Genomic DNA, 144,179 nt, shown 5'->3' on the forward strand with positions numbered 1-144,179 from the left:
GGGATCGAATCCTTATCATACCACATACAAGGCAAATGCCCTCCTTGCAGTACTATCTCTCTGGCCCTTGATTTGACATTTGTATATGGTGCAATAATGGAGCCTGAGTTATTTTTCCCAAAACCAGTTGCCAGAGGCTTTCCTTGCTCCACTTCATAATTTTGGCTCATTTGTTGAAGGCAACAAATGGAGCTATTACTGGTGCCCTCTCGAGCAAACAGATGAGCAACAGGATGATAGGTGATAGGTGATTGTTGAAGGCAATACACTCTTTTATTTTGGGGAGGTATGGGTCATACCCGGCGATGCATAGGGGTTACTCCTGGCTCATCCACTCAGGAATTACTCCTGGTGGTGCTGAAGGACCATATGGGATTCTGGGAATAGAACTCAGGTCGGCCAAGTGCAAGACAAATGCCTTACCTGCTGTGCTATTACTCCAGCCCCAGCAACACACTCTTAACACACAAGGAAATTTCAAACTTCAGTGTTAATTTTGATTGCTAACACACAAAAATATATTTCAAAATTTGTGGGATGAAACGAAAGCATTGATAGAAAATTTAAGATCTTAAATATCTAGCTATATTTAAAAGGAAAAACAATTGTAATAAAAATGACTGTATAACAATTATTTAAATTTTTAAAAATAATCTTTCCAGCTAGAGAAAGGAAAGTTATACTGATAAACAAACCAATATAGCAAAATACCTGGTTATAAAATCAACACACAGAAATGTGTCCTATATACAAATGGTAAACTAGAAGAGAAAGTAATCACAATCTACTCCATTCAAAATACTGTTCAAAAGCATCATGTATCTAGAAATCAACTTAATAAATTATGTGAATATCTATACCATGAAAAATACAAAATACCTAATAGAGACATAAGAGAAGACTATAGTTGTTGAAAAATATCCTGTTTTTTTTTAGATTGGAAGAATCAGTGTCATCAAAATGACCATCCTACCTAAATTACTATCTAAATTCAATGCAATCCCGTTCCAAATCCTAAAGACATGCTTCAATGTCCTTGAGGCATCAATAATAAAATTTGGATAGAACTATGAAACTCAATGAATATCCAAAGCTATATTGAGAAATAAGAATTTCAAAGATATCTCATTACTTACCTTAAAACTATACTATAAATTCAGCAGTGAAGAATCCTTGCTGGTGGGCACTACACACCAGAGAATGATCCAGTATGTGGGGACCAGGGCTATTTCTCCAAACCGCATGGAGGCACTGGAACTGGGAAGCTCCAGCTTCCAGCCCGCCCCTGACTCCGGAAGGCATGCCCTCAACCTGCCCCTGGTGCCATCTTGTCACACTCAGCAGTGAAGAATCCTGGCTGGCAGGCACCACAAACCCGAGAATGCTCCAGACCCCAGACTGAGACCATAACACCAGGGCTCAATACACTGCCCCAGATGGAGAAGGGGCAGTCTCCCCACCTCCTCCAGATGGAATCCGATGACAATGAGCTTCTAGTAACATGACTCCGGTATGTGGGGACCACGACTATTTCTCCAAACCTTTCCTGATATACAAAAAAAACCCATTCAGGGACCCTCTCGCCTAAAGACTTTAATTCCAAAGATGTAACACATTCGGGCATCCAGTGCAACATCCGATAGCGATGCACTGGGACACCAAACTGGGCTACAACTCTGTGCTGCCGGGGGTGGATTTTTTTTCCTCCCCACCCTGTCTTCCTGCACGGAAAGCGGCGGGCTGGCGGCACCCATGTGGCAGGCGCCATCTTCTGTGACTCCAAACCCACAGGTATTCGGATTTTACTTTGGGGGCTCCCAGGAACTCATGGGAAGGGGGCGTAACCGGCACGCCCTCGGCCCAGATAAATCCGGAGCCGCTGAGCGCGAATCGGACCCTCTCGCCTAAAGACTTTGAATTCAGAGACTTCTTACAGCAATGCACTGGGACTGTGAGCTGGGCTATGTAATTTCTGGCAGAATTTTCCCTGGACTTTATACAGAAATCCAAAACCGCGCGGACTTAACATTTATAACTGTCAGCAATGTGAAACGGTTCCATTTGAACAGGTCTGACTTGGGGGGGAAACTCCAAATAATAACAGTAAGTTTTTGTTGAAAATATTGAAGGTTTTTAATGTAGCAGCCACCTCTGGACTGTGAACTAAGCAAAAGCCCCACACTGGCCGACGCGGCGTGGCATACACCATACTATGAGGCGCAGGAAGGGGGATGAGGGGGAAAAAGGAAAAAAAAAAAAGGGAAAAGGAAAAAGAAAAAAAAAAGAGAGAGAGAGAGAGAGAGTTATGTCAACTATAGTGAGTTTTGTGTTGAATTATGGAATGTAATCAAGGTAAAGAAAAAATGAGGTGAAATTCATTAGTTATACAGTAGGGGGTAGGGGGTGGAGGTGGGGGGTATACTGGGGTTTCTGGTGGTGGAATATGGGCACTGGTGAAGGGATGGGTGTTTGAATATTGTACAACTGACATATAAACCTGAGAACTTTGTAACTTTCCACATGGTGATTTAATAAAAATTAAAAAAAAAAAACCATTCAGCAACGGCTCCTTTGCCCCTGAACAGCCAGAGGCACACAAACTAATCTCAGAACACAGCGCTACTGGCAGAAATGCTCCTGGTCTGTGAACTAAGCTATGGCCCCTTGCAGCCCCAGGTGGGGAAGGGTTTTTGTTCCTCAGCCTTTTCCCCTTTGTGGCAGCATTGTGACCACCACCTTCCAGAGCCAATTGGACAGACAGGTAGGAGCTTGCAGTGATGTGGTACATGGGAATTCTCATGATGGGGGGTGGTGCGGAACCAGCCCTGCTTCCCACCCAAACAGTACCCCAAGCTGCCGCCCACGAACAGCTCCTCTGCTCCTGAGCAGCCATGATCCCAGAGGCACACAAATCAATCTCGGAACACAGCGGCTGCTGGCAGAAATACCTCTGGACTTAATTACTAAAATATCAGAATTCCAAAACTGTGTGGCCGCTATTGCGGCTGTGCAACATCATATGCTCTTTATTATCAGTAGTAGAAAACAAATAATCTAATGATGCCTTTTTGGCAGGTCTGATTGTTGGGGGAAAATTCCAAATAATAATAGTGGGTTTACTTTCAAAAATTGAATGTAATCAAAGTAAAGAAAGAGTAAAGTGAAAACCATCTGCCACAAAAACAGGGTGGGGGGGTGGGATGGGGGGTATACTGGGGTTCTTGGTGGTGGAACATGTGCACTGGTGAAGGGATGGTGTTTGATCATTGTATGACTGAGACTTAAACCTGAAAGCTTTGTAACTGTTCTCACGGTGATTCAATTATAAAAAGAAACTATACTATAAAGCTATAGTAATCAAAATAGCATGGTATTGGAATAAAGAAAAATTCTCAGATCAATAAGTTAGAAACAAATATTCAAAGACAAATTCCCTTATCTATGCTCAATTAATTTTTGACAAAGGTGCTAGGGATATGATAGCCTAAGTTCACGAGTAACGATAGCCTCTTCAACAAATGGCAATGGGAAAACTGGATAGCCACATGTTAAAAAAATGAAACTGGATTCATTTCTCACTTCCTACAAAAAGTTCAATTCAATGTGGAACAAAAACTTCAGACCAGAGTGTATAAAATTCATTGAGGAAAGTATAGACAGAATGCTCCAAGACTTGGACCTTTTTAATGATATGGCCCCTTAGGCAAAGGCAACAGAAACAAAAATAACAAATAGGACTCCACGAACTAGGTAGATTCCGCATGGCTAAAGAAACATGGGTTAAAACTAAAAGACTCCTGACTGAATAGGAAAATGTCTGCACTCAACACATGATAATAAAGGATTAATATTCAAGATACATAAAGTATTCACAAAGATCAACAAAAAGATATGGAATCAAATTAGGTGCCCAACAACAGATGAATGGATAATGAAAGTATTGTATATATACACAATGGAACACTGTGCAGCTGCAAGGAAGGATGAAATCATACATTTCACTATGGAGTTGAAGGGTATCATGATAAGTAAAATAAGTCAGGAAAAGGACAAATACCTGATTATCTTACTTACCTTGGGAAATATAGAATAATGGGAGGAGGGAATAAGGGGATGCCCATATTACCCTTGACCCTGGATTATAGCAATAACAAGGACAGAAAGGGAGAGAAATCAAGGGGAGGGGGAGTAAGAAGAGATGGTCAAGAGATAACAGGTGTAGGGGACAGAGGCTTCTATCACAATGTACTGTAGAGGTGAGGTATATCTAAATGAGAGAGCCAATAATCCTGTAAGCATTAATCCAACCTACAACCAAACTTAAAAATGTGCCCGTCAAGGACCAGAGTAACAGTACACCTGTTCGAATACTTCCCCTGCACATGGCAGATCCAGGTTTAATACCTTTATCCCATATGGTCCCCTGAGCCCCACCAGGAGTGATCCCTGGGCACAGAGCCTGAAGTAAGCCATGGAGACAGTTGGGGTGCCCCCAAAACAACAACAACAAGAAATAAAATATACCTGTCAAAGAGGCAGTCTGGGGTGGGAGAGAACCTGAGGACACTAGTGGAAGGAAACAGGCACTGGTAGATGGGTTAGTATTGGAATGCTATGAATAACTGCAAATCACGGTGCCTCAATATGTAATAAAATACATTTTTTAAAAAACGTAAAAAAGTAAAATGGCTATATAATATTCATAATATTATATATAATATATTAGAAAGACAAAACTATGAAGACAGTAAAATGCTAAGGGGTGGGGGGAATAGGGAGGGATGAATAGAGGAGCACAGGAATCTTACTAAAATGCTACTATAATGATGGATATAATATCTGAGTCAAAGTCCATCACCAAGAGTGAATCTGGATTTGACCCTTAGACTTTAGCTGTTACATTATCAATGTAAGTTTAATTTTTGAGGGGTGGGGCATAAGTGTTTGAGTCACACCTGGCAGTGCTCAGGGAATACTCCTGACTCAGGGCACTCATAACGGTGCTTAGGAAACCATATGCAATGCTGGGAGTAGAACCAGTGCCAGACACATACGAAGCAAGTGTCTTACCACATGTTCTATCTCTGCAGGGCTTAATAATTGGAACAAGCATACTGAGGGATACAGATTGTATAGCACTCTAAAGTATTTAGAAGTGGAATAGGGGAAGTTACTGTAATTTTCACTCAAAATTACTGTGAATCTAAAATTTCTCTAAAAAATAAAATTTATTAATTATAGAAAGAAAAAGTTCTGGATATAATTCAGATTATTCAACACAGAATAATTTAGAAAGATCCATTCAGGAAAGAAAATGGGAAAAAAATGAAAAAAAATCCCACAAAAACCAATCCTGATTTGAGCCAAAAATTATTATATTACTTTATTTATAAAATAACCGAGAGAAAACCTATTATACCTAGATTTAATGATGAAATATAAATCTGTCACTGTCACTGTCATCCCGTTGCTCATCGATTTGCTTGAGCGGGCACCAGTAATGTCTCTCATTGTAAGACTTATTGTTACTGTTTTGGGCATATTGATTACATCATGGGTAGCTTGCCAGGCTCTGCTGTGTGGCGAGATACTCTTGGTAGCTTTCCAGGCTCTCTGAGAGGGGTGGAGGAATAGAACACGGGTTGGCCTCCTGCAAAACAAACGCCCTACTGCTGTGCTACAGCTCCAGCTCCAATCATATCTCTATCAACTGTAAATATTTTTTTCTATCATTGATTCATTTTGAAACTCCAATTTGTATTTTTTGTCTAGAATATAATCTAGTATTTTTTACTTTTTTTCCTTTTACTCGGTGATGTTTTCCAGACATAGAAAACAGATGTAAAGGCAAGCTACTGAGAGTATCTCACCCGCATAGCAGAGCCTGGCTAGCTACCCGTGACGTATTTGATGTGCCAAAAACAGTAACAAGTCTCACAATGCAGACGGTACTGGTGCCCGCTTGAGCAAATCGATGAGCAACGGGGTGACAGTGATACAGTGATGTTCTTATGTAATTGAGTTACTTTTGTAAAGTTGTTTTTTTATTAGTTTTACTTTTGTAAAGTTGCTCTTTCTGCTTTACTTTTGTAAAGTTTTTCTTTGTATAATACAGTCTCCCTTAGCTAGCCAATGGACACTTCTATAGTCTAGATACAATCTGAATGACTATGCACATTTATCTTGAAATTTGAATTAGAATTCCGAAATGCTGAATTAATTAACATCGCATTTAAAGGTTCCTCTTTGCCGCAATTACAAAATGTAAACAAAGGACCTTACGATTAAGGGGTTAAATTATCCACACTGCATTTCTCTTCTTATTATTTTTACTCTATTTTATTATATGTTATTATAATTATGTGCCACAAAATTATAGCAAAAAGGAATTGTAAGCAAAAAAGGAAATATGAGACAAGCATAAATTCAAATCAGTCTAATTTTGGCATTTGTGGGTAGGCAGATGTGGTAGCCAGAAGGAAAGGCAATTCATGAAATGATTCTGAGAATGACAGGTATAATCCTAATGGCAAGGCAGAAAGAAACTATTTTCAGGAACAGTTCAAATTAATGATGTACATTTATGGGAAACTATTCAAGCCAGATGAACTTATTTTCTTTCTTTTGTATAAGTATAAAATTATAAACTTAGAGAAGGGGGGAAATATCACGATCACGATATCCCGTTAATCACCGATTTCTCAGGCAGGCTCAGTAACATCTCATTTCGTCCTTTCCCTGAGATCTTAGAAGTCTATCTCTACTCAGCCCTCCAAACGATGTTGGACTGGGGGCACTTCAGGGTCAGGGGAATGAGATCCAGCTTGTGACTGGATTTTGCATATGAATACACCATGGGAAGCTTGCAAGTCTGTCCCATGTGGGCAGGAAACTCTCAGAGGATTGCCAGTTTCTCCCAGAGGGAGAAGTAGGCTAAAGATGTCGCATGGCCGCTTTACGGCCGCGCTTCTGAGAGCTTGCTTTTAAGTCTCTCTGGATGTTGGCCGTTGATGGGATTATACACACCTGGGTTCCTCTGCCAGTACCTTCATGCATAAGACCTGTCCGAACGTGTGGAGAGGGGCCTCCAGCATGGCTGCAGCTGGGATCCGGTGGTCTTCAGCGGTCTTCGGGGGAAATATAGTAGATATCAATTCTGATTATAGTAAATCACTTAACACAGTGTTTGAGGAAATCTTAATTAAAATTTACCTCAAATTAGATTCTATATTAATATTCTTCCTGGGACTTAAATTAGTTAAAGGAATTTAATGATAAATGGCAATGCATCAAGTTAAGAAGTACTGAAGACTGTGCTTCAGGGATATAGGTATTATGACTGCTCTTATTTGACATTTTTATAAGTAATATTAAAGGAAGAATACCTGGGTGACAATTAAATTGAAGAGGGCACCCATCTGAGAGGTGGTTTAAATACCAAATAATACTGCAAAGCACAAGAGAATAGAAACACCCCCCAAAAAATAGCAAAACTATTCAAATACAGATAAACTAATATTTTCAGGGAACAAAAGCAGTACCACAGAAAGCATTAGCAAAAAGGATATTTCACAAATAAACCCAAAGTGAATTCCATACTTAGGTGACTTAAGTATATTTATACAATTTTCCATGGGCTTTGTACCAAGTAATAAAATATTGAGTGAAAAATACCATAATTAAGTCCATAAACAAAGACAAATACTTTGTCTACAAAGTATCAATCCTTATTGATGTTTCAAACCCCCAAAATAAAATTTAAAACCCCAACACTGAATATTCAGAAAATGATTATAAGGGTTATCTGTTCAACAAAAGATGCAGAATGTCAATCTGGGGAGGAGTAATTAAATAAGGAAAAAGTTATTAGTAGTCAATGTACAAACAAAAAACGAAACACATTTCTAATTTACAGGAAGAAATTCTGGATCCTAAATAGAAAGAAGGCAGTATCGAGAGATTGACACATGTGGAGAAATCTAAAAGTTGCTTACCTTATTTTACCTATTCAGGTGGAAATAAAATAAAAATTATGGTTTTCAAGTTTTACTTATAGGTTCTGATATCTAAATAGTAAAAATTAAGTAATTTTTTCCATACTGAATGACACTTCTTTTTAGAAATTTTAATCTTATCTCCCACAATTCTTTCCTCTCAATATTCCAATGAAGTACAGATCCCTTATATCCTCAGCCACTAATTAGTCACACAGAAATAAAATGAATAAATATACCATTTTGATTTGTCTCTGCTATTCCCTTTCTACCTTTACATCTGAAATACAAAACACGATAATAAATCAATATACATGAAATTCTAACAAAAACAAAGTTATTTTTTATGTCACTACCTTCTTTTTTAAAAAAATTATTTATTTTTAATTAGTGAATCACCGTGAGGGTACAGTTACAGATTTATACATTTTTGTGCTCATGTTTCCCCCATACAAAGTTTGAGAACCCATCCCTTCACCAGTGCCCATTCTTCACCACCGGTACACCCAACATCCCTCCTACCCTCCCCAATCCCATCTCCCCCCACCCCACCCTGCCACTGTGGAAGGGTATTTCCTTTTGTTCTCTCTCTCTCTCTCTCTCTCTCTCTCTCTCTCTCTCTCTCTCTCTCTCTCTCTCTCTCTCTCTCTAGTTAGGTGTTGTGGTTCGCAGTAGAGGTGTTGAGTGGCCACTGTGTTAAGTCACTAGACCACATTCAGCGCGCATCACCCTTCCCCCGCATGGCCTCCGACCGCATTATACTTGGTGATCCCTTCTCTGAGTTGCCCTCTCCCCAGAATGTGAGGCCAGCTTCCAACCCATAGAGTCAACCTCCTGGTACTTATTTCTACTATTCTTCTATTCTTGGGTGTTAGTCTTCTACTCTGTTATTCTATATTCCACAGATGAGTGCAATCTTTCTATGTCTGTCTTTCTCTTTCTGACTCATTTCACTTAGCATGATACTTTCCATGCCGATCCACTTATACGCAAATTTCATGACCTCCTTTTTTCTTTTTTGTTTTTTTTTTAATTTTTTTTAATTGAATCACCAAGTGGAGGGTTACATAGTTCTCAGGATTATGTCAGTTATACAATACTCAAACACCCTTCCCTTCACCAGTGCCCATCTTCCATCACCAACCCCCCCAGTATATCTGCCGCCCCCTCCCACCTCCCTAGTCCCCACCCTTGTACGTGATAAGTTTCACTTCATTTACGCTTTATCTCAATTACATTCCATGTTTCAACACACAACTCACTACCGTTGCTGGGGTTTCCCCCAAAAAAGAAAAAGACAGTCCTATTGCCAAGGAAGCATTTGATAGTTCTCCATTGCTAAGAATATAGAGATATTAAGTCCCGCTGTTTGTTACATAACTTTTCTTTTTCCCCCTTGCCCCACGCCACCAAGTTCACGCCTGTTTAGTAATCGCCACACTGTCTGACAAAGGGAAAAAAACCGAAGAGGATGGTTATTTCCCGTCATCAGCCGGCGTGGGGCTCTGGCTTAGTTGATAGTCTAGTAGAGTGTCTGCAAGCAGTTTCTGGAACCAAAGGTCTTGCGCTGGTATCGGCTCCGTCTCGAGATTCCACCAGCGTCCCGCTGTTCCATGTACATAATTTTTCCCCTTATATCCCATTCCCATGCCACCAGGTCTGTTTGCTTAATGGACATCACATTATGTTTGACACCGCGTTTCTTCCCGAGAAAGAAGGATATTTCTTCTCAGCCGGCTTGGGGATATAGCTTAGTTCAGTCTAGAGAGATGGCTACCACTTTGATTGCCTTCAATATTTCAGCAAAAGACTTACTATTCTTGTTAGGATCTCCCACAAAAGTCCGACCCATTAAGAAGGAACCATTACATATTGCTGATACTAAGATGACATTAGGTGGCGCGGCCACGGCAGCGGCCGCGCGGTTTTGGGTTTCTGTATTAAGTCCAGGGAAAATTCCACCTGAAATTCTATCACTACAATCTTTTACCCTTTTATGGTGCTCATAAGATGGGAAAACCTAGAGAAATACCGGGCCCCCGCACGGGCGGAAGTGGGAAAGCTCCCTTGTCCTCCTCAGTCATACTGGGGCTGCAGGCGCAGCGAAGTGGGGAAGCCCACGTGGCTGCACTCTCTTTAAGTGTCGAAGTGGGTGGAGACTGGTACTTCCCCGCCCTCGATCTCCCGCCAGCCGCGCCGCGCATTTGGGTGTATCTCTCCATTTTGTGCTCAGAGAAGTGGGGTGGAGGCTGTGCTGTGCCCAGGAGAGGTTGAGGGAGAGAGAGAGAGATTAAAAAAAAAAAGAGAGAGAGAAACGCCGGGCCCCCGCACGGGGGGGGCCTGGCGGAAATGCTCAAATCACATACTGCAGGTTGCTGGCGGGCCGCTGATGTCCAAAGCAGCTCCCTTGTCCTCCTCAGTCATACTGGGGCTGCGGGCGCGGCGAAGTGGGAAAGCCCAAGTGGCTGCACTCTCTTTAAGTATGACCTCCTTTTTTCTAACAGCTGCATAGTATTCCATTCTATAGATGTACCAAAGTTTCTTCAATCAGTCATCTGTTCTAGGGCATTCGGGTTTTTTCCAGATTCTGGCTATTGTAAACAGTATGTTACTACCTTCTAACTTACTGAGTTTCTGTGGAAGAGATTTGCCTATAGTATTACATGGGTTTTCTTGAACATGAATCCTTTTGTCTTGCGTGCAGCTGACCTTGGTTCGATTTCTCTGTCCCTCTTGGAGAGCCCAGCAAGCTACCAAGAGTATCCCACCCACACAGCAGAGCCTGGCAAGCTACCTGTGGTATATTCGATGTGCAAAAAACAGTAACAATGGAGATGTTATTGGTGACCGCTCGAGGAAATCAATGAACAACAGGACGACAGTGCTACTTTTAGGATACTCTTTCATTTTTTTGCCAGTTTGATTAAAATGTGTCTTAAAACACAACGACTTGTACTTTTTTTTTTGCTTTTTCGGTCACACCCACAGATGTTCAGGGGTTACTCCTGGATCTGCACTCAGGAATTATTCCTGGCAGAGCTTGGGACACTATATGGGATGCTAGGGATTGAACCCAGGTTTGACGAGTGCAAGGCAAACACCCGACCTGCTGTACTATTGCTCTGGCTCCTTGTACTTATTTTGTTTGGAACTCTTTAAACTTTCTGGATCTTCTTTCTCAAATTAGAGAAGCTCTTAGCATTTACTTCTTCAGTCCACAATTCTAGTTTCTCTATTCTTTCTCTGGAATATGATGTAAATATTGTTCCTTTTGATATTGTACCACAAATCTCTTATGTTATCTTCATTTTTCCTTTTCCGGGTCTTTTTAAGTGGTTCCCACTATCTTATCTTTGAGCTCACTGATTCAGTTTTGGGCTTCTTCCATTCTGTTTTCCAGTATCTGTATTTAACTTTGAATTAAAGTCTTGCATTATTTAGTTCTATTTTTTTCTTTTCTCTCTCTCTCTTGTTTTTGAAAGTTTTTATTTGGTTTGGGAGAACACACACAGCTGTGCTTAGGGTTTATTCTTGGTTCTATGCTCAGGGATCACTCCTGGTAGTGCCCAGAAACTATATGGGGTGCCTAAGAATCCAACTCAGATTGACTGAGTGCAAGGCAAACACCTTACCTGAAGTACTATCTCTCCAGACCTCGTTTTGTTTTTTGTTTGTTTGAGGGTACACAATTTGGTACTCGTAGGCCATTCGAAGGTTGGCATTTGACTATTGTTCCTGGCACTGCTTGGAAGACCATGTAGTGCAGGGATTGAACTTGAACCTCCAGTATGAATAGTCACACTTTGGTATATTTTCCTGTCCTGCTACAGATCCTTTTTTTGAGGATCTTTTGAAGTGGTACTCAGAGGGCCTAGGGCTTCTTGGACACCGAGCTAGATGGTTAAATGCTCAAACTTGAGAACATGGTTTTGCTCAGATCCTGCTGTATAAAAATACCCAAAAAGTGTCTTCAGGTCTCCAGGGTTATGTCTGGTGATGCACAGAGGGTTAGTTGGGGTCAGGGATTTTAAGTGTCTGGTGCAAACAAGCCATGCATTTTTTTTTTGTTCATTTTGGGTGTCTTTTCTGGGGGTGTGGGTTGCTCACACCTAGCGATGCTAGGGGGTAACTCCTGTCTCTGCCTCAGGAATCACTCCTGGCAGTGCTCTGGGGAGCATATGTGGTGTCAGGGAACAAACCAGGGTTGGTCGAGTGCAACGCTTGCACTCTATCCTCTGTACAAACTCTCCATCCCTGCATCTTAACCGCTATACTATTTCCCCAAACCCTGTTTATTTTTAAAAGCTGTTTCTGTTACTTTCAATTAATCCTATTTCAAATACTGGATTCTGTAAGATTATAGTAGCAATGCTTTGATGTTGGACATAAATTTTTACATATGTATATTTTTTATTGAAACACCATGTGGAAAATTACAAAGCTTTCAGGCTTAAGTCTCAGTTTTACAATGCTTAAACAACCATCTTTTCACCAGTGCACATATTCCACCACCACCAAAAAAAAAAAATAAATAAAACCGTATACCTCCCACTCCCCCCACCCCAGCCTGTTTAACTGATAAATTTCACTTTAATTTCTCTTTACTTTGGTTACATTCAGTATTTAAGCAAAAAACTCACTATTATTGTTTGGAGTTCCCCCCCCAGAATCAGACCTGCTGAAAAGGAAGCATTTGATAATTTGTTTTCCATTGCTGAGAATGAAGAGATATAAGGTCGCGCGGCTGCAATAGTGGCAGTACAGTTTGGATTTCTGTATTTTAGCAACTAAGTCCAGGGAATTTTCTGGCAGAAATTGGATCATTGCAAGCTTGTACCTCTCATTAGTGGTCCTCATAAGATGGAGGATGCCACGCCCTGGCAAGGAAAATGAGAGAGAGAAAAACCTTTCCCCTTTCCCCTGCTGGGCAGGCATGGGGCCGAGGCTTAGTTCACAGTCTAGAGACATTTCTGCAAGAAGCTGCTGGTACCAAAAGTAGTTTAGCTGGCCTCTGGAATCATGCTTGTGCAGCTGCGGAGAGGCCATACACGTGCGGCCACTGGGGTCACATCTCAGCGGAGAGCCATCAATTTTACAAATGAGCTTTAAATAAAAAAATTACATCTTTGATTAAAATTTGTATGCATTTATAGTGTGAAGAGGGGCCTTGAGCATGGCTCTCGCTGGATTCTGGAGATCTTTGGCTGCTAGGGCTCTGTTCGGGGTGGGAAGGGAAACTCAACCCACTCCACTCTGCGGGGCCCCAGTGAAGACAGCCAGATGTGGGGGAAAGAGACTCTGTGCTCTCTTCTGGGAGCGTTGTTCGGACAAACCTCACACATGAAGGAACCGGCAGAAGAACCCAGGTGTGTGGGATCCCAGGCTGGGATCTCCAAGCCTGCTCGGGTCGGCACTGGGCCTCCTCCACCCAGATGCCCCATTTTCCAGTAGTTTGGCAGCCACACCCACAAACTTCCCCTGGCGCCCATATAATCCCATCAACTGCCAACATCCAGAGACTATAAAACAACACTCCCAGAAAAGAGTGACGCAGAGTCTCTTTCCCCCATGCCTGGCTGTCTTCACAGGGCCCATCAGAGCAAGGCAGGTTGAGTTTCCCTCCCCGCCCTGAGCAGAGCCCCTGCAGCCAAAGACCTCCGGAACCCAGCCACAGCCATGCTCAAGTCCCCTCTCCACAAGTTCAGACGAGCCTCACACATGAAGGAACCAGCAGAGGAACTCAGGTATGCAGGATCCGGGCTGAGATCTATAAGCCTGCTCGGATCAGGACTGGGCCTCATCCACCCAGACCCCTCATTTTCTAGTAGCTTGGCATCCACACCCACAAACTGCCCCTGGCACATGTAATCGCATCAATGGCCAAGATCCAGAGACTAAAACAATACTCCAGGAAGTGCACAGCCACATTCATGGCTGCGCGACCTCTTATAGCCTAGTTCTCCCTCTCAGAGAACCTGGCAAGGTACTGAGAGCATCCTGTCCACCCAGCAGAGCCTGGCAAGCTCTCTGTGACATATTTTTGATATACTAAATAAAGTAACAATGATGGGTCTCATTCCCCTTACCCTGAAAGAGCCTCCAATGTGGCACTGCTGGGAAGAATGAGTAAAGAGAGGCTGCAAAAATCTCATGGCTAGGACAAATGGAGACATTACTGGCATCCGCTCGAGAAAACCAATGATCAACGGGATTACAGTGATAGAGTGATACAGTGATGCATTTATAGCATCTGTATCAATATTAAAATGACTAAAATTTTATTTTAGTCACCATGATTTGCAATTTTACAATGCCATCAGTGGTAGTGTTTCATGTGTATAATATTCTAATTACCACACCCACCACGAGTGCCTATTTCCCTCAACATTTGTCCCAGGGCCCACTTCTTCCCTCTCCCCACATCAAAATTCCCTACCCACATTCACTGCCCTGGTTAAGCACTGTTATGTAGACTAGTTCTTAGATTCTGTAGCTTTTGGCCATTTGTCATTGCCTTGCTGTGGGCATTTATAGCCCACATATGAGAAATATTCTTTTTCTATCTCTCTCCTTCTGGCTCAGTATGATATCCTCCAGCTCTATCCATGTGTGACAAATGGCCTGATCTTATAGCTGACCAGTATTCCAATGTATATACATGTATTGTCACTGTCACTGTCACTCTGTTGCTCATAGATTTGCTCGAGTGGGCACCAGTAATATCTCCATTGTGAGATTTATTGTTACTGTTTTTGCATATCGAATATGACATGAATAGCTATCCAGGCTCTGCTTTGAGGGCAAGATACTCTCAGTAGCTTGCCGGGCTCTCTGAGAGGGGTGGAGGAATAGAACCCGGGTCAGCCAAGTGCAAAGCAAATGCCCTACCCACTGCGCTATCGCTCCAGCCCATGTATATACATATCAGAGCTTATCTAGTCTTCTGTTCTTATTCAGTTGGGTTGTTCCTAGATTTTGGCTATTATGAATAGTGGTACAATGAACATAGAGGCACGTGTTTTTTCTGAGTAGAGTTTTTTAATTTGGGGGTAGATGATCAGAAGTATGATTACTGGTGACATGAAAGCTCAGTTCTCAGTATATTGTGAACTGTCCAAATTGTTCTCCAAAAAGAATTGAATTCAAATGGCCAAAAAGCACATAAAAAATGCTCTACATTGTTAATCATCAGGGAAATGCAAATCAAAACAACAATGAGATATCATCTTATACCACAGAAACTGGTACACATCAAAAAGAACAAGAACAACCAGTGCTAGTATGTTTATGGGGAGAAAAGGGACAGTCATTCATTGTTGGTGGAAATGCTGACTGGTCCAGCCTTTTGGGAAAACAATGTGGACATTCCTTCAGAAATTAGAAAACTAAAAATTGAGCTCCCATCTATATATATATATATATATATATATATGCAATATATACATACCATTTGCATACCATGCATACCATACCAAATGCAATACAATTTCTGGGAATATACCCCGGAGGTGCAAAAAAACACAGAAGAGATGACATCTGCACTTGTCTATTGCAGCACTATTCACAATAACCAGGATCTGGAAAAAACCCGAGTGCCCAAGAACAGATGACTGATTAAAGAAACTTTGGTACAAGGGAATACTATGCAGCTGTTAGAAAAGATGGAGTCATGAAATTTGCAAATAAGTGGATAGACATGGAGAGTATTATGCTAAGTGAATTTAGTCAGAAAGAGAGGACACAGAATGGCTGCATTCATTTGTGGAATATAAAGTAACATAATATGAGACTAACACCTAAGAACAGTATAGATAAGGGCCAGGAGGATTGCTCCATAGTTTGGATGCCAGCTCACATGCTGGGGCAAAAGGCAATTGGGATGGAGAAGGGACCACTAAGCAAATGATGGTTGGAGGGCTTGCTCAGGATGGAAGATGACTGCTGAAAGTAGACTAAGGACCAAACAAGATGGCGTTAGTCTCTATTGCAAACCGTGATGCCCCAAAGTAGACATAGAGTAAGAAGGAAGGTACCTGCCACAGAGGCAGAAGGTAGGATGGGGTGGGGGTGGCAATAGGGATGCTGGGAACATTGGTGGTGGAAAATGCACACTGGTGGAGGAATGGGTGCTCGATCATTTTATGAAACTTAATCATGAAAGTTTACAACTATATCTCATGGTGATTTAATTTAAAAAGTTAATTAATTAAAAAATCCAAAAAACTAAAACAAAACAATCAAAAAAAATTTAATTAGACAACATTCCCACCTGCAGTGGATGAGAGTTCCTTTTTCTCTACGTCCATATTGACACTGGTTGTTTTCACTCTTTGTGAAATGCGTCAATGGTGTGAGGTGATATATCATTGTGGTTTTGATTTGAAATTTTCTGATCAGTACTGCAAAGAATATTTTTCATATACCTCTTAGTCATCTGTACCTCTCCATTGATCTTCATCAATTCTTAGTCTCTATTCATCTCTTCTTCTAATTTTTTTTCTGGGCTGGAGCGATAGCACAGTGGTAGGGCGTTTGCCTTGTGCACGGCCAACCCAGATTCGATCTTCCACCCCTCTTGAAGAGCCCGGCAAGCTACTGAGAGTATCTCACCCTCACGGCAGAGCCTGACAAGCTACCTGTGGCGTATTCGATATGCCAAAAACAGTAACAAGTCTCACAATGGAGATGTTACTGCTGCCTGCTCGAGCAAATCGATGAGCAATGGGGTGACAGTGACAGTGACAGAAGTTTTATATATGCCGACCTGGGTACGATTCCTCCGTCCCTTTCAGAGAGCCCAGCAGCTACCGAGAATATCCCACCTACATGACAGAGCCTGGCAAGCTACCCATGACTTATTCGATATGCCAAAAATAGTAACAAACAAGTCTCACAATGAAGACGTTACTGGTGTCCGCTGAGCAAATCGATGAGCAATGGGACACAGTACAGTACAGACAGTACTAAGTTTTATATATATTTGCATATCTTAGAAACTAACCTCTGTCAGGTGGGTGGTAAGCATGATCCAGAGACTATAAAACAAAGTTCCTGGAACTGGCCAATTGCCCTTTTCCTTGAAGTTTACCACATGCTTGCTAACATCCCTAATTTGGTTAAAGTCTATCTTCAACCTTTCCTTTGTGTTGGATATTAACCCTAAGTGCTTTAGGCTTCATAAGTGAATTGCCCCCTTTCTTCCTCCTAGAGAAGCTTACCATGCCCTTGCTAACATCCCTAATTCAGTTAAAGTTTATCTTTAACTTTTCTTTTGTATTTAACCTCTTATTGTCACAGTTCCCCAATTCAGTCAAGTCAGTCTTGATTACTTATAAGCTAAAACTTTCTGGTAATTCTGGACTTTGTATTTTACTACTTTGTATTTGAAGTGCTGTATATTTGTACCTGCCTTTCTATTTCCCCTCTAGTCTTTTACATTTTACTATAGAGCAATGTTCTTTGGTTAAACACAGAAAGACCATTAATGCTATGCTCCTGATATTTGTGAGTTAATTGACTCTGAAATGTATCTACTCTTGGGATAATTACTTTGTCATAATTACTTCACTCAGGCTTCAGTTGCTATAGTTCCTACCACCCCGAAAGGGAGGTCCCACCTTAGGACTGGGATGGACCCGGGGCGAGTGGTAAAGCATTGAAATGGAATATTCTAGAAAGCATAAACGCATGGTCTTAATGCAAGCTGTTACAACTTAAGAGACAGGACTCCCATGGGGAAGGACAAGCTGAACTGGCTTAAGGACTTAGTCTGGGATTTACAATAAAAGCCTTGCTTAATCTCAGCCCAAAGAACTGAGTGTTGGGATCTTTGTCTCTTACTGTGTTTATCCAAACAACTGCAAGTATTAACAACTTATGCAACTAGAGGGAATGATAAAAGCAATGTAGATGTCCCTGGGAGACAGAGTGTCTTTTTGAGTTGTTCTCCTCAAGAGAATTTCCTCTGCCAAATGTTTATCTATGTAAATGATCAATCACACCTATGCTCTCACCTCAACCCCCCATTCAGATGTTCTTTTTTTTTTAATAATTTTATTTTATTGAATCACCATGTGGAAAATTACAATGCTTTCAGGCTTAAGTCTCAGTTATACAATGCTGAAACGACCATCCCTTCACCAGCGCCCATATCCCACCACCAAAAAAAAAAAAAGTACACCTCCTATCCCACCTCCACGTACCCCCCTCCCCGCCTTGTAACTTGATGAATTTCACTTTACTTTTACTTTCTATTTACTTTGGTTACATTCAATATTTCAACACAAACCTCACTATTATTGTTAGGAGTACCCCACTAGAGTCAGACCTGTTGTGAAGAGATATGAGGTCGCGAGGCTGTGCGGTTTTGGAGTTCTGTACTTTAGCAACTAAGTCCAGGGAGATTTCTTCCAGATATTGGATCATTGCAAGCTTGTAAACCCCATCTGTGGTCGTCATAATATGGCGGTCACCACGCCCTTCACCCCCGGCAAGGAAGAGGCAAGAGAGAGAAATACCTTTCCCTTCCTGGGCGGGCATGGGGCCACAGCTTAGTTCTCAGTCTGGAGACATTCTGCAAGGAGCTGCCCATGCCGAAAAATTTAGCTGGCGTCTGGAGTCATGCTCGTGCAGCTGCGGAGCTTTCAGATGTTCTATAAGTATGCTAGCACTCTGCATTAATTGGGCCATTTCACCATCAGGGTGTGATCACCTCCCCAGCTCATCTCTCAGCCTAGTCTCTCTGTCTCTCTGCTGGGGAGCCCTGGGGAGGTGGCGGGGAGGTGGGGAAGAGGTAGGGAGGCAGCTCTGGGTCATAGAACACACACGCACATTGCAGCAGCAGCCCATCGATTTACTTTGTGAACTCAGTTAACTCTTATAGTCTTTACTACTTAGTTTCAGCAGAAAAAGATCTCTCAAGTCAGCCTGGTCAAAAATTCTGGGGGAATTGCTGATGTTCATGAATGGGTCTATTGATGAGGTCTGTGGCAGGCCTGTTGCAGGTTTCCACAGACACATGAACTGTTGTCACTGTAACAATTTTTTGTGTTAATTTTGTTACCTGTAACTTAATTTGTTTTTGTTTGTTGTGGAATCCTCAGGCCTTTATAAGTATAACATTTTGTCACTGACAAAGATAATTTTACTTCTTTCCCAATTTGGATGCATTACTTATTTTTTCTTACCTAATTGTTCTAGCTGGTATTTCTAGTACTTTGTTGAATAAAAGTGGCAAAAATCACCATTTTTTTCTTGTTTTTAGCTTTAGAAAATAATTTTCAGTATTTCATATTGAGAAGATTGTAGAAGGGAGCCAACTCCCTACATGCCACGGTCGGCAACTACACCACCTCTGCTTCACTGATGACATCGTTCTAGTAACACCAAACATTAGCCAAGCGGCACAAATGCTGGCTCACTTCGACCGTGAGTGTGGAAAGGTTGGACTGCAGCAGAATTTCATGAAGACAATGTTCATGAGAAACAAACTAGTTCCTGACATTCCATTTGCTCTCAATGGAACAAACATCTCTGGATGCAGCAGTTATGTGTACCTAGGTCGAGAACTCAACATGACAAATGACCTGGCACCTAAGCTGCGCAGGAGGAAGAGAGCAGCATGGAATGCCTTCAAGAGCGTCAAAGAAGCTGTTAAGAGGATGAAGAACCTCTGGCTCCAGGCACATCTTTTCGACTCCACCATTCTTCCTGCACAAACATACGCTTCAGAGACCTGGACCCTACGAAAACAGGATAAGAATGCTATTCAGTTCTCCCAAAGAGGAATCAAAAGAGCTATATTTGGAATATCATGTTTCATTCTAGTGAGAGAAGGAATCCGGAGTTCCGACCCCCATCTATGATCGAGAATTATATACGCTGTCTCATTCGCCAAGGCATCAAAAATCAGATGGGCCTGACATGTAATGCGATTTGGAGACGACCACTGGACTAGAGCTGTTACTGACTGGATTCCACGGGACGTCAAAAAACCACTTATGAGATGGTCAGACTTCTTCATCAAGACTGTGAACATGGTTTGAGGCTCTTCGTGTTCCTGGAGTGGGCAGACGCTATTGGGATACACTAGCATGCGACAGGGATGAATGGAGATGTTATTGGTGCCTGCTTGAGCAAATCAATGAGCAACGGACATGTGATACAAGTGACACGTATGTATTGAGAAGTTAGCTTTATCAGTGGCAGTTCCTTCTTTGTTGAAGTTTCTTTTTATTTCTGGTTTGAGTATTTAAGTCATTAAAGGTGGTCGAGCTTAGCCAAAGACTTTCTATGTTCTAATTAAGATGGCCATGTAGATTTTTGTTTAGGGGAGGTGTGAGGGCACACACCTAGTAGTGTTTGGGGGCTGTGCCTACCACAGTGTTGGGGTAGCTCTTACTTGTGCTCAGGGGAACCAAGACAGTATTAAAACTTGAACCTAAGACTTCTATATACAAACCATGCACTTCAGCCCTTTGAGCTTTCTCCCTGGGCCTATGCTAATAGATTTAATTCTTTTTTTTTGGGGGGGGGTGGTGGTGATGGTGGAGGACCAGATGGTGCTCAGGTCAGGGCTTAATCTTGGCTCTACACTCAGGAATCTTTCCTGGCAGGGTTTGGGGCACCATATGGGGTGCCGGGGATCAAACACTAGTCAGCTACATGCAAGGCAAGGGCCCTATCTGCTGTTCGTTCATCTCTCCAGTCCATACATTGGTATATTTAAATAAGTTGAATCATTCTAAATTACAACAAATGTACTGTTTTGAGCCATGGTGTGAAGTCCTTTTTCTGGGTTTCTGGATTCTATTTCTCAGTATTTTCTTCTTTGATGATTTTTGTATTAGTACTCAGTAGGAATATCAATCAATAGTTTTCAAGTGATCTCTTTGGTACCGGGGCACACCTAGTAGTTGACCTTATGAAATGAGTTAGGGAGTTCTTTTTCATTTTCGTTAGAGTTCAAGAATAATTTGTATTAATTATTCTTTAAATGTTTGGTTGAATTCATTAGTTATCGATTCTTTGTTGGAAAGTTCTATTATTATAAATTTAATCTTAGAAAAGATTAAACTAGAAAGTTATGCTCAGATTTTGTTTTTTCATTATTCAGTCATAATTAATTATACATTTCCAGGACATTTAAAAAATTAGCTTATCAAATGTGTGTACAATTGCTGTTTGTACTGTAATCACTGTTACTGTTTTAACACATATTCCCATATGATCTAAAGTGTTTTAGTTAGAAAGTTACATAGCCAAATGCTCATCAGCAAATTTTGCACTTTAACAAAATATACTTTCTTATGGCTAATAGGTGGACATCACAAAAATTATGTTGAGTGAAAGAAAAGACACAAAAAGAAATACTCATTATAGACCGGCAAGACAAATCCACAATGTTGTCAACATAATCATTATCCTTGAGGGTGGGAGTTTAGTAGAAAGGAGCACTGGGAAGATTCGGAGGGATTTGGTTCTGAGTATTAGTTATATGCATATGTTTGATTTATGAAAATTGATCAAGCTGTACACTTATGAGTTGTATACTTTTTTATGTATGCATGTTATTCAAAGTGTTTCCCCAAAAGTTACCTAGGTAATAAGGTTCTCTAGTAGTAGTAACATCTATCCACTTATGCTATGAAAAAAAAATCTCAAAGTAGTTTTCTTTATATTTTAAATGTTTTCATTATCCCATTTTGATTCAGGGTACATTTTGATTCCACATTTATGAATATATATACTTTAACCAAGAGTGGAGTGATAACACAAGAGCGATAGCGATAGCGATAGCGGGTAGGGCATTTGCCTTGCACGTGGCTGACCAGGGTTCCATTCCTCCATCCCTCTTGGAGAGCCTGCATGGCAGAGACTGCCAAGCTACCCGTGGCATATTTGATATGCCAAAAACAGTAACAACAAGTCTCACAATGGAGACATTACTGGTGCCCGTTTGAGCAAATCGATGAACAACAGAACAGTGCTACTGTAATCACATTTGATTCCCTTCCACATATACTTTACCGTATATTGTTTTCTTTTTAGTTACCACTGGAGACTGCAGATAACATTCTAAAGGTACTACAATCAAACATGAATGATTCCAATTTAGCTGCTTCCCCTTGTATCTCAAATTGTACTTTTAACAATTGTTTGTTCAATAACCAATTGGTCATTTATGATTATTTTTGTCTTTAAAGTTCTATTGAAAATTAAAATAGTTACTGCCAACCAAACACAAAAATGAGGGGCAAAAGAGATAAAACAGGAGTTAAGGCACATTCTTATATCTAGTGGATTTTAGTTCAACCTCCAATATAACATGGTTTCCCAGACATCACCAGGTACCACCCTGGGAGCCTGGGTAAACCCCAGCACCACAAGCCCCAGGCAGCACTACATCCTCAGACCTCAGGATTGAACTGCTGGCCCAATTGCCCAGGAACCACTGGAGTGCACCCTAGGATACCCTGAGCACCACTTGGGAGCCCCCTCTAAAAGTTTTTACTGCCAAAATAAAAAACAGGAGACACAGAGATAGTACAGCAGGTACTGTGTTTGCCTTGCATATGGCTGACATGGGTTTGATCCCCTGCATCTATATGGTTCCCCAAGCTCACCAGGAGTGATCCTGAGCACAGAGCCAGGAATAAGTCCTAAGCACCACCAGGTGTGACACCCCTAACCTCTCCCCAAAATATTACTGGTTTTAATAATTTTTAAGTTCTTATAACTTATAAATAAAAATATACATACTTTATTGAGAATATATCTCTCCTTACTGGAGAATATATATATTCATTCTTTATTAGAATAAAGTTTATATCTATATTTCCAACAGAAGAAGTCTTTTATCTTTTCTAATTGGTCTGCTGTCCTTCAGTACAGGTGATGGGCAAGGGAACTGAGAAAGAGAGAGAATAAGAGAGAGAGAGTGAGTGAGAGAGAGAGAGAGAAAGAGAGAGAGAGAGATGTTATCTGCTTAAGAGCACAACCTCTGACACACTGAAGGAAAGGAGCAATGTCAAAAGTGCCACAAATCGGTGATTCAATTAAAAAAAAGTTTTAAAAAAAAGTACCACAAAGCCTGTTTCATTTTTTAGTGTTGTGGGGGCTCACTCCCAATTCTGTGCTCCAGGGCAGCATAGTGCTGGGTGAACCATGCAGTGCTAAGACCAAATCCAGGCCTACAGCTTGCTCAGCATATGCTCAGTCTGTTGAGCTGTCTCTCCAACCCTTTTGCTGCTGTCTTACAGACTACTCTTTCTTGAGTGTTTGCTTTCCTTAAACCTTTGAATCTTTTTCAGAGCCTTGTCCAAATCTGTTATCTGTTTCTTCATACTTCTGAGGAGAAATAAGAGCTTGAAACTTCCTAGTACTCCATTTTGTTAAAATACTGGTTTTTTGACTTGTGAAATTAGCAATGACAAAATAATTTTTGCTATTGCATCTGTGAGACCCTTGGAGTAATCCCAGTCATTACCAAATACAAAAAAGGGAAAGTATTTTGGGAAACTAGTCCTGGTAGTATTGGTGACTGGACTTGTGTAGAACAATCTGTCTGCATTGTATATAAGTGTATGCATATGTATTGATATGTAGGTGCATGTTTATTATATTTTCATATGTACATTCATACAGAAAATATATGCATGATAAAATATTTAAATAATGACCTCCTTTGATATAGAAATTTAAGTGATAAAAGTAGCTTAATAAAGGGACATGAAAAAAGCAATCCCGTTCACAATTGTGCCCCAGAAAATCAAATACCTTGGAATCAGCTTAACTAAAGAAGTAAAGGACCTCTACAAAGAAAAATACAAAACGCTACTCCATGAAATAAAAGAGGACATGAGGAAATGAAAACATATCCCCTGCTCATGGATAGGGAGAATAAACATTGTCAAAATGGCAATACTCCCCAAAGCATTATACAAATTTAACACGATCCCTATAAGGTTACCCACGGCATTCTTCAAAGAAACGGATCAAGCAATCCTGAAGTTTATATGGAACAATAAACGCCCACGGATAGATATTGTTTTAGAACAATTCTTGGGAAAAAGATGATGGAAGGCATCACCCTCCCCAACCTTAAACTCTACTACAAAGCGGTAACAATTAAAACAGCATGGTACTGGAACAAAGGCAGAGCTGAAGACCAATGGAACAGGGTGGAATATCCCTACACACAACCCCAAATGTATGATCATCTAATCTTTGATAAGGGAGCAAGAGATGTAAAGCGGAGCAAGGAAAGCCTCTTTAACAAATGGTGCTGGCACAACTGGACAACCACATGTAAAAGAATGGGCTTAGACCTTTACCTGACACCATGCACAAAAGTCAGATCAAAATGGATTAAAGACCTCAACATCAGACCACAAACCATAAGTTACATTGAAGACAAGGTCGGCAAAACCCTCCACGATATTGAAGATAAAGGTATCTTCAAAGATGACATGCAACTGGCCAACCAAGTGAAAACAGAGATCAACAAATGGGACTACATTAAACTAAAAAGCTTCTGCACCACAAAAGATACAGTGACCAAAATACAAAGACTATCTACAGAATGGGAAAGGATATTTACACAATACCCATCAGATAAGGGGTTGATATCAATGGTATATAAAGCACTGATTGAACTCTACAAGAAGAAAACATCCAACCCCATCAGAAAATGGGGCAAAGAAATGAACAGAAACTTTACCAAGGAAGAGATACGAATGGCCAAAAGGCACATGAAAAAGTGCTCTACATCACTAATCATCAGAGAGACGCAGATCAAAACAACCATGAGATACCACCTCACACCACAGAGACTAGCACACATCCAAAAGAACAAAAGCAACCACTGTTGGAGAGGATGTGGGGAGAAAGGGACCCTTCTACACTGCTGGTGGGAATGCCGACTAGTTCAGCCCTTTTGGAAAACAATATGGACGATTCTCAAAAAACTAGAGGTTGAGCTCCCATTTGACCCAGCAATACCACTGCTGGGAATATATCCCAGAGGAGCAAAAAAGTATAGTAGAAATGACATCTGCACTTATATGTTCATCGCAGCACTGTTTACAATAGCCAAAATCTGGAAAAAATCCGAGTGCCCTAGAACAGATGACTGGTTGAAGAAACTTTGGTACATCTATAGAATGGAATACTATGCAGCTCTTAGAAAAAATGAGGTCATGAAGTTTGCATATAAGTGGATCAACATGGAAAGTATCATGCTAAGTGAAACGAGTCAGAAAGAGAGAGACAGATATAGAAAGATTGCACTCATCCGTGGAATATAAAATAACGTAGTGGGAGTCTAACACCCAAGAATAGTAGAAATTAGTACCAGGAGGTTGACTCCATGGTTTGGAGGCTGGTTTCTCATTCTGGGCAACTCAGAGAAGGGAACACCAAGTAAAATGTGGTTGGAGGTCATGTGGGGGAAGGGTGATGAGTGCTGAATGTAGACTAGAGACTGAACACAATGGCCGCTCAACACCTTTATTGCAAACCACAACACCTAATCAGAGAGAGAGAACGAAAGGGAATACCCTGCCATAGTGGCAATTTGGGGTGGGGGGAGATGGGACTGGGGAGGGTGGGAGGGATGCTGGGTTTACTGGTAGTGGAGAATGGGCACTGGTGAAGGGAGGGGTTCTCGAACTTTGTATGAGGGAAACATGAGCACAAAAATGTATAAATCTATAACTGTACTCTCATGGTCATTCACTAATTAAAAATAATAAATAAATAAATAAATAAAGTAGTTTAATAATAATGTGTACGGGGATTTTTATTGTGAGTACGGGACATTTATTATCTGTATTTCATATAATAATGGCACGTTGGCAGCCATACCTGTGTCTAATAATAAAAGATGGTTAAAACATTCATCGTATAGTATAGTGCCACAACCACACTGAGGCTCATGTTTAGAAAGATAATTTCAGTGAACTCCTCGTATTTAATAATATTCATTTTTATAAAATGTATCAAGGGAAGATAGTACAGCATCAAGGGCACATATCTAGCATGCACCAACTAGGGTTTAATCCCAAGCACCACATGGTTCCTTGATCACTGCTCGATGAAGCTTTGGAGAGCCCCAAGCAGCACCCAGAGCTGGTAATTCTTGGTGTGACAGAACCTGAGCAACCACATCCTCAGTTCTCTGCACTGAACTGCCCATTGATTGGCCGAGAAGTGCAGGGGGTGCCGCAGTCCTGAATATTGGGGCCTTCCCTCCCTCTCCAGTATAGATATATTTATAAACCACCAAAGTTTCTTTAGAACTTTAGCTGGTGGGACCAGAGCAAAAGTACAGTGGGCAAGTTGCTAGTCTTGCTTGAAGTAGACCCAGGTTCAATCCCCAGGCACCATATATGATCCTTGAGGCTGCAGAAGTTATCCCCGAGCACAGAGCCAGGAGTAAGTCCTGAGCACCGCCAGTATGGCCTCAAATTAGAATAAAATTAAAATGAAACATTAGCTGATCACTCTCATTTTGGTGAATCACTATTATAACGAATCAGGCCACTTAGCAGTCTCCAAAGTCTTCCTAACCTTTATACCCACTTTGAGTCTGATAGACTAATGTGGTTTATAAGTCGCTCACACTTAGGCATAATTATCTGTTGAACTTATTTCAGGAGATTCAGAATACTGGTAGACTTCTCAAAAAAGGGGCAGAGGCTCTGTACCAGGTCATGCATTGATCACTTTACAGACGTGTCTTACGGAGCCCAGAGAGGAAGGGATCCCCATTTTAACGGAGGAAACCGTGAAGGTTCTTGGTGGCGCTCTCAGATTCCACTGAGGAACTGTGGCTGCGGGCCAAGGTTTCATCACCACCTCGCTGAATCTTGGTCGCTAAGTGAAAACAAGATCCCCTGTAATATTTACGCAGACATTTTTGTTAGACGTTCTCAAAACAGTTGATTTGTTTTGGTGAAGAGGTGCAAGGAGGGCCAGGAGGCCGCAGGGCGTAGCCCGGGCGAGGTGGGCTCCCCGCGACAGGGCGGCCTTCCCGGCCAGCCGGGCCGCCCCTCGGCCGCTCCCCGGCTCGCGCCGAGGCCTCCCGCGGGCCTGGCCGGTCCCGGCGCGGCTGCCCGCGGCCCGAGGGCCTCTCCTCTGCCCGGAGCAGGTCCCGGCGGCCGGCTGGCCCGCACCCAGTCCTCGGGCAGAGTCCGGCCCCGCGCCCGCGCCCTGGCCTCACCGGCGCCCGGCGCGCCCGTCCCGGCCTCGCCCGCGCCGCGCGCCGCCCGCCCCGGCCTCGCCCGCGCCCCGCGCCCGCCTGTCGGGGCGGCCGGGGCAGCGCGGCGCGGCGAGGCCCCTCCCCGGCGCGGGGCGCGGGGCGCGGAGGAAGCGGAGGCGGCGGCCGCGCCGAGACTGCGCCGCGCTCATGGCGTCGCCCGGGTGAGTGCCGCGCTCGGGCCGAGCGGGGTCGGGGGCCCGGCCTCGGCCGCCCTCTCGGGACCAGGGGCGCCAGGCGGAAGACGAAGCGGGCAGGGTGGGCGGCCGGGGGTGGTGCCCGGGGCGCCGGCGCGGGCGGGCCCGCTACGGGCCGGCGCCGGGGACGCGGAGTCCGCACGGACCCTCGCCCCGCGCGGCCCGCGGCCTCAAGGTCACTCGCGGCCGGCTCCTTCCGCCGGGCGGCCCCGGCGCCGCGAGGCTCGGGGGGCCGACGAGCCCGGCGCCGCCTCACCGCCGCCGGGCGCTCCCGGGCCTAGCTCAAGGCCGCGGGGACCGGCCCGGGGCTGGGGCTCGGCTGGCGAGCCGACTGCGCAGCCACACGGCCGCCCGCGGGCCTGGGCGTGGGGAGCAGCTGAGTAGGCGAACAAACAACGGCCTGGAGGGTGGATCCGCGGCGCGGGTCAAGGTCCCACTGCTGACAGCCGCTTGTCGGGAAAGGGCAGGGCGAGGTCGGCGCCCCCAGGAAGCCCAGGCCCAAGTCCATGCGGGGCTGGCCTGTGGCCTCTTCAGAAGCGACGTGCTTCGGTGGCCCCGGCGCTGTGCTTGACAGACGCGGGTGGGAGACGCACTCCGCCAGGCTGCATGCTCGTCTGTGAGTTGCTACACTGCTCATAAACCGGTTCCTGGTAGTAGGTGGTATTCGTAGAGGGTTGATATGTTCAGTTTCAGGTTTTTGGGACTGATTCCATGGGTCTGCAGTTGATAACTGACTTGTTTTCTGAAGAGTAGCCCAAGCAAATTTGCTATCACAAAACTTGTAGCAGTTTTCTATCTCTAGCAAGAACTGTGTTCATATTATGGCATGGACAACTGTGGGACTGTCCACACTTCTGGGTTTCAGCCCCTCGAGTATTCACTCTGACAGGATGTCAGTAGATCGGAGTCTGTGGTGTCAGGGAGACCTGGCTTCTTGAAGCCCTTTGGTCCGTTTCAGTCAGCTGGTCCAGCGCACAGTTAATTTATAAGATCAGGCACTGTGGGAGCAAGTCCAGAAATTCAGAGTAGTGGTTGGAGAGGGAGCATTTTGAGAAGCCTTAGAAATCTGTGTACTTACCTAAGTGCCAGTCTCCATGAGACAGTTGAGAAGGAGGAAGGAAATCCTCACAAATTTGGAGGACCATTCCAATGTGGTAGACTGCGAAAGGAAGAATAAAGACACTGAAGAAAAGGTACATACCATTTGCAGCGACTCAGGGCACTGTGTTCAGAAGTTAGGCAAAACTGGAGGAGACCGGGGCCAGTCAGTAGAAGCTGACCTCGTCTGTGACTCACTGCCCCCCTTCTCACTACTCACTGAAGGATGTTTTTTCAATGAAGTTGGAGCAAGGACTCAGAGAACCTGTGGACAGCAGTGTGGAGGAGGTGGAGTGGGGCAGGATTAGTGGAGCGCATCTTTCTACCATCTGTCCTCCTGCCCTGTTCAGCCTGTTCGTTGTTGGGTTTTCTTGGGCTCTATGGTCCATTGCTGCTAATCCTAGCACATATTCTTTGGATGATTACATCTGTTTCTATGGCTTTAAATATTGTTTTAATTAGGTGTTCATAACACAGAGTGCAGAATTAATAGGTAAGCTTTTAGGTACTTGCATTACCTGAAATTATATGCAGTGTTGGTGTGTACTATCTTGGGATTACTGTCTGTAGCCTTCATCTTCTGTAGCCCATCTTAAAGGATCAGCATTGTTTGAACCACCCCATCTACATTCACCTAGATGGGTAACATACCTGACTTTCCTGCCCATAATGTGGTCTTGCCTAGAGTGTTGGTATATAATTTGAAATACTAGAAAAATACAAAACAGTAAAAATTAAAATTTTAATAGGTTCTTTTCTTTAGGTCGTCATTCTTATAAAAAGGGTAATCTTATGGATGTCACAAAATCAGCACTCACTAATTAACATTAATTAATCTAAGTCTATTAATTAGACAAGTGACCCTCAGACACTTTTCTTTTTCTTTTGTATTTACACATTATATTTGTTCTTTACTCTGTTCTCTCCCCAGTTTACATCTTAGCCATATATTTGTTATGTTTTTTACATAAATGTTCTCATACCGTTCTGTAGTTTGCTTTATTCACCCAACAGTATGCTCCAAGACACTGGTGAAGGGACGAATGTTAGAACATGTTATGACTGAAACCCAATTATGAACAACATTGTAACTGTTTATCTTATGGTGATTCAATTAAAAAACAAATTCTTTACAGTGTCAGATAATCAGATCAAGGAACTCATCTACCTGGTTTTTGTTGTTGTTGTTGTTGTTTTTCATCCTGGGGTGGGGCCAGATCCTTTTGTGCTCAGGGCCGATACTCCTGGCCCAATGCTTAGTGATAACTTCTGAGGGGACTCAGGGGACTATAATGTGGTACTTCGGATTGAACCTAGGTTGGCTGTATGCAAGGCAAGGTTCTCTTTACATAAATAATGTCAGACTTTGATAGGAAATTATTAAGTTATGAAATAGGAAGCTAATGACGTTTTCATTCACCCAGTCTTAAGACAGAAACTTCTGTGCTTTCACCTTCTGTTATCTCATAAAGAGTCTGGATTTAATCACTACCTTTTTATAACTAAACTGATAGGTTTTTCGTTTCAGAAGATGTGGTTGTTGTAGCACTTAGGTAGTTTTTGCCCAAGACCAGAAGGAGTATGGTGATGAAGATTATTGTTGATGAAGATTCAAGGGACCTAAGGTCTCAGTCACCTTCCTGACCACTCTTCTTATTTGGCAGATGAAAACAGTCCCAGTAATATCCTGTGGATATTTAATAGTTCCTAAGACGTTTTAAATGTTTGTCTTACTTTTTTTTCTTTTTTTGGGTCACACCTGGCAATGCACAGGGGTTACTCCTGGCTCTGCACTCAGGAATCACCCGTGGCAGTGCTCAGAGGACGATATGGGATGCTGGGAATCGAACTCAGGTTGACCACGTGCAAGGCAAACGCCCTACCCGCTGTACTGTTGCTCCAGCCCCAAATATTTGTCCTACTACCTGTCCAAGATGAATTTTTACTGACATCTTCATTTTGTTTAGGAGGGAATCAGGTCCCCACCTCTTAAGAAGGGCTTAACTTCCCAATTAGGTCAGAAAATCTGTGTTCTTTTCACTAACTGGGGGACATAGCCTCTTGCCAGACCTGATGAGAAGAGTAAAGGACCCACAAATATTTTTTGTGGTTTTGAAGCCATTCCTAGTTATGCTTAGGGCTTACACCTAGCTCAGGAATCACTCCTGGCTCTGTGCTCAGGAGACCATATATGGTGTCAGGGATTTGAACTTGGTCTGACCATGTTTGAGGAAAGTACTACCTTACTTTACTGTCTCTCCCATCCAGTATCGTGTACATTTTGTTCTTTGTCGCTGTACATTTTCAGAATCTTTTCTGGTGGTTATTATGGAAAGAAATGTGTTTTTCATAGAATCTGTTTTTGAACCTAGATTCACTAGTAGAAATTTTGTTCAGATTTTTGTTGTAACTATTTTGCATTGTTTACTCTTAATTTTTTTCATGTTCTTGATTCTCTATATGAGGGTTTTCTTTCTACATTTCTGATTTCTTTCTTTCCACATTTCTTTCCACATTACTATTTGCTTATGGAAGGCTGTTTAGGTACTTAAATTTTTGTATGTCCCCAGTGTAGAAATTTTCTTTTCTTTCTGGTTTCCCATTTCTATTTGCACCATAATTTGTTTCTGTTATCATGGATAAATAATAAATTGATGCTGTCTTTTTTGTGGAGAGACTTAGTAAAGGAGCCAGTAGTGTTCTTTGTGGTATGTAGTGCTTTCACTGGCTGCTGTACGCCTTTCAGGAACTCTTCCATCACACCTTCTTACGCAAAATCTTCATGGATGTCTGCCAGATGTCTGGGACCAGCATGTCAGAATCAACTTACTTATGATCCCCTCATTCTGCTCTATCAACAACCTGACCATCTGAGGCAATTCTAGCGACTCAGTGGAGCCTGAAAGCTTGGCATTACCCTGGACTCTGTTTTCTCTGTTGAAATCTCATGCTGCCCTCTGGTTAACCCTTTGTAGTCATCTCTGTTTTCAGCGCAGGGCATGATGACATGAAACTGAGTCTTCCCTGAACATTCTCATAATAAAAGCTAAAATCTTGTCTCTTGCCTTGAAAGCTCAGTCTTATGTCTCCTGGCCTACTGCCTTCCTCCATTTCACTTTACACAAGCCACACCAACCTCCCACTGATTTTTTTTTAGTAGATTTAGGCCTTTTCTCCCGCTGAGCATGTGACTTGGTATGTACTGCTCTTTCCCCAGAGAGCTGATTGCTTATGCTTTCACCTCCTGCTAGAATTTCACCCTGCATTGGGGCCCTGTGACCACGAGCAGTGTGCTCCTATTCACAGCCTTCTCGGGAACTTGTTCTGACTTTGCACCTCTTTTCTTTCACAGCTTTTACTGTCTTTCAGTTTATCCTGTATTTGAAGCCTTAAACAATGTTTGTTGTCTCTATTTTCTTATAGAATGCAAGCTAAAATCAGGGATATTTGTGTCCATCATGGATTTATCTCAAACTCCTAGAAAAATTCCTACCAGTAAGTAAATATGTAGGTAAACCAAGAGAACATTGCCTGTATAAACATCCTTTATATATGTCATTTTCTTCAGATTTTTACAGCACGCTGATGAGGTGTGCAGGACATGGGTGGTCACCTTTGTTTCATAGTTTTGCATGTGTATATTTTGTGTGTTTTATAATTGGTGTAGAACTCTTCAACCTAGCTCTGGTGTGAATTCCTGAAGGATTGAGGTTTACTTTTAAAATCCTGTGCTCTTGTATGTTGAATTGATGCAGCATGAACGTGGGACAAAGATTAGTTGCTCATTAAGACTGTTTCTCTCCTCACTCTTAGTTCCTTATTTCAGTGATGTTGCCCTGGATCTGCTGAAGGGGCTCTGCCATAAACTAGGGCATTATTGCCTGGCATTGGAGGGGTGCAGCCTTTCTCAGTGTGCTACCTCTCCTGCTCTTGAGGAATTCTAGGTGCAGAAAGAGAAGAGGACAACAGTGGGTCTTCTTTCATGCTCAGCATATATGCTGACAAGTCTCAGAGACTAAATGCCAGGCTGCACAGGCTGCTATAAACTGTATTACAGTGTTTGACATCTATTTATTCCCTTATGTGCTGCTTCGTGGAACACAAACTTTTTCTGTATGTTTTCTTGGCGTGGCTCTACTGCTATGTGATGAGTTTCAAACATGTCAGCATGAGTGGATACCTTATGTGTGAAATACCCCTAGATTTAACTTGAATGTTATGGGTTGAATTGTGTCCATTCCTCATCTGCCAAAACCTATTTTAATGTTCTAATCTCTAGAGTCTTTGAGTGTTACCATTTTTGGAATCTCATTTTTACAGATAGATTAGTTGAGGTCGTACTGGTTTAGGGTGACTGCTGGTCTAAAGATCTGTGTTTTTATAAAAAGCACAAGAGACATGGGCACATCAGGGGAAATCCATGTGTATACAGCAGAAACTTGGACAGCTGTCAAGAGCCTCATAAACACTGTGTCTGCCTGTTAGGGATGCTTTAATAAAGTACCACAGACTAATTGCTTAACAAAAACTGTATTTTTTTTTTCTTTTTGGGTCACAACTGGTGATGCACAGGAGTCACTCCTGACTCTGTACTCAGGGGACCATATGGGATGCTGGGAATTGAACCCAGGTTGGCTGCATGCAAGGCAAATGCCCTACCTGCTATGCTATCGCTCCATTTCCCAAAACTGTATTTTCTGGTCTGAAGGCCAGATACCTGAAACTAAGGTGTCTGTGAACTGTTTCCTTCTGGAAAAAAGGTGAGAGACCATCTGTCTCCTGTCTTTCTCCTAGTTTCTAGTATCTGCGAGCAGTTCTCAGCATTCTTAGTGTGGTAGCTCTGTAACTACAATCTCTCTCTCTCTCTCTCTCTCTCTCTCTCTCTCTCTCTCTCTCTCTCTCTCTCTCTTTTTTTGCTTTTTGGGGCACACCTATTGATGCACAGGGGTTATACCTGGCTCTGCACTCAGGAATCACTCCCAGCGGTGCTCCTGGGACCCTGTGGGATGCTGGGAGTCAAACCAGGGTCAGCCGTGTGCAAGGCAAATGCCCTACTCACTCTGCTATGCTCCAGCCCCTATAACTACAATCGCTACCTTCATTATCACATAGTTTTCCTCTTGTGTATACACCTTTCCATCTTAAGGAACACCAACATTCCTACACCTGTACAATCTTAATTTAACCAATTACATCTGCAAAGACTTTATTTCTAACTAAGATCACATTCATAGTATCTGTACCAGTGACATATTGATAATACCAATAACCATCTCTTTTTGGGAACACATTTTATTTTATTTTATTTATTTTTTTTTATTAGTGAACCACCGCGAGGTGCAGTTACAGGCTTACAAACTTTCGTGTTTGCATTTCAGTCATACAACGATCGAGTACCCATCCCTTCACCAGTGTGCAATTTCCACTACCAATGGTCCTAGCATCCCTTCCACCACCCCCACCCTGTCCCCCCACCCCGCCCTGCTTCTGTGGTAGGGCATTCCCTTTTGTTCCCTCTCTCCTTTTGGGTGTTGTGGTTTGTAGTAGAGGAATTGAGTGGCCATCATATTCAGTATATGGTCTACTTTTGGCATGAATCTTTTTTTTTATTCTTAGTCTTTTTTTTTTTTTTTTGAATCACCATGAGAACAGTTACAAAAGCTTTCAGGTTTAAGTCTCAGTCATACAATGATGAAACACCCATCTCTTCACCAGTGCACATGTTCCACCACCAAGAACTCCAGTATATCCCGCATCCCACCCCACACTCTGCCTGTGTGGCAGATGATTTTCACTTTACTCTCTCTTTACTTTGATTACTTTCACTTTTTGACAGAAAACCCACTATTATTATTTGGAATTTCCCCCCAACAACCAGACCTGCCGAAAAGGCATCATTAGATCATTTGTTTTCTATTGCTGGTAATAATGAGCATATGATGTCGCATGGCAGCAACAGTGGCTGTGCAGTTTTGGAATTCTGGTATTTTAGTAATTAAGTCCAGAGGTAGTTCTGCTAGCAGTCACTGCATTCCAAGATTGGTTTGTGTGCCTCTGGGATCATGGCCGTTCAGGGTCGGAGGAGCCATTCCTGAGCGTTATTTTGCATATCATGAAAGGTTTGGAGAAATAGTCGTGGTCCCCACATACCGGAGCCATGTTTGTGGTCTCATTTGGGTGGGGAGCAGGGCCAGTTCTGCCCCCCTCTGCATCGCGAGATTTCCTGTGTGCCCCATCACTGCAAGCCCCTACCTCTTTGTCCCATTGGCTCTGAAAGGTGGCGGTCACCATACTGCTGCAAAGAGGAAAAGGCCAAGAGACAAAAACCCTTCACCTCCAGGGGCAGCACGGGGCATAGCTTACTTAGTTCACAGTCCAGGAGCATTTCTACCATGAGCTGCTGCATTCCGAGACTGGTTTGTGTGCCTCTGGGATCATGGCCATTCAGGAGCAGAGGAGCCATTTGTGGGCGCCTGCTCAGGGTCTCATCAGGGCGGGGAGCCGGGCTGGTTCCGTCCCCCCATCGTGAGATTTCCCATGCACCCCATCACTGCAAGGTCCTGCCTCTGTCCTATTGGCTCTGAAAGGTGGTGGTCACCATGCTGTCGCAAAGGGGAAAGGCTGAGGGACAAAAACCCTTCCTTTCCTGGGGCAGCATGGGGCCATAGCTTAGTTCACAGTCCAGGAGCATTTCTGCCAGCAGCCGCAGCATTGTGAGATTAGTTTGTATGCCTCTGGGATCACGGCTGTTCAGGGTCGGAGGAGCCATTCCTGAGCGTTTTTTGTTTTTTGTTTTTTTGTATATCAGGAAAGGTTTGAAGAAATAGTTGTGGTCCCCACATACCGGAGCTATGTTTGTGGAAGCTCATGGTCGCCAGGATTCCATCTGGAGAAGACAGGGAGACTGCACCTGTTCCATCTGGGGCACCTCAGTGTTATCGGCTGGGTTTTGGGTCCAGAGCATTCTCCAGTGTTGTAGTGCCCACCGGACAGGATTCTTCACTCTTGGCACTCATCTTTCAGCCCGGATGGGTCCTCCCAACATCCTTTACTTGGTGGGGAACACATTTTAATCCTTATCACACACCTGGAATACCTACGAAGTTCTACTACTAATTTAGTGAGCCTTTTTTTCACTAACCAGTGTATCTAGTTAAGTTTTATGGTTTGTTTCTGGGGTTTTTGTAAGGTGAGGTTCCAAACTGGGCACCCCTAGACTTTCTTGTCAAAAATATCAAGGAATTAGAAGGAAAACATTTCTCAGCTACATCATGGTAAGCAGGTGCATCTGCATTTATCTAATATTCTCTGTTTGGAATGGTTTTCTGTGTCATCTTCTTTGTTGGCCCTATGCATTGAAGGAACTGGGTTTGTTGTTGAGAATTAGCACTGCTAATGAGTTTGGACACTTTATTCTAGGCCTCGAGGTATGCTGTGTGGTAATTACCTGATTCTGATGTCTTAGTAGGCATCTCTGTTTTTCAGAGATATGTTGCATTGATCACCTTCTCTCCTGAATGAGTATCTGTAGGTGTAAGTAGAGAAACACTCCTGAGGTAATTCTCTTGGACAACAGGAGGAAGAAAAGAGAAAGGAGAAAGGTTTTCCTTGCAGAGAAATATAAGGGGTGGCCCATCATAAACCTTCCACAAGTGAAACAGGACCAGCCTTGTGCCATTTAGTATGGTGATACCACACAGACGAAGCCCCTGACTATGGTGACTGGCAGGTTCTCCAGTGGATTTTCTCTTGTACTAGAGTTCTGATGGTCTTGATTCTATTAACTAGACAGAGTGAAGAGAGCCATATGTCTGAACCTGTCGTGATACCTAGAGAGAAGGAATTGTAAGCACTCTGGGGCCTCGTGGTGGCAGCAGATTACCCATGGTCCTGGAGAGAAGGGCCAGTCTACTTAGAGGAGTGCAGGTAATTGTGGTGCCATGACACCAAGGCCATACCTGGGAAGCATAATAGGAAGCTCATAACTATGCCAAGGCTTATGTTTTGGTAGCTCCCAAGTAGTGCCTGAGGTAGGACATAAAAGGACCAGTGTAGGCTCCACAAAAGACTAGAATCTGAATAACCCCTAGGAAGGGAATAAAAGGACACATAGACATAGTACTCTACCAGTTAATGGAATGAACTGATTCATAGAGGGAGGATATAGTGAGTCATTTTATTAAAGATATTTTCTTGTTACTTACATGTATATTTGTCTTATTTTGGGAACCAGAAAAATAGGTAAAAGATATTAGCAGTTTTTAAAAACAGACCTGTAGAACACTCCCCTTTCCTCCCTCCCCTGTTCACCTGTCTGTAGCTGTTGGAAGTGCTGTTCTTGACCTGATTTAAAGTATGGATGCAAGACTTGTGTTCAGAAAATGGCTACTTTTGGGGAGCTGCAGGTGGGTGATTTATGATTTTTCATAATTACTACCTGTAATTATAACTTGCCCCAAACTTATTTGAGCCTTAAAAATAATAAGCTGGAAGGGAACCATGTTTTAGTTTTTGCTTTGTTCTTGCTAGCTTAATGATTCTGGGCAAACCCCTAGACTTGACCTTTTTTTTCCTTTTATGGAAGCCACACCCATTGGTACTCAGCGGTTACTCCTGGCTCTGCAGTCCAGAATCACTCCTGGCAGTGCTCGAGGACTATATGGTATGCCAGGGATTGAACCCAGGTTGGTTGTGTACAAGGCGAGTGACTTACCCACTGTACTATTGCTCTAGCCCCTGACTTGACCTCTTTAAACCTTGTTTTCCATCTTGCAGGATGGTTTTAGGTACCATATTTGTTGGATCAGGCTGCAAGTATCACACTGGGTGACTTAAATTAGAGTTTCTCAATATGGGTCCACTGGCCTGGAGTTTTATAATGGATATATAGGTGAAAATCACATAAATGGAGACCTTGGCAAGAGATTAGGGGTCAATCATTAGGATCAGAGGGCCCACAGGAAGGAAACCAAGTCAAAAGGAGGCCAAGGATCAGAACAAGATTGGAAACACTCATTTATTTATTTTTTTTAATGATAGCACAGCGGGTAGGGTGTTTGCCTTGCACGAGGGCAACCTGGGTTTGATTCCTCTGCCCCTCTCGGAGAGCCCGGAAAGCTACCGAGAGTATCTCACCTGCACTGCAGAGCCTATTCAATATGCCAAAAACAGTAACAACAAGTCTCACAATAGAGACGTTATTGGTGCACGCTCGAGCAAATCAATGAGCAACAGGATGGCAGTGACAGTGACAGCAGTACTGCTATTTGTTCAGCTGTTGATTAAGCTGATTGAACTGGACATGAACTCCACATTACTTTTTAAAATTCAGAATGTTAATTGTATTATTATTATTATTTTAATCACTGTGAGATTCAGTTACAAAACTTTCCTGTTTGAGTTTCAGTCATACAATGATCGATCACCCAACCCTCCACCAGTACACATCTTCCACCACCAAGAACCCAATTATCCTCCCCCCATCCCACCTTTCTCCCTCCCTCTATGGCAGACAGTCTCCCCCATACTCTCTTTTATATTGCTTGTTATGAATAGCATAAGATGTTGTGCTGCTGCAAGAGTGGCTGTGTGCTCCTGGAACTCCAAAATTCCAGATAATTAGGGTCTGGAGAATCTCTGCACAAGCTGCTCAGTTTGGAAATTCCTTTGTGTGTCTCTGGATCATGGCCACCAAGGAGCTTGAGTAGCAGCTGGAGGCAGTTTGTGGGCATGATCTCCAGGGTCCCATGGGGATGGGGATGGGGAGGGATAAGAAGAACTGGCTGATCCCCTCTCCCTTGAGGCCTGGAGTTTGCCATCACTGAACTCATGTACCTGCACTTCTCGTTGGGTTCTGGAAGTTGGTGGGCGTGGAGGTTTTTAGGGGACAGGTGGAGGAACCATGCTTGTCCCCGTCTCAGGCACCCTGGTGAAGTTGACCTGGCTTAAAGTCCGGAGCATCTCTGCAGCAAGCTGCTTGGTTCAGAGATTCTTTAGCGTGTCTCTGGATCGTGGCTGCCAAGGAGCTTAAGCAGCTGCTGGAGGCAGTTTGTGGGCGTGACCTCCAGGGTCCTATGGAGATGAGGGATGAGAGCAACCACCTTATCCCCTATCTTCTGAGGCCTGAAGTTTGCGGTCACTGAACCCGCATACCTGCATTTCTCATTGGGTTCTGGAAGTTGGTGGCCATCAGGACTTTTAGGGAGGTGGAGGAACCATGCTTGTCCCCATCTGAGGTACCCCAGTGAAGTCAGCCTGGCTTAAAGTCTGGAGACATCTCTGCAGTGAGCTGCTTGGTTCGGAGATTCTTTTATGTGTCTCTGGATCATGGCCCTTGTTTCCATCTTTTCCAGAGAAATAAATTATTAGCATATGCCCTGCAGGGTGCGCCTGCTCACCTGCAGCACACTGCACTGATTCTAACTGTGGTTTTTGATTTTTTAAAAGATTGAAAACCAAAAACTCTTTTGAGATTTATGGGTCTCTGAAATAAGGCCAATAAATGAGCTTGTATAGCTGAGCCAGAGGTGGTTTGTGGGTGTGGCTCCCACATACCTAACTTTTGGCCGTTTAATTTCCTGGTAAACTTGGCCCCAAGTTTTTAAGGTCCGGCCAAAGGCACAGTGGCAATTTGGGGGTATCAAAAAGCCTGAAGGCACCATCAGGCTGCTGATACACTCGCCCCGCAGGTACAGGTTGACCTGCTGGCACACCATATCCCCTGGGAAACACTCATTTAAACAGCCATCTTTGACTTGCTCGTCAAGCCTGTATTCTCCCTTGAACACATATCTTGCTGACTTGTCTCTTCTTGCTTTTTCTGCTCTGAAGAAGTCCGTGTTCTCTGTTACCCCCTCACATCTTTCTAAGTAAGCTTCATTCAATAAAAACTATGTTGGGGCTGGAGCTATAGTATAGCAGGGCATGTGCCTTGCACGTGGCCCACCCAGGTTTGATCCCTAACATCCCCTATATGATCCCCTGAGCACCGCCAGAAGTAATTCCTGAGTGCAGAGCCAGGAGGAACCTCTGAGCATTTCCATTGTGACTCAAAAAAAGCAAAAAGTAAAAATAATAAAAATAAAAACTATGTTGCTTCAAAACAAATAAGTAAATTAATAAACATTGACTTTGCTATCTTTCAGTCCTGGAAATTGGGAGTTCTAGATCAAGTTTCAGAAACATTTAGTTTTCTGAAGGTACCTTTCCCCATGTGTATACTTGTATGACCTTTTCTGTCTGCTTGTACAGAGCACAAATCTTAAATGTGTCTCTTTTTATAGGATACCAATCTTATCAGATCAGGGTCCTACTCTTCTGAGTGTGTGTATATTGCTTGCCTAAATGCTCCATCTCTGAATAGTGAAGTTAGTGCTTTGATTTATGAATCTAAGGGATAATTCAATCTGTATAAGTATTGAAAGCAGAGTTGTAAATTAAAAACAAAAAACTTAATATGGATAATCCTTCAAAAACTGGAAATTGAGCTTCCATATGACCCTGCAATACCTCTTCTGGGAATATATCCCGAGGATGCAAAAAAGCACAGTAGAAATGACATCTGTACCTATATGTTCATTGCAGCACTGTTCACAGTATCCAAAATCTGGAAACAACCCAAGTGCCCTAGAACAGATGACTGGTTAAATAAAGTTTGCTACATCTATACAGTGGAATACTATGCAGCTGTTAGGAGAGAGAAAGGCATGAAATTTGCTTATAAGTAGATAGACATGGAGAGTATCATGCTAAGTGATGAGTCAGAAAGAGAGGGACAGACATAGAAGGACTGCAGTCATTTGTGGAGTATAAAATAACATCACATGAGGCTGACACCCAAGGACAGTAGATACAAGGGCCAGAAAGACTGCTCCATAGCTGGAAGCCTGCTTCATGAGTGGATGGGAGAAGACAGCTGGAATAAAGAAAGGATCACTAAGAAATGATGGCTGGAGGAAGAGGAATCGATCGGGATGGGAGATGTTTGCTGAAAGTAGATACTGGACCAAACTCTCCCCCCCCCCTCTCTCTCTCCCCCCCCCCCCCTCTCTCTCCCCCCCCCCCTTTTGGGCATTATAGTTTGCAGTACAGATACTGAGACCCGCAAATTTTTAATCCACTTTGAATTAACACTAGTGTATGGTGTTGTATAGTGATACAATTTCAGTTCTTTGCACGTGGCTAACTGATTTTCCCATCACCATTTGTTGGAGACATTTTTCTTGCTCCACTTAATGCACCTGTCTGCTGTGTCCTAGATTAACTGCCATAAATCTAAAAGTTTATCTCTGGGCTCTCAATACTATTCATTTGTCTGAGAGTCTGTATTCCAGTAGCTCATTGTTTTGATCACTATAGTAATTTTTAAAAACCTGGGTTAGGGTGTTGCTCCACACCTGATTTTGCCCTGAGCTTACTCTGGAATGTGTGGTCAGAGGACAGTGTGGGCCTAGGATTGAACCAGGGTTGGCTATATGCAGGAAAATGACTTAATTCTGTAGTCCTATAGTTCTCCTATAGTCTTACTGTACAGTTTAAGGGTAAGGAATGCATTAAGTATCATCTTTTTTTTTTCCCTCGGAATATCTTTGGCTTTTTAGGTAGTTTTATGATTCCATAAAAAAAAATCTTACAATGTTCTCAGTTCTTGAAGACATCAGGATTTTGTTGGGAATTGCAGTTAAATCTGTGTAATGATCATTTTGACCATGTTAATTCTTTTACTTTATGAACATAGAATATTGTTCCATTTTCTAGTGTCCTCTTCTATTTATTTCAGTAGTGACTTACCATTTTTCATGTAAGTGACTTTCACATCCATTGTTGGTATGTAGGCAGTTGATATTTTTGGCATCATTTGAAATGCTTTTCTTTTTTTCTTTCTTTCCCTTCTAATGAATTATTTGCATACAGAAAAACAACAGAATTTTGTTTGTTGGCTTTTAGACTTCTACTCTGCGTATTGGTTTGTTTCAAAGATTTTTTTAGTCTTTAGTGTCTCTTATGTACATTACGTGCCATCTAAAAATAGAGTTTAAATTCTTTTACTATTTTGATATTTTTGATATCTTTTTTCTTTTTTTTTTTTTTGAGGTAGAGGTTTGGGCCACTCCAGGCAATGCTCAGGACTTACACCTGGCTCTGCACTCAGGGATCACTCCTAATGGGACCTGCTGTACTGTCTCTCCAGTCCCTTGATTTCTTTTCTTTCATTTTTTGGGGGTATGATTCCTATGCCAAGGTCGTCGTCATCGTCGTCTTCTTCCCCTTCCCCTTCTTCTTCCCTTTCCCTTTCATCTTCCCCTTCCCCTTCATCCTCCCCTTGCCCTTCTTCCTTCCCTTCCCCTTCTTCCTCCCCTTCCCCTTATTCCTCCCCTTCCCCTTCCTCCCCTTCCCCTTCTTTCCCTTTTTCCCCTTCCCCTTCTTCTCCTTCCCCTTCCCCTTCTTTCTTCCTCTTCTTCCTCCTCTTCTTCTTCCTCTTCTTCCTCTTCTTCCTTTTCCTCCTCCTCCTCCTCCTCCCTTCTTCCGCCTCCCTCCTTCCTCCTCTCTTCTTCCTCCTCCCTCTCTCCTCCCTCCTCCCTCCTTCCTCCTTCCTTCTTCCTTCTTTTTTTTAATGTAGGAATACTGCTATTTATTCAGCCACTGAATAAGCTGATTAAATTGGGCATGAGCTCCATGCCAAGGGCTTCTAAAGCAATATTTAATGGTAATGAGAAAACATACATCTTTACCTTGTACCTAATCTCAGTGGGAAGGCTTTTAGTTTGTTTGTTTTTATTTTTCCTGCTGGAGTATCACTCTAGCCCCTTTGGCTTGGCTTGGAGACCCTGGGTTTTGGGAGATTATGGCAGATAAACTGCCACTCCTTCATTCTTCAGGTCCTCCTGATTCATGTTCTGGGGAGACACACCCAGCTGAACCCTACTCCTGGCTCTGAGCTCAGGCATCTGTACCTCAGGATCATTATGGGGTACTGTGATTGAATCCAGGTCTGCCGTGTATGATCAGCTCCTTACTTCCTGTGTCATCTCTGCCTCCCTTGTATTCAGGTACTGATTAGCGTTGTGTAAGTATACAGGATAAATATTTTTGAAAGTCTCATCTTAGGAAAATGTCCCTTGCAAGGTTCTTTAATGGAGTGAAATGGAGGTGTTGTTTTTTTTTTTTAATTTTAAACTTCTTTTTTTCTGTATTTTTGAGTCACACCCAGAAATACTCATAGATTACTTCTGATGGTGCTCTGGGACCCTGTTAAACCTGGTACAAGACAGGTGTCCTACCTGCAGTCTCTATGACCCCTACTGGAAACAGTTTAAATGAACTTTACTGAGTATAGAAAGACATTTGAAAGGATGGAAGGAGCCCTGTGAATCAAATGTCTGACTTTGTTGGGAATATGGGTCAGCTCCCCAAGCTCCCCACATCCCAGCACTCCCCAAGCTTCTCACATCCCAGCAGCCTGTTTCCGTTTACCTGTGGTTGCTCACAAGGTTGGTCACGTTCCTGGATCCCACCCTTCAGCTCAATAATATCAGACCAAAAAATATGTATTGTATTTGGAATTAGCAAAGTCCCATCAATCTAGTAGTCACCAGAATGATAAAAAGGATTCAGATCTGTTTAAAGGCCAAAAAAGGCTACAAGGTGACCAGTATGGTTTGCTGCCCATTAGCCTCCATTCTTAGGGTTGGAATATCCTCTAGGTTTTTATATTTACATACTTGTACATAAATATAAAAATATGCCCCTCCCGGAGAGCCCACAAGCTACTGAGAGTATCCCACCTGCACAGCAGAGCCTGGCAAGCTCCCCATGGTGTATTCAATATGCCAAAAACAGTAACAACAATTCTCACATTGGAGACGTTACTGGTGTCCGCTCGAGCAAATCAATGAACAACGGGATGACAGTGCTACAGACAGTGTGATGTTGGCTGTGGGTTTGTTGTAAATGATTTTCACTCCCTTGAGGTTTATCCCTATTATTTTTCACCATGAATGCATGTTAAACCAGGTCTAAAGCTTTCTCTGCATCTATTGATATATTTATATACTTTTTATCTTTTATTAATTTGGTGTATTATATTGATTTACATATACTGAACCATCCTTACTTCCCTGAAATGAATTTCCTTTGATCATGGTGCATGCATTTGATAATATTGTTGGAATAGATTTGCTGTATTTTCAGCACTACACTCATTTATTTTACAAGCCAGCTTACTTTCTGAAATTATCCCCGTAACATAAATATTCATATCTATTACAGAAAGAAATTGAATTCTGCCACAATCTAGAAACTTGCAAGCCATACATACATGCATCTAACTTAGTATTGCCTATTTTTATGAAGATGGAAGTGGATAGTTGACTTTTTTCCTGCTCACTTAGGACATTTTGTTTATTTTCTCCTCTTAATTCATGAGTGCACGAACAGGAATCTCAGTGACAAAAGAGGGTGGAGAAAATTCCATCCTCTCTTTTGGGGCAGGGGCCAGGAAGATGGGAATAATAGTGGGAATAGATCATTGCAACAAATCTCATTTTATAAACAACCCTCATGTTTTTCTTCTTTGTCTTTTTCAATTATTGTTGTATAACATTGGTTTGCCCTTGCTTCTCCTTCAGGGAGCTTAGGTTTATAGTTACTCCTGCCACAGTGCTCCCAAGGCATGCCTATTTCCATTAGACACTAATAATCCTATATTGCTTTTCTCTTTCCTTTATGTCCTTTGCTTGGTTTAGCAATGACCACTTTGTATAGACACAAGAAGACTGTTGATGCTATGCTTTTGTAACAGGGAGTTAATTGACTACAAATAATATTTACGCCTGAGTGTCCGTCATATTTACTTCACTTAAGCTCAGTAGCTCTAATTTCCTAAAACACCCCCAAAAGGAGGGTGCCGGTGAGGAACTTGGATGGACCCAGGGCAAGCTATGAATTACCCTGGCATCAATAAGGTACAAGCTAAGTGCTATAAGTGTAATGTTAAGAGCATGGTCATGGAACAAACTTTGTTGTGACCCAAAAAGAAGTAACTGAATAAAACAACAATGATATATCACCTCAAACCAGAGATACGGAAACTCATCCAAAAGAACAAGAACAACCAGTGCTGGTGCAGATGTGGGGAGAAAGGGACTCTCTTTCATTGTTGGTAGGAATGCGACTGGTCCGTCCTTTTTGAAAAACAATATGGGCATTCCTTAAAAATCTAGAAATTGAGCTTCCATATGACTCAGCAATTCTTCTGGGAATATATCCCGAGGGGTGGGACTGAGGTAGGGTGGGGAGGGATACTGGGGACATAGGTGGTGGAAAATGTACACTGGTGGAGGGATGGGTCTTTGATAATTGTATGACTGAAACTCAAACATGAAAGTTTTGTAACTGTAGCTCATGGTGATTCAATTTAAAAAAATGATGGCTAAAGATTCCTTTAGTACTTGAAAACTACCTACCAAATAAACTTATAAAACACTCTTAACTATATTTGTTTTATTTAGTATCTTAACTTAGTTATATTTGAGGGATATAAAAATAGTTTTGGCAGGGCATTTTAATTATTTGCCTTTGTAAAGCAATGGAAATAATCATTGTATATTTCAATAAATATATAAGTACTACACAAAAAAAATAAAGAAAATTGTAAAAATGAAAGTAACTGAACAAAGACCCAGCTGGGGTTAGGAAAGACTAAGTTGGCCTGTAGGCTGGGATATATAGTGAGATTTCCCCAGGAAGAGCCACTCTTTAAGTTTAATATATCTTTTACTGTGTTCATACAAAATGACTAGAAATATTAGTATTCAGTATAATTGTTTAAATGTATTACCAGCTAAGGAAAGGAGAAAGCAATACGCCCTTCCATGGAATCCCACCCTTGAGTATATCTCCTAATAATCTAGAATACTGAAACACAGATGAGATTTTGTTCCTGAGTCCCTGAGTTAATCTCCTAGAAGAACTTCCCCTGAAGGAGGAGCTTTACAGCTGTTTATTGTAATGTTCTGCCACACCTGTGTGTACCTCCACCCTTCACAATTTCTATATAACTAATGCTCTGAAAGGAAATAAGTGGTCACTGATTACCAACCAGCCTGTGGCCCTGTTCCTTTGTTCCCCATTCCTCTGTTCCTTTGCTAATCTTTCTCCTTTGGGCAACCTGGAGAGGCAGTTCTCGACCACTGAACACATGCCTAGTGCACCCACATTTTGAATTCACAAATTATATTAGTCATTAAGATTTTTAGTCACTCAAGAAGTCACGCCCTCAACCCACCCCCAGTGCCATTTTGCCACAGTCAGCAGTGAAGAATCATGGCCGGTGGGCACCACACACTGGAGAAGCTCCAGACCCCAAACCAAGCCGATAACACCAGGGTGCCCCAGATGGAGCAGGTGCAGTCTCTCTGTCTTCTCCAGATGAAATCCCAGCCACACTGAGCTTCTACTAACATGGCACTGGTATGTAGGGACCAGAACTATTTCTCCAAACCTTTCCTGACTTACAAAAAAAGTTCAGGAGCGGCTCCTCCATCCCTGAACAGCTGTGATCCCAGAGGCACACAAACCAATTTCAGAATGCAGCAGCTGCTGACAGAAATGCTCCTGGACTGTGAACAAAGCTACGGCCCCATGCAGCCCTGGGAGGGGAGGGGTTTTTGTCCTTAGGCCTTTTCCCCTTTGCAGCAGCATGGCGACCACCACTTTCAGAGCCAATTGGACAGAGAGGTAGGAGCTTGCAGTGATGGTGCACACGGGAAATCTCTCGATGCGGGAGTGGAACCAGCCCTGCTCCCCACCCAAGCAAGACCCCGAGTGACTGCCCAGGAAGGGCTCCTCTGGAGACTCCTGAACGGCCATGATCCCAGAGGCACAAAAACCAATCTCAGAATGCTGTGGCTGCTGGCAGAAATACCTCTGGACTTAATTACTAAAATGCCAGAATTCCAAAACCATGCGGCCGCTATTGCAGCTGTGTGACATTATATGCTCTTCACTATCAGCAATAAAAAACAAATGATCTAATGATGCCTTTTTGGCAGGTCTGATTGTTGGGGGAAAATTTCATATAATAATAGTGAGTTTTTTGTCAAAAGTTGAATGTAATCAAAGTAACGAGAGTAAAGTGAAAATCATCATCTGCCACACAGGCAGGGTAGGGATGGGAGAGGGGGTACACTGGGCTTCTTGGTGGTGGAACATGTGCACTAGTGAAGGGATGGGTGTTTGATCATTGTAAGACTGAGACTTAAACCTGAAAGCTTTGTAACTGTTTTTACGGTGATTCAATAAATAAATAAATACATAAATACATAAATACATAAATAAATAAATAAATAAATGAGAACATTTCAAAGCCTCAAGTAGACTAAGTAAGAATACTTAGGATCATTTGCTGTGAAAGGTTGCACTAGCCTAATTAAAGATGTGCATAATATATTGATATTGCAATAGAATTTCCCGAATTTTGGTTATAGCAACAATTAAGGAGAAGAGCTGACTTTCTTGGCAATAAAAACACATACTTTGAACATTCAAAATTTAAATAAATGTACATATGTAACTCAAGTTGACAGGAATACGTCTTTCTTATTAGGAGATATAGGCTTTGAATTTTATATATGATATATTGAGAGCAATCATGTATATAAATATATGTTTGAAATGTTTCAAAATGATCATTTGCTAATTAAATATGAGTATTAACATTTGTGTGACCATAAAACAGAAAACATTTCAGGGACCCTCTGCTCCTAAAGACTATGATCCCAGAGGTCTTCTAACCCATTTTGGCACCCAGAGCGGCTTCTTACAGAAATGCATCTAGACTGTGAACTGAGCTAAAATATCAGAAATCCAAAACCCATAGAGTTTTCATTCTCAGCAATGAAAAGAAATTATTAAATGATGCCTTTTCATGGGGCTGGAGCAATAGCACAGCAGGTAGGGCGTCTGCCTTGCACATGGCCGTCCTGGATTTGATTCCCAGCATCCCATATGGTCCCCTGAGCACCACCAGGGGTGATTCCAGAGCCAGGAGTAACCCCTGTGCATCACCAGGTGTGACCCAAAAAAGCAAAAAAATTAAAAAATGATGCCTTTTCAGAAGGCCTGATTGTTGGGGGAAAATTCCAGATAATAATAGTGAGTTCTCTATTGAAGTATTGAATGTATTCAAAGTATAGAGAGAATAAAGTGAAGATCATTAGCTACTTAGGTGGGGGCTGGGTGAGAGGGGGATATTTTGGGGTTCTTGGTGGTGGAACATGTGCACTGGTGAAGGGATGGGGGTTCAATCATTATATGACTGAGACTTAAACCTGAAAACTTTGTATTTTTTTCACGGTGATTCAATAAAATAAAAACTTAAATAAAAAAAACAGAAAACATTTCAGCTATTAAATTGTTACAGAAAACAACTAAATTAACAAATAATAAAGATGACTAATTTGGAAAAATAAAGATTTTTGGTCAGAATCTTTTCATCAATATTCATCATGGATATCAATTTGGGATTTTTTTGTTTTAATGATAATCTGTTTATGTTGGCTTTATGGAAACTGGATAGTTTTTTTTTTTTTCTTAAAATTTTAAAAGAGCGATTTTAAGCACAGAGCCATGTGGGGATGCTCCTTTGCGGCCCCGCGCGAGATCGACCCCGGAGGCAACTGAACCACTTTGGACACGAGCGGCGCCCCCAAAATGCCTCCAAACTGTGTGCTGGGAGCTTCTGGCCCAGGCGCTGCCGGCAGGGTATGCTCTTTTCTCTCTCAACTCTTTCTGTTTGAACGCAGCGAGGCTATAGCCGGTTTTTAGACTCTACAGGAAGTCCGGGATAGCCGATGGGCGGGACTCCCGGATCCGCCCTGTGCCGGCCGACATTTAAGCACAGAGCCATGTGGGGACGCTCCTTTGCGGCCCCGCGCGAGATCGACCCCGGAGGCAACTGAACCACTATGGACACGAGCGGCGCCCCCAAAATGCCTCCAAACTGTGTGCTGGGAACTTCTGGCCCAGGCCTTGCCAGCGAGAGATGCAATTACCAAAAGAATCTTCCTTGGACTTCATATAGAAATCCAAAACCGCGCAGCTGCGATATCTTTTGATTGTTTCATTGTCAGCAACGTGTAAATGTTCCTTTTTTCAGGGCTTAACGTGGGGGGAAACTCCAAACAATAGTACTAAGTTTTTTGTTAAAGGGTAAAAGATTGTAGCGATAGAATTTTAGGCAGAATTTTCCCTGGACTTTAACGGGTCGGACCTTGGTGGGAAATCCTAACAAGAATAGTAAGTCTTTTGCTGAAATATTGAAGGCCACCAAAGTGGTAGCCATCTCTATAGACTGAACTAAGCCATATCCCCACGCCGGCTGAGAAGAAATATCCTTCTTTCGCGGGAAAAAACGCGGCGTGGCGTTAACCATAGTATGATGTCCATTAAGCTGACATGGACCTGGTGGCGTGGGAATGGGATGCAAGGGAATAAATTATTATGTACATGGAACAGCGGGACGCTGGTGGAACCTTGAGCCGGGGCCGATACCAGCGTATTACTTTTGGTTCCAGAAACTGCTTGCAGACATTGTACCAGACTATCAACTAAGCTAGAGCCCCACGCTGGCTGATGACGAGAAATAACCATCTCTTTTGGTTTGTTTCCCTTTGTCAGGCAGCGTGGTGATTACTAAACAGGCGTGATCTCGGTGGCGCGGGACGAGGGGGGAAAAAAATAGAATAGTTATGTAACAAACAGCGGGACTTAATATCTCTACATTCTCAGCAATGGAGAGCCATCAAATTCTTCCTTGACAGTGGGACTGTCTTCTCTTTTTTGGGGGGAAACCCTAGCAACAATAGTGAATTATGTGTTGAAACATGGACTGTAACCAAGATAAAGCGTAAACGAAGTGAAACTTATCACTTACAAGGGCGGGGACTGGGGGGGTGGGAGGGGGCGGGAGGTATAATGGGGTGGTTGGTGATGGAATATGGACACGGGTGAAAGGAAGGGTGTTTGAGTACTGTATAACTGACATAATCATGAGAACTTTGTAACCCTCCACCTGGTGATTCAATAAAATTTAAATTTAAAAAAAAAAAAAAAATTTTAAAAGAGCTTAATGGATTGGGAGAATTAATATTGCCAAAATGGCAATGCTCCCCAAAGCATTATACAGATTCAATGCAATCCGTATAAGGATACCTGTGACATTCTTCAAAGAAATAGATCAAACACTCCTGAAATTCATATGAAACAACAAACCTCCACGAATAACTAAAGCAGTTCTTGGGAAAAAGAAGATGGGAGGCATCACTCTCCACAACTTCAAACTCTACTACAAAGCAGTAACAGTTAAAACAGCATGGTACTGGAACAAAGGCAGAGCCGCAGACCAATGGAACAGGGTGGAATATCCTTATACACAACCCCAAATGTATGAACATCTAATCTTTGATAAGGAGCAAGAAATGTGAAGTGGAGCAAGGAATACCTTTTTAACAAATGGTGCTGGACAATCACCATTTGTTAATAACTGGACAACCACATGCAAAAAAATGGGCTTAGACCTTGACCTAACCCATGCATAAAAGTCAGATCAAGATGGACTAAAACCATAAGATACATTGAAGACAAGGTTGGTAAAACCCTCCACGATATTGAAGCTAAAGGTATCTTCAAAGATGACATGCCACGGACCAACCAAGTGGAAACAGAGATAAATAAATGGTACTATATTAAACTAAGAAGCTTCTGCACCTCAAAGGATACAGTGACCAAAATAAAAAGACTATACAGAATGGGAAAGGATATTCACCCAATACCTACCTGATAAGGGGTTAATATCAAGGATATATAAAGCACTGGTTGAACTCTACAAGAAGAAAAATCCAACTCCATCACAAAATGGGGCAATGAAATGAACAGAAACTTTCTCAAGGAAGAAATATGAATGGCCAAAAGGCACTTAAAAAAATGCTCTTCATGGAGATGCGGATCAAAACAACAATGAGATACCATCTCACACCACAGAGACTGGCACACATCCAGAACAAAAGCAACTGATGTTGGCGTGGATGTGGGGAGAAAAGGACCCTCCTTCACTGCTGGTAGGAATGCTGACTGATTCAGCCCTTTTGGAAAAGTGTGGACACTTCTCAAAATATTAGAAATTGAGCTCCTATTTGACCCAGCAGTACTATTTCTGGGAATCCTGGAAAGGCAAAAAAGTATAGTCGAAATGACATCTGCACTTGTATGTTCATTGCAGCACTGTTTTCAATAGACAGAATCTGGAAATAACCCTAGTGCCTGAGAACAAATGACTGGTTATAAAAACTTTGGTACATCTATACAATGGAGTACTATGCAGCTGTTAGAAAAGATGAAGTCATGAAATTTGCGTGTAAGTGGATCAACATGGAAAGTATCATGCTAAGTGAAATGAGTCAGAAAGAGAGGGACAGACATAGAAAGATTGCACTCATCTGTGGAATATAAAGTAACAGAATGGAAGACTAGCATCCAAGTTGAGATAAGTAACAGGAGGTCTGTTCCATGACTCAGAAGCCGGCCACACATGCTAGGGGAAAGGGCAGCCCAAATAGAGTAGGGAACACCAAGTAAAGGGGGTCTGGCGGATCCTCTCGTGATGGGAGATGCAGCCTGAAAGTAGACTATCGACTGAACACGATTGCCACTCAATACCTCTATGGCAAACCACAATACCCCAAAGGAGAGAGAGAGCAAAAGGGAATGCCCTGCCATAGAGGCGGGATGGGGGTGTGGATGGGCTGGGGGAGGTGGGAGGGTTACTGGGATCATTGGTGGTGGAGAACAGGCACTGGTGGAAGGATGAGTACTCTATCGTTGTATAACTGAAACGCAAGCACGAACGTTTGTAAGTCTACAAGTGTACCACTTGGTGTTTCACTAGTAAAAAAAAATTTAAAAGAGCTTGAGGAATTTGATAGAACATACTGATGAACTGTCTGATCCAGTGCTTGCTTTCTTGTGAAGGTTTTTAATTATTCTTTCAGTTTCCTTACTCATAACTGATCTGTTCAGGTTTTCTATTTCCTACTGATTCAGTCTTTGGAAATTTTATTATTCTAAGGATACATTTATTTCTTCTAGGTTCTTCATTATAGTGGCATATGTTTATTTCTAGTAATCTCTTATGATCATTTGTGTTTCATAAGTGGCTGTTGTAGTTTCTCACCTTTTATCTCTGACCTTTTTTTTTTCAGATATTTTCCCCCTTCCCCCTCTCATGAATCTAGCTAAGGTTTTGTCGATTTTGTTTATTATTTGTTTATTTATTTACTTGTTTTTAACTTTTGGGCCACAACCTGGTGATGCTCTAGGATTCCTTGTGGCTCTGTACATAGGAATTACTTCTGGTGGTGCTTGGGGGACCATATGAGATGCAAGGGGTCAAATCTGGGTCAGCTGCATGCAAAGCAAGTGCCCTACCCATTGTACTATCTCTCTGACTCCTGTTCCTTTTCTTTCTTCTTTTTAATTTTTTTTGAAAAACCAACTGCAGTTTTCATTTACTCTTATTTTTTTCTTGGTTTCTATATATTTGATTTCTGCTCTAATTTTTTTCATTTCCTTCCTTCTGCGTGGGATACATATGTTATTCCTTTTCTATTTTCTCTGGCTGTGAGTTTAGGTATACTTATTTGAATTTTTTCTTCTTTCCTGAGATAAACCTATATTGCTGTGAATTCCCACTTAGTACTACTGTTGCTGTGTGGCACAAGTTCTGATAACTTATGTCTTCTTTTTTGCTCATTTTGAGAATTCACTTATTTCTTGTTTGATTTTTACCCATTGATCCAATTATTTAAAACTTAAAATTACTTATTGTTCAGTTTCTAAATGTAGGAGCTTTCCCCAGTTTTATTTTATTTTTAATTCTGTCTTCACGGCAGTTGTAGTCTTAGAAGATACTTGATGTTATTTCTAATTTTGTGACATTATAGATAGATTGTGCCCCAATATGTGACCTATTCCAAAAATTGTTCTGTGTGTTTGGAAAAGAATGTGTATTTGACTTTGGGGATATGGGAGATTCTGTAGACATGTGTCTTAGCCCTACTTCTTCCAATTCCTCATTTAGGGCTCTTGTTTCTTTACTGATGTTCTCTCTGATTGATCAGTCCAGTGACAGAAATGGAGTGTTGAAGTTTCCTACTATTTTGTTGCATCATTTTATCTTCTCTGATCAAGTAAGTTGCTTTATAAATTATAAATGAGTTTATAAATTATCAGCTTTTTAAATTAGCAGTTGCTTTATAAATTTTGCTGCCCCTTTATTCGCTGCATATATGTCAGTAAGAATTAAGTCCTCTTGGTGAATTGATTCCTAGGCCTATACATATATGTGTATATATATATATATATATATATATATAATATTGGCATCCTATCTTTTCCTACTTTCTTCAGTTGAATATTGGTCACATATAAGCATGGCTGTCTCTGCATTTTTTTTTTCTTAAAGAAATATTTTATTGAACCACCGTGAAAACAAAAAAAAATACAAAGCTTTCAGGTTTAAGTCACAGTCAAATACTGATTAAACCACCTTCCCTTCACCAGTGCACCCGTTCCACCACCAAGAACCCCAATACACCCCCCTCCCACCCCACCCCCCATCTAAGTAGCTAATGATATTCCCATTATTCTCTATATATATTGAGTACATTTCATATTTCCATACAGAACTCACTATTATTGATTGGAAATTTTCCCCAACAATCAGGCCTGCTGAATAGGCATCATGTAATAATTTCTCTTCATTGGTAAGAGTGAAGACTTTGAGTCCGCAGTTTTGGGTTTCTAATATTTTAGCTCAGTTCACAGTCAAAATGGATGGCTGCAAGAATCCGCTCTGGTGCCAAAGTGGGTTAGGAGACCTCAGGATCACAGTCAATAGGCGCGGAGGCTCTGCTTCTCGTGCCGCGGCTCTCGGTTCATCTCTGGGCGGAAGGCGCGCCGGGAATGCCCCCCCTCCCAGGACCACCTACAGGCTACGTCACTAAAGAAAGTCCTACCTCCTGGCGGAGGGGTCTTAGAGGGTGGCTCTCACCGCGTGGCTGCTGCCGCTGCCACCATTTTCACTCAGAAAAATGGGGTGGAGAGGGAAAAAAATCCCTCCCCGGGCTGCACGAGGTTGTAGCTCAGTTCACAGTCAAAATGCATGGCTCAAGCATCCGCTCTGGTGCCAAAGTGGGTTAGGAGACCTCAGGATCACAGTCAATAGGCGCGGAGGCTCTGCTTCTCGTGCCACAGCTCTCGGTTCATCCTCTGCATTTTTTTTAAAAGTCTGCTCTTAGCCTTATGATTCCAGTCATTCATTCTGATCCTGTGTTTATTGTGAAAATTCAAGTACATCTGTTGTAAGCAGCAGAAGATTAGGTTTTATTTTCTGATCCATCCAGTCACTCATTGCTTTTTGATAGGTGAGGTCAGCTCATTGATATTTAGAGACATTATGGGTATTAAGGAATATGTTGCCATTTTTTATGATGATTTTGGTTGGAGTTACATTTTAAACTGGGGCTTTGGAGCCTGTGCGCAATTGTCTGGGTTTCTGGAAGTAGAGGGAGGTGGGAGGGGTAGCCCATATCTGACTGTGGGAAAGCCTGGAGATTTCTGTCACAAAACTCTCATACCTGGATTTTTCAGCAGATTAATTTCTAGGTGAGGCTCATCCTGAGCAGTGGAGTTCGGCTGGGAGCATGGTGGTGATTGTGGTGTATAATCTGAAAATATTTTTATCTTTCCCTTAAATCTTAGTGATAACATTGCAGAATAGGGGATTCTTAGTTGGTGATTCTTTTCGTCCAGTACATTGAATATTTGATTTCAGTTCTTTCTTGCTTAAGCCTTTCATTTGAGAAATGTAGTGTGAATTTTGTTATTCCCCTGGCACACAAGGATTTTCTTCTCTCTTGCCTCTTTAAGGTGACTCATTCCTTGGTTTTTATTATTTTTTGTTTGCAGTGTGTCTTAGTGTTGTTCTGTTTGAGTTTACTTTGTCACTAAAAGACCTCTTGAATCATTGCATAAACCTCCCTCCTGGCACTGGGGAAGTTCTTGACTATGATCTCTTCCACCAACATTTTATTTTAGGGGGGGTCACATATGCAGTCAGGAATCGCCCCTGGTGGTGCTCGGGGACCACATGAGACGCTGGGAATCGAACTTGGGTTGGCTGCATGCAAAGCAAATGCCTTACCCGCTGTGCTGTCACTCCAGCCCCTTCTACCAACATTCTTATCTCTTTTCTTTTCCCTCTCCTCAAATCCTGTGATTCATAGGTTGCTCCTCTTGCTATTGCTTTTTAAATATTTAAGTTTTATTCATTTAATAAAAACTCCCATCTATTACCTCTTCTAAATTGATGATGTTATGTGCTGAGTCTTCAAGGTCACTGATTCAGTGTTTGACTCCTCCATTTTGGTTCTGAGTCCTGTATCTGTACTTCTAAATCTTTTACTTTCAAATGAATTCTTAAATTCATTCTGTTGACAATAATTTTCTCAGTTCAGCAAACATGAAGAGGACTGTTGCTCTTAAGTCACCTTTTGGTGCTTAGAAAGTTCTGATGTGCCTGAAGACTTTTCCTGTGTTTCTTTTCTCCATTTATGTTGCAACTTTGTCCTTTCATTTGTTCATTATCCTGGTGCTTCATGGGTGCAAAGGGTCGAGCTCTGGGTTGCAAATGGTCCCAGTAGCAATGTAGTGCTCCAGTCTTTAGTATCGGGTTTAGTGCCAATGGCACTACTGATTCTGGTCGACAACAGAAAATTTGTTGCACCTGTACCCTTAAATTTACATAGCTCTGACATAACTCTGCTGACTCGTGGTCTGACCCAAGGTTCAGAGTTGCTGGTGTCTTTTAGTGTGTGGCATCATAATCCACATAACTTGCACAGTGATTAGAGATTATGGTCATTCATACTAAATCATTAACTGTTCAGTGAAGTTAACATTCATACCTATGTGGGAAATTTTTGTGTTTTTCCAGGACAAGTTTGGTAATGGCTCCTTCAAACCCTGGCTTGATAGGTGGGACTCACCTCTGAGATGTCTGTTATTTGCTATCATCTCTGAGATTGCAGTTCTCATTCACTTTATCAGGAACACTGCTTCTGTGTGACCTGAGGAAGCTGTACCCTGTCTGTGGTGGTATCAGATCCCAGTCTTTTTCTGAAACAGTAAGGACAGGTAGAAAACCTTTTTAATCCTTTGACTTGGGGTACAGTGCATTCTCAGGTATGGTTGCTTCCCCTCAGAGCCAAGTGTGCTCACACCTTTGGTTGGGATTAAGAAGTCCAGAGACAGTGAGTCCTGAGTTCCAGCACAAAACTGAATTTTGTGATAAATCAGAAAGCTCAGTACCACAGAGGAAAAATTTTGGGTGGTGTAGGGCTCTGTCCGTTCAAGCAGAGAGACTGTTGGAGAAGAGCTGAGACTGCAGCCTCATTGTGCATGTCTCACCTCAGGAATGACTCAAATAGCAAGTCACTGTTCTGGACTCACAGATTCGAAGTCTGCCCATCTTAGCAACTGCCAGTACAGAGCTCATGTTCCATAAGGCCTTTGAGTTCAGCTCCTTTGCCTTCCATCTCTCTGATACTAACTTGGCTGAACTTGCAAGTCCCTTTACTCATTCAGTTTCTGTTTCTCCCCCTCTCCCAACTGTGGGGAGGAGCTCCTTTGCTCTGGGCTTGTCAGTAGTTCTGCCTACCACAGAGTTGAATTTCCTTGAGGTGATGGTTGTTTTTCTCAGTGGCTTTTCTCAGTGAGACCCCTGTGGGATGCTTTGCCCCATTCAGTTTTTATGTGTTTTTGTGTTGATCCCACAGGACTACTCACAAAACTGTGCTTTTTTGGGCCATTTTGTCTTCTGCTTAAGAAATAATACTTTTTAAGAATTTAATTCATCTAAAGACTACTGGAGCAATAGCACAGCGGGTAGGGCATTTGCCCTGTACGTGGCCGACCCGGGTTCAATTCCTCCGTCCCTCTCGGAGAAGAAGGATACTTAGAATGATTAAACAGCCTAATTTCCTTTTATGGATGAAAGAGAAAAAGATTCTCAAGAAAGTGTATTTTGAACAAAGCTTTTAGGCAAATTCATACGTTTATCTTTTTTAACAAAAAATATTTTAATTACTAGCCTCCTTCTTCCTAAAAAAAGTATATATATGTATATGTATATATATATATATATATATAAGGAAGAGTACAGTAGGCTAAGCTTAAGCAGAAAACAGAAAACACAGGAAATTTTAGAGACTAAATCAACAAAATTAAAAGAAAAATAGGGAAAGTCAGGAACTAAAAGTTTTTTTTAAGTTAATAAAATTTGTAAACCTATAATAAAACTGCCAAAAACAGTAACAAGTCTCACAATGGAATGGTGCCCGATCGAGCAAGTTGATGAACAACGGGATGACAGTGCAGTGTGACAATAAAACTGAAAAACAGGAAGGAAAGGAAAATGGGGCACAGTATTATTCAAGATCTTACTATGCACCCATATATTAGAAATATAAAAAAATTATGAATAGGAATTAAAAACTTGGATGAAATTATTTTTTTTTAAATTTTTGATTTTATGGATCACACCTAGCGATGCACTGGGGTTACTCCTGGATCATGCACTCAGGATTTACTTCTGGTGGTGCTCAGGGGACTATATGGGATGCTTGGAATTGAACCCGGGTCAGCCATGTTCAAAGTAAATGCCCTACCCACTGTGCTATTGCTCCACCCCTAAATGAATCTTTCAAGGACTACTATGAAAACAAATTATAAAATCTCATTTAAAACTGGAGTATCCAACCAAGTAAAATGTGGTCGGAGGTCATGCGGGGGAAGGGTGACGCGTGCCAAATGTAGACTAGAGTGAACACAATGGCCACTCAACACCTTTATTGCAAACCACAGCACCTAATCAGAGAGAGAGAACAAAAGGGAATACCCTGCCATAGTGGCAGTGTGGGGTGGGGGGTGATGAGACTGGGGAGGGTGGGAGGGATACTGGGTTTACTGGTGGTGGAGAATGGGCACTGGTGAAGGGAGAGGTTCTCGAACTTTGTATGGGGGAAACATGAGCACAAAAATGTATAAATCTGTAACTGTACCCCCACGGTGATTCACTAATTAAAAAAAATAAAATATAAAAAAATAAAATAAATAAATAAGTAAAACTGGAGTATCCAAAAACAGATGAATGGTTAAAGAAACTTTGGTACATCTACACAATGGAATACTATGCAGCTGTTAGAAAAGATGAAGTCATGAAATTTGCATATAAGTGGATCAACATGGAAAATATCATGTTGAGTGAAATGAGTCAGAGAGACAGACATAGAAAGATCGCATTCATGTATGGAATATAAAATAACAGAATGGAACACTAACATCCAAGAGTAGTAGAGATAAGAACCAGGAGGTCTGCCCCACAGCTTGGAAACTGCCTCACATGCTAGGGGAAAAGGCAGCTGAGGTAGAGAAGGGAACACCTAGTAGAGAATGTTGGGAGGACCCACTCAGGTTGAAAGCTGCGTGCCGAAAGTAGACTATAGACCAAACATGATGACCACTCAATACCTCTATTGCAAACTACTACATCCAGCAGGAGAGAGAGAACAAAAGGGAATGCCTTGCTGCAGAGGCAGGGTGGGGTAGGAGGGGTTGGGGTTGGGGTTGGGGGAGGGATACTAGGAACATTGGTGGAGGAGAATGGGCACTGGTGGAGGGATGTAAACGAAATTCGAACATGAAAGTTCATAAGTTTGTAACTGTACCTTACAGTGATTCACTAATAAAAATTTTTTTAAATCTTATTTAAAATAGATAACCTGAAGAGTCCTGTAATATCTTAGAGATATAATGCAATAAACAGACCACATCATGAATTTTAGAATTGCAAAATAAAATAACTGAGTTTTAAACTTTTCCAATTTTAAAATTCTGCAAATTAGTAAGATAAGGATAATTAAGAAGCAATCAATAAACTTGAAAATAGCTAGAAGTTCCCATTATTATTCATTCTTCCATTTTTTTTAGTTATCATACTACCTGGAATTGGATATTTAATTTCTTTCTCAGTGAGATGAACTCAGCTGTTATTTCTTTTAAATTTCACTTATTTATTTTTTTAATTTTGGGAAAGAGAGCGGCCTCCCAAGTGGACCTGAGGGCCAATTCTAGCCATACTCTGCCTAGCTAGGTGGGCTCAACTGTTTAGCGCTTAGGTCTAGTGATACTGTGCTATTTTTTCCATTGGTGCTGTAAACCACCAGGTCACCTTGGTAGGGTACTCAGGGGTCACCAGGACTGTTACCCCAGCATTACTGCTCTTAATTCTTCACTACTAAGCACTGCTGGATGTGGGCCACCACCACCACCCCTACCCCCCCAAAAAAAAAAAAAATTACAAGGAAGCTGAGTATATAGTCTGGAACAGAGAGAAAGAGAAGAATATGCCGAGGTCATGGACCTGCAAGGGAGCACAGAAGACTGTGGCACTAACTGGTTATGTTTTGAAAGTTCACTAGGTGCTTTTTATCTATAGAGGTGCATCTTCCTTATGAATAATCAGATGTAGAGGGGTGCACGGAATGCATCTTCCTTGTTAACAGACAGATGTAGACTGGTGCAGGCCAGATCTGTTATTTCTAATGGCAATAAACACTCTTAATTGTTGTCACTCTACGCACTCCAGGCCCCACTGGTCAGTTACCCACTACCCATGTTTGCTGGGGCTAAGTGAAAATCTAGTCAAATATTTACTCTCCATGTCTCTTACTATAGAAAATGAGATACAATATGTATCTACCAGCAGTGCTATCAACAAGATTGTAAAAAGATGTCACAAAGATAGCCTTTGCCAGCAACTCCATCCTCTGGTTATATACTGTCTTACTACCCATTTTGGTGTGAGATTGCAGGATTGTGTGTTTAGCGCTGCATGACCCTCCATGCCCCCCCACACACAAATACACACACACACACACACACACACACACACACACACACACACATATACAGTCTACAGGGTAAAGTTCCAAACCTTAGAAATCTTTTTCCAGTTACGAAAGGTTTCTTTGGGATAGGATTACTTTCTGTCTGAGGGCACTTCTCTGTCTTCAGTTCATATAGGTGCTCTCTTTTTGTCCTTTTTCTAAGAAAGATTTGTTCACTAGAGTTTCAAGTTAGTTTCAGTATCAGTTAATCCAGTTTTTGGTGTAGATGTATATACATCTTAGCTGCTTCTAACCTTTAACCTTTTTATTTGGGAAAAATTATGTTTAGGGATAAATTATATATTTTAAAAGACCCATCACAATTATTTATTTAGAGGTAAATTGCATATTTTAAAAGACTTCACAATTTTTCCTTTCTACCATTTTCATTTATCATTCTCATTGTTTTCATGTCACTGTCACTGTCATCCCATCACTCATCGATTTGTTAGAGGGGGTACCAGTAATGTCTCTCATTGAGAGACTTATTGTTACTGTTTTTGGCATATCCAGTATGCCACGGGTAGCTTGCCAGGCTCTACCGTGTGGGCGAGATACTCTCGGTAGCTTGCCGGGCTCTCTGAGAGGGGCGGAGGAATCGAACGCAGGTCAGCCGCGTGAAAGGCAAATGCTCTGCCCCTGTGCTATTGCTCCAGCCCATTGTTTTCATGTATAGATGTTAATTAAGTTGTATATAAGATAACTTTATTCCTCTGTCTTCTCAGTTCTTTCTTCCTTATATTTGTTCTTTTCCTTTCCTAGTTGGTGAGATTTGATTTTGCATTGAGGATCTTTTTTGCAGTCTTTGACCAGTTTTATTAGTGATAACCACCTTACGGTGTGAATGCTCATATGGATAGTTGTGTCAGTTACTTTCTCCTACTGGACTCATTCAATATTGATGACATATTTCTACCTGTAAACTTGCACTGTTTTGCCAATATGCTGACCTTTGTAGTGACCTTGCATAACCTGAGCCTCATTGTCCTTTCAGTTGGGCATGAATTGCACATTATACTTCTGTCTCTGCTTCTTGGGAAAAGGGAGGACATAATCTTCTTATCTTTAAAATTTTGCTAGGTTTTTCATTTTTATAGAGACACCAATATTGTTAATGATAGTTTCATGCATATACTTTTCAATATGACACGTCCCACCATTGTCAACTTCCCTCCAAAAATGTTCTCATACCACCCTCCTATACACTCCTCCCAATCTCCATCCCACTTGACAGGCACATTACAAAGTTTGGTTGTTTCAGCTTAGAGATTTCGTGTTTCAATGTTGTTGAGCCTGTTCTTTGTAACCCAAAGAACAGTATACTACTCTCCCATATCACCTAATAGTAACAGTATACACATCACATAACAGTATGCCATACCATACTTCAATATCACCAGTATAACTGAAGCCCCAACTTTATTCCTCATTAATTCCCTTCACCTTGTCATTGATTTCTTTGCTATGACCTCCTTTCTAAACTCTGGGGTCAAGGTTTATATAAACATCCCCTTTACTAATTATATTTCCTCTTCCAGATATTCTATATATGACAATGAGATCATCCTGCATTTATCTTTCCTCTTCTAACTTACTTCACTCAACATGATATCTTCCAGTTCCAACAATGTTGCAGCAAATAGCATGATTCATTATTCCTTACAGCTGTGCAGAATTCATTGTGTGTGTATCTCTCTCTCTCTATATATATATGCATATATATATACCACATCATCATCATCTATCTGTCATGGACACCAATGTTGATTCATATCTTAGCTATTATACTAGGTACAGCAATAAATGTGTTCATGTGTCCTTTTGAATGAATGTAATTTTTTCTTATTTGGGTTATAGATGCCCAAAGTGGAATTGCTGTCATATGACAGTTCAATTCTAAGTTTACTGAGGACTCTCCATACTGTTTTCCACAGGGTTTGAACCAGACATCATTCCTACCAGCAGTGGATGAGAGTTACCACATCCCTGCAGACACAGATCGTTCCTACTATTTTTCATATGTCCCATTCTTACTGGGCTGGGATGATATCTCATCATCGTGATTTGGATTTCTCTGATGATGTGATGTTGAGAAATTTTTATGTGCTTATTGGCTATATACCTGTCCTCCTCTGAGAAGTGTCTGTTCATTCCCTTACCCCATTTTTTGATAGGGTTTTTGAAAATTTTTAAAAATCTTTATGAGTAGTTTTTATATCCTGAGTATTGATCCTTTGTGTGATGTATTAAAGCAAATATTTCAGCCCATTCAGCTAGCTTTCTCTTAGTTTTACCCCATGTTTCTTTTGATGTACAGAAACTCTTTAATTTGATGTAGTCCCATTTATTTTTCTTTTTTGCCTTTGCTAATGGTATTAGGTCACTGGAGATGCCTCTGAGGTCCAAATCTTGGGGCGTTCTGCCTATAATTTCCTCAGTATACTTTATAGTTTCCAGTTGTATCTCAAGATCTTTGATCCACTATGAATCAGCTTTAGTGTGAAGTGTGAGATATGGGCCCAGCTTTAATTTCAAACACATAGTTATCCAGTTTTCCCAGCACCATTTATTGAAGAGGCTATCTTTACTCCATTTCATGTTCTCAGCTCCTTTATTGAAAATTAATTGTCCATATATATGAGGTTTTGTCATAGGGTATTCTATTCTGACCCATGATCAGAGAGCTTATTTTTTATCGAAGTTCAATTCTTAGTTTTATATCTCACTATTATCTTTATGTATATGTGTTACACTTACACATACTTAGGTACATATGTATAAAATTTTTTTCTTTACTATTACAAAGTAGGTTGCATACGTTATCACCCTTTATCCCTAAATTTGTTAGTATCCATTTCCATTAAAAGAGATATACTCAGAGACAGAAAAGCGAACACCTAGTAGAGAATGTTGGGAGGACCCACTCACGTTGAAATCTGCATACCAAAAATAGACTATAGACTGAACATAATGGCCGCTCAATACCTCTGTTGCAAACTATAACATCCAACAGGAGAGAGAACAAAAGGGAATGCCCTGTTGCAGAGGCAGGATGGGGTAGTGGGGGTTGGGATGGGGATGGCAGGAGGGATACTGGGAACATTGGTGGAGGAGAATGGGCACTGGTGGAGGGATGTAAACCAAATACAAACATGAAAGTTCATAAGTTTGTAACTGTACCTCACAGCGATTCACTAATAAAAATTTTTTAAAAAGAAGAATTTAGCATTAATAAGACAGACTTTGCTTGACAGGAGATGTTGTATATAGTTCATTGTTGGTGAGACCAAAACTACCATTATGGTCACGAGAGTTTTATTCAAAATCTGTCCGGTCCTTATTAGGCAAGACACTGCTATTCTCTAAAGAATGATATACATATTACTAAAATTAACTTATGGTTTTAGTATGTTTTTACTCACCTGAAGTAACTTTGCAAGGACAGCATGAGAGACACTGAAAGAGAAAATCTCAGCATTTGGAAAACAGGAGTCTTCTCAGAAAAAAAAAATAAAAAAGAAATTACTGAATATGGTTTTTGACTTGTGGATACCAAGTTCTCTCCTGCACCAATAACAGATGCCCACGGTACTATTTTTGACTGAGTAGAAAACTTAATTCAGTGGAGTGGAACTTTCTAACAAAAAGCGATAAAAATATATTAGAGAAATTAGAGTTCTCCTGCCATTCTCCCTAGAAAGAGTGAAATGCTTTGTAAACAAACAAATCAAATAATCAATTGATGGTCCTTAGTGGAATTTTTGAAAGTACACCAATGTACCACTATCACAGAAAGCATTAAAAAAAAAAAAGAGATATACTCTTACATAACCACAATATCAATATCTATAAGTTTAATTTTAACGATTCCTATATTTCAGTTTTGTCAGTTAACCCTTAATTTCTCTTTTCAGTTTTGTATCTAGGTTGGAATCTAGCTTAGTTAACTGCATTTAGTTTTCATATTTCCATAGTACCCTTAATCTGTTTTATCAGTATTTTTACAGCCATATTTTGGGAGAGTACATTTCTCTTCTCTGGCATAGTGTCTTCATGTTACCTTTATCCACATGATTTTATCAGGGCAGTATATTCTCAGAACATTGAATGGATAATATTATTACCTCTCTCAGAGAACCATAAGTAGGGGCACATCTGTCCCCATTGTCATTCACTTTTGTTACCTAGTTTTGCCTGATTAGTATTGCCATGCAATAAGATTTCATTATATAATTACATTTTGGGCAATCATATCCAATAAGCTATATGTGACACAGGGTCTGTAAAATACCTTGCTATTCATCAACATTTTCCTTTAAGAGTTGGCTATTATTGATCTTTCTCACTTTAGCAGATCTTGATGTTATAAAACATGCTATTTCAACAGTAGACCCCTACCATAAGATTCCACTAAAAGAGCCTTCTTTTTCTCCCCATTAGTTTATTATTTGTATGATTTATCACTTCTTGTTTTTCAGTAGTTTTAATTAATTGATGTATTTAATTATATCCAGTCTCAAATTGTTCCATATTTGATAGTGGGAGCATCTTTATAACTAAATCTTAATTATTTATTTAGGATATAAATGGAATTACTGGTCAAAGGGTATGTATGGTTTTATGTCTTTGTGAATGACTATATTTATGCTCTAACCTACAGTTTTTGAGAGGTGCTGGATTTTCTAGACCACTGTTTCCAAATTGTGGCTGCATATTAGAATTACTGAAGACCTTTAAAAGACTGTGACACCCAGGTCTAGCTTCTAGATTTTTGTCTTTGAGGATCTACAGCACAATTTATATCTTTAAAGGCTCTTCTAAAAGATTTTAATATGCAGTCAGTTCGACAGGTGAAAATGGTGTTTCACTACTTTAATTACAATTTTCTTCTGAAATTGTTTCAGACATTCAGATTTCGGAGAAGTGACCCCAGAAATAAAAGCATCAGGAAGACAAACAGCTGTAGCGATTGCAGGTAAAGTTGTGGTTGGGCCTACTGTAAAGCAGTACATTTTCTGTGCCATTGGAATTCCAGCACCCTTTTTATAGTGAAGTTGCCTCCTTTGCATTCCCCCGCTACCCCAACCCCAGGCACATGCAGCAGTCAACTGTAACCAAAATTATGTAAGCCATACCACCACCTGCTGGAAAAATAAGGGATGACCAGGCACTTCAGAATTCATCTGGAATTAGTGGCAATAGTCAGTGGGCAGACAGAAATTATACTAGCAGGCAACTTGAAACTTTGAGACATCATTTTCTCAGAGAGGAGGGAATGACATTACTCCAAAAACCAAACATAAAAAAGTGTAGGATTATATTTTCGTAGCAGATAGATAATTCAAAATAGCTGTCATGAAGAAACACAAAGAAATTTAAAAAAAAAACTCACAAAAATAATTCAAAAGGCTCGTGTAAAATTAACAAACAACGATAGAAGTTGAAACCTTTTAATGAGAAACTAGTAGATTCAGGATGTGAAGAAGTCAATAAATGAAATTAAGAATGCTATATTAAAAGTTACAGACAGATAAACCTACGGAGAAATTAATCTATAAGCTCAAAGTTAGAAGGTTTGAAATGATTCTGGTGGATCCACATGGTGACTCAATAAAAAAATTAAAAAAAAGAGATGATTCTGGTGGAATGACAAAATAAAATAAGATTAGAAAATTAAATAGTACTGGGGCTCTACTATTTCCAGCACCCTTTTATAGCGATAGTATAGTGAACTTGCCTTGCATGTGATCAGCCTGGGCTCAATCCCTGAGCATGCCCGAGCACCATCAGGAGTGATTCTTGAGTGCAGATCCAGGAGTAATCCCTGAGCTTCCTCCAGTGTGGCCTTAAAGCAAAAACAAAACAAAACAAACAAACAAACAAAAAAATGAAATAGTACTATAACAATCCAACTGCATTAGAAAAGGCAACAGGACTAGAGCAATAATACAGTGGGTAAGGTACTTGCCTTTCATGCAGCCAACCTGTGTTTGATCCCCAGCATTCCATATGGTCCCCTTAACCTCCTAGTAGTCATCCCTGAGTGCAAGGCCAGGAATAAGCCCTGAGCACTGCTGGGTGTGGCCCTCCCATAACCCCTCCTAAAAGGAGAAAGAGAAATGGTAAGATAAGCATTATTGATATCTCAGAAGGGAAGAATCGGATAAAGGTGGCAGAGGGCATGTTCTGAGAAATAAATAGTGGGGCCAAGAAGGTAGCTGAGAGGGCTGGAGCATACACTTAGAATGTAGGAGGCCTAGGTTTGGTCTCAGGGCACTGCATTGCAGAATCTCTTGGGTGTTGCCTGAAGCAGTCCCCTGAGCACTGTATAAGGAGTAGTCCCTGAGCACCTATAGTAGGCTAGGCTAAAAAGGGAAACCAATAAATAGATGAATAAATACCAAAGTTGTTATACCAGACTAAGAATGCTCAAAGGAAAAAATAGCTAAAAACTTCTCAACCCCCAGGAAGGAACTGAATATACCAGTCCTGACTGGTATACCAGTCCTGACTGGTATATTCATACTGACTTGTGCTAAGGCAAAGAAATGACACCAAAGGGCAAGGTAAGTTAAATCTACCTCCATCAAGTACATGAGAAATCATCAGACTTCTCATCAGAAACTCTCTAAGCCAACAGAGAGTAGAATGACTTACTCAAAAAATACTCAAAAACTGAAGGCCAAGGATATCCCAAGAATATACATTTCAGATAGGAGGGAGAAGAAACAAAAACTTCCAGACAAGTGAAAACTGAAGGAGTTTACCATCTCTACAAGAAATATTTATTTAATTGAATGGAATGAGGTGAATGTTAATTTAATTAGCTCTTCTAGTTCTCAAAACCTTTAGCCAAAGTAAATAGAATCAGGAAACAGAAAATTTTTCTCTTAGCAATAGTAAGCCCTTCTAGACCAATGGTTTGTTTCATGTCAATGGAATTGACTCTCATCAGAAGACCCAGAAAGATGGGGCTGGAAGGGTAGCACAGTGTATAGGGTGCTATAGTGTATAGGGTGCATGTGACAGATTGGATTTGATCCCTGGATCCCGTATGGTTCCCCAAGCACCACCAGAGCCAGGAGTAACCCCTGAGCCCTGTTGGGTATAGCCCCCAAACCAAAATAAATAAAAAAATAAAAAAGTTAAAAAAGTAAAGCACCGAATGGTTAGATGTATTAGACTTATTGGGGTGCCTAGGACCAGAAACACAGATCCTACCACTGGAGTTCAGGGACCAGCTTTGATTCCAAGTCAAGCACAGAGCCAGGAGTAATCCCCAGAATAGTAAGTATGACCCCAAACAAAGAAAACGAAGAAATAAAAATAAAAAGCAGCTTGACCATAGGTGACCTATAAGAGACTTGATTTGGTTGTAAAGACAAACAGACTTAAAGGTTATTTCCAGCTGATAAATATCTCAATACCTTTACTTGTGTCAGAATAAACTTTTAGCCACAAAGCTCAAAGAAGATGTTAAAGACGGCTATTTTATAATGATAATCCTATTATAATTTCAATGATAATGATAATCTCATTATCATTATAAAATATCATTCTTTTATTATAATAAGAACACACACAGAAACAACAAAGGGTCTGTGAAGTGGCTCAGTGACTTACTTACAAAACCTGTCCTGAGTTTAAATCATTACGTTTACCAGACGCAATTCTGGCAGCTCTGCCATCTGTGTTTTTTTGGTACTCCAACAATTTCCAGCTGCATTATGATAAGGTGTATGTCAGCATCAAAAAGGGGCCCAAGCCCCTGGCGACTGCTACAGCTGTAAAGATGTGAGTACCACAGACAGGAAGTACAGCATCAATATGTGTGAGCACTCTAGCGGCCCCTAGTGATTTAATACAACCATAACTTGCATACCTCACCTAAATTGCCTGGTCCCCAACAATCTGAGTGCAAGCACCACAGCAACACAACTGAACACTGCAGCTGAGTGCGTGAGTATCATAACCTGATATATGGTACCCGCGAACACCACAGCTAAGAGGACTGGTACCACAGCCATGTGTGCATGTGACCTATAGTCAATGAGACACCAACAGTGAACAGAAGGAGAGGGGAGGAGCTTTAATAAGTGCCAATATCTACAAAACTAAACCTAAAGGAATACACAGATCGCAACACAGTTGTGCAAGGAGATGCTGTTGCCTGACTGTCACCAGTGAATAGATCAGACAGAAAATTCCCCTGTAAATGCTAACCTTAAGTAACAAATTAGATGAGATGGATTTAATACTTACAGAGCATTCCACCCCCAAATAGCAGAAGGCAAATTCTTCTAAAGTGTACATGGAATATTCTCAAAGTAGAACATATGCTGAGATGCCAAGAAAGTATCAATAAATTTATAAAATTGAAATCATATCAAACATTTTTTAGGACTATTCTACTATAAAACTAGAAACCGATAAAAAAAAATGTGGTAAGTGCCACAGATACATGGAAACTGAATAGTATATTAAATAGCTGCTGGGCCAATGAAGAAATAAACATAAAAATCAAATTATATCTGGAAATAAATGAAAACACAAGATATCATAGACCACGGTATGCAGCTGAAAGAGGTACTCAGGTATAGTTGTACCAGAATGACAGGGATGCAGGCAATATATCCTGGTTCCAAGCCCTGCATTGCATGACCCGCTTAGCACTGCCGGGAGTGACTGAGTCAGAATAGCAGCACTGAGTCAGAATAGCCTCCTTCAAAAAGCCTTCCCCACCGAAAAAGGGAAATTTATAGTAATAAATGGGTTACTTCAAGAAACAAGATAACACACATTTAAGAACTTAAACTTGGACCTAAAGTAATTAGAAAAAGTCAGTAGAAGGAAAAAGTGATAAAAGCTTAATAAGAAATAATAGGTATCAAAAAGACATTTCAAAATGTCCATGAAAGCAAGAATTTATTTTTGAAAAGATAAGAAAGCATTTATCCAGATCTATAGAGAAAGATAATCCAGTAATTTTGTTTTAATGTTGTCAATGATAATTCAGGAATAGTGGCTCATAAGATTATTATGTTATATGCAAAACTTGAACAATCTGGGGGAAAATTATTAAAAGCATAAAATTTTAATACTGAATAACAAAGGAATAGAAAATCTAAACAGATCAATTATGAGAAAGCAAAGTGAAACAGTAAGCAAAAGTCTTTCCCAAAACAAAAGCCAGATCCAGAGACTTCATGAGTTAGAGACATTCACCCAGTCAATACCGACTGACCCTCAAGTCTTCCAGTGATATGAAAAACATGACTTTTTTTAGGCACATTTTATGAGCCAGAATTATTTTGTTACAAAAAAATATCCAAATAGTCATATGCAAAAAGAACACAATAGATTAGTTAATTTCTTTGGTGGCTATAAATGCAAAAAACCTTTAAAAGTACTGAGTGAGCCAGGGAGGTTTCTTTGAGGGCTGGAGTACATGCTTTAATACCAGCATCGTCTAGTTCCCTGAGTACCCCTGGTAAGATGCCAAGTACCATGCTAAGAGTTTTTCCTGAGTATTGTCAGTCTTTTGCTCCCCTCCTCAAAGTACTAGCAAACCAAATGCCACAATGTTAAAATGATCATTTTCCATAATAGGTAGTGTCTATCTAGTTGGCACTAAGATGGTTTAAGCCCACCAGGATTGATTGCCGAGTGCAAAACCAGATGTGACCTCAGATGTGACCCCCAAACCCAAACCAAAAGCCAAACCAAAACAAACAAAAAAATCCCAAGCCAAAAAAGCAGATTAAAGACGGTTCATGTTAGAATCCTCCTGACAATTTTTGCAAAAATAGAAAAAGTGTTCATAAAATTTAGGAATCTCAGAAACCAAAAATTTTCTTTTTTTTTTAAATTTTTATTTTTTAGTGAGTCACCGTGGGGGTACAGTTACAGATTTACACATTTTTCGTGCTTGTGTTTCCCTCATACAATGTTCGTGAGCCCATCCCTTCACCAGTGTCTATTCTCCACCACCACTGAACCCAGTATCCCTCCCATCCCCTAATCCCATCCCCCCCACCCCACCCCGCCTCTGTGGTAGGGCATTCCATTTTGTTCTCTCTCTCCTTTTGGATGTTGTGGTTTGCAACAGGGGTATTGAGTGGCCATCATGTTCAGTCTCTAGTCTACTTTCAGCACGTATCTCCCTTCCCGCACGGGCTCTCCAATCACATTTTACTTTAGCCTTCTCTATCTGGGCTGCCTTTCCCACAGCATGTGAGGCCAGCTTCCAAGCTATGGAGCCAACCTCCTGTTATTATATACTACTATTCTTGGAGAAACCCAAAATTTTCTAAGCAATCCTAAAAGAAGGAATAAATTTGGCTTAGATTCTTGATTTGCAAAAGTTGCAATAATCAAAACAGTGTTATATTGGCATAAAGACAGACATGCAGACCTTTGTGATAGAATATGCCAAAAAACAACTTACTACGAATGATTAAATGACTTTTGAGAAGTGTACCATGACAATGGTGCAAAACAAGAAAGAGTGGGAGTTTTAGCTATCGATCTGCAAAAAAAAAAGGAAAAAAAAGTGAGTTTGCACTTTTACCTAATACCATATACAAAAAGTAGTTAAGTAGTTCAAAATGTCAGGGTCATGGCCAGTAGACCCTGGCAAACTGGAGTATGATCCCTCAAGATGGCAGACATACTTCCTAGTGGAGAGGGAGTGGGAGGGGGAGAAGCCTCTGCCCAGCCCCTCTGCGCACCTTGGCCACCCCACCACCGCCTCCGAGAAAGAACCACACAGAGTGGGGAGAGTGGGAGGTCAAGCAACTCTCATTTTATTAGCTCTCACACACTTATTTATATAAGAAATTTTAGGGTGGTTTGGATACTGTGAACACCTGGTTATCAACTCTTGGTGTAAACACTTTGCAGATGTTAGCTAATGATACATGTTTCCTGCTTCTCAAGGTCAGGTATGTTAACTCAGACAAGTGGTGACTTTCAAGTTTCATCCCATTATCTCCTCAACCAAGGGCCTTTCTGGGTGGAGTGCTGGCACAGGGCCTTAGGCCCCTATGAAGAGAGCCTGCTCCTGCTACTAAGGGCAGGGGATTTGGCCAGGGTTCAGGCTGGCTGCTGAGACCCCAACACAAAATATATCACAGACATGAATTTAAGAGCTAATAATATATAAACTTGGAGCAGAAATCATGGGGAATAACTTTAAGAACTTAAAGACTTTAAGACCTTGGCGATTATAGAATATGACAGAAGCAAAGAGAAGAAAAACATAGAAAATAAAATTTCATGAAAAATTAACTTTATACATTATTTTTATTATCAGCAGTATAAAAAGACAACCAGAAAGTAGAGGAGATATTTGTAATTACATATCTGATAAAGTATTAATATCCAGAATCACTGTATCACTGTCATCCCATTGTTCGTCAATTTACTTGGGCAGGCACCAGTAACGTCTCTATTCCTCTCAGCCCTGAGATTTTATTTTATTTATTTTTTTATTTATTTTTAATTTTATTGAATCACCGTGAAATAGTTACAAGCTTTCATGTTTGGGTTACAATCTCACAATGATCAAACACCCATCCCTCCACCAGTGCACATTCCCCACCACCAGTATCCTTGGGTATACCCCCCCTTTCCCACCTTCCCCCTGCCCCCATGGCAGACAGTATTCCCCAAACTCTCTCTCTCCTTTTGGGCATTATGGTTTGCAACACAGACACCGAGAGGTCATCATGTTTGGTCCATTATCTACTTTCAGCATGCATCTCCCATCCCAACTGATTTCTCCAACCATCATTTTCTTAGTGATCCCTTCTCTATTCTACCTGCCTTCTCCCTTCCACTCATGAAGCAATCTTACAGCTATGGGGAAATCCCCCTGGCCCCTGTATCTACTGTCTTTGGGTGTCAATCTCATGTGATGTTATTTTATACTCCACAAATGTGTGCAGTCCCTCTATATCTGTCCCTCTCTTTCTGACTCAATTCACTTAGCATGATATTCTCCATGTTTATCTATTTATAAGCAAATTTCATGACTTCATCTCTCCTAACAGCTGCATAGTATTCCTTTCTGTAGATGTACCAAAGTTTCTTTAACCAGTCATCTGTTTTAGGACACTCGGGTTGTTTCCAGATTTTGGCTATTGTGAACAGGGCTGCAATAAATATGTAGGTACAGATGTCATTTCTACTGTACTTTTTTGCATCCTCGGGATATATTCCCAGAAGTGATATTGCAGGGTCATATGGAAGCTCAATTTCTAGTTTTTGAAGGACTGTCCATATTGTTTTCCAGAGAGGCTGGAGCAGTCAGCATTCCCACCAACAGTGAAGGAGCATCCCTTTTTCCCCCACATCCACGCCAGCACTGGTTGCTTTTGTTCTTTTGAATGTGTGCCAGGCTCTGTGGTGTGAGATATCTCATTGTTGTTTTGATTTGCATCTCCCTGATGACTAGCGATGTGGAGCATTTTTTCATGTGCCTTTTGGCCATTTGTATTTCTTTTTTGAGGAAACTTCTGTTCATTTCTTCTCTCCATTTTTTGATGGGGTTGGAGGTTTTTTCCTTATACAGTTCTACTAGTGTCTTATAAATCCTTGATATTAGTCCCTTATCAGATGAGTGTTGGATAAACATTCTTTCCATTCTGTGGGCTCTTTCTGTATTTTGGTCACTGTTTCTTTTGAAGTGCAGAAGCTTCTTAGTTTAATGTAGTCCCATTTGTTTATGTTTGCTTCCACTTGAATGGTCAGTTCGCCCTGAGATTTTTAGCAACCTCTCCTTTCTCATCTTTCCCAACAATTGGAGGCTCTTTCAGGGTCAGGGGAATGAGACCTGTCGTTACAGTTTTTGGCATATCGAATACGCCACGGGTAGCTTGCCAGGTTCTGCTTGTGCGGGTGGATACTCTGGGTAGCTTGCCAGGCTTTCTGAGAGGTATGTATATATCTGTTACTGTATTTAGGATATGAATACGCCACAGGGAGCTTGCCAGGCTTTCCCGTTCGGTAGTAAACTCTCGTTCGGTATTAAACTCTTGGTATTTCCAGATTCTCCAAGAGGGAAAACTAGGCTGTCAGATGTTGCTTCCAAGAGCCTGGTTTTACAGTCTCTGGATGTTGGTCATTGATTGGATTAGACGGCGTCCAGGGCAGTTTCTGGGTGTGACTGCCTAGCTACTGGAAAATGGGGAAACTGGGTGGAAGAGGCCCAGTCCCCATCCAATCAGCCTTGAAAATCTCAGCCTCAGGTCCCGCACTCCTGGGTTCCTTTGCTGGTTCTGTCGTGCATGAGGCTCATCCGAACGTGTGGAGAGTGGCCTTGAGCATGGTTGTGGTTGGGTTCTAGAGGTTTTCAACTGCTGAGGCTCTGCTCTGGGCAGGGAGGGAAACTCAACCCGCCCCCTCCGAGGGGCCTTGGTGAGGACGGCCAGGTACAGGGGCAAGAGACTCTGTGTCGCTCTCTTCCAGGAGCCTGGTTTTATAGTCTCTGGATGTTTGTTGCTGATGGGATTACATGGGAGAAGTTTCTGGGTGTGACTGCCTAGCTACTAGAAAATGGGGAATCTGGGTGGATAGTCCCAGTCCCAATCCCAGCAGCCTTGGAGATCTTGGCCCCGGGTCCCACACACCTGGGTTCCTCTGTCAGTTCGTTAATAACATCCAGAATACATAGAGAATTTATAAAATGCAACCAAGCACAATCTGGTTTTAAAATAGATACAAATCTTGGATGAATATTTATCCAAACTTCTTTGTCTGTTTTTGTCGTGAAATGTTGGTTATCAGATTTTCTGATTTACAAAATCTACAATAATCAAAACAATGTTGTATTAACATAAAGACAGACATGCAGACCTTTGTAATAGAATAGGCCAGAAAAACAACTTACTATGTATGATCAAATGACTTTTGAGAAGTATACCATGACAATGGTGCACAACAAGAAATAGTGGGAGTTTTGGCTATGCATCTGCAAATGAAAAAAAAAAAGTGAGGTTGTACTTCACTAATCATTAATGAAATGCAAATTCAGATGACTAAGAGATAAGCACATAATACCCATTAGATTGCCTCGTGTCCAAATGGAAGAAAGGAACAAATACTGCTGAGGATGTGAAAATCTTGGAATTCTCATGTACAGGTTTTAGAAAAATAAAATGTTACAGCTGGTGTGAAATATACAACGGAGGTTCCTTAGAAACTTAAAAATGAATTACCATATTGTATATATACTCAAATAAGAGCCAGGTCTGGAAGAGATTTGTGCACCCACGTACATAGCAGCATTATTTATAATGGTCAAATTAAGAAGCAACCCAGATTGCTTGAGTTACTAAAGCATTTTATATACTTAGGAATATTCAGCCTTAAAAAGGAAGGTAATCCTATCACATGCTACTATGAATCACAAGAACATTATACTAAGAGAATTAAACCAGCCACAAAAGGACAAATACTGTATGATTCCATTTCTTTGTATTACAGTAGTCAGAGTTTAAAAACATAAGTGATGATGTGGTTGCCAGGAACTGAGAGCAAGACATTTCAAGTTTTCCAGTATGAAACATTATGGGTAATGTTTGCATAGCAGTATAAATGAAGTTTACACCATTAGATTATGTGCATAGAAATAAGATGGTAATTTCTTAAGATGGTTCTGTGAATAGTAACACACTATTTATTGATTGATTGATTGATTTTTGCTTTTTGAGTCACACCCAGCGTTGCACAGGGTGTGACTCATGCACTCAGGAATTACTCTGGGCAGTGCTCATGGGACCATATGGGATGCTGGGAATCAAACCCAGGTCAGCCACGTGGAAGGCAAAAGTCCTACCCGCTGTGCTGTCACTCCAGCCCAATATTGAGTAACACAATTTTAAAAAAGAAAAAAAGTTGGCAAGAAAAGCATCTTAAACTTAGCTATTTTATCATCATTAGTATAGCCACAAAATTTAATCTAAATAACCTGAGCATTTTCTTCTGTTATATTGCTTTCATGTAGAAATGTATATTGATTGATTTTATAGTGTATTTCTATAGTCTGTTGCTTTAATTCTAGTTTTCATTTATGTTTTTAAGTTTATAAAATTAAAGATTAATATATGAAAATTTAATATACTCAAACTTTAATATACTCAGATTTTATAACAAAGTTTGGTATGCTCTAAAATGGACATGAGCACAAATAATTATTTTTTGTACAGTTATTGATACTTTTGTCATTTTTGGTTGGAAAATTAAATTTACACAGGACCAAAACAAAAGAAAATATCAGTAGAAATCAACATTAGCTTTCATATCCTTTTTTGATGTTTTGGTTGAAAGATCCTAACTTGCTGCCGAAACTAAATGTGTGGATTATTTTTTTCTTCCAGATTTGGAATGGGGAGAAATGGAAGGAGATGATGGCGAATTTCATTATGGAGGTAGAAACTACAGGATTTGGCAACAGAGTGGATTGGGAAACAAGGAGGGAATGGGTAAAATGAAAAATAACTGGAAAAAGTTGCTAATTTTATTATAAAGAGAAAGAGCTCTTAGTTTAATTAGTTTGCACCAGTCTATACTGTGTGATTTGTTTCCTCTTTTTCCTTTATAGATGGTACTAATGAGTCTCAGGACAGCGACTTTCCAACAGGTATGCAGTTTCTCTCTAGGCTATTCGTTTCTGTTCTGTTGAAGGACATCTTGGCTGATGTTACCTACACTTCCACCCTTGTCAGCTTCAGAGCCACGTCTAGCCCATTAAACCTTTGGGTGCCACTAATAATATCACCAGAAAAACAATTCCTTAGAGGCTCTTACCATATCATGTGACTGGCACCCCTTAACATCGTGTTACTATCTTTATGCATAAGATTCATGAATATTACATTTTATTTGTTTTATATTTTATTGCATTTATATTTTATTTTTATTCTGGGATTGGGTACAGGACTTCAGACATTCAAGACATACAGTGTACTAACCATATCAAATGTCCTAGAATATTTTCCCTTTAATAAGTTCACAGAGAAATTATTTTTTTGCTTTTGTTTTGGAGCTATACCTGATGATGTTCAGGACTTACTCCTGGCTCTGGGCCTAGGGATCACTCCTGGTAGGTTTGGGGGACCATATGGAGACCTGAGGATCAAACCTGGGTTCGCCATATCCAAGGCAAGCATCCTACCAATTGTACTGTCACTCTAGTCTAAAGAAATTCTAAACAACCACCAGGTTTGGGAGCCATTTATCTGCCATATCATGTGATTGGCACTGGTTCTGTTTACAAATGTCCTAGCAATCATGCCAGGGTATAAGTTTGCTTGCTCTGGCTTTTTCCTTTGCACTTTACAACACAAACTCAAAAAAATTAAAAGGATGTTACAGCTGGAGAGCGTTCAAAGGACTGGCATGCATTTCTTGCCCATGGAAGTCCCATTCCTCATTTTCCCCTGGTTACTAGAAAACATGTCTGTATTGTATTGTTTCATTCCTGGTCTCCCAACAAGGATGAATTTTCTCTAGAGACTCAAAGCAGGATAGTGGCAGATTTTATTAAAATAAGGGAACTAGTACAGTCTAGTTGTTTGGAGCTGTCTGGCTGAAGAAATGGGCAGCCTTCCCAAACTGCTGCGGGGGGTTTTATAGCACCGTTTTGCCCTTTGTTCCAATTTTGGGTGTTCCCATATTTTTCCCACTATTTCCCAGGTGGAAAAAAATCCCCTGTCCAGCTATTATTAGTGACTCAGAATGTAAGACCCAGTGGCAATTGCATCTTTCACCCTTTGACCCCAATCCTCAAGACACTAACTTGTGAGGATGCCCCCCCACCCACTTGAAATGCCACACTGAAGGTGCTGCTTTTGGATGATTTCTCTGACAATTGTAAAAATTGCAGATAGCCCTAAATAATCCAATCTAATTGTATTGTCCCCTTCCCCACAACCCTCCTCCCATATATAAACACATGTGCTCATACCTGACTATCCAGCAATGAGAGGGGGGTGTTAACGTATTCTTGGCCTTCCTGACTGGGGGACCTTTGGATTCAGAGTGAAGAACACCACCAGTCTCTGCAACTGGCAAACAGTTACTCCTGGATTTCTTGGCTGCCATGATTACATGAGCTAATTTCTGTAATAAATCTCTAATCTGTTGGGGCCAGTGTGATAGTAAAATGGGTAGGATATTTGCCTTGTATGTGACTGACATAGGTTTGATCCCCAACACCGCAAATGGTCCCCTGAGCATTGCCAGCGTGATCCCTGAGCACAGCACTGCATGGCATGGCCCAAAAATAATATTAAAAAAACTCTTTGTGTAAATGTTTTGGAGGATGTGTTCTTCTTAATGTATAGAGCCTTTGGTCATTAAGTAATGACAATTTCTCACCCTGTACCCTGTTTTATATTCAAACTTTTGAAATTTATAAGTATGGCCACACCAGCCTTTTTAAGGCAGTCTCTTTTTTTCTAATTATTTCTCTTTTTTTTGAATTTTATAAATGTTTTACTGACATAATATTGTATCACTATATATATATACATATATATATATATTTTTTTTTTTTAACTGAATTACCATGTGGAAAGTTACAAAGCTTTCAGGTTTAAGTCTCAGTTATACAATGCTCGAACACCCATCCCTTCACCAATGCACATATTCCACCACCAAGAATCACGGTATACCTCCCCCCCACCTCCCTGCCCCTCCAGCCCCCCACCCCGCCTGTGTAGCTGATAAATTTCACTTTACTTTCGCTTTACTTTGATTACATTCAGTATTGCAACAAAAAACTCACTATTATTGTTTGGAGTTTCTCCCCCCAAAGTCGGAACTGCTAAAAAGGAAGCATTTGATAATTTGTTTTCAATTGCTGAGAATGAAAAGATATGAGGTTGAGCAGTCGCAATAGCAGCTGCACGGTTTTGAATTTCTGTATTTTGGTATTTTAGTAACTAAGTCCAGAGAAATTTCTGCCAGAAATTGCATCATTGCAAGCTGGTACCTCTCTGCTACTTTATATTCCACATATGAGTGCAATCTTTCTATGTCTGTCTCTTTCTTTCTTACTCCTTTAACTAAACACAATACTTTCCATGTTGATCCACTTTTATGCAAATTTCATGACTTCATCTTTTCTAACAGCTGCATAGTATTCCATTGTGTAGATGTACCAAAGTTTCTTTAACCAGTTTTTGGGCACTCTGTGTTTTTGGGCACTCTGGTTTTTTCCAGATTCTGGCTATTGTAAACAGTGCTGCAATGAACATAGAAATGCAGCTGTCATTTCCACTATACCTTTTTGCCTCTCCGGGATATATTCTCAGGAGTGGTATTGCTGGGTCAAATGGAAGCTCAATTTCTAATTTTTTGAGAATCGTCCATACTGTTTTCCAAAAGGGCTGAACCAGTCGGCATTCCCACCAGCAGTGAAGGAGAGTCCCTTTCTCCCCACATCCACGCCAACACTGGTTGCTTTTGTTTTTTGGGATGTGGGTCAGTCTCTGTGGTGTAAGATGATATCTCATTGTTGTTTTGATCTGCATCTCCCTGATGATTAGTGATGTCGAGCATTTTCTCATGTGCCTCTCAGCCATTCGTATTTCTTCTTTGGGAGAGTTTCTGTTCATTTCATCACCCCATTTTTTGATTGGGTCAGCAGTTTTCTTCTTGTGGAGTTCAACCAGTGTATTGTACATCCTTGATATCAACCCTTTATTGGATGGGTACTGCATAAATATCCTTTCCCATTCTGTAGATTGTGTATTTTGGTCACTGTTTCTTTTGAGGTGCAGAAGCTTCTTAATTTGAGATAGTCCCATTTATTTATCTCTGTTTTCACTTGCTTGGCCGGTGGCATGTCATCTTTGAAGATACCGTTGGCTTCAGTGTCGTGGAGGGTTTTGCCGGCCTTGTCTTCAATGTACCTTAGGGATTTTGGTCTGATGTTGAGGTCTTTAATCCATTTTGATCTGACTTTTGTACATGGTGATAGGTGGAGATCTAAGCCCATTTTTTTGCATGTAGCTGTCCAGTTCTGCCGGCACAAATTGTTAAACATGCTTTCCTTGCTCCACTTCACATTTATTTGCTCCCTTATCAAAGATTAGATGATCATATATTTGGGGGTGTGTGTCAGAGTATTCAACCCTGTTCCATTGGTCTGCAGCTCAGCCTTTGTTCCAGTACCGTGCTGTTTTAATTGTTCCCGCTTTGTAGTAGAGTTTGAAGTTGGGGAGGTTGATTCCTCCCATTTTCTTTTTCCCAAGAATTGATTTAGCTATTTGTGGGGGCTTAGTGTTCCATGTGAATTTCAGGAGTGCCTGCTCCATTTCTTTAAAGAATGTCAAGGGTATCCTTTAAAGCAGTTTTTTGCCTGTAAAATTGTTTCCAGTCCTTGACATTGATGGAACCTATGAAATATGTCTCTTGCAGGCAGCAAAAAGTTGGGTTCATGTTTCTTATCCATCCTGTCACTGTCCCCCTTGATTGTTGAGTTCAGGTCATTGATACTAAGTGTGGTACTTGAGATGAAAGAATTTGTCATTATCATTTTGTAGAAAGTATGAGTGTTTGTGAAGTTTTATCTTTTTGTTTGGTTTGGTTTGGTTTGGTTTGGTTTGGTTTGGTTTGGTTTTGCTTTTTGGGTCACACCCGGCAGTGCTCAGGGGTTACTCCTAGCTTTGCACTCAGGAATTACTCCTGGCAGTGCTCAGGGAACCATATGGGATGCTGGGAATCAAACCTGGGTCGGCCATGTGCAAGGCAAATGCCCTACCCGCTGTGCTATCTCTCCAGCCCCAAAGTTTATCTTTTAAAGGAGTTCTTTTATGTAGTTTTTATTTTGTTATTGTTTTTACCATCTTTACTAAGGCACAAGGATTTACAATATTGTTAACTATACTTCTCATGCAGGCATCATCCCACAGCATACCCGTCACCAGACAGCTCCCATGATTACAGTGTCCCCAAGAACACCTCGCAACCCCATGTAAACTCTTTTCTGTAGAGAAAAAACTCTACTTTTGATGATTTGTTACTATTTGTTGTTGTTCCCTTACTTTGTTTTTTAGTTTCACATATAGGTTTTTGTTTTCCATTAATTTATTGCAAAGGTGGTGACACATACACACATAGAGATGAATAAAGCAAAACTGAATTTCCACAAAATTGTAAATCAATAATTTATTTCTAACATATTTTTTTCAAAACGGTTTACTTTTTCACAGATATATAAAAGTTTAAATATATTTTTTCTGCTAATAGATTAAAACTTTTATATCTTTATAGTCTTTCAGATATAAGACTTAATATGAAAGAGAATTAAGAAAAAAATTGTTTTTAAGTTATTTTATTCTTTAATTGGTGAATCACCATGAGGGTACAGATACAAATTCACACATTTTCGAGCTTGTTTTTCCCTCATACAATGTTCGCAAACACATCCCTCCACCAGTACCCATTCTCCACCACCAATAAGCCCAGTATCCCTCCCACTCCCCAATTCCATCTCCCCCAACCCCACCCTGCCTCTGTGGCAGGGCATTCCCTTTTGTTCTCTCTCTCTAATTGGGTATTGTGGTTTGCAATAGGGGTGTTGAGTAGCCATTGTTTTCAGTCTCTAGTCTATTTTCAGCACTCATCTCCCTTCCCGGGCGGGATCTCCAACCACATTTTACTTGGTGTTCCTTCTCTATCTGAGCTGCCTTTGTTCCCAGCATGTGAAACTAGCTTCCAAGCCATGGAGCCAACCTACTGGTACTTATTTCTACTGTTCTTGGATATTAGTCTCCTACTCTGTTATTTTATATTCCACAGATGAGTGCAATCTTTGTATGTCTGTCTCTCTCTTTCTGACTCATTTCATTTAGCATGGTACTTTCCATGTTGATCCACTTATATGGAAAGTTCGTGACTTCATTTATTCTAACAGCTGCATAGTATTCCATTGTATAGATGTACCAGCGTTTCTTTAAATCTGGCTATTGTAAACAGTGCTGCAATGAACATATAAGTGCAGATGTCATTTCGACTATACTTTTTTGCTTCGGGGTATATTCCCGGTAGTGTTATTCCTGGGTCAAATAGGAGTTCAATTTCTAATTTTTTGAGAAGCGTCCATATTATTTTCCAGAAGAACTAAACCAGTCAGCATTCTTACCAGCAGTGTAGAAGGGTTCCTTTCTCCCCACATCCTCTCCAACAGCGGTTGCTTTTGTTCTTTTGGATGTGTGCCAGTCTCTGTGGTGTGAGGTGGTATCTCATAGTTGTTTTGATCTGCATCTCATGATGAATAGTGATGTAGAGCACTTTTTCATGTGCCTTTTGGCCATTCGTATCTCTTCCTTGGGAAAGTTTCTGTTCATTTTTTTGCCCCATTTTCTGATGAGGTGGGATGTTTTCTTCTTGTAGAGTTCAACCAGTGCCTTTTATACCCTTGATATCAACCCCTTATTGGATGGATATTGGGTGAAAATCCTTTCCCATTCTGTAGACTGTCTTTGTATTCTGGTCACTGTATCTTTTGCGGTGCAGAAGCTTCTTAGTTTAATGTAGTCCCATTTGTTTATCTCTGTTTCCTCTTGGTTGGTCTGTTGCATGTCAGTTGCATGTCAGTTGGTCAGTTCTTCATCTTTGAAGAAACCATTAGCTGCAATATCGTGGAGGGTTTTGCCGACCTTGTCTTCAATGTACCTTATGGTTTGTGGTCTGATGTTGAGGTCTTTAATCCATTTTGGTCTGATTTTTTTGCATGGTATCAGGTCGAGGTCTAAGCCCATTCTTTTGCATGTGGTTGCCCAGTTGTGCCAGCACCACTTGTTAAAGAGGCTTTCCTTCCTCCACTTCACATTTCTTGCTCCCTTATCAAATAATAGATGGTCATACCTTTGGGGTTGTGTGTAGGGATATTCCACCCTGTTCCATTTGTCTACGGCTCTGCCTTTGTTCCAGTACCATGCTGTTTTGATTAGTACTGCTTTGTAGTAAAGTTTGAGGTTGGGGAGGGTGATGCCTCCCATCATCTTTTTCCCAAGAAATTTTAGCAATCCCTGGGCGTCTGTTGTTCCATATGAATTTCAGGATTGCTTGATCCATTTCTTTGAAGAATGTCATGGGTATTCTTATAAGGATCGTGTTGAATCTGTATAATACTTTTGGGAGTATTGCCATTTTGACAATGTTGATTCTCCCTAACCATGAGCAGGGGATATGTTTCCATTTCCTCACGTCCTCTTTTATTTCATGGACTAGTGTCTTGTAGTTTTCTTTGTAGAGGTCTTTTACTTAGTTAAGCTGATTCCGAGGTACTTGATTTTCTGGGCACAATGGTGAGTGGATTGCTTTTTTCATGTCCCTTTCCTCTGTCTCATTGTTTACATATAGGAAGGCCATGGATTTTTGGGTATTGATTTTATAGCCTGCAACTTTACTGTACAAGTCTATTGTTTCTAAGAGTTTCTTAGTGAGGCTTTAGGCTTCTCTAGATATAGTATCATATCGTCTGCAAATAGTGAGAGTTTGATTTCTTCCTTTCCTATCTGGATTCCCTTGATATCTTTTTCTTGCCTAATTGCTATCGCAGGTACTTCCAGTACTATATTGAACAGAAGTGGTGAGAGGGGCACCCTTGTCTTGTCCCTGATCTTAGAGTAAAGGCCCTTATTTTTTCCCCATTTAGGATAATGCTTGCCATAGGCTTGTGATAGATGGCTTCGACTATGTTGAGGGAAGTTCCTCCAAAACCCATTTTGGTGATGGTTTTCATCACAACGGATGTTGGATCTTGTCAAATGCTTTCTCTGCATCAATTGATATAATCATATGGTTTTTATCTTTACTTTTGTTGATATGATGGATTATGTTGATTGATTTCCGAATGTTAAACCATATTTGCATCCCTGGGATGAATCCCACTTGGTCATGGTGTATGATCTTTTTGATGAGTTGTTGGATCCTATTTGCTAATATTTTGTTGAGGATCTTCACATCAGTGTTCATCAGGAATATTGGTCTATAATTTTCTTTCTTAGTGGTGTCTTTGTTTGCTTTTGGTATTAGGGAGATATGTGCTTCATAGAAACTATTTGGGAGAGTTCCTGTTTTTTCAATTTCCTGGAAAAGCTTGAGGAGAACTGTCAACAGATCTTCTTTAAATGTTTGGAAGAATTCACCAGTGAATCCATCTGGACCTGGGCTTTTGTTTTTGGGGAGACTTTTCAATTTCCTTGATATTAATGGGTCTATTCAGGTATTCCAAGGCTTCTTGGTTCAGTCTTGGGAGATTGTAGGAGTCAAGGAATTCATCCATTTCTTTTAGGTTCTCTTGTTTCGTGGCATATAGACTTTCAAAGTAGTCTCTGATGATCTTTTGAATTTCATTGGTTTCTGTTGTGATGTCCCCCTTTTCATTCCTGATTCGGTTTATTAGGGTTCTCTCTCTCTCTCTCTTTCTTTGTGAGTCTTGCTAGCGGTTTATCAATCTTGTTTATTTTCTCAAAGAACCAGCTCTTGGTTTCATTGACCTTTCGGATTGTTTTCTGGGTTTCCATGTCGTTAATTTCTGCTCTAATTTTTATTATTTCTTTTTTTTTGGTCTGGTTTGGGTTCCTTTTTCTGGTCCTTTTCTAAGGCCTTGAGCTGTGAAGTCAAGCTGTCTATGTAGGCCCTTTCTTCCTTCCTAAGGAATGCTTGCAGAGCTATAAATTATCCCCTTAATACAGCTTTAGCTACGTCCCATAGGTTTTGGTAGCTCATGTCTTCATTTATCTCTTAATTTCTTCCTTGATTTCCTTCCTGACCCACTTATTGTTCAACACTGAGCTGTTTAATTTCCAGGTGTTTGATTTGGTTCTCTGTGTCTGTGTGTGCTTAGCTTTATCTTCAGCGCATCGTGGTCTGAGAAGGTAGTTGATACAATTTCTATTTTTCTGATTCTATTGAGGTATGTTTTGTGCCCCAGTACATGGTCTATTTTAAAAAATGTTCCGTGTGGACTTCTATTAGACCTCTCTCTTCTATTTTTTCCTTCAGTGTCAGTATTCCTTGGTGAGTTTTATTCTTGTCGATCTCTCCAGAGGTGATAAAGCAGCATTGAAGTGTCCGACTACTATTGTGCTGCTAGCAATGTCCTCCTTAAAGTCTGTTAGGAGATGTTTTAAGTATTTAGCCGGTCTCTCATTAGGTGCATATACATTTAAGAGTGTGATTTCTTCCTGTTGCACATATCTCTTGATAAATAGAAAGTGACCTTCGCTGTCCCGTCTAATCTTTTTCAACCTGAAATCTATGTTGTCGGATACTAGTATGGCAACCCCAGCTTTTTTGAGGGAGTTGTTTGCTTGCAGGATTGTTTTTTCATTCTTTGACTTTGAGTCTGTGTTTGCTCTAACTGTTCAGGTGTGTTTCTTGTAGGCAGCAGAATGTTGGGTTTTGTCCCGAATCCATTTTGCCACTCTGTATCTTTTAATTGGTGCATTTAGGCCATTGACATTTAGAGAGATTATTGTCATGGGATTTTGTGTCATCTTTCTGTGGGGTTTGTTGTTCTTGTAGGGTTTTTCCTTGTCTTACAAAAGCCCCTTTAGTCCTTCTTTTAAGCCTGGTTTTTAGTCTATGAAGTTCCTTAGTTGTTGTTTATCCATGAAATTGTGTATGGTTCCTTCGAGTTTGAGTGAGAGCTTAGCCAGATAAAGTATTTGTGGTGAGGCGTTCATTTCATTGAGTTTTTTCACTGTATCCCACCATTGTCTTCTGGCTTCGAGGGTTTCCTCTGATAAGTCTGCTGTGAATCTAAGAGGTGCTCCTTTGTATGTGATTTCTTTTTTTGACCTTGCTGCTTGCAGTTTTGTGTCCCTATCTGTGGCATCCATCATTCTGACTATGATATATGTCTTGGAGTCTTTTTATTCGGGTCCCTTCTAGCTAGCACCCTTTTGGCTCCTAGGATCTGAACATCTGCATTATCCAACTCTAGAAACTTTTCAGCAATGATTTCTTTAACTGTGGCTTTCTCATTAGGGTTGCCTCCCTGTCCTTCTGGAATTCCAATGATTCTTATGTTATTCCTCTTGGCATCATCCCCTAGGTCTCTGATTCACCCTCGAGCTATTTTAAGATCTTTTCCAATTGTTTGTTGTAGCCTGTGGGATTTCTGTTGCTCATCTTCAAGCTCACTAATTCTCTCTTCAGCTTTAGCCATTCTACTGTTGAGGGCTCCAGCTGTGTTTTTTATTTCGTCTACAGTGTCTTTTATTCGTGACATTTCTGAATGTAGCTTTCCTATTTCTGCTCTCATTTCTTCCCGTAATTTCTTCACTGACTGCTCCACCGTTTCTTTAAATTCGATGAACATTCTCAGAATTTCTTCTCTGAGTTCTTTATCAGAGAGATCACATTTGTGGGAAACCCCTGCTGAATCTTCTGGACTCTTTTCTTCATCCTCTTCTTGCTGTGGGGATTTGCACTGTTTCTTCATGCTGTCACGGTTGTATGGAGGTGAGACCTTCTAGTTCACTAGAGCTAATCTCTCTTTTCGTGAGTTTTCGATATTTTGGTGCTAGTGGTTAGGCTAGTGGTTAATTTAGCCTTTTGTGTTTGAGGTAAAGGGGGAGATCTCCACAAAGTTAGTTAATGGAGATTGCCAATGTCTGTCAAGTACACTAGAATAGGGGAAAATAACTGCCGCCGCTGCTCCCGGCGTCCACGCCCACTACCAAAGAGGCCACACCCCTTTTGGCACTGGTCACTGGCTGGAGATGGAGTCTGGGGGCCATGCGCAAAGCGTGTGGGCATCAACGGCTGGGAAGCTCAGTGAGGGAAAAAGAGAATGAAGAAAATTTTAAGGGGAAATTTGAATAGACTTATGCAAGTATAAAAGTGTAGAAGTATAAAAGTGCGTTTTATCCTAAAAAAGTGAATATTGGCTTTAGGTTAGAAAGTTGTATATTAGTGGTAATGCTTAAGTATATGCATTAGTAAGTAAAATATTGTAATAAAAATCTTTGTGGAAGAAAAAAGCATACTGTTCAGACATTCACTATTGAAAATGAATGAAATCCCTTAGCAAGGTAGGTGTAAACAATTTTCTAACCTAGTGGAGGGCAGACATGTAAAGGAGCTTCTTTAATGCTTCTTGCAAAACTGGTTTCCAGATTATGAACTTTCAAGGCTGTTGCTTGTCTATGAACTTTTGGTGTTCTTTTGTCTTGCTTTGTTTTTTAATTTAATTTTTATAAAGTTGTTCATAATAATTGATTACATTCAATATTCCAACATCAATCCCACCAACCATTACACCTGCCCACCACCATATTTCAAATTATCCCACCCCAAAGCCTTCCCCCAAAGGAGAACATAGTAATTTACTTTGTATTGCCTGTTATGAATAATCCACTGAAGATGATCCAAAAAAGTTTCCTTAGAGGAGAGTGTGTATAGATTGTTGTATCACCCTGGAGCCATTAAGCCCTTGTGTAGATTATAAAATAGCACACTCTAGGAACTCTTAAGATTTTAAATAGGGTGATATAGCAAGAATTAAATTTTTAACTGGATGATGACTTTGGGGTCCAGAGATATCGCCATGGTGTGTTGTTCTGTTCCTCCTCTGAAGTTTATTTCTGAGTTTTAGATCAAAGTCAATAATGACCTTATATGGCACCAAAGGCAGTTTGTGGCTGTGACTGCCAGCTGCTGGAAGCACAGAGAGATGGGGGAGGTCGCCCATTCCTGACTACAGGCTAGCCTGGACATTTCAGTCACAAGTCCTGCATTTTTTTAACTTAATATTTAATGAAACACCGTTAGATACAATTACACATTTACACACTTTTGTGTTTACATTTCAGTTGTATAATGGTTGAGTGCCCATCCCTCCACCAGTGCCCATTCTCCACCACCAATGTTCCCAGTATCCCTCCCGCCATCCCCTTCCTCCCCACTCCCCACCCATCACCCCCCCTCTGTGGCAGGCACTTTCTCTCTTACTCTCTCTCTCCTTTTGGGCGTTATGGTTTGAATGCAGGTATTAAGTGGCCATCATGTTCCATCTGTAGTCTACTTTCAGCACGTATCTCCCACCCCAAGTGAGCCCTTCAAACATCCTTTGTTTGGTGGTCCCTTCTCTATCTCATCTGTCTTGTCCCCTGCATGTGAGGCTGGCTTCCAGGTTGTGGAGAAATCCTCCTGATCCTTTTCTCTACTATTCGTGGGTGTTAGTCTCCCCATTATGTTGCTTTATATTCCACAAATGAGTGCAGTCATTCTATGTCTGTCCCTCTCTTTCTGACTCATTTCACTTAACATGATACTCTCCATGTCGATTCACTTATATGTAAATTTCATGATTTCATCTTTTCTAACAGATGCATAGTATTCCAGCAAAAAAAAAAAAACAGTAACAACAATAACCATAACAACAATGGGCATAGTATTCCAGTGTGTAGATGTACCAGAGTTTCTTTAGCCAGCCATCTGGTCTTGGGCAATCGGGATTTTCCAGATTCTGGCTATTGTAAATAGTGCTGCAATAAACATACAAGTGGAGATATCATTTATACTGTACTTTTTGCAATCTCCGGGATATATTCCCAAAAGTGGTATTGCTAGGTCAAATGGGAGCTCAGTTTCTAATTTTTTGAGAAACGCCCATATCATTTTCCAAAAGGGTTGAACCAGTTGACATTGCCACCAGCAGTGAAAGAGATTCCCCTTCTCTCTCCGTCCACGCCAACACCGGTTGCTTTTGTTTTTTTGGCTGTGTGCCAGTCTCTGTGGTGTGAGATGATATCTCATTGTTTTAATCTGCATCTCCCTGATGATTAGTGATGAAGAGCATTTTTTCATGTGCCTTTTGGCCATTTGAATTTCTTCTTTGAGAAAATTTCTGTTCATTTTACCAAAAACCCCATTTTGTGATGGGGTTGTATGTTTTCTTCTTGTAGAGTTCAACCAGTGCCTTGCATATTCATGATATTAACCTCTTATCAGATGGGTATCCTGTCACTGCCAATGTCACTGTCATCCCGTTGCTCATCATTTCGCTCGAGCAGGCACCAGTAATATCTCCATTGTGAGACTTGTTACTGTTTTTGGCATATCGAATACACGACGGGTAGCTTGCCAGGCTCTGCGGTGCAGACGAGATACTCTTGGTAGCTTGCTGGGCTCTCCGAGAGGGGCAGAGGAATCGAACCTGGGTCGGGCAGCATGCAAGGCAAACGCCCTACCTGCTGTGCTATCACTCCAGCCCATCAGATGGGTATTGGGTGAATATCCTTTTCCATTCTGTAGACTGTCTTTGTATTCTAGTTACTGTTTCTTTTGAGGTGTAGAAGCTTCTTAGTTTAAAATAGTCCCATTTGTTTATCTTTGTTTGTTTCTGTTTGCTTGGTCAGTGGTGTGTCATCTTTGAAGATACCTTTAACTTTAGTATCATGGATGGTTTGCAGACCTTGTCTTCAATGTACCTTACGAATTCTGATCTGACATTGAGGTCTTTAATCCATTTTGATATGACTTTTGTGTATGCTGTTAGGTACAGTCTGCATTTTTTGGCGTGTAGCTGTCCAGTTTTGTCAGCACCTTTTGTTAAAGAGACTTTCCTTGCTTCACATCACATTTCTTGCTTCCTTATCAAAGATTAGATGGTCATATATCTGAGGGTGTGTGTAAAGATATTCATCCCTGTTCCATTGGTCTGCAGCTCTGCCTTTGTTCCAATTCCATGCTGTTTTGATTATTACCGCTTTGTAGTAGAGTTTGAGGTTGAAAAAGGTGATGCCTCCCATCTTCTTTTCCCCAATAATTACTTTAGCTACTTGTGAGAGTTTGTTGTTCCATATGAATTTCAGGAGTGTTTGATTCATTTTTTTGAAGAATTTCATAGGTATCCTTATAGAGATCACATTGATCTGTATAATGCCATTTTGACAATGTTGATTCTCCCAATCCATGAGCAGGAGATACGTTTTCATTTTCTCGTGTCCTCCTTTATTTCAAGAAGTAGCAATTTGCAGTTTTCTTTGTAGGTCCTTTGCATCCTTAGTTATGCTGATTCTGAGGTACTTGATTTTCTGATGCATGATTGTGAATGGGATTGCTTTTTTTTTATGTCGCTTTCTTCTCTCTCATTATTTGCATATAGGAAAGCCATGGACTTTTGGGTATTGATTTTATAGCCTGTGACTTTACTGTACAAGTCTATTGTTTTTAGGGTTTTTTTGGTAGAGGCTTTAGGATTCTCCAAATATAGCATCATATTATCTTCAAATAGTAAGAGCTTGATTTCTTCCTTTCCTATCTGGATGCCCATAATATCTTTTTCTTACCTAGCCACTATTGCAAGTACTTCCAGTACTATATTGAAAAGAAGTGGTGAGAGTGGGCATCCTTGTCTCATCCCTGATCTTAGAGGAAAGGCTCTTCGTTTTTCCCCATTGAGGATAATGCTTGTCGTAGGTTTGTGGTATATGGCTTTGACTATATGGAGGAAAGTTCCTTCAGTACCCGTTTTGGTGAGAGTTTTCATCAGAAACAGGTGCTGGATCTTGTCAAATGCTTTCTCTGTATTTATTGATATGATCAGATGGTTTTTGTCTTTTGTTGATATGATGGATTATGTTGACTGATTTCTAAATGTTAAACCATCCTTGCATCCCCAGGATGAATCCCACTTGGTCATGGTCTATGATCTTTTTGATAGTTGTTGGATTCTATTCGCTAATATTTTGTTGAGAATCTTCGCATCTGTGTTCATCAGGGATATGGGTCTGTAGTTTTGTTTTTTGTGTTTGTTTTTTGGTTTTGGTTTTGGTTTTTGGTTTCTCTGTTTGCTTTTGGTATTAGGGAGATATGTGCTTCATAGAAACTGTTTGGGAGAGATTCTCTTTCTTTAATTTCCTGGAAAAGCTTGAGAAGAACTGGCAGTAGGTCCTCTTTAAACGTTTGGAAGAATTCGATAGTGAATCCATCTAGACCTGGGCTTTTTTTGGGGGGAAGACCTGTTGATTGCAGTTTTAATTTCCTTGATAGTGATAGGTCTTTTTAGGTATTCCAAATCTTCTTAGCTCAGCCTTGGGAGGTCATAGGAATCCAGGAATTTATCCGTTTCTTCTAGGTTCTCTTGTTTCGTGGCATACAGACTTTCAAAGTAATCTCTGAATGACATTTTGATCTATTGAATTTCTTTGGTTTCTGTTGTGATGTCTGCCCTTTCTTTTCTGATTCAGTTTATTAGGGTTCTCTCTCTCTCTCTCTCTCTCTCTCTCTCTCTCTCTCTCTCTATGTGAGTCTTGCTAGTTGTTTTCTTGTTTATTTTCTCAAAGAAACATTCTTGGTTTCATTGATCTTTAGAATTGTTTTTTGGGTTTCCATGTCTTTAATTTCTGCTCTAAGTTTTATTATTTTTTTTCTTCTGCCTGGTTTGGGCTCCTTTTGGCTGCCCTTTTCTAAGATCTTCAACTATGAAGTCAAGTTATATATGTGGGCTCTTCCTTCTTTTCTGTAAAATGCTTGCAGAGCTATAAATTTTCCCCTTAACACAAGTCCCACATTTCTGGGTTTTTCAGCTGATTTACTCATGGATGAAGCTCGTTGTGCCTGTGGAGATCTTCCCTGAGCCCGACGGCAATTGGGTTCTGGATGATCTTAATAATTCTTTACCTTGATGTGTTCTCTATCTCTGTCATCCCTCTATCATCCCTCAAATCTGAATGATAGGGGGCTGGAGCAATAGTACTGCGCATAGGGCATTTCCTTTGCACATGGCTGACCCAGGTTCAATCCCCAGCATCCTTTGTGGTCCGCCAAGCACTTCTAGAAGTTAATTCCTGAGTGCATAATCCCTGAGCATGGCTGAATGTGACTCAGAAAGCAAAAAAAAAAAAATCTGAATGATAGCCTAGATGGATGGAGTACTTATTTTATTTATTTGTCTCCACAGTGGAGAGAAGCAGACTACAAGAAATACTGTCACTTTTGGGATTAGAGACATATCAGGTCCAGAAACTCAGCCTACAGGATGCTCTGCAGATCAGTAGTGACAGTATGAAGAACTTGGCTCCTCAGGTTCCCAAAGACTTGCCCTGGAATTTCCTCAGGAAGCTGCAGGCCCTCAATGCTGAAGCCAGGAACACCACAATGGTGCTGGACATACCCCCAGATGCCAGGCCTGTGGAGAAGGAGAGTCAGATAGAAGAGGAGATTATTTACTGGGACACAGCTGATGACATTTCCGCAGACATCTACTCCTTCTCTGAGCTTCCCACTCCGGACATACCAGTGAACCCCTTGGACCTTCTGTGTGCTCTTCTGCTTTCATCAGATAGTTTCCTGCAGCAAGAAATCATATTAAAAATGTCCCTCTGCCAGTTTGCACTTCCTCTTGTTTTGCCTGACTCAGAAAACCATTATCATACATTTCTGTTATGGGCTATGAGGGGCATTGTCCGGACATGGTGGTCACAGCCCCCCCGTGGGCTGGGCAGTTTCAGAGAAGAGAGTATGGTCCTGTCCCGATTGCCCACTTTTGCCTTTGTACGCATGGAGGTCAGCAGTAACTCCAAGTCCCAGCTTCTCAACACCATTCTCAGTCCAAGCCATAGGCAGCGAGATTGCTTTTGGCATCGAGATCTCAACTTGGGCACCAACCCTCGGGAGATTGCAGATGGGCTGGTAGAAATTACTTGGTTTCTTCCCAGTGGTAGGGAAGACTTGGACATTTTCCTGGAACCCATGGCCTTTCTGAATCTTAGAGGTGACATTGGATCTCACTGGTTGCAGTTTAAGCTCTTGACAGAAGTATCCTCAGCTGTGTTCATCTTGACTGACAATATCAGTAAGAAAGAATACAAACTTTTGTACTCAATGAAGGGGACAGCCACAAAATACTACTTCATCCTAAGTCCCTACCGTGGTAAACGAAACACAAACTTGCGATTCCTAAACAAGTTAATTCCTGTGTTGAAAATGGATCACTCACACATTCTTGTGAAAGTCAGCAGTACAGACAATGCGGGCTTTGTGCGAAGGGTCCGATCTATTGTGACACACGTGGCCCGGTCCCCCTGCAGGCGGGCATCTGTGGAAGATATGGCAAATGCAGCTCGTAAGCTGGGACTGAAAGTTGACGAGGACTGTGAGGACTGTCAGCAGGCAAAAGACCGGATGGAGCGGATCACCAGGAAAATCAAAGATGCAGACACTTACAAAAGGGATGAGCTCAGACTACAGGGGGATTGTTGGAGAAAGGTGGCCCCGGTGGAGAAGGAGCTCTGCCAGGTCCAGTGGGCCGGGGACTCTCCTGAGAAGTACAGAACTGAGCTGAGGCATCGGTTATTAGAACTTCGAATGCAGCAGTGCAGCCATGACCCTGCCTGGGGGGTACAGGAATTCATCAATGGTATCAGCAGCCCTTCTCTCAGCGAAAAGCAGTACTTTCTCAGGTGGATGGAGTGGGGACTGGCTCGGATAGCACAGTCAAGGGCAAGACAACTTCCAGAGACATTCCTTACCCTGAGACCCAAGCATTGTGGAACTGTGGGCTTCAGTGAGCCCCTTTGGCCGGAGTCCCTGGGAGTGGAGCACTTCGTGCGGGAGATGGGACAGTTTTATGAGGCAGAGAGTTGTCTTGTGGAGGCAGGGAAGATGCCAGCATGCCAGAGGCGGTTTGCCCACTTCCCAGGCTTGGCGTTGGAGTTGTTGCTAAAGGGCCTACCCCTGGAGCTGGTGGATGGGAGTACTCTCAGCACCCCCATGCACTGGGTCACAGGGCTCCTGAAGGAACTGCATGCACGCCTGGAGAGAAGATCAAGACTGGTGGTCCTGTCTGCACTGGGTGTTCCGGGCACAGGGAAGTCCACCCTGCTCAATACCATGTTTGGTCTGCGATTTGCCACAGGCAGGGTCTGTGGCCCTCGAGGAGCTTTCATGCAACTTATAATGGTGACTGAGGGCTTTAGCCAGGACCTGGGCTGTGACCATATCCTAGTGATAGATTCTGGGGGGTTGATAAGTGGGGCCCTGACCACAGCTGGGGAAAGGTTTGAGTTGGAAGCTTCTCTGGCCACTTTGATTATGGCACTAAGTAATGTCACTGTGGTCAGTTTAGCTGAAACAAGGGACATTCCTCCCGCGATTCTGCATGCATTTCTGAGGCTGGAGAAAACAGGGCACATGCCCAACTATCAGTTTGTATACCAGAACCTCGGTCCTACACTGAGAGAACGGAGGCAGCTCCCAGATCAAGCAAGTGATGTGAGCAGAGCATCAGTGCACATGGAGAAACAGGGTGATGGCATTCGGACTCTGGCCGACTTGGCTTTTTGTGATCCAGAGAAGCAGCACATTTGGCATATCCCTGGATTGTGGCATGGAGTGCCTCCCATGGCTGCTGTGAGCCTGGGATATAGTGAAGCCATTTTTGAATTGAAAAGATGCTTATTAGAAAACATCAGGAATGGTCTGTCCAACCAGAACAAAAACATTCAGCAGCTCATTGAGTTGGTGAGACGACTATGAGTGTGGAAAGGCTTGCTGAGGGCACTCTCTTTCTGAGTAAGCTGTCCACTCTAAGCTGTACCCGGCACCTATGAGGGGATGACTTCCAACTCATATGAGAAAAGAGAATAGTGAAAGTTGGGGAGGTGAAGACCTGGAGTTTCCTAAACAGTGTTGAGAAAGGAAATAATTGCACAGGTCTGTTCAGAAATGCTCCCAGGCCCTGGGGCAGAAAGAAGAGCCACAGTACTAGTTTCTTTCTCTTTGAGTTATTTAAAAGGCCTTGGGATTTGACCTTTTGGATAACTTCTCTCTTATGTCCCCTGGAGTGGAGAGTTGCAGTCTGATTGCTGTTGGGCCTCAGATAGATAGATACTCAGGATAGAAGGTCAGAGAGTTGTCCTGAGGAAGTGGACGTGTCTTTTCTTCCATTGAGCTCAGCATCCATGACTCAGTCCTGTCTGTAGAGTAATACCCTTGGTGGTCAAGTCACTAGTGTGGCATTCTGTTGATTGACCTGCACTGCCTTCCCCAGTCCCATCCAGGAAGAGGCCCTACTTGCTGTTATGTCCTCCAACTTTGTCTACTCCTCTGCCACAACACCTGACACTTGACATCATGATTTCCTGTTTGCAGTTTGCCCCTCCTAGACTGTGAGCTCCTTGAGGGCAGGGACTGTATGTTAGCCAACTCTGTACCCTCGGGGCCTGGCACATTGTAGGCGCTTAATAAATGTTTGTTGAATGAATGAATGAATGAATGAATGCACAAATGCTGGAAATGGACAGGTTCTCTCTGTGCCTTAATTTTCCTACTTCTGCAAAGAGGATTGCAGTGTCCGAGGAGAGGTAGATAGTAGAACACATTAAGTGGAGGACACCTGAGAGAAGTGACTTTTAAAATGCCATGTTCTTAAAGCTCAGCATCATTTCTTAGAAGTCAGGGAAACAGCTAAATACTTTTGCAGTAAGTCCAAGATTTCTCCATCATTATTCCCTTTTATAGCTAAGAAAAGGTTTAGTAGGTTCTCTGCATGTGTAGAGAGAAGCTGGTGAGTGATCTGGTGAGCCTACACCTTGCTTCCTGGCCACTAATCTTCCCCAAACTCTTGCACCCCCAGCCTGTTTCCTCAGTGCCAGCTGGGGCCAGGCCACTCTGATAATGTCTAAGACCTATCTGCTACCATTTGATCTAGAACTTTGGCTCCTCACCTACTGTTTCTCCAGCTGGAATCCTTACTTATACCAGTGTTTACCAAGGATCAGTTTCATAACTGAGCTTCATAATTCAGCCCCAGCTTTACCACTTGTTCTGTAAATCTACATGGTTCTCTGAGCCTGGTTCCTTAGGTCATGGGTCCTTCCCTCTCTTTTATTTCAAGGAAATTAAGATCCCCTTTTCTCCTCTCTCCTCCTCCCCCACCCCCGTAGTGAGTTGGAGTTTCTTTTTGTAGCCTTTACAATGGAATCTTCAAACTGGAATCCTTACTTTATTTTTTTAACTTATTGGTTTACAGTGTAATGTAAATTCATGGATTAGCTCCACCTCTATGTATATATAATTCTGAACACTCCCTGGGGCCTTTCCTTAAATGGTAGGCTCTTTGGGCACTGTTTCTGTGGGGAAACACACACCATCTGCTGCATTTTTGTTCTTAAAAATGTTGCCCCGCTGTTTTAAGACCCTGGCTTTCTCTACTTTCTCTATATGAAAATAGTTTAAACACAGTCTAAACTCTGAAAACCTGACTTTAATAAATTGAGGAGAAAGACTTTCCTTCTGAAGCCAAAATGATTCTGTAATCTTCCAGTACTAGAAACTTGAATATCTTCCTTGTTCATTAAATAACACAAATATTAAGATGTTAGATCACATGTGAAAATACCAAAACTGCTTCCAGCTATTTTTCCTCAAAGCCATGAAGTGAACCAATTGATCCTCCAGCACTATACAAAATGTATCCATGATATTTCTGGGCCCCAATGTACATGCGCTGGAAAAATTGAGTATCAACTGTTCCCTCAAAATTAACTCAAGCTATTCCAGAAAACTAGAATGGAAGCCAACCACACTGTCCTAAAATAAGGTTCATGATTATAGAAATTACAGATGTAGCTCAGTAATAGAGTCATTTGTTGTATGTATGAGACCCTATTTTTGGTCCCTCACACCACAGTTTTTTTTCTAAAAAGGTTCAGCACATTAGATGTAACAGATATGGAGAAGATTTTATTGGACAGCCTGGACCAAAACTATTCTGAAGGACTGAGCAACCCAGAATTTCTGGAGTTGCTTAGGCAGTGTTTAAGATTATCACTGCTCTTGGGTGTAAGAACAGGGAAAATTGACAAATGATTTATTTTTCAGAAATAGTAACTTGTTTGCCTCACTCTCTTTTAGAGATTTGCCATTGGACCCTGAAGTCAGCTGCTCTTTTGATTTCAGTTTCTGTGAAATCTAGGTCTTCCCCGCTGCTTTTCTAGCAGCTCTGGAGGTTACATGTTAAGTGTCTGTCCATTCTACTAATTCCTGCACTCCCACAGCCAGAGGATCCCTATACATCAGAGCTGAAGATTATCTTATTGTCTCAGAGACCCTAGAATCCATCATAGGACTACACGGCAGCTGACTTGGAGCCAGCTTAGTAACTGGAATGTAAGGGTAGACAGCTCCTCACAGGAAATTTAGTTACTCTGATGAAGAGTGAACCTATCAGTATCTTGGATTGTAATTAAGCCTGAAAGTCTGAGTCGGAAAATACTGGTGAGTGGTGGGGGTACAGGTGGGGGGACTGGAAGTGGCTTGCCTGAGCATGTGGGAACTTCAGCCTGTGTCTAGTACCAAGTCTGAGACTTGCTTTCCTCTAGTTACATAGCTCTTGAGGAAAGTCACTCAACTTCTCCAGTGTTTTCATTCTCCACCTATGCCTGCTTTTTGGTAAGTGCACAGACTGAATTGGGAGGAGCCTGTCTGTGCTTGGAACCAGCAATGCACCCGAGACATGTCTTCACCAGTCTGCATACCTGTGAGTATCAGGCTAAAGAAACTGCCCGCATTCTACCCCAGTATTGAACATTTTGGCATGATAAACAGGGTTTAATCTTGTAATCTGGGTATTCTTCCTTGCAGCCACTTAATTTTAAAGCAATTCAGTCTAGCATGTGTCATTCAGTTATGGAAACACAATACCTAGCAGGACTGGTGTGGAGTAATATGTACTAGAAATACCTACCTGATGCAGCTCTCAGCTCCTCAGATGAATTAGTTTAGTAGAGAAAAACCCGCTACTTCTATGAGAAAAAAAGATTTTGGTCAAAACTTATTCTGAATTCCTGGGACTTCAAAATTATTTTAGAGGATTGCTTTACAAACACCACTGGGTGCAGAGAAGAACCATGGTGATCTTGATCCTGATTTTGGCATTTGCCATTCCAGTATCCCACAAAGTCCACTCCCTGGACTCGGTCGTTTCATATGTGCTATTGTGTGCCTCAAGTCTTCTCTCCTCAATTTTGGCTCCTTCTGAAGTTACGTCTCCCTCAAGATGGCCTCTGATGGCAACTCTGCCTCCATTCCACTCATTTGAGGGGCTTTATGTGCTCCTATCATGGTCCTGATACTTCGTTTTACTTAGTACCATTTATGCCCTCTTCACCTGAGTTCTCTGAAGAAGGCAGAATATCTTTATCTCTTCTTTATGTCCCGATCTAGCACAGTGTCTGAAAACGGAGAGTGAAAGTCTCATTTGCTGAAGTTTATGCTGGGGTGTAAGATTGGCCGTTGGTGTGAATTATTTGTTCCTGGGTACAACTGCTGAGGTAGCCCCTTTGGGTCAGTCCTGAGCAATCTGACCATCCTTGAAGAACCAGGCCATTCCCTTTCCTCATGTATCCTCAACTAGTGATATAATGCAATACTAGGTATGGAATGAGCACATGTGCTGGAATAAGGCTAGTTCTGAAGCTTCAAGGGAGTCTTTGAGACTTCATCCTCTGATCCGCAAATCTGGATAAGAAGTGTCCCCTTTACAGGATTCATGGGAAAAGCAATGTAATTACAGAGAAAGAAAATATTTCCATTAAAATTTTTCACTGCTAATTTAAGAGTAAAGTTACTTATATTAATGTATTAAAATGTCACTTTGTTCACTGTATCACTGTCACTATCACTGTCATCCCGTTGCTCATTGATTTGCTCGAGCAGGCACCCGTAATGTCTCCATTGTGAGACTTGTTACTGTTTTTAGCATATCAAATACGCCACAGGTAGCTTGCCAGGCTCTGCCATGCCGGCTCCATACTCTCAGTAGCTTGGCGGGCTAAGGAATCGAACCCGGGTTGGCCATGTGCAAGGCAAATGCCCTACCTGCTGTGCTATCACTCCAGCTTGTCGCTTTGTTATTTTAATAAATATTAATATATTAACATTCATATGATTTCCCCCCCCCCAAATCCTTTTGGCAACAAGGTATGAAAGAAACAAAGCTGATAAAAGGTAGGTAACAGGGTGTGTAAAACATGTAAGATCTAGATTATTTTGGAATTTCTAGGGAACAGCATAAGGAAGAGAGGCTTGTATAAAGAAAAATTTTATTATGATATTGCCTGCTTCCTGGATGGCAGAAGTTAAACCCCAAACACAGTACCTCCTGATCTCCTACCAAGCATTTCTGTGGTACCTCTGCCACCCACCTTTACTGAAAAGTAAGCCTTGTCTCCTTTTCTCTGTTGGGGGTAGTAGTCTGTGAATTTTCATGAACTAGTAATTGGTAGAAAGATGCCTGGTAGTATAGGGATATCAGGGATATCTGTTCTTTAAACCAACAAAAAGGTAATTCTCAACTGCTTTGTCAGGCATTTTACAAGGTGATGCTCACAACTGTCACCATTATTCCCATTTAATAGATGGAGTCATTAGTCCCAGGAATTACATAGCCAAAATGCAGAAAGTTAACCATTAATGTTTCTCACTACTGGAACAGATTATAAAATATCAAATTATGAAGTAATGGAAACTAAAAATTTATCTTAGGTACTTTCTGTCTCCCCAGTGTGATTTTGAGCAATTGATCCACCTCTGCTTCCACTGCCATCTTCTTCCCATAGGAACACATAGCAGTTTGCAAACAGTATTAGGGTGATAGATGTAGGTTTGTAAATTATTACTTTCTTTTCACATAATTTGGTCTAATAGAACTATTATGAAGTTATGCAATAAACAAAACCCACTTTATGGATAATTGAACTGAGGCTCAAGTATACTAAGATTGTCACACTGCACCCAACTTGAGTCGATGTGGTTATTTGGGTGTGTGCCCTCTGGGTCATGATTGTAGTCTCCTGCACTTGGTGGGTGACTAAGTCTACATTAAATCTCTTAGAGACCGGTGTCAATCTCCACATGAAATCCACTTAAACTACATGGAAGTGAATTTCTGCCACACAAGTTTGCTGTGAGCTATGGTTTTCAGGCTGAGACTCTTGACAGGAAAATAGTCTGAACCACCACTAGATTCTTTATATTTTTACAAAATAATTTCAGGAGAAGATAGTGAAGCATACAACAGTGCACTTGGTGAGGCACGCAGCAGCACACATGTGAGGTGTGCAGCAGTACACGGTGAGGCACGCAGCAGCACACAAAGTTTTCAATGAACAGTGAAAAGTTTTTTTTAAGGGAGGATTAAAAAGTTTAAGGGAGAATGGATGATCAGAGAGACAGGGAAGCCCCTAAAATAAGAGATTATAACCCAAGGGTCAGGGATATGAAAGGGTGGGGTGCATGCCAGAGCCCTGGATTTTATCTCTGGCACTGCTTGGTCTCCATAGCACTGCAGTTGTGACTTCTAAGCAACCACCTGGGCCATGGAGAAGCCCTCAGCCACTGCCAGAAGTAGCCCCAAATCAAACCAACCACAATTAAAAGACACTTGACACCCTAAAAGAGGTGCAGTCAAGCTCAGTATGGAGTGCTGTAAGTTGCTTTGGGTCACTGATTATTTGTGGGTCTTTTACAGTCTGTCTTGGTTTGGGCTCAGAGTCCTTGCTAAGGAGTTGTCAAGGGTTTTTAACTCTTCTCTTTGTCCTCAGTCTGGTTCTTGCCTGTGAATTATCTCCAAATAGCTTCAAAACTCTTCACTGAGCTCCATTTCAAATTAAACATTGTCTTTCCAAACATTTCTCCGGGGTCTGTTCTCCTGAATCTTACTGCCTGCCTACCCTAATGTTTACAGTAACTATGGTGAATTCTGAAATAAACTATCCAGTTTCTCCCCCCTCACAGTGATTTTTGGTGCCAATTACAGTGGCAATACTATGGTTAGAACCTCCCTCTGTATAATTCAATCTTGAGGAACTAGGTACTTTCACACAACATTTTTTTCTTCTTTATTTGTGAATAAAAGGCAAAAGGGGTTTTGTTAAGAATACTGGAGGGGTGGGGTGGAGAGATTGTATGACATTATAGCGCTTGCTTTGCAAGAGGCTTCTCCAACACCTAGACTCCAACATCTCTGACTCCCAGAGCACTGAAGTGTTCCCCCAACAAACCAAAGGATCTTGGAGACATAATTCAGCACCTTCATTTCCAAATCCTGGGAAAGCTCTCGGCTGTCCTCCGGGAACCAGGGTCTTGATGGGGTGAGGCAGGTGAGAGCTGCATGCTTTCCTCAGGCCCTCTCTCCGGGAGACCCTTAGGAGAGCCGGGTCTTTGTGCCGAACATAGTGTTTTAATCATCAGATTTTCGGATTTAAAATAATACGCAAGGACCTTGGCAGGGTGCAGAGATTCAGGGATACGCTTCACGACGTTGTAGGAAGGCGGGCAAATGCAGCCCCCCAGAGCTTCTAGGTCAAGTGCGCTTTACAGCCCATCCAGAGCTTGCAACACGGTCGGTTTCCGATTTCGGGTCAGCCCCGCCCCCGTCCGAGAGGCCCCGCCCCAAGCCCCGCCCCGACCCAGAGGTCCGTGCTCCGCTCGTCCAGAGGCCCCGCCCTGGAGTGCGGCGCGAGGCCTTCACCAGCACGCCCGCGCAGGCGCAGATCTGAGCCCGTCGGCGCTGGCGACTCGCCCCGCCCTTCCCGGCCGAGATGGCGGCGCTGGTTCGCCGCTGGGCGCTCGTGTTCCCGGTGAGTGTCACGCAGGGTGTGGTGGCGGGCCGAGGTTGTGTGCCTTAGAGTCCGCCTCATGCCCCCACAGGTGCTGTCTCCACAGGTGCTGTCCCCACAGGTGCTGTCCGGGAGCCTGCCTGGCGCCAGCCGCGCCCTTCACGTTTCTGCCGTCCGCGCCAAGGTGAGCCCGGGGCCGTGCGGAAGGCGGGGCCGCGGGGACGTGGTGGTGGCGACGGAGGGGACCGTGGTGGCGGCCGGGGGAGGGGCTGGGGAGCAGGGCTGGAGGGAGGGGTGAGGCACGTGGACCGTGCCGAGCAGCAGAAGTGGCCTCTTTTGCTCCTAGAACCGGGCAGCCCGAGTCCGAGTGGGCAAGGGGGACAAGCCCGTGACGTACGAGGAGGCCCACGCCCCGCACCACATCGCCCACCGCAAGGGCTGGCTGTCAGCGCACACAGGTGAGGGGCACCACCGGGACTGCCGCACAGAGGCTTTTACTCCGCACAGGACCCAGGAGTGTCAGAAACTCATTCAGAGAAGTACAGAAAACTGCCCAGTTCCTTACAGAGAAGTTATGCCTGTAAGCTGTTTATTCAGCTGTGTTGAAGGCAGGGTTCATTATTAATCAGCAGAACGTTTATGATATACGTTAATAAGCTCACGAAATACTGTAACCAAATTCCTACCTCTGTATTTCCCACAGGAGTAAGGGTTCTGTATTTGCTAATCTATTATTTGATGACTTTGTTGCTGCTGGTGGATTTTACCCTCACTAGCAGAGTGAGATTTCCCAAGTGGCTTATGTGAATTGGGGAGGAGAGAGGCTCAGACTGTTTCCTTGTCTACCACCCTGGCAAATGCTTGGAAGGTTCAGGACTTATGAAAGTCTGCAGTGAGTCCCTGCATGGTTCAGTGGCTCAGGTCCTGCCAGCTTGGGGCAGCCTTCAACCTGCACCTGAAGTCCACTTGTTCTGCACAGTTTCTCTGGGAGCAATGGACTCAGGCTGTGGAGAGGAATTTCTTTTAGCATGAGAGCTGATCCTAAACCTTACCCAGGCTCTTTGGATCTGTCACCTTTCCCTCCCAGAAAAACATTTCAGAAAAGAAACACTGAAGTAAAACAAGCTTACTGGGAAATAAAAGGAGAAAGGAGAGAGGTAGGTTTAGATTATATGCTCAGTAGTAAACACTGGCTTATCAAGAATGCAGACAATCATCTACACATCCCAAAAGATGGTCAAGTATTAAGGCATGCTTCTCAAGAGAGGAGACAGAGACAGCATGTGTATGCAAAAGTATGAAAGCATAGAAGAGGTCACGCATATTCTTCTGTTCAATTTACAATTTCCCAAACTGCACCCCCCACTCCCACCCCTCCCACTCCCATGGCTGTGGGGCACACCCCTAAGTACATTGCCAGGCTGGCTGCCAAAGTTCGGAGCAGTTGGTGGTGGTGTTTTGATATTCTTTGCATGGCCTTTGTTCAGTGATGGAGCCTTTACTCCCAGGTGATCTGGCCACTGCTTCTCTCAGGAATCCATCCCTGCTTGGTCCTGGAATTTTGCATCTCAATGGTTTTCAGATTTCTGAAATAGATCTTTGGTGTCAAAGGTCTCCCAGCCTTCTGCCTGGTTTATGTTTCAGAGCCTGTTCCCGCTATACATTACCAGGGCTCTGCCTGCAACAGCTTCAATGAAAATTGCACAGACCAATAGTATTTTCAGTGTGAGCCCTCTGAACTTGGGTGTTTGTCAAGAATTTAAAATAGTCTCTCTCTCTCTCAAAAAAAAAAAAAAATAGTCTCTTTCCTTTCCTTCTCAGGATCTAACTCTGACTGGGGTCGTAGGGTCGGAGGGTAGAAACTCATACAAAAACACATGGGGTTTGGGGATTCCAAGATTCACATTCAGATTTTACTGTTTGTGGCCTGGCCCTGGCTGGTGAGAAAGGTCTCACCTATTATCAGAAGTAATTGCAGCTTCATCTTGTTGGTTTAGAGGATGCCCAGAAGTTAAGAGTAGGAAAGGGGTGGAAATGGAGAGCTCTGTGCCCTAGATCAGACTTCTTTCTTTCCTTTTGTAGAACATGAATTTACCTATGCCACAAGTTAGGTTTGGGAAAGATACTTTCAACTTTAAAGTGCTATTCTACTGATAGAAGAAAAGATGAAATGGGGGGATGTGGAATTGACTGTTCAATGCTCTTGGATGTTATTGCTGGAGTTTTTGGCAACTCTCTGGTACCCTTTTGTCTTCAGGTAACCTAGATGGGGAGGAACATGCTGCAGAGCGGACTGTGGAAGATGTTTTTCTTCGAAAGTTCATAATGGGCACTTTCCCAGGCTGCCTAGCTGATCAGCTTATTCTAAAGCGTAGAGCCAACCAGCTGGAAATCTGTGCTCTGGTCCTTAGACAGTTGCCTGCACACAAGTTCTACTTCCTTGTAGGCTACAGTGAAACGCTGCTGTCCCACTTTTATAAGTGTCCTGTTCGACTGTACCTCCAGACTGTACCCTGCAAGGTTGTGTATAAGTATATTTAGGACACTTAAATGCCGGTAAGGAGTGAAATAAAAATGAAGGAAGCTTGTCTGCTCATAGTACTGAGACTTGTTTTTAAAAGCTGCTATTGACTCAATAGATACTATATGAGGACTTGCCTCACAGTATGTCTTGCCTACTCTTTGGCTAGAATAGGGTTTCTTTGGGATTGCTTCCAAGGCTCCCAGAAAGACTCAGCTGTGTCATGCTTAGGTAATAGGTACAGGTCATGAGTGTCTTATGCAGTGTATTTTGTACTTTACCTCCAGTTCTTTGTTTTTTTCCTCAACATGGGAAGATCAGTTTTTGATGATTATAATATTCATTTTTGAAAAAACAAAACCAAAAATGCATGGGTATGTATTTAACCATGAATCTCTTGTAAAGAGAACCGCAAACAATTCATTATATTTAATCTCCAGGTGTACTCCCCATCCCCAACTCTGCAAAATACTTTAATGCACAACATTTATTGAACAAGATTTTAATGGAGTGCCTATTCTAGGCCAGATAGCTTTCTAAGTTTGACACCTATAATGAAGGAAAAGCATTTCAGAAGACGAAATCAGCAAAAGCCACATGGAGTGTGGAACAGGCATTGCTTTGGAGCTTGACCATGCCCCCTGCCTAGGCCCTGATTCCAGTGTTTTTTATTTGTAGTACCCTAATCCTGACCTGATCTGTTCTGTTTTGTGGTCATACCTGAGAATGCTCAGCACTTACAGTCCTGTGTATAAGCATCACTTTTGGTGGTGTTAAGGGGACAATATGCTATGGCTGATCTATACAATTGAATTGAGATCAGCTTCCCAGACACATGGAAAGTAAGTGCGTGACCCCTAAACTGTGTTTTTGGCCCTTTGGCCCTGATCTCAATTTTTTTTTTATTTTTAAATTTTTCATTATTTTAATTTTATAAACTTGTTCACAATGATTTATTACATTCAATGTCCCAACACCAATTCCACCACCATTACACCTTACCACCATTGTGATTTTTTCCACCACCCCCAAAGCAGGATTTAAATAATTTATTTTGTATTCCTTGTTATAAATAATCTGCTAAGAATGATCCAAAAAAGTTCCCTTAAAGAAAAGTTGGGGAGATTGTTGTATCTCACCTGAGCAATTGAGCTTTCATACAAGAAATTGCTAACATGTTATAGGTTGAGCATGTATCAGTGTCCTATTTTTTTTTTTAAATAGGTTGCCTGCTACTTTATACCCATCAGATGTGTGCTACTCTTGGTACATCAATGCTGTTGAGTATGAGATGTCACTCCGGGAATTCTGAATTTTATATAGTGTGCTTAGGTTCAGAAAGTTTTCGGCTGCTGGTGCTCTATTGGGTCAGGTGGAAGGACTTAACTGTCCACCTTTGAGGTGCCCTAGATAAAGCAGCCTGGTATAGAGTCCAGAGGCATCTCTGCAACATGTTGTTCTCCTGAGATTTATTCATGAGTGTCTGGATCATGTCCGTTAATGAGATTATATGGCACCAAAGGCAGTTTGTGGGCATGACTGCCAGGCTCCTGGAAAAACAGGGAGATGGGGGAAGATCATCCTTTCCCAACTCCATGAGATCCTGGAGATTTTGGTCACAAAACTTGAATACCCAAGTTTTTTAGCAGATGGATTCTTATGAGTGAGGCTCGTCCTGAGCCTGTGGAGAACTGCCATGACCATGGTGGCAATTGAGTTCTGGATGATCTTAGTGACAGGGAAGACATGATTACCACAATGAAACTCAAGTACAAAATAGAATTTAATGAAATATATTTTAGATCCCAGAGTTGAAAACTGATTGAAACGAGAATAGACATTATAATTAAATTATTTGCATTTCTTTACATAGGTTAAAGTCATAGCAATCATCACAAATTGACTTTGATTTATTTATTTTTTGTATTTTAATTTTTTTAAGACTGATTTACAAAATTTTCATAATAGAGTTGTTTCAGGAGTACAGTGTTTCCAATACCAATCCCATCACCCTCCCTCCATCAATGTTACTGGGTCCCCTCCCATCCCCCAGCTTGCTCCCTTGGCAGGAATATGACAAATTTATTCCATATTACTTCCTTCAACAAAACCTAGAGGAATAGCAAATAGAATTATCAGAAAATAAATCAATAAAAGACTTTGTAATCACTGATTCGTGAATAATGTTAACCAATATAAAATAAGACATTAATTTGTTGTTGAAAATGTAGAAAGTGCCTAGAGAAAGCTAGGAGTTAACACACCTTTCTTTATCTAGTAGAGGGCAACTAAACTATTTGCACCGTAAGTGAGTGCCTTAGTCAATGCTACAAGTTGGGAAGTTTCTACTATCCTTCAGAGCTCTTTTCTTACTGCTTCCAGCAAACTGGTTTCAAAGATATGAAGTCCCTAAGCTATTACCTGTCCATGAATCTCTGTTTCTTTCCTTAAAATATGAATTACACTGTCACTGTCATCCCGTTGCTCATCGATTTGTTTGAGCGGGCACCAGTAACATCTCTCATTGAGAGACTTGTTACTGTTTTTGGCATATCCAATACACATGGGTAGCTTGCCAGGCTCTGCTGTGCGGGCTCCATACTCTCAATAGCTTGCCGGGCTCTCCGAGAGGGGCGGAGGAATCGAACACGGGTCGGCCTCGTGAAAGGTGAAAGCCCAACCGCTATGCTATCGCTCCAGCCCATGAATTATAATCTAGCTGAATTCTTGATGAGGTGTTAATTTCATCAAGTTTTTGCACTATATCCTTCCATATTCTAGCTTACAGAGTTTCATTTGGTACATCTGCTGTACATCTTCACGTGGGAGAGCCTGGCAAACTACCCGTGGTGTATTTGATATGCTCAAAACAGTAACAACAAGTCTCACAATGGAAATGTTACTGGTGTCCGTTCGAGCAAATCGATGAACAACGGGACTACAGTGCTACAGTACTATACATCTATAGGCTCTCCTATGTATATAAGTTCCTGTTTTGGTCATGTTTCCTTCAGTAAAATGTTTATATCTTTCGATTTTGTCATTTTGAGTAAAGTGTGTTCAAGTTTCCCTCGTTAAGTGTTTTTGCTGGGACTGTTTACACTTCTTGGATCTTGGTGTTTGTATTCCTCAACCCTGGGAAATTCTTATCAATGGCTTTAACTAATGTATTCTCATCACATTTGTCATCTTGTTCTTTTTTGGGGGAGGTTATTATTTTTTTTAATTAGTGAATCACCATTAGGGTACAGTTACAGTTTCACACATTTTTGTGTTTGGGTTTCCATTGTACAGTGTTCAAGAACCCATCCCTCCACCAGTGCCCAATGAACCAAGTATCCTTCCCACCCCCAACCCCATTCCCCCCACTCTACCTGCCTCTGTGGCAGGGCATTCCCTTTTGTTCTCTTTCTGCTTTTGGGTATTGTGGTTTGCAATAGGGGTATTGAGTGGCCATCGTGTTCAATCTATAGTCTGCTTTCAGCACACATCTCCATTCCCACACAGGTCCTCCAACTGCATTTTACTTGGTGTTCCCTTCTCTATCCGAGCTGCCATTTTCCCTAGCATGTGAGGCCGGCTTCCAAGCCATGGAGCCAACCTCCTGTTACTTATTTCTACTATTCTTGGGTGTTAGTCTCGTATTCTGTTATTTTATATTCCACAGACAAATGCAATCTTTCTATGTCTCTCTCTCTCTCTCTTTCTGACTCATTTCACTTAGCATGATGCTGTCCATGTTGACCCACTTATATGCAAAGTTCATGACTTCATCTTTTCTAGCAGCTGCATAGTATTCCATTGAATACATGTACCAAAGTTTCTTTAAGCAGTCATCTGTTCTCAGGCACTCAGGTTTTTTCCTGATTCTGGCTATTGTAAACAGTGCTTCGATGAACATATAAGTGCAGATGTCATTTCGATTATACTTTTGTGCCTCTCTGGGATATATTCCCAGAAGTGGTATTGCTGAGTCAAATGGGAGCTCAATTTCTAATTTTTTGAGAAGCGTCCATATTGTTTTCCAAAAGGGGTGAACCAGTCAGCATTCCCACCAGCAGTGTAGAAGGGTCCCTTTCTCTCCGCAACACACCAACACCGGTTGCTTTTGTTCTTTTGGATGTGTGCTAGTCTCTGTGGTGTGAGGTGGTATCTCATAGTTGTTTTGATCTGCATCTCCTTGATGATTAGTGATGAAGAGCATTTTCTCATGTGCCTTTTGGCCATTTATATCTCTTCCTTGAGAAAGTTTCTGTTCTTCGCCCTATTTTCTGATGGGGTTGGATGTTTTCTTGTAGAGTTCAACCAGTGCCTTATATACCCTTGATATCAACCCCTTATCAGATGATTAATTGGGTGAATATCCTTTCCCACTCTGTAGATTATCTTTGTATTCTAGTCACTGTGTCTTTTGCGGTGCAGAAGCTTCTTAGTTTTATATAGTCCCATTTATTTATCTCAGTTTCCATTTGGTTGATCAGTTGTGTGTCATTTTTGAAGATACCTTTAGCTTCAATATCGTGGAGGGTTTTGCTGACCTTGTCTTCAATGTACCTTAGGGATTCTGGTCTGATATTGAGTTCTTTAATCCATTTTGATCTGATTTTTGTGCATGGGGTTAGGTTGAGGTCTAAGCCCATTCTTTTGCATGTGGTTGTCCAGTTATGCCAACACTATTTTAAAAGAGTCCACTTCACACTTCTTGTTCCCTTATCAAAGATTAAATGATCATACATTTGGGGTTGTGTATAAGGATATTCCACTCTGTTCTATTGGTCTTCAGCTCTACCTTTGTTCCAGTACCATGCTGTTTTAATTGTTACCGCTTTCCGTAGAGATTAAGGTTGGGGAGGGTGATGCCTCCCATCATCTTTTCCCCAAGAATTGCTTTAGCTATTCATGGGTGTTTGTTGTTCCATATGTATTTTAGAATTGCTTGCTCCATTTCTTTGAGGAACTTCATGGACATCCTTATAGAGATCACATTGAATCTGTATAATGCTTTGGGGAGTATTGCCATTTTGACAATGTTGATTCTCCCTATCCATGAGAAGGGGATTTGTTTCCATTTCCGCATGTCCTCCTTTATTTCATGGAGTAGTTTTTTATAGTTTTCTTGTAGAGTTCCTTTACTTCCTTAGTTTAGCTGATTCCGAGGTACTTGATTTTCTGGGGCACGATTGTGAACGGGATTGCTTTTTTCATGTCTCTTTCCTCTTTCGCATTATTTGCGTATAGGAAGGCCATGGACTTTTGGGTATTGATTTTATAGCCTGCGAGTTTACAGTACAAGTCTATTGTTTCTAAGAGTTTCTTGGTAGAGGCTTTAGAATTCTCTAGATGTAGTATCATATCATGTGCGAATAGTGAGAGTTTGATTTCTTCCTTTCCTATCTGGATGCCCTTAATATCTTTTTCTTGCCTAACTGCTATTGCAAGTACTTCCAGTACTATATTGAACAGAAGTGGTGGGAGTGGGCATCCTTGTCTCGTCCCTCATCTTAGAGGTAAGGCCCTTAATTTTTCCCCAATTGAGGATAATGCTTACCACATAGGTTTGTGGTAGATGGCTTTGACTATCTTGAGGAAAGTTCCTTCAGTACCCATTTTGGTAAGAGTTTTAATCATAAACAGGTGTTGGATCTTGTCAAATGCTTTCTATACATCTATTGATATGATCATATTTTTTTGTATGTTTTGCTTTTGCTTTTTGGGTCACACCCAGGATGCACAGGGTTCACTCCTGGCTCTGCACTCAAGAATTACCCCTGGCGGTGCCCAGGAGACCATACGGGATGCTAGGATCGAACCTGGCTCGACCACGTGCAAGGCAAATACCCTACCTGCTGTGCTATAACTCCAGCCCCTGATATGATCATATGGTTTTTATCTTTTCTTTTGTTGATATGATGGATTATGTTGATTGATTTCCGAATGATAAACCATCCTTGTATCCCCAGGATGAATCGCACTTGGTCATGGTGTGTGATCTTTTTGGTGAATTTTTGGATTCTATTTGCTAATATAATATTTTGTTGAGGATCTTCACATCCGTATTCATCAGGGATATTGGCTTATAATTTTCTTTGTTAGTGGTGTCTATGTTTCCTTTTGCTATTAGAGAGATATGTGCCTTATAGAAACTGGGAGAGTTCCTGTTTCTTCGATTTCCTGGAAAAACTTGAGAAGAACTGGCAACAGGCCCTCCTTAAATGTTTGGAAGAATTTGCTAGTGAATCCATCTGGACCTGGGCTTTTGTTTTTTGGAAGAATTTTGGTTACAGTTTCAATTTCCTTGATATTAATGAGTTTATTCAGGTATTCCAAGTCTTCTTGGTTGAGTCTTGGAAGATTTTAGTGATAAGGAATTTATCCATTTCTTTTAGGTTCTCTTGTTTCGTGTCAGATAGACTTTCAAAGTAGTCTCTGATGATCTTTTGAATTTCATTGGTTTCTTTTGTGATGTCCCTTTTCATTTCTGATTCAGTTTATTAGGGTTTTCTCTCTTTCTTTGTGAGTCTTGCTAGTGGTTTATCAATCTTGTTTATTTTGTCAAAGAACCAGCTCTGGTTTCATTGATCTTTCTGATTTTGTTTGTTTGTTTCCATGTCGTTAATTTCTGCTCAGAGTTTTATTATTTCTTTCCTTCGGTCTGGTTTGGGTTCCTTTGCTGGTCCTTTTCTAAGATCTTGAGCTTTGAAGTCAAGCTATCTATGTAGGCCCTTTCTCCTTCCTGAGGAATGCTTGCAGAGCTTTAAATTTTCCCCTTAATACAGCTTTAACTGAGTCCTATAGATTCTGGTAACTCGTGTCTTCATTCTCGTTTGTTTTGAGGTATCTTTTGATTCCTTCCTTGATTTCCTTCCTGACCTACTCATTGTTCAACATTGAGTTATTTAATTTCCAGGTGTTTGATTTGGTTCTCCTCATCTGTGTGTTATTAGCTTTTGTCTTTAGCGCATCGTGGTCTGAAAAGATAATTGATACAATTTCTATCTTCCCGATTTTATTGAGGTATGTTTTGTGACCCAGCACATTGTCTATTTTGGAAAATGTTCTGTGTGCACTGGAAATGAATGTGTATTCTTTCTTTCTGGGTTGTAAAGCCCTGTATAGGTCTATTAGCCCTCTCTCTTCCATTTCTTCCTTCAGAGTCAGTGTTTCCTTGCTGAATTTGTTCTTGTTGATCTATCCAGAGGTGCTAAGACGGTGTTGATGTATCCGACTACTATTGTGTTGCTAGCAGTATCCTCCTTAAAGTCTGTTAGCAGTTTTTTAAAGTATTGAGCTCGTCGCTCTTTAGGTGAGTATACATTTAAGAGTGTGATTTCTTCCTGTTGTACATATCCCTTGATAATTAGAAAATGACGTTCTCTGTCCCTTCTAGTCTTTTTCAATCTGAAATCTATGTTGTTGGTTACTAGTATGACCACCCCAGCTTTTTTGAGGGAGTTATTTGCTTGTAGGATTGTTTTCTGTCCTTTGACTTTGAGTCTGTGTTTCTTTTTCATGAACATCGTCTTGTTGAGATTCAGCTGCAATCCGACCTTTCCACACTCATGGTCGAAGTGGGCCAGCATTTGTGCCGCTTGGCTAATGTTTGGTGTTATGAGAACAATGTCATCAGCAAAGCGGAAGTGGTGTAATTGCCGACCATCTATCTTCACTCCCATTCCTTCCCATTCCAGTCGTTGCATGATATTCTCAAGGGCGGCACTGAAGAGTTTCTATGAAATGGTATCACCTTGCTGCACCTCTCTCTTTACATCAGTGATCACTTCCCTGTAGAATGGTGAGATCCTGGTGGTTTATCCACAATACAGCTCGCGGAGGATTTTGATACACTGGGTTTGAACACTCTGTTTGGCCAGGGCTTTGATGACCGCCTCAGTCTCAACAGAATTGAAGGCCTTCTTTAAGTCAATGAACGTCAGACAGAGCAGCATTTTAAACTCTTGCGAAACTTCAATGAGTTTGGTCACTGTGTGGATATGATCTATCCTGCTGAATCCTCTTCGGAACCCGGCTTGCTCGCATGGTTGTCCTTCGTCTAGTGTTCTGCCTATTCTATTCAGGATGACACGAGTGAACAGTTTGTAGACTACAGCCAGCAGGCAGATTGGGCAATAGTTGCCAATATCATGGATGTCTCCCTTCTTGTACAACAGAACGGTTCTACTGGTTTTCCACTGGGACGGAACCTTACATTCAGACAAGTAGCGTGTAAAGAGTTGGGCCAGTGTATTGATGAGTACTGGCGGCAGATTCGCGTCTTTACCAGCGAAATGGCGTGTCGGATTTCAGAAGGGAGAACATTGGGAACGACATATCCATCCTGCAGAATTTGGTATGTGGGCAGGTGGACATGGCTATCAAAGAGATCCGAGTAGAAGTCGTGAATAATTTTCTCCATTGCCTTTCTGGAGGATGTGATAGATCCATCGGGACGTTGGAGGGCAGTCATCTTGGTCTTGTAGTTGGTGAAGGACAGGCGAGCGTTGCGAATACTTTTCCCAGCTTCTGCTGCACTGGCAAACACTGCTGCTCTTCTCTCTTTGAGGTCTTCCTTTATCACATCTCTGCACAGCTTTGTGAGCTCAGACGTTAGCTTGTGGTTGCCTGAGGCTCGCGCCAAACCACGTTGATGAATGAGCTCGAGAGTTTCTGAAGACAGGCGTCTGTTTGTGGCTTTCTCACTCTCGGGATTCTTCGCACAGACAAGGAGGTGCTGAACCAGTCGATCGTATTCCTCATCGATGTTGTCAAGGACGGCATCTTACTGGTTCAGCCCTTTTGAAAAACAATATGGACAATTCTCAAAAAATTAGAAATTGAGCTTCCATTTGACCCAGCAATACCACTCCTGGGAATATATCCCGGAGAGGCAAAACGGTATAGTAGAGATGGCATATGTATTTCTATGTTCATTGCAGCACTGTTTACAATAGCCAGAATCTGGAAAAAACCAGAGTGCCCCAAAACAGATGACTGGTTAAAGAAACTCTGGTACATCTACACAATGGAATACTATGTAGCTGTCAGAAAACATGAAGTCATGAAATTTGCATATAAATGGATCAACATGGAAAGTATCATGTTGAGTGAAATGAGTCAGAAAGAAAGAGACAGACATAGAAAGATTGCACTCATATGTGGAATATAATGTAACTGAGAAGTACAAGTTGGCAACGATGCAACTTCTGGCAGATATCTCTCTGGACTTAGTTACTAAAATACTAAAATACAGAAACCCAAAACTGAGAGGCCGCTAAGTGTGGTCACTCGACCTCATACCTCTTCATCCTCAGCAATGGAAAACAAATTATCTAATGCTTCCTTTTCAGCAGGTCTGACTTTAGGGGAGAGACTCTCCAAACAATAATAGTGAGTTTTGTTGAAATATTGTATGCAATCAAAGTGAAAGTAAAGTGAAATTTATTAGTTACACAGGCGGGGGGGGGGCTTAGGGCATGGGGGGGTTTAAGGGTGTGGGGGGGCAGGGTGGAGCTATACTGGGACTCTTGGTGGTGGAATATGAGCACTGGTGAAGGGATGGGTATTCGAGCATTGTATAACTGAGATTTAAACCTGAAAACTTTGTAACTTTCCACATGGTGACTCAATAAAAAATTTAAAAAAAAAAAAAAAAGGACGGCATCTTCCCATGTTGCTGCAATAGTGCCAAAGAGCTCCCAGTTGGTGGTCATTCTGGGAGTTGTCTTCTTAGACTTAAATTTTGCAGACTTTTCTCCCTGCTCTGTGAAGCAGAATTTCGCATGAAGGAGACGGTGGTCTGATCCCGTTTGGAATTTTGGAACAATAGCGACATCGGTCAGGCAAAACCTTCGATTGAATACGATGTGGTCAATTTCATTGTGTAACTGTCCACCGGGAGACTCCCATGTCCAGCGTTTAGATTTAGCCTTCTGGAACTGTGATTGAATGAAGGAAGAATGTGTTTGAATGAAGGAAGAAATAAAAGAATTCAGCATTCTCCTCATGCAAGACTTCCTATCATGACCAAATTAAAGTATACAAAAGAGGTTGTAGTTATCAGTTGTGTAGCTCTACATCCCAGAATCAAGGACTGGTTTCATCCAGAAGGATACACAGACATAGGTACACAGACCTTGACTTGCTCTGGGATTCAGTAATCCTTACACAGCCTAGCTGAGACTGGTGCCAGTGTTTTTATTTTGTTTTGTTTTGTCTTTTGGTGGGTTTTTTTGCATTTTTTGGGGTCACACCTAGCGATGCTCAGGGGTTCCTCCTGGCTCTGAACTCAGGAATTACTCCTGGCAGTGCTGGGGGACCATATGGGATGCAGGAAATTGAACCGGGGTCAGCTGTGTGCAAGACAAACACACTATCTGCTGTGTTGTCACTCCAGCCCCGACAAGTGCCAGTTCTAATGGCACACTATAAATGAAAATTTTTTCTTAATTGTAAGGCATCGAGGTACCCGCTTGTCTTTAAGGCAGGATAAGTTCAGGGAAGTGTTTGAGTGGATGCAGCAGCCTAGCCCCCTCCTCCTCTCCCCTCCCATACTGCTGGAAGCCCCAGTAGCCACACCTACACCCCACAGATGTCACTGTGTAAGCCAAGGCCCAGGTCCAGAGCTTCACCATTAATCTCGGAAGCTGATCATCACTTCTGTTAAAGTTCAAACGGGACAAGGCAAAAGAAAAAGAGAAGGCATTGTCAGCACTAAAAGAAATGTGACTGAAAAAGTTTGAAAACCTAGGTTTAAAAAAAAGAGACCCATTAAAAATGATCTGAGTTGAAAAGAAATGGGGACCAGTGACCAAGATACAAAGACAGTACACAGAATGGGAAAAATTATTTACCCAAACCCATCTGATAAGGAGTTAATATCAAAGATATACAAGGTACTGGTAGAACTTTGTAATAAAAATATTCAACCCCATAAAAAATGGGGAAAAGAAATGAATAGAAACTTTCTCAAAGAAAAGTCAAATGGCCAAAAGGCACATGAAAAAATGCTCCAATCACTAATTATCAGAGAAATGCAAGTCAAAACAATAATGAGATCTGATCTCACACAATAGACTGGCACACATCAAAAAAAAAAAAAACAAGGATTACCAGTGCTGGTGTGGATCAGGGTGGATCAGAGAGAAAGAGACAACCATTGTTGGTGGGAATGGTGACTGCTCCAGCCTTTTTGGAAAACAATTTGGGTATTGCTCAAAAAACTACAAATTGAGCCTTCATAAGGCCAGTGTGTATTAAATACACAATAAATAAGTGTGACTGCTCTTTTGCCACGTTTGTTCAGTGACTATGAGCCACTTTCCCATCACAGCCTGCAGTCTCAGCCAACAGACACATGAAGGAGGAAATGGCCACCAAGCTGGTTGGTGATCAGTCACCATTTATTCCAGTCTCCATCCCGCTGTTTATCCCATTCTCCCTGCACAACTATTCCAGTCTCACTGTGCACCCCATTCCAGCCTCACACTGCCCCTTATTCCTGTCTCCTGTCCCTCATGCTACTCTCACTGTGCGCAGTCTTGCCGCTTTAGTCTAGAGCCTAACCTCCAACGATTGAGGGTAGCAATAACACCTGGGTCAGATAGCACAATCAATATATGTAAAGCCCTTCCATTCCTTTCAGGGAAGCTCTACTAAAACAACTTGGCTTACAGGAATGTCCAATGACATAAATTTCAGCATTATTGGCCTACCACCTTTCCTATTCTGCTTTACCCTGGTCCAATCTCAATCAAAGCTAGATGCTGCAGTTACAATGACTTGCTAAGTGTATATGACAGTATCTGTGTCTTGGGCACATGCGACTAGGAGGTCAAATGAGCTCCATACTGGACAGCTGGTGCTGACACTCTGTTCTTGCCAGCTTTGCCCAGATACTCCCTTCCACAAGGCTTCACTTCAGGACCGCTATTCAAGGTCAGGTCTTATCTGCTCCAGTGCCCATCAGCATGCTGCACACACTATGTCAATAGTTGGAAATGATTGCTCTGGACAAGACCTGAGTGTTGAAAGTAGATAAGGGGATGTAAATGATAACCTTTCAGTACCAGTATTGCAAGCCATAATGCCAAAAAGGAAAAAGAGAGCGAGCGTATGCACACATGCGTGTGAGACAGAGAGAGAGAGAAGAAAATGCCTGCTATAGGAATAAGCAAGAGTGGGGGGTGTGGAGAGGTGGTTGGACAGAAACTGGGGACATTGGTGGTGGGAAATGTACACTGGTGAAGGAATGGGTGTTGGAACACCCATTTATGAACATACCATTTAATCGTATGATTAAAACCAAATCATAAATAGACAAAACACTCATGAAATTTATATGGAACAATAAACCCCCACGAATAGCTAAAGCAATCCTTGGAAAAAAGAAGATGGGTGGCGTCATCTTCCCCAACTTCAAACTCTACTACAAAGCAGTAGTTATTAAAACAGCATGGTATTGGGATAAAAACAGACCTGCAGACCAATGGAACAGAGTTGAATATCCTGTCACAGACATCCATATATATGGCCACTTAATCTTTGACAAAGAAGCAAGAAATGCAAAGTGGAACAAGGAAAGCCTCTTCAACAAATAGTGCTGGGAAAAGTGGATAGCTACCTGCAAAAAAATGAACTCTGACCTCTGTCTAATGCCAGGTACAAAAGTCAGATCAAAGTGGATTAAAGACCTCAATATTAGACATGAATCTATAAGGTTCTTAGAAGAAATGTAGGCAGAACTCTCCATGACATTGAAGCTAGAAGTATCTTTAAGGACGAAACAGCACTGACCATGCAAGTGGAAGCAAACATAAACAAATAGGACTACATTAAACTAAGAAGCTTCTGCACTTCAAAAGAAACAGTGACCAAAATACAGAAAGAGTCCACAGAATGGGAAAGAATATTTACCCAATACCCACCTGATAAGGGATTAATATTCAGGATATACAAGACACTAGTAGAATTGTATAAGGAAAAAACCTCCAACCCCATCAAAAAATGGGGAGAAGAAATGAACAGGAGTTTCCTCAAAAAAGAAATACAAATGGCCAAAAGGCACATGAAAAAATGCTCCACGTCGCTAGTTACCAGGGAGGTGCAAATCAAAACAACAATGAGATATCATCTCACTCCACAGAGACTGGTACACATTCAAAGGAACAAAAGCAACCAGTGCTGGCGTGGATGTGGGCAAAAAGGGACGCTCTTTCACTGTTGGTGGGAATGCATACTGCTCCAGCCTTTCTGGAAAACAATATGGACAGTCCTTCAAAAACTAGAAATTGAGCTTCCATATGACCCCGCAATATCACTTCTGGGAATATCCTGAGGATGCAAAAAAGCACAGTATAAATGACATCTGTACCTATATATTTATTGCAGCCCTGTTCACAATAGTCAAAATCTGGAAACAACCCGAGTGCCCTAAAACAGCTTTGGTACATCTACACAATGGAATACTATGCAGCTGTTAGGAGAGATGAAGTCATGAAATTTGCTTATAAATGGATAAACATGGAGAGTATCATGCTAAGTGAAATGAGTCAGAAAGAGAGGGACAGATATAGAAGGACTGCACTCATTTGTGGAGTATAGAATGACATCACATGAGGCTGACACCTAAGGACAGTAGATACAAGGGCCTGGAGGATTGCCCCATAGCTGGAAGACTGCTTCATGAGAGGAGGGGAGAAGGCAGATGGAATAGAGAAGAAAATGATGGCTAGAGGAACCAGTTGATGGGAGATGCATTCGGAAAGTAGATAAAGGACCAAACATGATGACCTCTCAGTGTCGTGTTGCAAGTCATAATGACCAAAAGTAGAGAAAGAGTATGGGGAAATAGTTTGCCATGGAGGCAGGGGAAGGGTGGGTATACCCGAAATCTTGGTAGTGAAGAATGTGCACTGGTGGAGGGATGGGTGTTTGATCATTGTGAGATTGTAACCCACACAGGAAAGCTTGTAACTATCTCATTTATTTTTAAAAAAATAAATTTTTTTAAAAGTCAAATATCAGTAAAAAAAGCATTAATCAAAAGGCTAAAAGACACAACTAAACCAGCAGAAACTACTTACGCTGAAACCCAATGCTAAACAGACTAAATAATGTCAGTATCATGTAAAAGAGCACATTCTCCAAAAAGCATCACTTGTGGCCTCAAGTAAGGATTAGAGGAGCATCGGAGAGGAAGGACATGTTCTAGAAAGGGAAAATAAAAATGCGACCACCATTGACAAGCCCATCCAGAATCCCTTTTTGCAACAAGAGGGAATAGGGATAGTGAACTTGAAGATCACACCTCCATACCACAACCACAAATTGAAGAAATAGCATAAATCCCCATCACAAGGAGAGGAAAATGAAAGGAGTCAGAAGCCTCAACAGGCATTTCCCACAAACTTGAGGTCTCTAATAAAGAATTCAGAGATGAAATGCTGAATATGATCAATGAACTCAATGTAAAGATGGAACAGGTATCTATTAAATTAAAGGAGGACCTGAAAGAAACAATGGAACAGACAGCCGAGAAAATACGGGAAGAAATGAGAGCAGAAACAAAAAGCTACAAAAAGAAATGTCATGAATAAAGGACTCGGGAGATGAAATAAAAAATTCAGTGGGTGTCCTCGACAATAGAATGGCTACAGCGGAAGACAGAATCAGTGAGCTTGAAGATGAGCTTCAGGAAGCCTACAGACAACAACAAACAATGGGAAAAGACCTCAAAATCGCTGTAGGGAAAATCAGAGTCCTAGGGGGATGATTTCAAGAGGAACAACATTAGAATCATCGGAGTACCAGAAGGACAGGGAAGCAACCCCAGTGAAAAAGCCACAGTCAAAGAAATCATTGCTGGGGGCTGGAGCAATAGCACAGCTGGTAGGGCGTTTGCCTTGCATGCGGCCGACCCAGGTTGATTCCCTGCATCCCATATGGTCCCCTGAGCACCGCCAGGGGTAATTCCTGAGTACAGAGCCAGGAGTAACCCCTGTGCATCGCTGGGTGTGACCCAAAAAGCAAAAAAAAAAAAAAAAAAAGAAATCATTGCTGAAAAGTTCCCAGAAATGGAGCATGCAGGTATCCAGATTCAAGGAACCCAAAGGGTGGCAACTAAGAGTGTCACCCGAAGGGTGGCAACTAAACTAACCAAAAAAAAAAAACTCCAAGACATATCATAGTTAGAATGATAGACATCATGGATAGAGACACAATACTGCAAGCAGAAAGGTCAAAGAAGGAAATCACACACAAAGGAACACCCCTTAGATTCACAGCAGACTTATCAGAGGAAATCCTCCAAGCTTGAAGGCAGTTTTGGGAAATAGTGAAAAAACTCAGTGAAAACAGTGCTTCACCAATAATACTTTATCCAGCTAAACTGTCATTCAAACTCGAAGTAACGATACAATATTTTGTGGATAAACAACAGCTCAGGAACTTCATAGACTCAAGATCAAACAATAAAAGAAGGACTAAAGAAGATATTGTAAGACAAGAAAAGCCCTTACATGCACAGCAAACGTTTATAGAAATATGACACAAAATCTTGAAATAATAATCTATCTCAATGTCAATGGTCTAAATTCACCAATTAAGAGACACAGAGTGGCAAAATGGATTCAGGAACAGAACCCAAAATTCTGCTGCCTACAAGAAACACATCTGAACAGCCAGAATAAACACAGACTCAAAGTCAAGGATGGAAAACAATCCTGCAAGCAAACAACCCCCTAAAAAAAGCTGGGGTGGCTTTACTAGTATCGGGCAATATAGATTTCAGGTTGGAAAAGATTAGAAAGGACAGTGAAGGGCATTTTTATTAATCAAGTGAAATGTATGCAGGAAGAAACCACACTATTAAACGTGTACTCACCCACTAAGGGACAAGCTAAATATCTACAACAACTGCTAACAGACCTTAAGAAGGACATTGAGAGCAACACAGTAATAGTTGGAGACTTCTACATTGCCCTATTCACCTCTGGATAGATCAAAAAGATTAAAACTCACCAAGGACTTTTTTTTTCTGCTGCTCCACGAGCTCGACCCCAGAGGCAAATGAGCTACTTTGGACACGTGCAGCTCCCCAAAAATGCCTCCAGACTGTGCAATCGGAGCCACTGGCCCATGCACCACCAGCGGGGCAGGGTTTTTTTCTCTCTCAACTCTTCCTTATTGAACGCAGTGAGGCAACTGCCGGTTTTTAGATCACAGAATGCAGATACCCGCGAGAAGCCCGGGACATCCCAGGGGGCGGGATTTCCGGATCCACCCCTTGCCGATATTTAAGCACAGCGCCACGCGGGTACGTTCTTTTCTGCTGCTCCAAGAGCTCGACCCCAGAGGCAACTGAACTACTTTAGTCATGAGAAGCTCCCCAAAAATGCTTCCAGACTGTGTGATCGGAGCCACTGGCCCATGCGCCGCCAGTGGGGCAGGATTGTTTTCTCTCCAGGCTTCTCCATCATATGAACACCACAAAAGGGAAGTAAAAGCTTGCAGTGATGCAATTACTGGCAGAATTTTCCCTGGACTTCATGTAAAAATCCAAAACCACGCGGCCGCAACAGCCGCGGTTTTAGGAGACCTAATATCTCTTAATTGTCAGCAATGTGAAACAGTTCCTTTTTAGCAGGCCTGACTGTGGGGGGAAACTCCAAACAATAATACTAAGTTTTTTGTTGAAATATTGAAGGTAATCAAAGTAGCAGCCATTTCTCTAGACTGTGAACTAAGCCAAAGCCCCACGCCGGCCAAGATGAGGATATATCTTCCTTTCTCAGTTCTTTTTTCTTTTCTGGGAGAAACACGGTGTGGCATCCACCATATTATGAGGTCTATTAAGCAGACATGAACTTCGAGGCACAGGAATGGGAGGGGGAAAAAAATATGTACTTGGAACAGCGGCATGCTTGGGCAGTCTCTGGCCGATACCAGCACATGCTCTGCCGAGATTCGACCCGGGTGGGCACACTTTTGTTCGGCCTCAATGCTGCTGATCAACCAGAATCCAGAACCCAACTAGACTACTTTTGGTTCCAGAAACTACTTGCAGCCATGTCTCTAGACTGAACTAAGCCATAGCCCCACGCTGGCTGAGGACGGGAAATATCCTTTTCTTTCGTCGGGCGGCGTGGTCATAATATGAGGACTATTCATTAAGCAGGCATGAACTTGGTGGTGTGGGAAGGAAGGGGGAAAATTCTATGTACTTGAAACATCGGGACTTCATATCTCTCCAGTCTCTGCAATGGAAAACTAATTATCAAATGCTTCATTGGCAGTAGGGCTGTCTTTCTTGGGGGAAAACTGCAACAAAAGTGAATTTTGTGTTGAAATATGGAATGTAATCAAGGTAAAGCGAAAATGAAGTGAAATTTATCAACTAAGCAGGCGGGGATGTGGATGGGGGGAGTTGGGAGGTATACTGGGGTCTTTGGTGGTGGAATATGGGCACGGGTGAAGGGACGGGTGTTTGAGTATTGTATAACTGAGACATAAGCCTGAGAACTTTGTAACTTTCCACATGGTGATTCAATAAAATAAAATTTAAAAAATAAAAAAATAAAACACCAAGGAAACACTAGATTTGAAGGAAGAAATAGATGAGAAAGGGCTAATAGATCTATACAGGACTTTATATCCCCCCAAAAGAATACACATTCTTTTCCAGTGCACATGGAACATTTTTCAGAATAGACCATGTGCTGGGACACACAACATACCTCAACAGAGTCAGGAAGATAGACGTTGTATCATCTATCTTTTCAGACCATGATGCACTGAAGATAGAAGTTAATCATGTACCTACGCAGAAAACCAAATCAAACATCTGAAATTAAACAACTCAGTGTTAAACAACGAGTGGGTCAGGAAGGAAATCAAGGAAGAAATCAAAAGCTACCTAAAAATAAATAGGAATAAAGACACAAGCTACCAGAACCTGTTTAATGAAGCTAAAGCCATGTTAAGGGGAAAATTTATAGCCCTGTAAACATTGTTAAGGAAGGAAGAAAAAGCCCACATAAATAACTGACTTCACAGCTAAAGATTTTAGAAAATGACCAACAAAAGGAGCCCAAACCAGCATAAGGAAAGAGATAATTAAACTTAGAGCAGAAATAAATGACGTGGAAACCAAAAAGACAATCTGAAAGATCAATGAAACCAAGAATTGGTTCTTCGAGAAAATAAACAAGATTGATAAACCACTAGCAAGACTCACAAAAAAAGAGTGAGAGAAAACTCTAATAAACAGAATCAAAAAAGAAAAGGGTGTTATCACAACAGAAACCAATGAAATTCAAAAGATCATCACAGACTACTTTGAAAATCTGTATGCCACGAAACAAGAGAAGCTAGAAAAAATGAATAAATTCCTGGATTACAATGATCTCCCAAGGCTGAATCAAGACACCCTGGAATACCTGAATAGCCCTATTAATATCAAGGAAATTGAAACTGTAATCAGAAGTCTTCCAAAAAACAAAAGCCGGGGTCCAGATGGATTCACTAGCGAATTCTTCCAGACATTTTTTTTTAATGGCATTATTTCCTTTTTTTTTTTAATTTTATTGAATCACCATGTGGAGGGTTACATAGTTCTCAGGATTATGTCGGTTATACAATTCTCAAACACCCTTCCCTTCACCAGTGCCCATCCTCCATCACCAACCCCCCCAGTATACCTGCCGCCCCCTCCCACCTCCCCAGTCCCCACCCTTGTACTTGATAAGTTTCACTTCGTTTATGCCTTATCTCGATTACATTCCATGTTTCAACACACAACTCACTACCGTTGTTGGGGTTTCCCCCAAAAAAGAAAAGCAGTCCTATTGCCAAGGAGGCATTTGATAGTTCTCCACTGCTAAGAATATAGAGATATTAAGTCCCGCTGTTTGTTACATAACTTTTCTTTTTCCCCCTTGCCCCGCGCCACCGAGTTCACGCCTGTTTAGTAATCGCCACGCTGCCTGACAAGGGAAAAAAAAAAACGAAAAGGATGGTTATTTCCCGTCATCAGCAGACGTGGGGCTCTGGCTTAGTTGATAGACTAGTAGAGTGTCTGGAAGCAGTTTCTGGAACCGAAGGTCTTGTGCTGGTATCGGCTCCGGCTCGAGATTCCACCAGCGTCCCACTGTTCCATGTACATAATTTTTCCCCTTATATCTCATTCCCACGCCACCAGGTCTGTTTGCTTAATGGACATCACACTGTAGTTGACGACACGCCACGTTTCTTCCCGAGAAAGAAGAAAATTTCTTCTCAGCTGGCGTGGGGATATAGCTTAGTTTAGTCTAGAGAGATGGCTACCGTTTTGATTGCCTTCAATATTTCAGCAACAGACTTACTATTCTTGTTAGGATCTCCCACAAAAGTCCGACCCATTAAAAGCGAACCATTACATATTGCTGATGCTAAGATGACATTAGGTTGCGCGGCCGCAGCAGCGGCCGCGCGGTTTTGGGTTTCTGTATAAAGTCCAGGGAAAGTACAACCAGAAATAACATCACTACAAACTTTTACCCTTTTATGGTGCTCATAAGATGGAGAAGTCCTGCGCTGTGTTCAGGAGGGAGGAGTTGAGAGAGAGAGACAGGTTAAAAGAATTGGGGGATGCCCGGGTCCCACTGTTTCAGCGCACCGTGGGGTCTCTGGTCCCATGCCGGAATTAGTTCAGTGGGCTGCCTGGAGACCAAGGGCGCTCCCTTGGGCTCTTCCATCATGCTCGCTCCGCAGCCGGATCCAAAGGGAAGCACACGTGGGGGAGGTGGGTTTAAATATCTATCTGCTGTGGGCGGGGGTCGCCGCCCCCGCCCCCTGGGGTCTCCCGCAAGCGCGCGAAAGCGTCCTGTTTCAGCTGGATCGCCGGCTCCATTTTGCGCTCAGGAAAACCGCGGATCCTGCGCTGTGCTCAGGAGGGAGGAGTTGAGAGAGAGAGACAGGTTAAAAGAATTGGGGGATGCCCGGGTCCCACTGTTTCAGTGCACCGTGGGGTCTCTGGTCCCATGCCGGAATTAGTTCAGTGGGCTGCCTGGAGTCCAAGGGCGCTCCCTTGGGCTCTTCCATCATGCTCGCTCCGCAGCCGGATCCAAAGGGCTCTTCCAGACATTTAAAGAAGACCTTTTGCCAGTTCTTTTCAAGCCATTCCAAGAAATTCAAGAAAATTCAAGAAAAAGAATGCCTCCCAAACAGTTTCTATGAGGCTCATATCTTCCTAATTCAAAAAGCAAACAAAGACACCAGACAAAAGAAAACTACTGGCCAATATCCCTGATGAACACAGATGGGAAGATTCTCAACAAAATGTTAGCAAATAGAATTGAACAACTCATCCAAAAGATCATGAATCCCACCACGACCAAGTGGGATTCATTCCGGGTATGCCAGCATGGTTCAGCATCAGAAATCAATCATATCAACAAAAGAAAAAATAAGAACCATATGATCATATCAATAGATGCAGAGAAAGTATTTACAAGATTCAGCACACATTTATGATGAAAACTCTCGCCAAAATGGGTATAGAAGAGACTTTCCTCAATATATTAAAAGCCATTTATCACAAGCCTACAGCACGCATCATCCTTAATGGGGGAAAACTGAGACTTCCCTCTAAGATCAGGGACGAGACAAGGATGCCCGCTCTCTCCACTTCTGTTCAATATAGTACTGGAGGTACTTGCAACAGCGATTAGGCAAGAAAAGGATATCAAGAGCATTCAGGTAGGAAAGGAAGAAATCGAGCTCTCACTATTTGCAGATGATATGATAGTGTACTTAGAGAACCCTAAGACCTCTACCAAGAGACTCATAAAAACAATAGATTTGTATAGTAAAGTTTCAGGCTATCAAATTAATACCCAAAACTTCATGACTTTCCTATACACAAATAATGAGAGAGAAGAAAGTGACATGAAAAAAGCAATACCGTTCACAACTGTGCCTGAGAAAATCAAGTACCTTGGAATCAACTAAGGAGTTAAAGGATTTGTACAAAGAAAACTACAAAACGCTACTTCAAGAGATTAAAGAGGACATGAGGAAATGGAAAGATATCCCCTAATCATGGATTTGGAGAATTAACATTGTCAAAATGGCAACACTCCCCAAAGCATTGTAAACATTCAATGATATCCCTATAAGGATATCTAGACATTCTTCAAAGAAATGGAGCAAATACTCCTGCAATTCATATGGAACAATAAGCACCCACGAATAGCTAAAGCAACTCTTGGGAAGAAGAATATGGGAGGAATCACCCTCCCCAACCTCAATCTCAATTACAAAACAGTAATAATTAAAACAGCATGGTACTAGAACAAAGGCAGAGCTGCAGACCCATGGAACAGGGTTGAATATCCTGACACACACCCTCATCTAATATAATCACCTAATCTTTGATAAGGGAGAAAGATATGTGAAATGGAGCAAGGAAAGCCTCTTCAACAAATGGTGCTGGCAAAACTGAACAGCTACATGCAAAAAATGGGCTCAGATCTCTGCTTAACACCATGTACAAGAGTCAGGTCAAAGTGGATTAAACATCTCAACATCAGACCAGAATCCATAAGGTAGTGGAAGACAAAGTTGGCAAAACCCTCCACGACATTGAAGCCAATGGTATCTTCAACAATGACACGCCACTGGCCAATAAAGTGAAAATAGAGCTAGAGAAATGGGATTATCTTAAATTAAGAAGCTTCTGCACCTCAAAAGAAACAGTGAGCAAAATACAAAGACATTCTACAGAATGTGAAAGGATAATTACCAAATACCCATCTGATAAGGGATTGATATCAAGGATATACAAGGCACTGGTGGAACTGTACAAGAAGACAACGTTCAACCCCATCAGAAAATGGGGGGATGGAAATGAACAGAAATTTTCTCAAAGAAGAAATCTGAATGGCTAAAAGACATATAAAAAATGCTCTACATCACTAATCACAGGGAGATGCAGATTAAAACAACAATGAGATATAATTTCACAACTACATTCAAAAGAACAAAAGCAACCGGTGTTGGTGTGATTGTGGGGAGAAAGGAACTCTCCTTCACTGTTGGTGGGAATGCAGACGGATTCACCCCTTTTGGAAAACAATATGAATGATTCTAAAAAAATTAGAAATTAAGCTCCAATTTGACACAGCAATCCACTCCTGAGAATATATCCTGGAGAGGCAAAAAGGTATAGTAGTAATGACATTTGCATTTGTATGTTCATTGCAGTTCTGTTTACAATAGCCAAAATCTGGGAAAAAAACAGAATGCCCAAAAACAGATGACTGGTTAAAGAAACTTTGGTACATCTACATAATGGAATACTATGCAGCTGTTAGAAATGATGAAGTCATGAAATTTGCATATAAGTGGATCAACATGGAAAGTATCATGTTAAGTGAAATGAGTCAGAATAAGAGATACAGACATCGAAATACCGCACTCATCTGTGGAATATAAAGTAACAAAATGGGGGACTAACACCCAAGACTAATAGAGATAAGGAACAGGAGGTCTGCCCCACAGCTTGGAAACTGGCCTCATATGCTGGGTGGGGAAAGGCAGCTAAGATAGAGAGGGGAATAATAAGTAGAGGATGTTGGGGGGACCCATTTAGCTTGAAAGTTGCATGACGAAAGTAGACCATAGACCGAACATGAAGGCTGGACCAGTCGACATTCCCATCAACAGTGAAAGAGCGTCCGTTTTTCCCCACATCCACGCCAGCACTGATTATTTTTGTTCTTTTTAATGTGTGCTAGTCTCTGTGATGTGGAGCATTTTTTTCATGTGCCTTTTGGCCATTTGTATTTCTTTTTTGCAGAAGCTTCTGTTCATTTCTTCTACCATTTTTTGATGGGGTTGGAGGATTTTTCTTATACAATCTACTAATGGAAAACCAGCAGGACTGTTCTGTTGTACAAGAAGGGAGACATCCTTGACATCGGCAACTATCCCCCAATCTGCCTGTTGTCCATCCTCTACAAGTTGTTCACTTGAGTCATCCTGATTTGAATAGACAGAACACTAGACAAAGGACAACCATGAGAGCAAGTCGGGTTCCGAAAAGGACTCAGCACAATTGACCATATCCACACAGTGACCAAGCTCATTGAAGTTTCGTGAGAGCTCAAGATACCACTCTGTCTAATGTTCATCGATTTAAAGAAGGCCTTTGATTCTGTTGATACTGAAGCAGTCATCGAAGCCCTAGCAAAATAAGGTGTTCAAACTCAATACATCAAGATCCTCCATGAGCCGTATTAAAGATTCACCACCAGGATCTCACCATTCTACAAAAAGTGATCATTGACGTAAAGAGAGGGGTTTGGCAGGGCAACACCATTTCACCAAAACAATTCAGTGCCACCCTTGAGGACATCATGCGATGACTTCATTTTTTTAAATTTTTTAACAAGAATTTTATTTTATTGAATCACCATGTGCAAAATTACAATGGTTTCAGGCTTAAGTCTCAGTTATACAATGCTGAAACAACCATCCCTTCACTAGTGCCCATATCCCACCACCGAAAAAAAAAAACCACACAGTACACCTCCCATCCCGCACCCCCCGCACCCCCCGCCTTGTAACTGATAAGTTTCACTTTACTTTCTGTTTACTTTGGTTACATTCAATATTTCAACACAAACCTCACCATTATTGTTAGGACTACCCCACTAGAGTCAGACCTGTTGTGAAGAGAAATGAGGTCTTGGATTTCTGTACTTCAACAACTAAGTCCAGGGAGATTTCTTCCGGATATTGGATCATTGCAAGCTTGTAAACCCCATATGTGGTCATCATAATATGGCGGTCCCCACGCCCTTCATCGCTGGAAAGGAAGAGGCGAGAGAGAGAAATACCTTTCCCCTCCTGGGCGGGCATGGGGCCGCGGCTTAGTTCTCAGGCTGGAGACATTCTGCAAGGAGCTGCCCATGCCGAAAGAAGTTTAGCTGGGTCTGGATTCACGCTCGTGCAGCTGCGGAGAGGCCGCACACACGTGCGGCCCCCGGGATAACATCTTGGCGGCAGCCATGTGATGACTTTATTGGGAAGGAATGGGAATGAAGATAGATGGTCTGCAACTACACCACCTCTGCTTCGCTGAATACATTGTAATAATAACACCAAACATTAGCCTAGTGGCATAAATGCTGGCCAACTTCGACCGTGAATGTGGAAAGGTCAGACTGCAGTTGAATCTCACCAAGACAATGTTCATGAAAAATGAACTAGTCCATGACGTTCCATTTGCTCTCAATGGAACAAACATCTCTGAATGTAGCAGTTATGTGTACCTGTGTTAAGAACTCAACATGAGGAACGACTTGGCACCAGAACTGCGCAGGAGGAAGAGAACAATGTGGAACACCTTCAAGAGCATTGAAGAAGTTGTTAAGAGGACGAAGAACCTCCGGCTCCAGGCACATATTTTTGACTCCACCGTTCTTCCTGCACTAACATACACCTCTGAGAACTGGGCCACACGAAAACAGGACAAGAAAGCTATTCGTGTATCCCGAAGAGAAATCGAAAGAGCTATCATATTTCACTCAAGTGAGAGAAGGAATCCAGAGTTCTGACCTCCATAGATGATCAAGAATAAGGGATGCTGTTTCATTTGCCAAGGCGTCAAAAATTAGATGAGCTGGAAATATAATGCGATTTAGAGATATTTAGAGATGACCACTGGACTAGAACTGTTACCGACTTGATTCATGGGACGTCAAAAGACCAAATGGCCACCTACCTACAAGATGGTCAGACTTCTTCGTCAAAACCCTGAATGAACAGTTTGAGGCTCTTCGTTTTCCTGGAGTGAGCAGATACCATTGGGCTACACTAACATGCGACAGGGACAAATGGAGACGTTACTGGTGCCTGCTCGAGCAAATCAAAGATCAACGGGATGACAAGTGATTCAAGTGATACAAGTGTCTTGTATATTCTTGATATTAATGCCTTATCAGATAGGATTGGGTAAATATTCTTTCCCATTCTGTGGGCTTTCTCTGTATTTTGGTCACTGTTTCTTTTGAAGTGCAGAAGCTTCTTAGTTTAATGTAGTCCCATTTGTTTATGTTTGCTTCCACTTGCATGGTCAGTGCTGTTTCATCCTTAAAGATGCTTTCAGCTTCAATGTCATGGAGAGTTCTGCCTATTTTTTCCTCTATGTACCTTATGGATTCATGTCTAATATTGAGGTCTTTAATCCACATTGATCTGACTTTTGTGCCTTGCACTAGGCATATGTGAAAGTTCATTTTTTTGCAGGTAGCTATCCAGTTTTCCCATCACCACTTATTGAAGAGACTTTCCTTGTTCCACTTCACTTTTCTTGCTCCTTTGTCAAAAATTAAGTGCTCATATGTTCGGGAGTCTGTGACAGAATATTCAACTATGTTTCATTGGTCTGCAGTTCTGTTACTGTTTTAATTACTACTGCTTTGTAATACAGTTTGAAGTTGGGGAAGATGATGCCACCCATCTTCTTTTTCCAAAGAATTGCGTTAGCTATTCATGGGGGTTAATTTTTCTGTATGAATTTCAGGAGTGTTTTGTCTATTTTTTTGAAAAATGTCATAGGAATCCTAATAGGAACCGCATTAAACTTGTATAGTGCTTTGGGCAGTATTGCCATTTTGATAATGTTAATCCTCCCTATCCATGAACAAGGGATGCGTCTCCATTTTCTAGTGCCCTCTTTTATTTCTTGAAATAGTGTTTTGTAATTTTCCTTGTATAGGTTCTTCGCCTCTTTTGTTAAACTGATTCTGAGATACTTGATTTTCTGAGGTACTATTGTGAATGGGGTCTGATGGGGTCTGATGTGTCTCTTGTCCCCGCACCTGACTGTCTTCATCTGGGCCACTTGGAGCAGGGCAGGTTGAGTTTCCCTCCCCTCCCCAAGCAGAGCCCTGGCAGCCGAAGACCTGCAGGACCCAGCCACAGTCATGCTCAAGACCCCTCTCCACACGTTTGGATGAGCCTTACGCATGAAGGAATCAGCAGAGAAACCCCGGTGTGCAGGACCTGAGGCTTAGATCTCCAAGCCTGCTCAAATCAGGTCTAGGTCTCCTCCACCCAGATCCCCCATTTTCCAGTAGCTTGGCAGCCACACCCACAAACTCCCCACCTCCCCCCATGCCGTGTAATCCCATCAATCGCCAAGAACCAGAGACTATAAAACAACACTCCCCAAACTGATCTCTTATAGCCTAGTACCCCCTCTCAGAGAATTTGGCAAGTTACCGAGAGCATCCTGCCAGCATGGCAGAGCCTGGCAAGCTCTCTGTGGTGTATTCAATATGCCAAATGCAGTAACAATAATGGGTCTCATTCCCTTTACCCTGAAAGACCCTCAGATACTGCACCGCTGGGAAGAACGAGAAAAGAGAGGCTACTAAAATCTCAGGGCTAGGATGAATGGAGAAGTTACTGGTGCCCGATCAAGCAAATCGATGATCAATGGGATGACAGTGATACAGTGATAATATTGTGAACGGGATTTTATTAATGTTTCTTTCTTCCCTTTCACTGTTTGTATATAAAAAAGCCATGTATTTAACTCAGGGAAGGGACCACCAAGTAAAATGTGGTTGGAGGTCATGTGGGGGAAGGGTGATGCGGGCCGAATACAGACTAGAGACTGAACCCAATGGCCACTCAACACCTTTATTGCAAACCACAACACCTAATCAGAGAGAGAGAACAAAAGGGAATTCCCTGCCATAGTGGCAGGGTGGGGTGGGGGGAGACGGGCCTGGGGAGGGGGGGAGGGATGTTGGGTTTACTGGTGGTGGAGAATGGGCACTGGTGAAGGGATGGGTTCTCGAACTTTGTATGGGGGAAACATGAGCACAATGATGTATGGATCTGTAACTGTACCCTCACGATGACTCTCTAATTAAAAATAAACTAATAATAATAAAAAAAAGCCATGGACTTTTGGGTGTTGATTTTGTAGCCTGCCACTTTACTATATCTACCTATTGTTTCTAAGAGCTTTGCTATAGAGTCTTTAGGGTTTTCTAAGTATAGTATCATATCGTCTGCAAATAGTGATAGCTTGACCTCTTCGTTTTCTATCTGTATGCCCTTGATATCTTTTTCTTGCCTAACTGCTATGGACAGTACTTCCAGTACTATATTGAATAGGAGTGGGAAAAGTGGGCAACCTTGTCTTTGCCCGATCTTAAAGGAAAGGCTTTTAGTTTTTCCCCATTGAGAATGATATTTGCTCTGGGTTTGTGGTAGATGGCTTTGACTATATTGAGGAAAGTTCCTTCGATGCCCATTTTCTTGAGAGTTTTCATCATAAACGGGTGCTGGATCTTGTCAAATGCTTTCTCTGCATCTATTAATATGATCATACGATTTTTATCTTTTCTTTTGTTGATATGATGGATTATGTTGATCAGTTTCTGAATGTTAAACCATCCTTGCATCCCTGGGATGAGTCCCACCTGGTCATGGTATATGAAGTTTTTGATGAGTCGTTGAATTCTATTTGCTAATATTTTGTTGAGGATCTTTGTGTCTGTGTTCATTAAGAATATTGGTCTGTAATCTCTTTCTTTGTGGTATCTCTGTCTGCTTTTGGTATCAGGATAATATTTGCTTCATAGAAACTGTTTGAAAGTGTTTTTGAGACTTCAATTTCCTGGAAAAGCTTACAGAGAATTGGGAGTAAGTCCTCTTTAAAGATTTGGAAGAATTCACTACTGAATCCATCTGGGCCAGGACTTTTGTGCTTAGGAAGACTTTTTATTACCATTTCAATTTCCTTGATGCTGATAGTCTGTTTAGGTATTCCAGGTCCTCTTGGTTCAGCCTTGGGAGGCTATAGGAATCCAGGAATTTACCCATTTCCTCTAGCTTTTCTTGTTTCGTGGCATAAAGCCTATAAAAGTAATCCCTTAGGATCCTTTGAATTTCTGTAGTTTCTGTTGTGATGTCTCTCTTTTCATTTCTGATTTGGTTTATTAGGGTTTTCTCTCTCCCTCTCTTTGTTAGTCTTACTAGAGGCTTATCAATCTTATTTATTTTCTCAAAGAACCAGCTTTTGGTTTCATTGATCTTTTGGATTGCTTTTTTGGGTTTCCATCTTGTTAATTTCTGCTCTGAGTTTTATTATTTCTTCCTGCTCGAATTGGGCGCCTTTTGTTTGTCATTCTCTAAGCTCTTAAGCTGTGAGGTTAGGTTACTTATGTGGACTCATTCTTATTTCCTAAGGAATGCTTGTAGAGCTATAAACTTTCCTCTTAACACAGCTTTTGCCATGTCCCATAAGTTTTGGTAACTTGTGTCCTCATTTTCGTTTGTATCCAGGTATCTTTGGATTTCCTCTCTGATTACCTTTCTAAGCCACTCTTTGTTCAATAGTGAGCTGTTTAATTTCCAGGTGTTTGATTTAGTTTTCTGTTTGTGTGTGTGATTTACTTCTAATTGCAGTGCATCATGGTCTGAGAAAATCATTGATATAATCTCTATCTTCTTAATTTTATGGAGGTATGTTTTGTGGCTCAGCATGTGGTCTATCTTGGAGAATGTTCCATGCACACCTGAGAAGAATGTGCATTCAGATTTCTGAGGATGAAGTGTCCTATATATATCTACTAAGCCCCTTTCTTTCATTTCTTCCCTCAGATTCTGTATGTCCTTGCTAAGCTTGAGTTTGGTTGATCTATCAAGAGGTGATAAAGCGGTGTTGAAGTCTCCCACTAGTATTGTGTTACTATCAATGTCTTTCTTTGAGTCTATGAGTAGTTGTTTTAAGCACTTTGCTCATCCCTCATTAGGTGCATATATACATTTAGTATTGTAAGTTCTTCCTGTTCTACAGATCCCTTGATCAATAAGAAATGACCTTCACTGTCTCTTCTGAACTTCTTCTATCTGAAATCAATGTGGTCTGATACTAGGAGGCTACGCAAGTTTTTATGGGAGTTTTTTTGCCTGTAGGATTGTTTTCCAGCCTTTGACTTTGAGTCTGTGCTTGCTCTGACTGTTGAGATGTGTTTCTTGCAAGGAGCAGAATGTTGAGTTCAATTTTCTGATCCATCCTGCCACTCTGTGTCTTATAATTGGTGCGTTTAGTCTATTGACTTTGAGAGAGATTATTGTCATGGGGATTTGTCCCATATTTCTGTTGAAATTTGGTTGTATTTGAGGGGATTGTCTTGTCTTAAAGAAGCCCATTTAGTTGTTCTTGTAACCATGGTTTTGTGTCTATGAAGTTCCTGAGCTGTTGTTTGTCTGTGAAATTGTGTGTTGTTCCTTCTGTTATAAAAGAGACCCTAGCTAGGTAAAGTATTTTTGGTGAAGCATTTATTTCATTGAGGTTTTTCACTATATCCCACCACTGTTTTCGGGCCATGAGGGTTTCAGCCAGTAAGTCGGCTGTGAATCTTTGGAAAATCTGAGGCCAATCTATCTTGGGCTAATCTATCTTGGGTCAGTCTGTCTCGGGACAATCAATCTGGTTCCAATCTATCATGGGCATAGCTATCTGGGACAAATCTATTTTGTTCTGATCTATCTGGAATCAATCTATCTTGGTCCATTTTATCTGGGATCAATCTATCTTGGTCCAATCCATCTGGTGAGAAACCTTCTGGGGCCATTCTATTTGGGCCAACCCACGTGGGGCCAATCAGTCTTGGGCAAATCTATCTTGGGCCAAGCTATGTGGTGCCTATCTATTTGGGGCCAATCTATCTAGGCCAATATATCTGGAGGCAATCTATTTGGGGCAAATCTATCTGGAGCCAGTTTATATGGGGCCAATTTATTTGGTTAATCTACCTTGCTCCAATATATCTTGGGCCAATCTATCTGGATCAATATCTCTTGAGCCAATCTATCTTCAGTCAGTGTATCTTGAACCAATCCTTCTTGGGTTCATCTACCTTCAACCAATGTATCTTTATCCAATCTATCTTTGGCCAAGCAATCTTGAGTCAATATATCTTGGGCAAATATATCTAGGACTCATCTATCTCAGGTCAATAAATCTAGGTCAATATATCTTGAACCAATTTATCTTGGGCAAATGTATCTGGGCCAATCTATCTGTGTCCAATTTATCTGGGGCCAATCTATGTGGGAAAATCTATCTGGTACCAGTCTCTCTAGAGCCTATCTATCTGGGGCCATTATATGTGAGGCCAAACAATCTTGGTCCAATCTATCTGGGGCCAAATTGTCTTAGGCCAATGTATCTGAGGCCAATCGATCTGGGGCGAATCTATCAGTGGCAAATCTAACTGGGGCCAATTTTGTGGGGCCAAACTGAATAGGGTCAGTCTTTCCAATGCCAATCCCTGTAGGCCAATCTATCTTCGCCGAATCTATCTTTGGCCAAAATGATGTTGGACCAATATTTCTTGGCCATCTATCTTGGGGAAAATCTATCTTGGGACAATCTATATTGGGACAGTATTTCTTGGAGCAATTTATATTGGATCTATCAATCTTGGGCAATCTACATGGGCCAATATATATGGGGTCAATCTATCTTGGGGCAATGTATCTTGGGCCAATCTATCTGTAACCAATATGTATTGGGTTTTACTATCTTGGGTCAATCTATATTGTTTTAATCTATTCTGGGCCAATTTATTTTGGGCAAATCTTTCTGGGCCAACTATCAGTAGCCAATCTAATGGGACCAAACTATGTGGGTCCAAATTATCTAGGTCCAATCTCTTTAGCACCAATATATCTGGGGCTAATCCCTGTGGGACCAACCTATCTTTGGCCATCTATCTACAGCCAAATGACATTAGACCGATCTTTGTAGGGCCAATCTATGTTGGGTCCATTTATCTCGGGCCAATCTGTCTCAGGACCATCTATCTTGGGAAAATCTATCTTAGGCCAATATATCTTGGGCCAATCTATCTTGCATGTATCAGTCTTGTGCCAGTCTATATTGGGCCAATATAACTTAGTTCTATCTATCTTGGCCAATCTATCATGGGCCATTGTTACCTGTGTGAATCTATCTTAGGACAATCTATCTGGCCATTCTATCCTAGGCCAATCAATCTTAAACAAATATATTTGGGCCAATCTATATGAATACAATCTATCTTTGGTCAATGTATCTTGGTCCAGTCTATCTTGGGAGAATCTTTATTGGGCCAGTTTCTCTTTGGCCAAACTATTTCAGGCCAATCTATCTGAGTCAAATATATCTGGGGACAATATCTCTATGGTCAATCTTGTTTGGGCCAATCCAGCTTGGGCCAATCTATCTGTATCCAATATATATTGGGCTAATCTATTTTGGGTCAATCTATCTTGTGCAAATCAATCCTGGGCCAATATATCTTGGGCCAATCTACCCACTTTATATAGGGCCAAACTCTCTTGGGCAAATATATGTGTTCCAGTCAATCTTGGGCCAATCTCTCTTGGGCCAAAATCTCTTGGGGAAATATATCTTGTGACAATCTATCTTGGGCAATCTACCTTGGGCCAATCTGACTGGGACCAATATATCTGGGGCCAATATATCTTGGGCCAATGTATCTGGAGCCAATCTCTCTTGGGCCAATTTCTTTGGGTCATTGTGTCTTGTGCCAATCTTTCTTGTGTCAATCTACATTTTTGTAATCTATCTAGGTCCAATCTATCTTCAACCAAGCAATCTTGGACAATTCTATCTTCGACCAATATATTTGAGGTCAATCTATCTGGGGCCAATCTATCTGGGGCCATCTATCTTGTGTCAATTTATCCTCGGTCAAAATATGTTGGGCCATTCTTTCGTGGGGCAATCAATCTCAGTCCAATCTATCCAAGGCCAATCTATCTGGGGCCAATATATCCTGGGCCAAACTATATTGGCAAATCTGTTTTGGGCCTGTGTATCGTGCCAGTCTATCCTGAGCCAATCTATCTTAGGCCAATATATCTTGGGCCAATTTATCTTAGGCCAGTATATCTTGGGCCAATCTATCTGGGGCCAAAATATCTGGGGACAATATCTCTGTCGCCAATCTCTCTTCGGTCAATCTATCTTGGGCCAATCAATCTAGAGAAATATATATTGGGTAAAGTATCTTGGGCCAATCTATCTTCTGCCAATATATCTTAGGCGAATGTATTTTGGGCCAAACATTGCGGGCAAATCTATCTTGGGCCAATCTATCTTATCTTGGGCCAATGTCTCTTGGACCAATATGTCTGGGGCAATTTGCCTTGGGCCAATCTATCTGTGCCAATCTACCATGGGCCAATGTATTTTGGGCCAATCTATGTCAGGTCTTTCTATCTTGGGCTAATCACTCTTTGGCCAACCTCTCTTGGACCTATCAATTCTTGGTGAAACTATTTTGGGTAAATCTATCTGGGGCCCATCTATGCTTGGACAATCTATAGTGAGCCAATCTGCCTTGGGCCATTCTATCTTGGGTCAATATATCTGAGGCCAATCAATCTGTTCCAAATATATCAAGGGCCAGTATATATTGGTCCAGTCTATCTTTGGCCATCTATGTGGAACCAATCTTTCTCGGGCCAATATATCTCAGGCCAATCTATCTCAGGTCAATCAATCTAGGCCAATATATATGGAGCCTATCTATATTGGGACAATATTTCTTGGAAAGTGTATCTGGGATCAATCTATCTGGTTCCAATTATCTGGGACCTACCAATCTGTGATCATCTATCTGGGGCCAGTCTCTGGAGCCACTCTATCTGGGGTCATTCAATGTTGGGCCAATCTATCTTGATCCAATCTATTTTGGGCCAATCTATTTGGGGCCAGTCAAAATGGGGGCAATTCATTATGGACAATTTATCTTAGCCAATCTATGTGGGGCAGTCTGTCTATCTGTGGCCTATCTAACTTGGCCAATCAATTTCTAGCTAATCTATGTTGGGTCATTCAATATTGCCGAATCTATCTTTGGCCAATCTATCTTGGGCCAGTATTCTTGGGCCAGATATTCTTTGGCCAGTCTTAGTTTTCCCAATTTATCTTCAGCCAATCTATGTTATCTTTGGCCAAGCAATGTTGAGCCAATCTATCTCTGGCTAATCTATCTACAGCAAGTCTATCTTCAGCCAAACTATCTTGGGCTAATCTATTGGGCCAATCTATCTGGGGACAATCAATCAGTAGCCTATATAACTGGGACCAATCTATGAACCAAACTATCTAGAGCCAATCTTTTCGATGCCAATATATCTGTAACCAATCCCTGTGGGGCCAATCTATCTTTGGCCATATGATATAGGACCAATCATTTCCAGGTCAATCTGTCTCAGGTCAATCTCTCACAGACCAGTTTTTTTGGGCCGGTCTGTTTCAGGCCAGTCTATCTTGGACCAGTCTATCTAGGCCAATATGTCTTGGGCTGTTCTACCTTGGACATATCAATCTTTGGCCAATCTGTCTTGGGTCAATTATATTTGGGGTCAATCTATCTTGGGCTAATCTATTTTGGGCCTCTGTACCTTGTGCCAATCTATCTTGGAACAATCTATCTAGGGCCAATCTATGCTGGGACAGTTGATCCTAGGCCAATCTATCTCGGCCCATTATATCTTGGACCATCTGTTGGAGGACAACATATCTGTGGCCAATCTATCTGGGGCCAATATATCTGAGCCAATCTATATTCCACCAAACTATGTTGGACCAAACCTTCTTGGGCCAATCTATATTGGACCAATATGTCTCAGTCCAAACTATCTTGGTTCAATCTGTCTCAAGCCAATATATATTGGGTCAGTCTATTTGGGGCCAGTCTTTCTGGGGCTAAATAATTTTGAGCCAATATATCTTAGGCTAATCTATCTAGGTCAATATCTCTTGGGCTAATTTATCTTGTTTCCATCTATCTTGGCCAATCTATCTTCAGTCAATCTGTTGTGGCCAATTTATCTGTGGCCAATCTATCTTGGACCAAACTATGATTACCCAAAGTATATTTGTACAATCCATCTAGGGCCTGTTTATCTTGGGCCAATATCTCTTGGGCCAACCTATCTTGGCCAATTAATCTTGGGCCATTCTATCTTGGGCCAATCTATCTCAGTCCAATCCCTGTCTGGTCAATCTTCTTGAGCAAATATATCTAGGGGCAATCTACCTTGATCAATTATATCTTTGGCCATTCTATCTTGGTAAATCTCTCTTGGGCTTATCTATCTGTAGCTATTCTATGCTGAGCCAATCTTTCTTAGGCCAATATATCTTCGGCCAATCTAACTGGGTTCAATCTAATTTAGATTAATCTATCTTGGGCCAATCTGTATTGAACAAATCATTTTTGGACCAATCTCTCTTGGTCATACCATCTTCTAATAATCTATTTGGCGCCAAATTACCTGAGAAATCTCTTTTTTGCCAATCTAGTTTGGGCCAATCTCACTAGGGTCAATAGAGCTGTAACTAATACATATTTGGTTAAACTATTTTAAAAATTTTTTTATTTTTTAATGAATCACCGTGGGGTACATTTACAAACTTACAAATTTCGTGCTTATGTTTCAGTCATACAATGATCAAGTGTCCATCCCTCCACCAGTGCCCATTCTACACCAGCAATGTTTCCAATATCCATTCCATCTCCTCATCCCCCCGCCCTCCCCCTCCTCAGCCTCTGTGACAGGCACATTCCCTTTTACTCCCTCTCTCCTTTTGGTGTTGTAGTCTGCAATCCAAGTATTGAATGGCCATCAAGTTCAGTCTATAGTCTACTTTCTGCACGCATCTCCCGTCCCAAGTGGGCCCTCTCTAAACACCCTTTACTTGGTGGTCCCTTCTCTCTCTGAGCTGTCTTTTCCCCTAGTATGTGAGGCTGGCTTCCAAGCCATGGAGCAAACCTCCTGGTACTTATCTCTACTATCCTTGGGTGTTAGTCTCCCATTATGTTACTTTATATTCCACAAATGAGTTCAATCTTTCTATGTCTGTCCCTCTCTTTCTGACTCATTTCACTTAACATGATACTTTCCATGTTGATCCACTTATATGCAAAGTTCATGACTTCATCTTTTCTAACATCTGCATAGTATTCCATTCTGAGTCATCTGTGCTCAGGCACTTGGGTTTTTTCCAGATTCTGGCTGTTGTAAACAGTGCTGAAATGAACAATTAAGTGCAGATGTCATTTCTACAATACTTTTTTGCATCTCCGGGATATATTCCCAGAAGTAGTAATGCGGGGTCAAATGAGAACTCAATTTCTAAATTTTTGAGAAGGGTTCATACTGTTTTTCAAAAGGGCTGAACCAGTCGGCATTCCCACCAGCAGTGAAGGAGAGTCCCTTTCTCCCCACATCCATACCAACACTGGTTGTTTTTGTTCTTTTGGATGTGGACTAGTCTCTGTAGTGTGAAATGATATCTCTTTATTATTTTGATCTGCATCTCCCTGATGATATTGACGAAGAGCATTTTCTCATGTGCCTTTTAACCATTCAGATTTCTCCTTTGAGAAAGTTTCTGTTCATTTCATCGCCCCATTTTCTAATGGGGTTGGATGTTTTCTTCTTGTGGAATTCAACAAGTGCCTTGCATATCCTTGATATCAACCCTTTATCATATGGGTATTGGGTGAATATCTTTTCTCATTCTGTGGATTGTCTTTGTATTCTGGTCACTGTTTCTTTTGAGGTACAGAAGCTTCGTAGTTTGAGATAGTCCCATTTGTTTATCTCTGTTTCCACTTGCTTGGTCAGTGGCGCATCATCTTTGAAGATACCTTTAGCTTCAATGTCCTGAAGGGTTTTACCGACCTTGTCCTCAATGTAGATTATGGATTCTGATCTTTAATCCATTGTGATCTGATTTTTGTGCATAGTGTTAGGTAGAGGTCTGAGATCTTTTTTTTTTCATACAGCTGTCCAGTTTTGCCAGCACCATTTGTTAAAGAGGCTTTCGTTGTTCACATTTTTTGCTCCCTTATCAAATATTAGAAGATCATATATTTGAGGGTGTGTGTAATCATATTCCACCCTGTTCCATTGGTCTGAGGCTCTGCCTTTGTTCCAGTACCATGTATCTTTTAATTATTATATCTTTGTAGTAGAGTTTGAGGTTGGGGAAGGTGATGCTTTCCATCATTTTTTCCCCAAGAATTGCTTTAGCTATTCGTGGGGGTTTGTTGTTCCATATGAATTTCAGGAGTGTTTGATCCATTTTTTTGAAGAATTGCCTGGCATCTTTATAGAGATAGCATTGAATCTGTATAATTCTTTGGGGAAAATTGCAATTTTGACAATGTTAATTCTTCCAATCCATGAGCAGGGGATGTGTTTCCACTTCCTCGTGTCTTTTATTTTGTGAAGTAGTTTTGTAGTTTTCTTTGTACAGGTCCTTTACCTCCTAAGTTAAGCTGATTCCAAGGTATTTGACTTCTTGAGGCATGATTGTGAAAGGGATTGTTGTTTTCATGTAACTTTCTTCTCATTATTTGCGTATAGGAAAGCCATGGACTTCTGGGTATTGGATTTTATAGCTGGTGACTATACTATACAAGTCTATTGTTTCTATGAGTTTCTGGGTAGAGGCTTTGGGGTTCTCTAAATATAGTATCATATCATCTACAAATAGTGAGAGCCTGATTTCTTCTTTTCCTATCTGGATACCCTTATTGTCTTTTTCTTGTCTAACCGCTATTGCTAGTATTTCCAGTACTATATTGAACAGAAGTGGTGAGTGTGGGCATCCTTGATCTTAGAGGGAAGGCTCTTAGTTTTTCCCCATTGAGGATAATGCTTGCCATAAGCTTGTGGTAGATGGCTTTCACTGTATTGAGGAACATTCCTTCAAGACCCATTTTGGTGAGAGTTTTTATCATAAACGGGTGATAGATCTTGTCAAATGCTTTCTCTACATCTATTAATATGATCATATGGTTTTTATTTTTTCCTTGGTTGATATGACGGATTATGTCAATTGATTTCCAAATCTTAAACCATCCTTGCATCCCTGTTATGAATCCCACTTGGTCGTGATGTATGATCTTTTTGATGAGTTGTTGGATTCTATTTGCTAATATTTTGTTGAGGATCTTCACATCAGTGCTCTTAGGAGACATTGGTCTGTAGTTTTCTATCTATTTTAGTGTCTTTGATTTTGGTATTTAGGAGATATGTCCCTCATAGAGGGCTGGAGTGATAGCACAGCGGTTGGGCGTTCGCCTTTCACACGGCCGACCTGAATTCGATTCCTCCGCCCCTTTCGGAGAGCCCGGCAAGCTACCAAGAGTATCGAGCCCGCATGGCAGAGCAAGCTACCCGTGCATATTGGATATGCCAAAAACAGTAACAACAAGTCTCTCAATGAGAGACGTTACTGGTGCCCGCTCAAACAAATCAATGAGCAACGGTATGACAGTGACAGTGACAGTGCTTCATAGAAACTGTTCAGGAGAGTTTCTGTTTCTGTTTCCTCTATTTCCTGGAAAATCTTGAGAACTGGCAATATGTTCTCTTTAAATGTTTGAAAGAATTCATTAGTGAATCTATCTGGACATGGGCATTTGTTTTGGGAAAGACTTTTTGTTGCAGTTTCAATTTCCTTGATAGTAATAGATCTATTCAGGTATACCAAATCTTCTTGGTTCACTGTTGGGAGATTATAGGAATCCAGGAATTTACCCATTTTGTCTAGGTTCTCTTGTTTCATAACATACAGACTTTTGCAGTAGTCTCTGATGATCTTTTGAATAAGTTTGGTTTCTGTTGTGATGTCCCACTTTTCATTTCTGATTCGGTTTATTAGGGTTCTCTCTCTCTCTCTCTCTTTTTGTGATATCCTGCTAAATCAATCTTTTATATTTTCTCAAAGAACCAGCTCTTGGTTTCATTGACCTATTGGATTGTTTTTCTGGGTTTCCATGTTATTAATTTCTGCTCTAAGTTTTATTATTTCTTTCCTTCAGCCTGGATTGGGCTCATTTTGTTGGTCCTTTTCTAAGGTCTTGAGCTGTAAAGTCAAGTTATTTATTTGGGCACTTTCTTCCTTTCTGAGAAATGTTTGCAGAGCTATAAATTTTCCCCTTAACACAGCTTTAGCTGAGTCTCATAAGTTCTGATAGCTCATGTCTCCATTCTCATTTGTTTCCAGGTATCTTGATTTCTTCCTTGATTTCCTTCCTGACCAACTGATTGTTCAACATTGAGTTGTTTAGTTTCTAGTTGTTTGATTTGGTTCTCCAAGTCTATGTGTGATTAACTTCTATCTTCAGTGCTTCATGGTCTGAAAAGATAGTTGATACAATTTCTATCTTCCTGATTCTATTGAGGCATGATTTGTAACCCAGCATGTGGTCTATTTTAAAAAATGTTCCGTGTGCACTGGAAAAGAATGTGTATTCTTGGACCTGAGGGACACTCTCCCATCAGTTCCCAGGCTGCAGGGGCTCCACTGGAACCCCCCCCCCCAACTCCCTACGCTGTGTGGACATGCCTCTCCACTCCTCTTTAACGCCCGAACTCCCAATCAGGTACTCACAAAGAGGATCAGGACTCCGTCTACCGACCCGAGGGACACTCTCCCACCTGCCGACTCTGCCCTGTGCCCCAAGAGATTACTGGGGGCTGGCCTGTAGTTCAGGAGGCCTGGTCTCAAAATGGGCGTGGCCATTTGCCAGAGCGGCGGCCGCTTACGCAGCCGCAGTTGTAATTTTTCTTACATTACATACTCTGTAACCTATTTCTTCAAAAATGACCCTGGCCATCTAAATCATTTTTTTGCAAAATAGTCCTGTAGCTGACTTGAACTCCACAAAAGCTGTCAGTGAACAATAGAATCTGCACAAACTCCTCGTAAAGACAGCATAGCCTTAAGTCATCACTAAAGGCCCCACCTAAACCAAGAGGAGAGCCTGAGAATAAGGAAGTATTCTGGAATTGGAACAAAGCCACCATCATCAACTTAGCACAAATAGAATCCCCCCCGGAGAGAGAGGGAATAGGGATAGACAATTAGAAGGCTACAACTCTAGACTTCCATAATATGAAGAAACAGCTGAAATCCCTTCCACAAAGAGAAGATGAAGAAAAGATTCCAGAAATCTCCACAGGGTCTACCCACATACTGGACCTCTCAGAAAAAGAATTCAGAGAAGAAATCTTGAAAAGAGTCGATGTACTCAAAGCAACCAGGGAACAGACATCCAATAAATTAAGGGAGGAGATGAATGATGCTTTGGAACGGTCAACCCAGAAAATGCAAGAAGAAATGAGATCAGAAATTTCAAAGCTACAAACAGATGTCACAATGCTGCGAACAAGAGTCACACACAAAAAAAAAATCAGTAGGTGCCCTCAACAGTAGAATGACTACAGCCGAAGACAGAATCAGCGACCTTGAGGATAACCTGCACAAAGCTTACAGACAACAACAAATAATGGCGAAAGACATCAAAATGGCTATAGAGCGAATCAGAGTCCTTGGGGATGACTTCAAGAGGAACAACATAAGAATCATTAGAGTACCAGAAGCACAGGGAAGTAATCCCAACGGAAAAAACACAGTGAAAGACATCATTGCTAAGAAATTCCCAGAAGTGGAGAAGGCAGGCATCCAGATCCAAGGAGTCCGAAGAGTACCAGCAAAAAAAGACCCGAATAAAAAGACTCCAAGGCATATTATAGTCAGAATGATGAATGAGGTGGATAGAGACACAATTCTGCAAGCAGCAAGGTAAAAGAAGGAAATCACATACAAAGGAGGTCCCCTCATATTTACAGCAGACTATCAGAGGAAACCCTCCAAGCCTGAAGACAATGGTGGGACATAGTGAAAAAACTCAATGAAATGAACGCCTTGCCAAGAATACTTTATCTGGCTAAACTCTCACTCAAACTCAAAGGAACCATATACTATTTCTCGGATAAACAACAGCTCAGAAACTTCATAGACTCAAAATCAAACTTAAAAGAAGGAATAAAGGGGCTATTGTAAGACAAAGAAGAACCCCACAACAACAACAAACCCCATAGAAAGATGACACAAAACCCCCTGACAATAATTTCTCTCAATGTCAATGATCTAAATGCACCAATTAAGAGACATAGAGTGACAGAATGGATTCGGAAACTAAACCCAACATTCTTTTTTTGGGGGGTTTTTTTTGGGGGGTCACACTGGCGATGCACAGGGGTTACTCCTGGCTCTGCACTCAGGAATTACTCCTGGCGGTGCTCAGGGGACCATATGGGATGCTGGGATTTGAACCCGGGTCGGCCGCGTGCAAGGCAAACGCCCTACCCGCTGTGCTATCACTCCAGCCCCCTAAGCCCAACATTCTGCTGCCTGCAAGAAACACACCTGAACAGTCAGGGCAAACACAGACTCAGAGTCAAAGGATGGTAAACAATCCTGCAAGCAAACAACTCCCTCAAAAAAGTTGGGGTGGCAATACTAGTATCCGACAACATAGATTTCAGGTTGAAAAAGATTAAGGGACAATGGAGGTCACTTCCTATTTATCAAGGGATATGTGCAACAGGAAGAAATCACTATCTTAAACGTACATGCACCTAATGAGAGACAGGCTAAATACTTAAAACATCTCCTAACAGACTTTAAGGAGGACATCACTAACAGCACAATAGTAGTCGGAGAGTCCAACACTTCCCTATCACCTCTGGATAGATCGACAAGAATAAAACTCAGCAAGGAAACACAGACTCTGAAGGAAGAAATAGAAGAGAGAGGACTGATAGACCTATACAGGGCTTGACACCCCAAAAAGAAACAATACACATTCTTTTCCAGTGCACATGGAACATTCTCCAAAATAGACCATGTACTTGGACACAAAACATACATCAATAAAATCAGAAAAATAGAAATTGTATCAACTATCTTCTCAGACCACGATGCGCTGAAGATAGAAACTAATCACACACAAATGCAAAAAATCAAAACAAAGACCTGGAAATTAAACAGCTCAGTGTTGAACAATAAGTGGGTCAGGAAGGAAAACAAGGAAGAAATCAAGAGATACCTCGAAACAAATGAGAATGAAGACACAAGCTACCAAAACCTATGGGACGCAGCTAAAGCTGTATTAAGGGGGAAATTTATAGCTCTGCAAGCATTCCTTAGGAAGGAAGAAAGGGCCTACATAGACAGCTTGACTTCACAGCTCAAGGCCTTAGAAAAGGACCAGAAAAAGGAACCCAAACCAGACCGAAAAAAAGAAATAATAAAAATTAGAGCAGAAATTAACGACATGGAAACCCAGAAAACAATCCGAAAGGTCAATGAAACCAAGAGCTGGTTCTTTGAAAAAGTAAACAAGATTGACAAACCACTAGCAAGACTCACAAAGAAAGAGAGAGAGAGAGAGAGAGAGAGAACCCTAATAAACCGAATCAGGAATGCAAAGGGGGACATCACAACAGAAATCAATGAAATTCAAAAGATCATCAGAGACTACTTTGAAAGCCTTTATGCCACGAA

The 144,179-nt window shown here is 41.5% G+C and overlaps 2 protein-coding genes across 7 annotated transcripts; both read left to right on the forward strand.

The window, feature by feature from the left end:
• The first annotated feature begins 27,293 nt into the window (after nucleotides 1-27,293).
• URGCP (upregulator of cell proliferation) lies at nucleotides 27,294-93,882 on the forward strand. Of its 6 annotated transcripts, none has more exons than XM_055123871.1 (6): nucleotides 27,337-27,416; nucleotides 31,971-32,042; nucleotides 64,513-64,583; nucleotides 74,989-75,093; nucleotides 75,213-75,251; nucleotides 90,543-93,845. In XM_055123871.1, exons 4-6 carry the CDS (start codon nucleotides 75,006-75,008, stop codon nucleotides 93,116-93,118), a joined length of 2,703 nt encoding a protein of 900 aa, XP_054979846.1. In that variant the 5' UTR covers nucleotides 27,337-27,416; nucleotides 31,971-32,042; nucleotides 64,513-64,583; nucleotides 74,989-75,005; the 3' UTR covers nucleotides 93,119-93,845. The 6 variants fall into 6 exon arrangements, with proteins under 6 accessions (XP_054979844.1, XP_054979845.1, XP_054979846.1 ...); XM_055123872.1 differs by having other exon boundaries at nucleotides 27,338-27,416; nucleotides 74,989-75,039; XM_055123869.1 differs by lacking the exon at nucleotides 31,971-32,042 and having other exon boundaries at nucleotides 27,294-27,416; nucleotides 90,543-93,882.
• A 141-nt stretch (nucleotides 93,883-94,023) lies between these two features.
• Nucleotides 94,024-102,801, forward strand: MRPS24 (mitochondrial ribosomal protein S24). Its single transcript, XM_055123873.1, has 4 exons — nucleotides 94,024-100,224; nucleotides 100,295-100,387; nucleotides 100,550-100,661; nucleotides 102,461-102,801. The coding sequence occupies exons 1-4, from the start codon at nucleotides 100,186-100,188 to the stop codon at nucleotides 102,742-102,744; spliced, it is 528 nt and encodes a 175-aa protein (XP_054979848.1). The 5' UTR covers nucleotides 94,024-100,185; the 3' UTR covers nucleotides 102,745-102,801.
• The last annotated feature ends 41,378 nt before the right edge of the window (nucleotides 102,802-144,179 follow it).

This window comes from Sorex araneus, chromosome 1 (assembly GCF_027595985.1).
Source record: "Sorex araneus isolate mSorAra2 chromosome 1, mSorAra2.pri, whole genome shotgun sequence".
NCBI classification, from domain to species: Eukaryota; Metazoa; Chordata; class Mammalia; order Eulipotyphla; family Soricidae; genus Sorex; species Sorex araneus.

Bases quoted from the DNA above. Each gene is read 5' to 3' on its own strand.
- URGCP (XM_055123867.1), top strand. From the start codon at position 27,956: ATGCGGGGCTGGCCTGTGGCCTCTTCAGAAGCGACGTGCTTCGGTGGC. The intron at 64,584-74,988 runs GTAAAGTTGTGG...TTTTTCTTCCAG, and splicing joins AACAGCTGTAGCGATTGCAG to ATTTGGAATGGGGAGAAATG. The intron at 75,252-90,542 runs GTATGCAGTTTC...TTGTCTCCACAG, and splicing joins GGACAGCGACTTTCCAACAG to TGGAGAGAAGCAGACTACAA.
- MRPS24 (XM_055123873.1), top strand. From the start codon at position 100,186: ATGGCGGCGCTGGTTCGCCGCTGGGCGCTCGTGTTCCCG. The intron at 100,388-100,549 runs GTGAGCCCGGGG...TTTTGCTCCTAG, and splicing joins TTTCTGCCGTCCGCGCCAAG to AACCGGGCAGCCCGAGTCCG. The intron at 100,662-102,460 runs GTGAGGGGCACC...TTTTGTCTTCAG, and splicing joins CTGGCTGTCAGCGCACACAG to GTAACCTAGATGGGGAGGAA.